At 39.5% G+C, this 144,179-nt stretch overlaps 3 protein-coding genes across 5 annotated transcripts; 2 read left to right on the forward strand and 1 right to left on the reverse strand.

The window, feature by feature from the left end:
- Positions 1-20,661: 20,661 nt before the first annotated feature.
- On the forward strand, positions 20,662-101,331 carry LOC124132269 (G-protein coupled receptor dmsr-1-like). 3 transcript variants are annotated; one of them, XM_048394301.1, is made up of 2 exons: positions 20,662-20,774; positions 97,898-101,331. In XM_048394301.1, exons 1-2 carry the CDS (start codon positions 20,731-20,733, stop codon positions 99,021-99,023), a joined length of 1,170 nt encoding a protein of 389 aa, XP_048250258.1. In that variant the 5' UTR covers positions 20,662-20,730; the 3' UTR covers positions 99,024-101,331. The 3 variants fall into 3 exon arrangements, with proteins under 3 accessions (XP_048250258.1, XP_048250259.1, XP_046352072.1); XM_048394302.1 differs by lacking the exon at positions 20,662-20,774 and adding an exon at positions 45,530-45,587; XM_046496116.2 differs by lacking the exon at positions 20,662-20,774 and adding an exon at positions 61,315-62,000.
- A 7,415-nt stretch (positions 101,332-108,746) lies between these two features.
- On the forward strand, positions 108,747-112,892 carry LOC124132270. The gene is made up of 4 exons (XM_046496117.2): positions 108,747-108,901; positions 110,018-110,166; positions 110,433-110,549; positions 112,702-112,892. The coding sequence occupies exons 1-4, from the start codon at positions 108,850-108,852 to the stop codon at positions 112,783-112,785; spliced, it is 402 nt and encodes a 133-aa protein (XP_046352073.1). The 5' UTR covers positions 108,747-108,849; the 3' UTR covers positions 112,786-112,892.
- Positions 112,893-135,030: 22,138 nt separating this feature from the next.
- LOC125378870 (cytadherence high molecular weight protein 1-like) lies at positions 135,031-138,665 on the reverse strand. The gene is made up of 2 exons (XM_048394854.1): positions 138,193-138,665; positions 135,031-135,856 (listed from the first exon to the last, which is right to left on the reverse strand). Exons 1-2 carry the CDS (start codon positions 138,663-138,665, stop codon positions 135,031-135,033), a joined length of 1,299 nt encoding a protein of 432 aa, XP_048250811.1.
- Positions 138,666-144,179: the final 5,514 nt, after the last annotated feature.

Consider the following 144,179-nt stretch of genomic DNA (forward strand, 5'->3'; position numbering starts at 1 on the left):
AAGATAGTTTGTGGCGACTTGTAAAACACCGTCAAAACCACCCATAGTGCGAGTTTTGACCATCGTTGATCAATAACTATTATGGTTGAATAGTGTTGGTTTATGTTGAATGGTCAGTAGTTGTATAACCACGCTTATTTCCATCATAAGGCGAACAATGTTATAGTTTGAGGCGATGTGAAGATTCATCAAGATGTTTGGAAACTAGTTTAATGGGTGAACGCGGTCGATCTGCAAGCTACTCGACACATTACATTATTTTGTGTTCAAAACTGAACGATATACTATTGACTTATTTGCTAACTACAAACAATTATCCCAATAGCACGATTGAATAGCCGTAGAGCCCATGTATATATGTACACACGTGTTCTTTAATAGTCTGTACCACAACATACATCCCTCTATAGTATGTATATTGTATGTCCCTTCATAGTTTGTACCCCAACAAATATCCCTCTATAGTATGTAACATACATGTTGTACGTTCCTTCATAGTCTGTCCCCCAACAAATATCCCTCTATAGTATGTAACATACATGTTGTACGTCCCTTCATAGTCTGTACCCCAGCATACATCCCTCTATAGTATGTAACATACATGTTGTACGTCACTTCATAGTCTGTACTACAACAAATATCCCTGAGTTGTATGTAACATACATGTTGTACGTCCCTTCATAGCCTGCACCCCAGCATACATCCCTCTATGGTATGCAACATACATGTTTTACGTCACTTCATAGTCTGTACTACAACAAATATCCCTGAGTTGTATCTTACATACATGTTGTACGTCCCTTCATAGTCTGTACCACAACATATATCCCCGAGTTGTATGTTACATACATGCTGTACGTCCCTTCATAGTCTGTAGCCCAGCATACATCCCTCCATAGTATGTAACATACATGTAGTACGTCCCTACATAGACTGTACCCCAACATACATCCCGCTATAGTATGTAACATACATGTTGTACGTCCCTTCATAGCCTGTACCCCAGCATACATCCCTCTATAGTATGTAACATACATGTTGTACGTCCCTTCATAGCCTGTACCACAACAAATATCCCTCTATAGTATGTAACATACATGTTGTACGTCCCTTCATAGTCTGTACCCCAACATATATTCCTCCATAGTATGTATATTTTATGTCCCTTCATAGTCTGTACCCCAAGATATATCCCTCCATAGTATGTAAAATACATGTTGTACGTCCCTTCATAGTCTGTACCCCAGCATACATCCCTCTATAGTATGTAACATACATGTTGTACGTCACTTCATAGTCTGTACTACAACAAATATCCCTGAGTTGTATGTAACATACATGTTATACGTCCCTTCATAGCCTGTACCCCAGCATACATCCCTCTATAGTATGTAACATACATGTTGTACGTCCCTTCATAGTCTGTACCCCAGCATACATTCCCCCATAGTATGTCACATACATGTTGTACGTCCCTTCATAGTTTGTACCCAAGCATACATCCCCCCATAGTATGTAACATACATGTTGTACGTTCCTCCATAGTCTGTTCCCCAGCATACATCCCTCCATAGTATGTAACATACATGTTGTACGTCCCTTCATAGCCTGTACCCCAGCATACATCCCTCCATAGTATGTAACATACATGTTGTACGTCACTTCATAGCCTGAACCACAACAAAAATCCCTGAGTTGTATATAACATACATGTTGTACGTCCCTTCATAGCCTGTACCACAACAAATATACCTCCATAGTATGTAACATACATGTTGAACGTCCCTTCATAGCCTGTACCCCACGATGTATCCCTGAGTTGTGTGTAACATACATGTTGTACGTTCCTTCATAGTCTGTACCCCAGCATACATCCCACTACAGTATGTTACATACGTGTTGTACGTCCCTTCATAGCCTGTACTCCAGCATACATCCCTCCATATTATGCAACATATATGTTGTACGTCACTTCATAGTCTGTACCACAACACATATCCCTGAGTTGTATGTAACATACATGTTGTACGCAACTTCATAGTCTGTACTACAACATATATCCCTGAGTTGTATGTTACATACATGTTGTACGTTCCTTCATAGTCTGTACCACAACACATACCCCTGAGTTGTATGTAACATACATGTTGTACGTCACTTCATAGTCTGTACTACAACATATATCCCTGAGTTGTATGTTACAATCATGTTGTACGTCCCTTCATAGTCTGTACCACAACATATATCCCTGAGTTGTATCTTACATACATGTTGTACGTCCCTTCATAGTCTGTACCACAACATTTATCCCCGAGTTGTATGTTACATACATGTTGTACGTCCCTTCATAGTCTGTACCCCAGCATACATCCCTCCATAGTACGTAACATATATGTTGTACGTCCCTTCATAGTCTGTACCCCAGCATACATCCCCCCATAGTATGTCACATACATGTTGTACGTTCCTTCATAGTTTGTACCCAAGCATACATCCCTCCATAGTATGTAACATACATGTTGTACGTCCCTTCATAGCCTGTACCCCAGCATACATCCCTACATAGTATGTAACATACATGTTGTACGTCACTTCATAGTCTGAACCACAACAAAAATCCCTGAGTTGTATGTAACATACATGTTGTACGTCCCTTCATAGCCTGTACCACAACAAATATCCCTCCATAGTATGTAACATACATGTTGAATGTCCCTTCATAGTCTGTACCCCAAGATGTATCCCTGAGTTGTATGTAACATACATGTTGTACGCCACTTCATAGTCTGTACTACAACATATATCCCTGAGTTGTATGTTACATACATGTTGTACGTTCCTTCATAGCCTGTACCCCAGCATACATCCCTCTATAGTATGTAACATACATGTTGTACGTCCCTTCATAGCCTGTACCCAAGCATACATCCCTCTGTAGTATGTAACATACATGTTGTACGTCCCTTCATAGTCTGTACCCCAGCATACATCCCTCTATAGTATGTACCAAACATGTTGTACGTCCCTTCATAGCCCGTACCACAACAAATATCCCTCTATAGTATGTAACATACATGTTGTACGTCCCTTCATAGTGTGTACCCCAACATATATTCCTCCATAGTATGTATATTGTATGTCCCTCCATAGTCTGTACCCCAAGATATATCCCTCCATAATATGTAACATACATGTTGTACGTCCCTTCATAGTCTGTACCCCAGCATACATCCCTCTATAGTATGTAACATACATGGTGTACGTCACTTCATAGTCTGTACTACAACACATATCCCTGAGTTGTATGTAACATACATGTTGTACGCCACTTCATAGTCTGTACTACAACATATATCCCTGAGTTGTATGTTACATACATGTTGTACGTTCCTTCATAGTCTGTACCACAACACATATCCCTGAGTTGTATGTAAGATACATGTTGTACGTCACTTCATAGTCTGTACCACAACACATATCCCTGAGTTGTATGTTACATACGTGTTGTACGTCCCTTCATAGTCTGTACCCCAGCATACATCCCTCTATAGTATGTAACATACATGTTGTACGTCACTTCATAGTCTGTACTACAACAAATATCCCTGAGTTGTATGTAACATACATGTTGTACGTCCCTTCATAGCCTGTACCCCAGCATACATCCCTCTATAGTATGTAACATACATGTTGTACGTCCCTTCATAGTCTGTACCCCACCATTCATCCGTCCATAGTACGTAACATACATGTTGTACGTCCCTTCATAGTCTCTACCCCAACATACATCCCGCTATAATATGTAACATACATGTTGTACGTCCCTTCATAGTCTGTACCACAACACATATCCCTGAGTTGTATGTAACATACATGTTGTACGCCACTTCATAGCCTCTACCCCAGCATACATCCCTCTATAGTATGTAACATACATGTTGTACGTCACTTCATAGTCTGTACCACAACACATATCCCTGAGTTGTATGTTACATACATGTTGTACGTCCCTTCATAGTCTGTACCACAACACATATCCCTGAGTTGTATGTTAGATACATGATGTACGTCCCTTCATAGTCTGTACCACAACACATATCCCTGAGTTGTATGTAAGATACATGTTGTACGCCACTTCATAGTCTGTACTACAACATATATCCCTGAGTTGTATGTTACATACATGTTGTACGTTCCTTCATAGTCTGTACCACAACGCATATCCCTGAGTTGTATGTTACATACATGTTGTACGTCCCTTCAGAGTCTGTACCACAACACATATCCCTGAGTTGTATGTAACATACATGTTGTACGTCACTTCATAGTCTGTACTACAACATATATCCCTGAGTTGTATGTTACATACAAGTTATACGTCCCTTCATAGTCTGTACCACAACATATATCCCTGAGTTGTATGTTAGATACATGTTGTACGGCCCTTCATAGCCTGTACCCCAGCATACATCCCTCCATAGTATGTAACATACATGTTGTACGTTCCTTCATAGTCTGTACCCCAACATATATCCATGAGTTGTATGTAACATACATGTTGTACGTCCCTTCATAGCCTGTACCACAACAAACATCCCTCTATAGTATGTAACATACATGTTGTACGTCCCTTCATAGTCTGTATCCCAACATACATCCCTCCATAGTATGTAACATACATGTTGTACGTCCCTTCATAGCCTGTACCCCAACATATATCCCTCTACAGTATGTAACATACATGTTGTACGTCCCTTCATAGTCTGTACCCCAACATATATCCCTCCATAGTATGTAACATACATGTTGTACGTTCCTTCATAGCCTGTACCACAACAAATATCCCTCTATAGTAGGTAACATACATTTTATACGTCCCTCCATAGTCTGTACCACAACACATATCCCTGAGTTGTATGTAACATACATGTTGTACGTCACTTCATAGTCTGTACTACAACATATATCCCTGAGTTGTGTGTTACATACATGTTGTACGTCCCTTTATAGTCTGTACCACAAGATATATCCCTGAGTTGTATGTTACATACATGTTGTACGTCACTTCATAACCTGTACCACAACAAATATCCCTCTATAGTATGTAACATACATGTTGTACGTCCCTTCGTAGCCTGTACGGCAACATATATCCCTCTTTTCTATGTAACATACATGTTGTACGTTCATTCATAGTCTGTACCACAACAAACATCCCTCTATAGTATGTAACATACATGTTGTACGTCACTTCATAGCCTGTACCACAACAAATATCCCTCTATAGTATGTAACATACATGTTGTACGTTCCTTCATAGTCTGTACCCCAACATATATCCCACTATAGTATGTAACATACATGTTGTACGTCCCTTCGTAGCCTGTACGGCAACATATATCCCTCTTTTCTATGTAACATACATGTTGTACGTTCATTCATAGTCTGTACCACAACAAACATCCCTCTATAGTATGTAACATACATGTTGTACGTCACTTCATAGCCTGTACCACAACAAATATCCCTCTATAGTATGTAACATACATGTTGTACGTTCCTTCATAGTCTGTACCACAACACATATCCCTGAATTGTATGTTACATACATGTTGTACGTCCCTTCAGAGTCTGTACCACAACACATATCCCTGAGTTGTATGTAAGATACATGTTGTACGTCACTTCATAGTCTGTACTACAACATATATCCCTGAGTTGTGTGTTACATACATGTTGTACGTCCCTTTATAGTCTGTACTACAACATATATCCCTGAGTTGTACGTTACATACATGTTGTACGCCACTTCATAGTCTGTACTACAACATATATCCCTGAGTTGTATGTTACATACGTGTTGTACGTCACTTCATAGTCTGTACTACAACATATATCCCTGAGTTGTATGTTACATACATGTTGTACGTCCCTTCATAGTCTGTACCACAACATATATCCCTGAGTTGTATGTTACATACATGTTGTACGTCCCTTCATAGCCTGTACCCCAGCATACATCCCTCCATAGTATGTAACATACATGTTGTACGTCACTTCATAGTCTGTACCCCAACATATATCCCACTATAGTATGTAACATACATGTTGTACGTCCCTTCATAGCCTGTACCACAACATACATCCCTCTATAGTATGTAACATACATGTTGTACGTCCCTTCATAGTCTGTACCCTAACATACATCCCTCCATAGTATGTAACATACATGTTGTACGTTCCTTCATAGCCTGTACCACAACAAATATCCCTCTATTGTAGGTAACATACATGTTGTACGTCCCTTCGTAGCCTGTACGGCAACATATATCCCTCTATACTATGTAACATACATGTTGTACGTTCCTTCATAGTCTGTACCACAACAAATATCCCTCTATAGTATGTAACATACATGTTGTACGTCACTTCATAGCCTGTACCACAACAAATATCCCTCTATAGTATGTAACATACATGTTGTAAGTCCCTTCATAGTCTGTACCCCAACATATATCCCACTATAGTATGTAACATACATGTTGTACGTCCCTTCATAGTCTGTACCCCAACATATATCCCTCCATAGTATGTAACATACATGTTGTACGTTCCTTCATAGCCTGTACCACAACAAATATCCCTCTATTGTAGGTAACATACATGTTATACGTCCCTCCATAGTCTGTACCACAACACATATCCCTGAGTTGTATGTAACATACATGTTGTACGTCACTTCATAGTCTGTACTACAACATATATCCCTGAGTTGTGTGTTACATACATGTTGTACGTCACTTCATAGCCTGTACCACAAGATATATCCATGAGTTGTATGTAACATACATGTTGTACGTCACTTCATAACCTGTACCACAACAAATATCCCTCTATAGTATGTAACATACATGTTGTACGTCCCATCGTAGCCTCCACGGCAACATATATCCCTCTATACTATGTAACATACATGTTGTACGTTCCTTCATAGTCTGTACCACAACAAATATCCCTCTATAGTATGTAACATACATGTTGTACGTCACTTCATAGCCTGTACCACAACAAATATCCCTCTATAGTATGTAACATACATGTTGTACGTCCCTTCATAGTCTGTACCCCAACATATATCCCACTATAGTATGTAACATACATGTTGTACGTTCCTTCATAGTCTGTACCACAACAAATATCCCTCTATAGTATGTAACATACATGTTGTACGTCCCTTCATAGTCTGTACCCCAACATATATCCCACTATAGTATGTAACATACATGTTGTACGTTCCTTCATAGCCTGTACCCTAACATATATCCCTCTACAGTATGTAACATACATGTTGTACGTCCCTTCATAGTCTGTACCCCAACATATATCCCTCCATAGTATGTAACATACATGTTGTACGTTCCTTCATAGCCTGTACCACAACAAATATCCCTCTATTGTATGTAACATACATGTTATACGTCCCTCCATAGTCTGTACCACAACACATATCCCTGAGTTGTATGTAACATACATGTTGTACGTCACTTCATAGTCTGTACTACAACATATATCCCTGAGTTGTGTGTTACATACATGTTGTACGTCACTTCATAGCCTGTACCACAAGATATATCCCTGAGTTGTATGTAACATACATGTTGTACGTCACTTCATAACCTGTACCACAACAAATATCCCTCTATAGTATGTAACATACATGTTGTACGTCCCTTCGTAGCCTCCACGGCAACATATATCCCTCTATACTATGTAACATACATGTTGTACGTTCCTTCATAGTCTGTACCACAACAAATATCCCTCTATAGTATGTAACATACATGTTGTACGTCACTTCATAGCCTGTACCACAACAAATATCCCTCTATAGTATGTAACATACATGTTGTACGTCCCTTCATAGTCTGTACCCCAACATATATCCCACTATAGTATGTAACATACATGTTGTACGTTCCTTCATAGTCTGTACCACAACAAATATCCCTCTATAGTATGTAACATACATGTTGTACGTCCCTTCATAGTCTGTACCCCAACATATATCCCACTATAGTATGTAACATACATGTTGTACGTTCCTTCATAGCCTGTACCCTAACATATATCCCTCTACAGTATGTAACATACATGTTGTACGTCCCTTCATAGTCTGTACCCCAACATATATCCCTCCATAGTATGTAACATACATGTTGTACGTTCCTTCATAGCCTGTACCACAACAAATATCCCTCTATTGTATGTAACATACATGTTATACGTCCCTCCATAGTCTGTACCACAACACATATCCCTGAGTTGTATGTAACATACATGTTGTACGTCACTTCATAGTCTGTACTACAACATATATCCCTGAGTTGTGTGTTACATACATGTTGTACGTCACTTCAAAGTCTGTACCACAAGATATATCCATGAGTTGTATGTAACATACATGTTGTACGTCACTTCATAACCTGTACCACAACAAATATCCCTCTATTGTATGTAACATACATGTTGTACGTCCCTTCGTAGCCTGTACGGCAACATATATCCCTCTATACTATACATACATGTTGTACGTCCCTTCATAGTCTGTACCCCAACATATATCCCACTATAGTATGTAACATACATGTTGTACGTTCCTTCATAGCCTGTACCCTAACATATATCCCTCTACAGTATGTAACATACATGTTGTACGTCCCTTCATAGTCTGTACCCCAACATATATCCCTCCATAGTATGTAACATACATGTTGTACGTTCCTTCATAGCCTGTACCACAACAAATATCCCTCTATTGTAGGTAACATACATGTTATACGTCCCTCCATAGTCTGTACCACAACACATATCCCTGAGTTGTATGTAACATACATGTTGTACGTCACTTCATAGTCTGTACTACAACATATATCCCTGAGTTGTGTGTTACATACATGTTGTACGTCACTTCAAAGTCTGTACCACAAGATATATCCATGAGTTGTATGTAACATACATGTTCTACGTCACTTCATAACCTGTACCACAACAAATATCCCTCTATAGTATGTAACATACATGTTGTACGTCCCTTCGTAGCCTCCACGGCAACATATATCCCTCTATACTATGTAACATACATGTTGTACGTTCCTTCATAGTCTGTACCACAACAAATATCCCTCTATAGTATGTAACATACATGTTGTACGTCACTTCATAGCCTGTACCACAACAAATATCCCTCTATAGTATGTAACATACATGTTGTACGTCCCTTCATAGTCTGTACCCCAACATATATCCCACTATAGTATGTAACATACATGTTGTACGTTCCTTCATAGTCTGTACCACAACAAATATCCCTCTATAGTATGTAACATACATGTTGTACGTCCCTTCATAGTCTGTACCCCAACATATATCCCACTATAGTATGTAACATACATGTTGTACGTTCCTTCATAGCCTGTACCCTAACATATATCCCTCTACAGTATGTAACATACATGTTGTACGTCCCTTCATAGTCTGTACCCCAACATATATCCCTCCATAGTATGTAACATACATGTTGTACGTTCCTTCATAGCCTGTACCACAACAAATATCCCTCTATTGTATGTAACATACATGTTATACGTCCCTCCATAGTCTGTACCACAACACATATCCCTGAGTTGTATGTAACATACATGTTGTACGTCACTTCATAGTCTGTACTACAACATATATCCCTGAGTTGTGTGTTACATACATGTTGTACGTCACTTCAAAGTCTGTACCACAAGATATATCCCTGAGTTGTATGTAACATACATGTTGTACGTCACTTCATAGTCTGTACCCCAACATATATCCCTGAGTTTTATGTTACATACATGTTGTACGTTCCTTCATAGTCTGTACCACAACACATATCCCTGAATTGTATGTTACATACATGTTGTACGCCACTTCATAGTCTGTACTACAACACATATCCCTGAGTTGTATGTAACATACATGTTGTACGTCCCTTCATAGTCTGTACCCCAACATATATCCCTCCATAGTATGTAACATACATGTTGTACGTTCCTTCATAGCCTGTACCACAACAAATATCCCTCTATTGTATGTAACATACATGTTATACGTCCCTCCATAGTCTGTACCACAACACATATCCCTGAGTTGTATGTAACATACATGTTGTACGTCACTTCATAGTCTGTACTACAACATATATCCCTGAGTTGTGTGTTACATACATGTTGTACGTCACTTCATAGCCTGTACCACAAGATATATCCATGAGTTGTATGTAACATACATGTTGTACGTCACTTCATAACCTGTACCACAACAAATATCCCTCTATAGTATGTAACATACATGTTGTACGTCCCTTCGTAGCCTCCACGGCAACATATATCCCTCTATACTATGTAACATACATGTTGTACGTTCCTTCATAGTCTGTACCACAACAAATATCCCTCTATAGTATGTAACATACATGTTGTACGTCACTTCATAGCCTGTACCACAACAAATATCCCTCTATAGTATGTAACATACATGTTGTACGTCCCTTCATAGTCTGTACCCCAACATATATCCCTCCATAGTATGTAACATACATGTTGTACGTTCCTTCATAGTCTGTACCACAACAAATATCCCTCTATAGTATGTAACATACATGTTGTACGTCCCTTCATAGTCTGTACCCCAACATATATCCCACTATAGTATGTAACATACATGTTGTACGTTCCTTCATAGCCTGTACCCTAACATATATCCCTCTACAGTATGTAACATACATGTTGTACGTCCCTTCATAGTCTGTACCCCAACATATATCCCTCCATAGTATGTAACATACATGTTGTACGTTCCTTCATAGCCTGTACCACAACAAATATCCCTCTATTGTATGTAACATACATGTTATACGTCCCTCCATAGTCTGTACCACAACACATATCCCTGAGTTGTATGTAACATACATGTTGTACGTCACTTCATAGTCTGTACTACAACATATATCCCTGAGTTGTGTGTTACATACATGTTGTACGTCACTTCAAAGTCTGTACCACAAGATATATCCATGAGTTGTATGTAACATACATGTTGTACGTCACTTCATAACCTGTACCACAACAAATATCCCTCTATTGTATGTAACATACATGTTGTACGTCCCTTCGTAGCCTGTACGGCAACATATATCCCTCTATACTATACATACATGTTGTACGTCCCTTCATAGTCTGTACCCCAACATATATCCCACTATAGTATGTAACATACATGTTGTACGTTCCTTCATAGTCTGTACCACAACACATATCCCTGAGTTGTATGTAACATACATGTTGTACGTCACTTCATAGTCTGTACCCCAACATATATCCCTGAGTTGTATGTTACATACATGTTGTACGTTCCTTCATAGTCTGTACCACAACACATATCCCTGAGTTGTATGTTACATACATGTTGTACGCCACTTCATAGTCTGTACTACAACACATATCCCTGAGTTGTATGTTAAATACATGTTGTACGTCCCTTCATAGTCTGTACCACAACACATATCCCTGAGTTGTATGTTATATACGTGTTGTACGTCACTTCATAGTCTGTACTACAACATATATCCCTGAGTTGTATGTTACATACATGTTGTACGTTTCTTCATAGTCTGTACCACAACAAATATCCCTCTATAGTATGTAACATACATGTTGTACGTCACTTCATAGCCTGTACCACAACAAATATCCCTCTATAGTATGTAACATACATGTTGTACGTCACTTCATAGTCTGTACCCCAACATATATCCCACTATAGTATGTAACATACATTTTGTACGTTCCTTCATAGTCTGTACCCCAACATATATCCCTCCATAGTATGTAACATACATGTTGTACGTTCCTTCATATTCTGTACCCCAACATATATCCCTCTACAGTATGTAACATACATGTTGTACGTTCCTTCATAGCCTGTACCACAACAAATATCCTTGAATAGTATGTAACATACATGTTGTACGTCCCTTCATAGCCTGTACCCCAACATATATCCACCCATAGTATGTAACATACATGTTGTACGTTCCTTCATAGCCTGTACCACAACAAATATCCCTCTATTGTATGTAACATACATGTTATACGTCCCTCCATAGTCTGTACCACAACACATATCCCTGAGTTGTATGTAACATACATGTTGTACGTCACTTCATAGTCTGTACTACAACACATATCCCTGAGTTGTATGTAACATACATGTTGTACGTCCCTTCATAGTCTGTACCCCAACATATATCCCTCCATAGTATGTAACATACATGTTGTACGTTCCTTCATAGCCTGTACCACAACAAATATCCCTCTATTGTATGTAACATACATGTTATACGTCCCTCCATAGTCTGTACCACAACACATATCCCTGAGTTGTATGTAACATACATGTTGTACGTCACTTCATAGTCTGTACTACAACATATATCCCTGAGTTGTGTGTTACATACATGTTGTACGTCACTTCATAGCCTGTACCACAAGATATATCCATGAGTTGTATGTAACATACATGTTGTACGTCACTTCATAACCTGTACCACAACAAATATCCCTCTATAGTATGTAACATACATGTTGTACGTCCCTTCGTAGCCTCCACGGCAACATATATCCCTCTATACTATGTAACATACATGTTGTACGTTCCTTCATAGTCTGTACCACAACAAATATCCCTCTATAGTATGTAACATACATGTTGTACGTCACTTCATAGCCTGTACCGTAACAAATATCCCTCTATAGTATGTAACATACATGTTGTACGTCCCTTCATAGTCTGTACCCCAACATATATCCCTCTATAGTATGTAACATACATGTTGTACGTTCCTTCATAGCCTGTACCCTAACATATATCCCTCTACAGTATGTAACATACATGTTGTACGTCCCTTCATAGTCTGTACCCCAACATATATCCCTCCATAGTATGTAACATACATGTTGTACGTTCCTTCATAGCCTGTACCACAACAAATATCCCTCTATTGTATGTAACATACATGTTATACGTCCCTCCATAGTCTGTACCACAACACATATCCCTGAGTTGTATGTAACATACATGTTGTACGTCACTTCATAGTCTGTACTACAACATATATCCCTGAGTTGTGTGTTACATACATGTTGTACGTCACTTCAAAGTCTGTACCACAAGATATATCCATGAGTTGTATGTAACATACATGTTGTACGTCACTTCATAACCTGTACCACAACAAATATCCCTCTATTGTATGTAACATACATGTTGTACGTCCCTTCGTAGCCTGTACGGCAACATATATCCCTCTATACTATACATACATGTTGTACGTCCCTTCATAGTCTGTACCCCAACATATATCCCACTATAGTATGTAACATACATGTTGTACGTTCCTTCATAGTCTGTACCACAACACATATCCCTGAGTTGTATGTAACATACATGTTGTACGTCACTTCATAGTCTGTACCCCAACATATATCCCTGAGTTGTATGTTACATACATGTTGTACGTTCCTTCATAGTCTGTACCACAACACATATCCCTGAGTTGTATGTTACATACATGTTGTACGCCACTTCATAGTCTGTACTACAACACATATCCCTGAGTTGTATGTTAAATACATGTTGTACGTCCCTTCATAGTCTGTACCACAACACATATCCCTGAGTTGTATGTTATATACGTGTTGTACGTCACTTCATAGTCTGTACTACAACATATATCCCTGAGTTGTATGTTACATACATGTTGTACGTTTCTTCATAGTCTGTACCACAACAAATATCCCTCTATAGTATGTAACATACATGTTGTACGTCACTTCATAGCCTGTACCACAACAAATATCCCTCTATAGTATGTAACATACATGTTGTACGTCACTTCATAGTCTGTACCCCAACATATATCCCACTATAGTATGTAACATACATTTTGTACGTTCCTTCATAGTCTGTACCCCAACATATATCCCTCCATAGTATGTAACATACATGTTGTACGTTCCTTCATATTCTGTACCCCAACATATATCCCTCTACAGTATGTAACATACATGTTGTACGTTCCTTCATAGCCTGTACCACAACAAATATCCTTGAATAGTATGTAACATACATGTTGTACGTCCCTTCATAGCCTGTACCCCAACATATATCCACCCATAGTATGTAACATACATGTTGTACGTCCCTTCATAGCTTGTACCACAACATATATGCCATCCCTAAATAGTATGCAACACATCTGTACCACACCTGGTGGTCTGTAACACAAGATATGTCCATTCATAGTCTATAACATTAGACATGACACATTGGTAGCCAGTAACACAACGGTGTTGACGTTTGCAGCATCGGGCCATCGGGCGATCTGTACCTGTTTAGAGCCCGAGCATCAGTTTCAGATGACTTTGCAATTTGTTAACAACGCCTCTCTTATTACCACAGCTGCTTTTTGCTTAAGAACATACCCGTCTGAACTTAGTCTTGATGGGGTTTTATAGGCGACGTAAGAGTCGAATGGTTTTCACATTGTATGATCTATATAAATGTAGTACAACAACAGAATCAGGTATACTATTATGTCAAGTCAGACATCCGGTAGAGAAAACTAAATTCACTCCTGTCGGTGTGCTTGTAAGCTTACTGTCAAAGATTGTAATTTCTGAATCGTGTTTGGCTTATTTCTCAATGTAGTTTTACGTATTGATAATCATGCAAGGATATGACCACAAACTTCTTTCAAGTGTTCACAATCATACGAACATCTACCGCATTTAGTCCAAAATAACATGCAATGTCATCTGGTATTGTTAATACTGGCTCGCTTAATGCTCCTGTGAAGTAGATTGAACCCTGCTTGCACAACAGTTGTTGGGTTTGGGCGGCTTCTAGTGTATTGTCAGTCTGATGATTTGTGGTTTATAACATTTGATCTTCAGGCTCTAGGATTTACTCTCTCGTGAGTTTGGTTTCATCGTTTTGAAGTTATGTATGAAGGAAGCTCCATGCTCTAAATCTGTTTGTTTGTTCTCTTCACACACACGCGTACACATTACACGGAACTGAACAGAAGCCATGCAGTTTCTTGTTCTCTTGGGACGTGGATGCGTTTACATGATACAGAACGGCTAAGTAGTCAAATAGGTTTTTTGTTCTCTTTGGACATACATGCCCCCTATATTATAGGGAACTGGCAAGTAGTCAAACAGTTTCTTGTTCTCTTGGGACATACATGCTCTTATATTATAGGGAACTGTCAAGTAGTCAAACAGTTTCTTGTTCCCTTGGGACATACATGCTCTTATATTATAGGGAACTGGGCAAGTAGTCAAACAGTTTCTTGTTCTCTTGGGACATACATGCTCTTATATTATAGGGAACTGGGCAAGTAGTCAAACAGTTTCTTGTTCTCTTTGGACATACATGCTCCTATATTATAGGGAACTGGCAAGTAGTCAAACAGTTTCTTGTTCTCTTGGGACATACATGCTCTTATATTATAGGGAACTGTCAAGTAGTCAAACAGTTTCTTGTTCCCTTGGGACATACATGCCCTTATATTATAGGGAACTGGCAAGTAGTCAAACAGTTTCTTGTTCTCTTGGGACATGCATGCTCTTATATTATAGGGAACTGGGAAGTCGTCAAACAGTTTCTTGTTCTCTTGGGACATACATGCTCTTATATTATAGGGAACTGGGCAAGTAGTCAAACAGTTTCTTGTTCTCTTTGGACATACATGCTCTTATATTATAGGGAACTGGCAAGTAGTCAAACAGTTTTTTGTTCTCTTTGGACATACATGCTCTTATATTATAGGGAACTGGCAAGTAGTCAAACAGTTTCTTGTTCTCTTGGGACATACATGCTCTTATATTATAGGGAACTGTCAAGTAGTCAAACAGTTTCTTGTTCTCTTGGGACATACATGCCCTTATATTATAGGGAACTGGCAAGTAGTCAAACAGTTTCTTGTTCCCTTGGGACATACATGCTCTTATATTATAGGGAACTGGGCAAGTCGTCAAACAGTTTCTTGTTCTCTTGGGACATACATGCTCTTATATTATAGGGAACTGGGCAAGTAGTCAAACAGTTTCTTGTTCTCTTTGGACATACATGCTCTTATATTATAGGGAACTGGCAAGTAGTCAAACAGTTTTTTGTTCTCTTTGGACATACATGCTCTTATATTATAGGGAACTGGCAAGTAGTCAAACAGTTTCTTGTTCTCTTGGGACATACATGCTCTTATATTATAGGGAACTGGCAAGTAGTCAAACAGTTTCTTGTTCTCTTGGGACATACATGCTCTTATATTATAGGGAACTGTCAAGTAGTCAAACAGTTTCTTGTTCTCTTGGGACATACATGCTCTTATATTATAGGGAACTGTCAAGTAGTCAAACAGTTTCTTGTTCCCTTGGGACATACATGCCCTTATATTATAGGGAACTGGCAAGTAGTCAAACAGTTTCTTGTTCTCTTGGGACATGCATGCTCTTATATTATAGGGAACTGGCAAGTAGTCAAACAGTTTCTTGTTCTCTTGGGACATACATGCTCTTATATTATAGGGAACTGGCAAGTAGTCAAACAGTTTCTTGTTCTCTTGGGACATACATGCTCCTATATCATAGGGAACTGGCAAGTAGTCAAACAGTTTCTTGTTCTCTTGGGACATACATGCTCTTATATTATAGGGAACTGGCAAGTAGTCAAACAGTTTCTTGTTCTCTTTGGACATACATGCTCTTATATTATAGGGAACTGGCAAGTAGTCAAACAGTTTCTTGTTCTCTTGGGACATACATGCTCTTATATTATAGGGAACTGGCAAGTAGTCAAACAGTTTCTTGTTCTCTTGGGACATACATGCTCTTATATTATAGGGAACTGGCAAGTAGTCAAACAGTTTCTTGTTCTCTTTGGACATACATGCTCCTATATTATAGGGAACTGGCAAGTAGTCAAACAGTTTCTTGTTCTCTTGGGACATGCATGCTCTTATATTATAGGGAACTGGCAAGTAGTCAAACAGTTTCTTGTTCTCTTGGGACATACATGCTCCTATATTATAGGGAACTGGCAAGTAGTCAAACAGTTTCTTGTTCTCTTGGGACATGCATGCTCTTATATTATAGGGAACTGTCAAGTAGTCAAACAGTTTCTTGTTCCCTTGGGACATACATGCTCTTATATTATAGGGAACTGGCAAGTAGTCAAACAGTTTCTTGTTCTCTTTGGACATACATGCTCTTATATTATAGGGAACTGGCAAGTAGTCAAACAGTTTCTTGTTCTCTTGGGACATACATGCTCTTATATTATAGGGAACTGGCAAGTAGTCAAACAGTTTCTTGTTCTCTTGGGACATACATGCTCTTATATTATAGGGAACTGGCAAGTAGTCAAACAGTTTCTTGTTCTCTTTGGACATACATGCTCCTATATTATAGGGAACTGGCAAGTAGTCAAACAGTTTCTTGTTCTCTTGGGACATGCATGCTCTTATATTATAGGGAACTGGCAAGTAGTCAAACAGTTTCTTGTTCTCTTGGGACATACATGCTCCTATATTATAGGGAACTGGCAAGTAGTCAAACAGTTTCTTGTTCTCTTGGGACATACATGCTCTTATATTATAGGGAACTGTCAAGTAGTCAAACAGTTTCTTGTTCCCTTGGGACATACATGCCCTTTTATTATAGGGAACTGGCAAGTAGTCAAACAGTTTCTTGTTCTCTTGGGACATACATGCTCTTATATTATAGGGAACTGTCAAGTAGTCAAACAGTTTCTTGTTCTCTTGGGACATACATGCTCTTATATTATAGGGAACTGTCAAGTAGTCAAACAGTTTCTTGTTCTCTTGGGACATACATGCTCTTATATTATAGGGAACTGGCAAGTAGTCAAACAGTTTCTTGTTCTCTTGGGACATACATGCCCTTATATTATAGGGAACTGGCAAGTAGTCAAACAGTTTCTTGTTCTCTTGGGACATACATGCCCTTATATTATAGGGAACTGGCAAGTAGTCAAATAGTTTCTTGTTCCTTTGGGACATGCATGTGTTAACATTATACAGAACTAAAGATTACTCCTCAATTGTTCCATGATCAAATAAACATTTTGTATTAACTAAATACGATGGATAAATTTTAAAAGAGTGTTACGGATATAAATTAAAACTTGATATCACTGCTTCAAACCAAATTCCCATTTTTCCAAGATGTAGATTTCTACCAAAACATGTTTGGCACTGGGTTAGTTATCTGTAATTACAATGACACAGGTGATCTACGTAAAAGACAATAGCTCCCGGTGAATAACCAAAAGACGTCAAATACTGATAGTCTGTGGTCGCAATATTCCTTAATAGAATCTCAGTTCATCATGCGTTCGGCACAACAATATGCAAGCACTTACATTACAGGTAATGGCGTGATGAATCCGGGGCATAGCCATGGGCAGGGTGCGTTGATTTACCAGGAAGGTGAAGGTCATGAGCCTACTCATGGGTCATAGGTTATGGGTCAAAGATGATATTATGACGTGTATACGATGGCAGCGAATAATTGCTCACGTTCCTCTGAGAGTGGGCTGCGTAATGTAGAACCATTGCGGAACACATAGCCACATAAACAGAACTCCCAGGAGTTATGTGAAATTGCTTACAATAGTGTCAGTTCAGTTTGCCAGATATGACGACCAGTTGTCAATCTCCCACAGTAATTTGAGCTACATGGCCTTATGTCGACATCGAGAAGATTGAAGAACCGAATCACGATTTGCAGCTGAATATGGGAGATACCATGAAGTGGTGTGTGTGTACAAACATGGTTGCGTATATGCTCATGTTTTCGTGACAGAAGACCACCAAGTGTTTTAGTGGAACTAATTTCAACGACTGTCCATGTTCATCACCTTTAATCATAGTTCGCTAAACTTTGGCACCAATATCAATAAATTATAACAGCTCTGGACATTTGACGGCGCTAGATTACTTCAACGTGCTCGTTGTCAAGCAGATCGACAAGGCGGAAATTAGCTACACGTTTTACATTTGGACAGAGCTAATTGACTGACTGAGAGGCATCCGGAACCTCAACCAAAGCAAAGTTCAACAGAAGCACTGTATGTCAGTGATTTGTTGGAGAAGCACATCGTCTGGATAGAGCAATGATGGTCAAGCAAGTCTGAACATAAGTGCTTATCACACCAGGCCGAAGACATTTTGGTGACAGAATCACCACTGGTCTCAGAGGAACACCGAACAACACGCTTTCTAATGAGATTTACTTGAGGCTGACAAGTTAACAATTAACGCAGTCTTATACACATTGGCTCTCCCTTGTGGACGAATGGAGATGTAATAGGAACAAGGGTCTCGGAAGTTGGGGTAGACATTACACTCCACAACAAACAAAGGGATTATTCTTGGTCATCTTAAGAACTGGATTTGTGTGAACAAGCAACATAATATTTTGAGATATTCCACAAGACGACCTCCCTCTCTCGTGTTTGGATCGATATTGAATGCCGGCTTAAATGACAAAGTGATTAATGACCGTTCAATGCTCGATGGGATAATGGCTTGTTACATTCTACTTCGCATGAGAGGTTTGTTTGTCGCATGTGCCAATGTCCTGATCGGAATGAAAAAACATCATGAAAATATTAAGTTTCTTCAAATTGTTCACGTTAACGTGTGCAATCATCGTGTGCAATCATCGGCAAAGCTAATGTGAATTGTAAAACATTGGTGAGATGTTCACTTATCAAGATTATGTAGGACCATCCGCCATTTCACCCCAGATATGAGCTGTTCACGATTAATTGTATTCCCCTGTTGGAAGAGGACCAAAAGTTTCAGGGTCCATGTGAATGTAACATTTGCTTAGTGTTTTAGGTCCAATATATTAGTGCATGTTTTTACAACGATACCATTCCAAATACATATCATGATGTCCTGAGACTGATTACACACAGACCGGGCAGTAATTATTGACATTTCTCCAAGACATTATGTAAGATGCAGCAGAACTGCATTATGTTGCAACCTGTGACGTCCCGACAGTGAAAATCATGATGGATGCAGTGACACAGACATCAAAGATATAACTAAGTCTGTCTTGAATTGCTACAACAAACAACTGTATTGCCACTTACAACTTGCGATATGGTATATATTTAAATTTTCAAAGTGTTCAACTCCTCAAATACATTCTACATGTCAGATTCACAGCATGTTATGTTGTGATATATGGACTATTACGTAGAACCAAGCCGTTGATATCAAGGTAGAACTAAAATCTATATCTTTATAACGATTCCCCTTGTGTGAACAACTGGATTAAGTACATAGTGTCCCCGCGTTTAGCGCAAGGGGACATCGAACAATAATACGATGCCGAAGATGGCTCTTCGTCCACAATTCTGAACGATGCGTAGATTAAGAATTAATCATCCGTATGCTTCATTTGACGTGTTGAACAGCACGAAGGCACTTGGAAGTGCGGCCGGGCAGCCAATTCATCTTTCAGTATAAAGTTCCATTATAAAGACTTCGCTACTCCATACAGTCTTTATCAGCCGGTGTTCGGAGACAATCGCGGCAAGATGGTGTTTGGCAAGGGCTACGAACTGTGTCTCAGTGGAATCTGGTAAGTATCTTTACTGACTATGTTTTCGATAGTTTGCTGTTTATGTCTTTTGTCGGTCGAATAATGTTTGCATGGAATTTATGACGATATGAAGATGTATTCTCTTTCGTAATGCCGTGGATTGTATTTAAGTGTCAGAACAGTTCATATTGGGATGGATTACCATTGATCATGATGTGTTAGTATTTTAGAACAGTCCACTGGGCTCCTTTGAATTCCTTGGAAATGATGATTTTATCTGCCAAATATGCCACCAATTCACCACTGTACTTGGAAGAGGCAATGGTCTTTCCCATATTAACTGTTGCTATGACAACATGTCACCGCTATAAGATTGAGACATTTTGAATATTTTTGTATGGAAAAGTTCTTGTTTAGAAACAGTAGAATAGAATTGTCATTACTTTAATTTCAAAGTGAAATACAATTTAGGTTATTTAGTTAATTAAAGCAAAATGTATGGCCCATATATTAATACAACGTTATTAACTGGGCGTCAAGAAACAATACATGTATCTAATAATCGTTTAGACGCAATATAATGGCATGTTTTCGATGTTTTTCACTTGCAACTATCTAAGTGGTTTAAGCTGGAAAGTGTGTTCTCAATCTCGTTCACTGAATCTGGACGGAATGTCGCATGGACCATAAACTATAGACGGCAACTGAAATACAGTTTCCCTCGCCGTTGAATGGTGTGTTGTTATCAGGCTTGAATTGGTCCGGTTATGGAAAGAATCTTTGCCAAAACTACATTATTTTACATGCTAGGACATTCACAAATATTCAGAATATTGTCACTGATAATTGTCTTGAAAGAGTATTGGAAGCTGGCATTAATTCGATGTTTCCAAACCGGTATCAAAATCGCACATGGCAAATAGTACAGAAACAATTCGGATCGAAATGGCCTCCAATCGCGCTTTTGCAAAGGAACAGTAAGAAAATGGCACATTCAGAAACTTCTCGAATGATCAAGCCCACACGGGCAGGTAACTCTAGTTCTAGAACAAAAACATTCTGGGAAGCTCCATGCGTTGGTGTTGACTGCGGTACTAGTCTGGCCTCGACAACACGTTACATATTTTTATTATAACTACAAATATATTCATACTTTAATTACTTACACACTTAACAATATGTAATGTAGCATGTTGCTTTATGTGATTTTGTGCATATCCCCCACAATGGGAAACTAGCCCCAACATAAAAAAAATCAAAAAAATCAGTACCAGTGATTGAATAAACTACTATTATTATAAGTAATAATCAAGAAGGGGTGGGCTTGAACGTGTGTTTGTATTTGTATAGAAATATTCTTTACTTACGTCATGTTTTTGTAGCGTTTTAACTTACAATAGATAATATCCACGTTGCTGAATTGTGCTAATGTAAACGACGCAAATCTGTATAAAAACAACCTTTTAGGCATGTTTAGGCATACATTTAGTAGGGTCTTCAGATCATGCCTGTCACCATAAACTAGGACTCTTCCGATTTGGACATCAGCCATGATATTGTGGCTTCCTCAAGCATCCTCTCTCCCTGTTGAAAGACAGCTCGTTCTTTGAGAGTCTTTGAAGAAGATGTAGAAGTAGCTCCACTCATCACAAATTAGAAATTATATTGAAATTCTTTAAATAAACTCTGATGTTGCGACGAGAACATTGATGGAATCTGCAGATACATTTTCTATTTTTATACATTTCGAACAAAATCATTCAAGAAAGGGGTATGGGCTACAATGTTGAAAATATATGATTGATGCTTAATGAGTTCATATTTCAAGACGTTGACAATATGGATGGATATGACATTTCCGAAGGATCGGTCTGATCGATGAGAGCGCTGCATTAACCACAGCGGTACCTCATCTGGCGCCGCTTTTAGCATTAACTCATTACGTGCTCTTTCTTCAAACACATGCGATCATTTCTGTACAAGAAGATGTTGGTATCAGATTTGCATTTGCATTTGCAAGTTGAAAATGCTAAATCTTAAAGAAGAAATACTTACACAGCTTACAAGGCAGCACATACGAGTGTCGTTCGATTTCAGCTGGACTCTCGGTCCTTAAGGTTCAATTTGGGTTTCAATTTGGGTTTCGACCTTCCTTTAGTTAAATAGATGCTTCGTTCGGAAAGGGGCCATCGGCCCATTATACAGTGTCCTAGAATCTTACACAATACAAGTTACACTGTACTGACACAACGTGGAAGTAGCTAATGTATCCAAGGGGACGTATTTCGGTTATTGAAAGTGAGGATGATGATTTTGGACAGGTACACCCAAAAGTATTTCAGCAAACACATCGTCTGAGATCACAGTAAATGGGAGATATATAACATTCTGACTCTACCTCAAGAACTAAACAGAATAGACAATATCAATACACAACTGCTAAAATCCACCCATGAACGTCTGGACACATCCAGCGTGCTCCCTGTTCCAAATATAACCAAATCCGTTAATTTACTATGTGACTGTGTGTCCAACAATCTATCCCTTAAGTTGCAAGATCGTATTGATAAAAATAGACATGTCGTAAAGCTAAAAGTATCAGTCGTATCCTGTGATTCAAATTCTAACATCCATATTAACTTTCCTTGAAAATCTTCCCAATACCTGGTCTCCTAATATCTTTTGAGGCGTGTATTCACGAGCCAGTGCCAGCAAGATAGATACCCAGATAGTTAAATGTAGTTACTATTCTATTCCAAAAGATATTCATACTTTCTCAGTCCACCAGGTTTAGGAAAAATAATCGCTTTACCCACACCTCTGTGCATCTTCAAGTTCCACGCATTACACTATCATGCCAGTTGATCCTACTTTCCTTTGGTGTCTATATATGTACCCTGTGTGCCAGTTGATCCTACTTTCCTTTGGTGTCTATACATGTACCCTGTGTGCCAGTTGATCCTACTTTCCTTTGGTGTCTATATATGTACCCTGTGTGCCAGTTGATCCTACTTTCCTTTGGTGTCTATACATGTACCCTGTGTGCCAGTTGATCCTACTTTCCTTTGGTGTCTATATATGTACCCTGTGTGCCAGTTGATCCTACTTTCCTTTGGTGTCTATACATGTACCCTGTGTGCCAGTTGATCCTACTTTCCTTTGGTGTCTATATATGTACCCTGTGTGCCAGTTCATCCTACTTTCCTTTGGTGTCTATATATGTACCCTGTGTGCCAGTTCATCCTACTTTCCTTTGGTGTCTATACATGTACCCTGTGTGCCAGTTGATCCTACTTCCCTTTGGTGTCTATATATGTACCCTGTGTGCCAGTTGATCCTACTTTCCTTTGGTGTCTATACATGTACCCTGTGTGCCAGTTGATCCTACTTTCCTTTGGTGTCTATATATGTACCCTGTGTGCCAGTTGATCCTACTTTCCTTTGGTGTCTATACATGTACCCTGTGTGCCAGTTGATCCTACTTTCCTTTAGTGTCTATACATGTACCCTGTGTGCCAGTTGATCCTACTTTCCTTTGGTGTCTATATATGTACCCTGTGTGCCAGTTGATCCTACTTTCCTTTGGTGTCTATATATGTACCCTGTGTGCCAGTTGATCCTACTTTCCTTTGGTGTCTATACATGTACCCTGTGTGCCAGTTGATCCTACTTTCCTTTGGTGTCTATACATGTACCCTGTGTGCCAGTTGATCCTACTTTCCTTTGGTGTCTATACATGTACCCTGTGTGCCAGTTCATCCTACTTCCCTTTGGTGTCTATATATCATTATGTACCCTGTGTGCCAGTTGATCCTACTTTCCTTTGGTGTCTATACATGTACCCTGTGTGCCAGTTGATCCTACTTTCCTTTGGTGTCTATATATGTACCCTGTGTGCCAGTTGATCCTACTTTCCTTTGGTGTCTATATATGTACCCTGTGTGCCAGTTGATCCTACTTTCCTTTGGTGTCTATACATGTTACCTGTGTGCCAGTTGATCCTACTTTCCTTTGGTGTCTATACATGTACCCTGTGTGCCAGTTGATCCTACTTTCCTTTGGTGTCTATACATGTACCCTGTGTGCCAGGTTTCACACTCAACAGCTGCTGGGGTTTTCGAGTTAATTTGCAGTTTTCACTAGTTGTAACGAACATCAAACGTGTTCGTTCGAGTTATGTTCAATCAAAGGTATGACATCACAATGCCTATCAAACTCTTCACAATCGTTTATGCTAATCATTTAGGAATAATATTTGAAAATTGACTCCCACTTTGTGAGTATGAGCCTTAAGGACTGAGAGTCCAGCTGAATGAATGTTTTACAAGATTGAGCCCCCACGGTATGAAGACTCATACTTCAGTGATATCGAACAAAGTGACAGTAAATTATAACCTGTCTCACTTATTATGCTAATTATAATACTAGCAGTTTCCGGTTTCTTTAGATCTCAAAGTGAACACTGACGTTTATATAATCATCGCGAATTTAATGCTCAAATCACTGCTGATTGATCATTTAAAAAACATAGAACACTCTAACATTGAATTGACACAATATAAAAAACGCCACACAAGACCCACACGCAGGGAATTGCGATATTAACTGTAGTTACCAAGCTTGTGTCTAGAATTTCTTCTCAGATTTACTTTTCTTAGTCGTGAGATCACACACAGCTGACTGACCACACTTAGATGTCTACTTTATATGTTACTCGGTTCATTCACCAGTAATTAGATGTTCTTGAGAGACAAAGTGATATATTCCTGAATTCATCCCGTTTCCATAATCGTAAGAAATGTCTGCTGAACGCAGAGTGTACTGTGTTATGTGTTAGTGTTACAACGCGTAGGATAACCAAGAAATCGGTTCCAATTTACCTAAATTGTGAAATCAGTGAATAACCAGAGCAATGAACAATTAACAATTTATATTGAAATACACAGGATTAGGACATCAATCACCAAAGAAAATCCAACGGGTCAAATTAGTGGCGGCAGCGATATATATCTCTTTGTATGAATGTGTATGGAGCTTTGGAATCTAGTACAGCAGAGGAATGGACATGACTTCAGAATTTAGAGTCAAGTCAAGAGCTGATAAAGCTAATTAAAGCAGACCTTTTTTTGTATAAGACCGGTATGGATTCCATGTATGTCGAGAGTATGGCCAGTAGGGGCTTGTCAAGTGACCTTGATTTTACGTGAATTTTAGCATTGTAAGATATTTTTCTTTTGAATTTAACGGGCGCAAGTTCCACACCCACCGTCAAACCCGTGCCGTTCAGGAGTGAACCTGCTGCGGCACGGGTTATATCTTGAAAGAAAGAGGAGTATGTTTGAACCTTAAATCCCACTCATGCGAAAGAAAGTACAGTGTACATATGGCCATTGCTAATTGTGGAAAGGAGAATGTTTAATGGATAAAAAAGGTAAAGAAAAGGTCAGCGTTGCCGAGAAAGTGTGCAGCCGACCATAAACGTGAACGGAGTCTTGCCTGCTAGAGTGTGGAGGCGTGTAATTTTGAAGGTAATGTCCTCCAACTTACCATATATGGAGCCTCTGTACATAAAGGCTCCGCCTCCACTGTATTTTCGTTTCAGCCATTGATACTGATAGAAGATTGATTGATTGTTGAAATTGTTCGTATAGGAAATGGAAACTTTCGTGGTTCCTGAAATTTGAATATTTTAGGACAATTATTTTTATCTGAGAATGTTACTTAAGTTGCAGGCTTTGAAGGATTGTTAGTAAATGAAACAGCAGAAACTCTCCTCTGCCCTCTGTGGCGTTGGGACCGCCTCCGTGGTCAAGCAGTGTCACAGCGCCTGCTTGGAGAGAGGAAGGTCGGGGGTTCGACCCCCTCCCCCAACCCCACCCCCCACCGTCTTGCTAAATAAACGTTAAAAGATGGTTCTTGTTGTAACCCTGCCTGGCGCTCGGCATTAATAGGATAAATCAAGGACTTGTCGGCTCGGAGTCAGCGTATTGTGTTTGAGTGGTGTATTCATGTTAAATTGCGACTTGGTATCTCAGTGGGCTAGCTTTGTAAAATCGGCATTTGTCCCGACTAGTACACGCAGCCAAACAAACACACACATGTGCATGCACACCGCCTAAAAAGTACATTAATCTTGAACGCGACGTTAAACCCCACTTTTCCATAAAAAAACCATATTTGCTTGACGTTTATGACGTTCTTGACATGCACAGTAGAATACAGTACGACAAAGTGAATAAATTTTGGAAATTTGCTTGACGCCTGATCTAATAACGTTTGAAGAAATATGTTATTATTATTATTAATATTAGTTGCATTCACATTGACAGTATTTGCAATGGACTGAAATTGAAAGTGTCTACTGGCAGCTGTCACAAAGGGGTTCAATTATGTATCCTTGCATTTCTTCTGATATTTTCAAGCAATATTAACTATTCAACCATAACATTGCAGAATGCTTGATTGTGATTGGTTTAAACGACGTATCACCTTTCCTACTGATAAAGCTTTTCACACAAAAACCGTGTATATGAAAATATCGATCTATCGACAGCCGATGCATACAAAAATGGCAGCCGGTAACCTATTATTGTATAGTTCGATATCAGAACGTATCAAACACGATGAAGTCCATGTCAGAACACAGACAATTAAGTACAACACACACTAACCACTGAGAAAGGGCCACATTAACCTCGGTCACAAAAATGAGCAGTCTCTCCCATGTCGTCGTCTGCAGCTAAAATTCAGCCGGGTCGAAATCGGCAAGACGAGATACTCTTTCGTGTTGGGGGTTATTTCAAACCTACTGCTACAGAAGAGCGGCTTAAAAGCAACTACAGCTAATCAATACAACTTAACTCCTAACTTATAACTTATTTATACATTTGATATCTCGCGCAAAAGCGCTCGGTTCCAAATTTCCAAATTAAAATAAGAGGTATCTAATCTACAATTGATACCTGCAGACCTCACAATACAAGAGGGGCCGTCGGGTAGCCAAGCGGTTAAAGCGTTCGCTCGTCACGCCGAAGACCCGGGTTCGATTCCGACATGGGTACAATGTGTGAAGCCCAATTCTGGTGTTCCCCGCCGTGACATTGCTGGAATATTTCTAAAAGCGGCGTTAAACCATACTCACTCACTCACTCAAAATACAAGATAGTATCTAAGACATTGAGACAGGAGTTCTGTGTCTGCGAATCTTAACATAAAAGCCCATGGTTCATTTCTCAATAACGGGGGCGGTCGGGTAGCCTAGTGGTTAAAGCGTTAGCCCGTCACGCCAAAGACCCGGGTTCGATTCCCGACATGGGTACAATGTGTGAAGCCCATTTCTGGTGTCCCCCGCCGTGATATTGCTTGCATTTTGCTGAAACCATACTCGGCGTAAAACCATACTCACTCACTCCTCATAACGATGGACCAACATCTACATTTACGAAGACTTCACAGATGCCACTCACTCAGGTCCATACATGTACAATTACCACAGAATCGAAACATTTATACGTACAACAAATACATTATATATGTACATACCGCATCGATCCGAGGCAGTAGCACAAACATTAATGCCCCATTGCCTCAAAAGTTGGTTCTTGCGCACACACATTAGTAGAGATACTATAAACATCAATTATTGGACATCAGCTGTGTATAATATGCCCTTCCATAAACCTAATTATCATCCACTTTAGCTATTGCCAGTATCACGTATCTTCCCAATTAGCAATAGGAATCGCTACTCAACATGGTCAAATATTTACAGAACGGTATCACGATCGATTGCATATATATCAATTATTATTGTTCCCAATCAGTAATTTAAGCGGAAAAATCTCGACGACTCAACGCGTGTTGTACTTCACAAGTCTTATGGTCTAATTTATTGTCCATTAAATCTGCTCCAATATGTTATTTGACATTTAGAAGATGTAGTATCGACGAAGACAGGCTTCACTTCGGAATTTCAACTGCTTAAGTGCAGGTGACCGTACTTTTCCCGAGCAAGTGTGCACAAGGTTCTTACACACGAAGTCCACCTTTGAATATTATATTAAACGCAGGGATGAAAGACGTTATTCAGCTGTATTCAGGTGTGGATCTCTTCAATTATCAATCGAATCGGGCCCTTTCGCCAAGCCACTTCTCCCACTTCAAGGGAGAATCTGTATATACTGCAAAAACACACTTCTTGATTGATTGTAAACTCTACTCAGATATCAGATATGAACTGTTTCCTGCTGCCTTCGCAATGAACTCTCAGTTTATAACCCTCAACGGGGCTCGGAAATGTGTATTTATGACACAATTTGATATGTTACAGCCTCTATCTGCTATAACTATACTGAACCAAATTAAAAACTTCACAATCCTAAAATTTTAACATTTTGACAAGTTATCATTGTGGGCCCTTATTGTGTATTTAAACAGTAATGGCCACGTATTGTCTTCAGATAACACCCGTTTTTGTGCAGGTGAATCGATCAAAATCATGTGCACAGCACTATAGTGGCAAAAGTGGTTTTTCACGTGCAACTGGTCACGTGGCCATAATACCGCACGTGTTTTCAGCCATACTTGTAAGCAGTCATTAACAAAAAAAAAACAACACAAGAAAACAAAAGTCTTTACGGCCATTTGTCATGCCACGCCTTTCAAATCTGCAACGTGAACGTGCCATCGGCATGTTGCAGACGGGAACGTCCGTAGCTGAAGTTGCAAGGACGATGGGTTGTAGTCGACGGACTGTTTATGATTTACAGACGCGTCTACAGCAAACGGGTACCACCGCTGATCGCCCCCGGCCATGTCGACCACGTGTGACGTCACATGCAGAGGATCGTCAGATTGTCTTACGTCACCTCCGTAACCGATTTTTGACGGCTACATCAACCAGAAATGAACTGTTTAGGGGTAGACTGAGTGCGCAAACTGTTCGAAACCGTCTGAGAACTGCTCACCTTCAAGCACGACGGCCACACTGCGGGCCGATTCTGACTCATTTACACAGACGTCAACGTCAATTGTTGGCACAGCGACACTAACGATGGACTCAGAGGAATTGGAATCAAGTCGTCTTCAGTGATGAATCCCGATTTAATCTTCGATTTGCTGATGGTAGGGCGAGGGTGTGGAGGCGAGGGTGTGGAGGCGCCGTTATGAACGTTACGCCCAGTGTTGTGTACAGGAAGTTGACAGATTTCGAGGCGGAAGTGTCCCTGTGTGGGGTGCTTTCTGTGGCAATGCACGTTCCAGGCTTCTTGTCATCCGTGGCAATCTCAACGCTGCTGCTTACCGCGACCAGGTACTGGCACCAGAACTTCTGCTCTTATGGCAGCACATGGACCCGGTTTGATCTTCCAACACGACAACGCCAGACCCCACACAGCAATTTTGACAAGGAATTTCCTTCAGAATGCGGGAGTCAACATCATGGACTGGCCGTCAAGGTCTCCCGACCTCAATCCCATCGAACACGTCTGGGATGCTCTTGGCAGAAGTCTTGGCGTTGTGTGGCAGTTGTCAACGCACATGGTGGCCATACACGCTACTGAACTTGTGTGCCATCAGATTCTCGTGCTAGGGACTTCATGATTTAAACTGTTGATGTTATTACCGAATACCGTAGGTGCTTGGAACAAATTATGGTTACCACCTTTAATTAAAATCCTTCTTTGGACATTAATGATTAAAAATTTCCTTCTCTGATACATTTGTCCGTCGTATATCATATATGGGATTACTTTTAAAAATGTGAAGTTTTTAATTTGACTCAGTATATATGACTACAGTTTAAAAGAACAACCCGCTCATGCTGCCAAGTACCAGCTTTTAACGTCTTTTGGTATGACGCGGCCGGGGATCGAACCCCGGACCTTCCGCTCTCCGGGCGGACGCTCTACCACTAGACCTCGGAGGCGGTTTCAAATCATTGAACGCCAGGGGGAGCTGTTTCAACAGGACAACGCTCCATCGCACAAAGCTCGTGTCACGGTAGACTACCTTCATAATGCAAACATCAACGCCTTGCCCTGGTCGTCGAGATCTCCAGATCTCAACCCAATCTAACACCTCTGGGATGAACTCGATCGACGTCGTGGCCCTGTGGATTTTGATGTTGTTACAGTGGAGATTTTATGATGTTGTTACAGTGGAGATTTTATGATATTGTTACAGTGGGCAGTTTATTATATTGTTACAGTGAACAGTTTATAATGTTGTTACAGTGGAGATTTTATGATGTTACAGTGAAATATTATGATGTTGTTACAATGGACAATTTTTGACGTTGTTACAATGGAGATTTTATGATGTTGTTACAATGGACAGGTTATGATGTCACAGTGGATACTTTATGAAGTTTGAGTGGACAGTTTTTTATATTGTTACAGTGGAGATTTTATGATATTGTTACAATGGAGATTTTATGATGTTGTTACAGTGGAGATTTTATGATGATGTCACAGTGGAGATTTTATGATGTTGTTACAGTGGAGATTTTATGATGTCACAGTGGAGATTTTATGATGTTGTTACAGTGGAGATTTTATGATGTTACAGTGGACATTTTATGATGTTGTTACAGTGGAGAGTTTAAGATGTTGTTTCCTTGGACATTTTATGATGTGGTCACAGTGGACACTTTATGATGTTGTTACAATGAACAGGTTATGATGTTGTCACAGTGGAGAGTTTATGATGTTGTTACAGTGGAGAGTTTATGATGTTGTTGCAGTGGAGATTTTATTATGTTGTTACAGTGGACATTTTATGATATTGTTACAATGGACAGTTTATGATGTCACGGTGGAGAGTTTATGATGTTTCAGTGGACATTTTATGATATTGTTACAGTGGAGATTTTATGATGTTGTCACAGTGGACATTTTATGATGTTGTTACAATGGACAGGGTATGATGTTGTCACAGTGGAGTGTTTATGATATTGTTACAGTGGAGAGTTTATGATGTTGTTGCAGTGGACATTTTATGATGTTGCTACAATGGACAGGTTATGATGTTGTTACAGTGGAGAGTTTATGATGTCACAGTGGAGATTTTATGATGTTGTTACAGTGGAGATTTAATGATGTTACAGTGTACATTTATGATGTTGTCACAATAGACAGGTTATGATGTTGTTACAAAGGACAGGTTATGATGTCACAGTGGATATTTTATGATGTAGTTACAGTGGAGATTTTATGATGTTGTTACAGTGGAGAGTTTATGATGTTTCAGTGGACATTCTATGATGTTGTCACAGTGGAGATTTTAGGATGTTGTTACAATGGGAAATTATATGATGTTGATACAGCGGGAAGTTTTTGTTGTTACAATGGACAGTTTATGGGGTTGTTACAGAGGATAGTGTATGACTTTGCAATGGAATTTTAAGACGTTGTTACAGTGGACGATTTATGATGTTGTTACAATGGACAGGTTATGATGTTGTTACAGTGGAGATTTTATGATGTTACAGTGGACATTTATGATGTTGTCACAATAGACAGGTTATGATGTTGTTACAAAGGACAGGTTATGATGTCACATTGGAGATTTTATGATGTAGTTACAGTGGAGATTTTATGATGTTGTTACGGTGGAGAGTTTATGATGTTGTTACAGTGAAAAGCTTATGATTTTGCTACAGATGACAGTTTTTAATGTTACAATAAAGTCATTGTTACAGTAAAGAGTTCAAAATATTGTTACAGTAGAGTGTTTCGAATTTTGTTACTGGGGACCGTATATGATGTTCCAAAGAGGTTAGAATGTTTTTATATCCAGTTGACATGTCATTGCAGTCCTCTGTCCGTACTCCTGGGCACCTGGCAAAGGGCCTATAGTTGTGCAAGGTTGGGATCGACGCTACAGTAGGTTCAGCGTTTACTTAGATTTCCACAAGAACTAATCGAATCCGTGTATGAATGAAACGCATGATAATTATACAGGCAGTATGTTGCATATGCTAACTATTATTCCTTATAAATTGTGTATATGTGTTAAACTGATATCACTATAGCATATAACTCTATAGCTGCCCTATACATTACTGATGGGGTATTGACTCCACATGCGCCCTTGGAACCTGGCGTCATAGTCAACCCAGGTTGACGTCATGTAGTCACTGAAGGATCTGATCTGTATTAACATCTCTGCTCAACTTAATAACTGGCTTGTTTGAACAACAATTGGTTAGAACTCAAACTGCATTGATCTTAAAAATAGTTAATTGATGTGATTGGTTCTATATTATTTTATTTAATTTATACAGTAATAAGTATATACTCAGTCTAATATTAATTGCATTGGTCTCCAAAAGAAAATACAGTTTATACAATAATGTGTTTTAACATCTCTGCTCAGCTTAAGAACTGGCTTGTTTAAACAGTAATAAGTATTTAATTCCCCTGCTCAGTTTTTTCAGTTACTCATATTTTATACAGGAAGCTGCATCAGTACAAGCCTGACTTGATAATAAGAAAAGTAAGTCAAACATTATTGGTTCAGACCATTTACATAAACAGGGCGAAACTGAGTTCCCATTGTGCCTACGTTATTTCATTTAGGCAAATTGGGATGTAGGCACAATGGGATTGAACCGGATGGTCCTGTCGTCAATGGCGCCGTAATTCGCAGTCTTGGGGCCCTCAGAGATGCCAGAATACAATGATCGGGTGTTTGTTAGGCTAGCGCTACAGATGTAAATTACATTATAATAATCTTATGCTCTTATCATGTGTTGATTTGATATATGTTTTCTCTCATTAGTGTGGAAGCATAGTCACATGTAAAAAGTGTTTTAGTATCTGTGATTGTCACGCAGGATTTAGTGACATTATCTAGTGCTGTCATATTTTTCATGTATTTATAGTCATATTTGCCAACCTACTTATTGTACATATCTGGCTGTAAGGTATACCAAGGTATACATATTGATTGCCAAGCTGGAGTTTTAGCACAGATGTTATTGTGAAATGTAATGATATGACTAAAAGGCAACTTCTCTGTATTGAATGTATACAATGTAGTTAATCTTTATACTACAATATATATGAGGAAAAAATAACATATTCTTTGGTGAATTAATTAATTGTCTATAGTCTGAAATTGTTAACATATCACTGTCAATAGGCAATAGATTGTCCTCAGTGTTACCACAAATCAGCAGTATTAATTTCAAAGATAGGTTGTGAAAAGAAACTGTCTGATGCAATTGCAAATATGCAACATCAGCTACAGCGCATAATTTCCTACTGAAAGATAATTGTGACTTGAAAATAATTAAAAAATGACAAAATTATCTTTCTTTGTGTTGGCATAATTTACCCAACTATTTGTTAAGTGAAGACCTTAACTTGTAATTTTCAAGTTTTATTTTTGTTTATTCAACAGGACCAAAACGGGCAAAGGTTTTGATAATGACCCACATAAAGTACAGGATAACTTTTCTACTTTTCTTGTATCACTCCACTCTAATACTTAGGTAACATAGGGTAGACCAGTCTGTGCCCTCAACCATGACCTATGTTGTTTTAAGGTGTGTGACAAATGGAACGTGTAACTAAAGGGAGGATACCCAAGCCTGGGTTATTCACTTAGAGAGTTCAGAGTTAATTTCTTCCAAAGGGAGTTCATTGGGCTCAGCCGGTTAGTCTGCTGTGTATGTGTCTTGCTAATTGTCTTGTCAGTGTGTTGACATAGTCACGTGCACCTTATGTAATAGCTCGTATACGGCTGCTGAGTTAACGAGCTTGCATATGCGTTTATTGTTTATGTAGAAGTCAGCTTTGCCCGTGACAATAGTCGTCCAGCCACTTTAGATTGTCTCTCGTTAATTATATCATGCTTATAAAAATAAAACTGAAATTTGACCACGTTGTCTATCATTTCTTGATTTACATTTATAAACACCCCAGTCGCAGGAGCTGCTCCGCGACAGCGCCATACCCGTCCGTGCTCGTGAATTTCACCAGCAACACCAAGCGAAGGACATAATGAACACTCCAAAAAGATAACTATTAACTATTAACTATTAACTATTAACTATTAACGTCCTGGTGTTCGGCAGTAGAACCATTCCACTCCTGCAGTCCACTCTTTGCTGTAATAAATGTGTTTCACTTTCTTTCATATCGATTGTGAACTTTGTAAACAGGACACATTACTTTTCCAAAAGTAAGGACTGACAACTTTCAGCGGTCTCATATTTCGTGTCCCTTATCAGATAATCAGTGTATGCCATCAGCACCGGCCCAGCAAAGTGTTCTTGAAAGTACGCTTATTGACAACTACACGTGGACGTTAAGAGACTTTTACGAGTGCTCGATGCGGCGCGTATGCTAACTAATGCGTGTTATTGTGCGGTGTTGTACAGCCAGCTACCAAACACACTTTCGTGTGATGCCGATGCTTGGGGCGTTTGCTTCCATATCTTTTTACATTGTAAATAATGTCTGGTTTTGACCAGGCTTAATTACAACTATTGATATCAATGGAAACTTCTAAATGACCATGTACGGCTACGTTAAAAAGCATTAATATTCGTGAATCGACCCTAATAGTTTTGAAGGAATCCGTTAGCATACAGTATCTGTTGATGCGACACAAAAGTATTGTTCAGCTGTTTGTGATGCTCCACATTATTGCATATAAACATGCACACACTGCTATCGACTGCAGTCCCGTTTAACAATTCGGGTGCAAACTCTTATCAAATGAACAGTTGTACAGTGGCTGATTTTACTGGCGAGATTCAGAATCAAACAAATGATGCTCCCAATATTGCTGCTGATGTGACTGATAATGGCTTCTGTTGAGTTCGCATTATAGTAGATTGAAACGTGACAACGCCATCAGTATTACATTCGGTGTTGACTTTATTGCGTTAGGCATTAGAAGTGGATAATCCATTAGTTGATGTATTTTTTATATGCGGTAGTTATACATACACCTCATGCAGTTGATGCATTGATGATCACGATCAAGAGATTACTGGAGCTGATAATGGGTATCTCAAACGCAGTTTTTCCAAATCACAATATTCGTCATAGATGAACAAAATATGTGACAATACGGCCATATAAATTAGTAACCGAATAACCACGACAGACACATGTTCTCTCAATCTGTAATGGTTGCTGCATCAACAAGGGAGCAAGGGAGATTACTTTTGATTTACTCTGAGAGTCAACAGTTCAGATTGGCCATTGCTGCGAGTGGTTTTCTTAGTAGTAACGTGGTGCTAGTCTATTGATTGGCATTGGTGATTTGAAAACAGAATTTCATCTAAGGCGGCTGAATCGCGATGGGGAAAGATATTACTCCTTTTGATTAACATCTAGGAGATGATACTGGGTTTTTAACGCAGTCTCACGAGTCGTGTTTGAAGGCGGCATACAGTGGCTGGTTGTTTCACCGGATACTACTGATATATACATCTTCACGAGATGCTACATTGTGCTCCAGGTTGATTAGATGAACACGCTCTGTCAGAGTGCTTTATATAAATATTCTTTTTGTCCACAACTTTGGTTTGTTTGTTTGGCTGGTTGTTGTTTAACGAAGCACTCATCAACACTCCAGCTATATGACGGCGGTCTGTAAATAATCAAGTCTGGGCCAGACAATCAAGTGAATGACATCATGAGCATCGATCTGCTCAATTGGGATACCATAACATGCATCTACCAGTTCAAAGAGCTGGACCACCCGATCCTGTTTGTGGCCTCTTTCGAAAAGCATGGGTTGCTGAAGATCAATTCTAACCCGAATCTTGACGGGTATGCACTGCGTACGCTTATTGAAGAATAATATACCAAACAATCGTTTTTACAACCATTGTAAAACCACAAGTGAACTACGGCAATATGATACTTGAATGTTACATATTCCGACACATCACATACATATTTATGAGCAAAGCAACATCTGCATGCATACCGTTTCAATGTTGTATTTCAAAATGTGTAAATGTCTTTAACTTGATAATACCGACATCAAAATAGTATATACTACCTCGAACAACCTGATACACAGAAGGATGTTTCGTTTCATGTTACTGAATGATGCAAGCATGTACCGATTCCATGTCACGTAAAGCACATCCGGTAGTTTCTACAATATCAGAACTGTGCAACAATACTAAATGAAATATACTCTAAAAAAAGTAGGTAATATTCGAAAATAACGTATAATTACAGAAATACAAAGACGTACCGAGTGATGGTAATGGTTGATAAGGAACAGAAAGGATTAGGTGTAACATGACAATCAACAGAACACGTTGGCGGTGTATTGTAAGGGTGCAAAGAAACCAGAAAGACGACAGGGCTGAGCAGTACAAAATTGAACGTGATGAGATGACTTGATCAATAATGGGCCATGTCCCCACGATTGGTCAAATATTCCTTTATAGGGCGTGGAGTGATCCAAATCAATCTCTTAATGACAATGTGAGGAGGTCTTGTCCACTCCTCTTGCAGCACCTGGACAACATTGGCTATTGAAGCGGATGGCCTTGAAAGTCGACGTACACGTCTCCAGATCATGTTCCAGACGTGTTCTATGAATGAAAAGCCAGGACTCATCGCTGGCCATTGCATTCTGGTGATGGTTTGCTGCTGGGGGTAGTCAGGTACGATCTGTGTACGGTGGGCACGAATATCGTCTTGAAAGACAAAGCGGGGACCAGCATGGCGCGCAAACGGCGCAGCTATTGGCGCCAGTATGTTCGTGGTGTCCTGTCACCCTTTCATGCACAACATGCAGTGGCGTTCTGACAGTCAATGGTGATTCCGCACCATATCATTACAGACCCATACTGAAATCTGTCATGTTGCCTTACGTTGATGATTGTCTGACGTTCGTGAGGACGCCTACAGCCGCGCCATCTGCAGAAACCTTTTTCGAAGTCTGCAAATTACAGACTGAGCCATGCTGACCATATTGGCTACGTCTCGCTGAGGTCTACTAGCTTGAACCAGGTCAATAACCTTTGGGCGTACATCACGTTGTAGGCGACACATCTCCAATCGGATCACAAATACTGCTGTCAATCGAGCGTAGATGGCTTACGTGTTACTGTGATGAAAATCAACATTACTAAAGGCTCAGAACGTTTTAAAAATCTTTCAGTGAAGTGTCAAAATCAAGAATGACCACTTACCGACGTGCACGGAAGAACTGCATGGTCCACGTGCGACGTTTCAGGGGTCTGGGCATTAGGTTTGGGTTCCGCGACCGTGCTATCTCTGGCTGTCCCTTCTCAAAGCTGATCCTTCTGCTGACGACAGATCATAGCATTTATATATACCCTAAACTATCACCGCTTCGCTATTTTCTTGTATTCCATTTCTGGAATATGAACGTCCAAACTATTGGTTATTTTCTGAAACAAATCGAATGGAGGTGATATCAGTGCCTCATAAAAAAAACATTCCAGAAGTTATTGTGGACAAATTAATATATGTTTTTTTAAGTTTACTTACGAGTACCGGTTACATTCCTAAGCGAGTCCCGTTCTCGACCAAACACTGAAATATCTTACAAAAACGTACAGCCGACAGGGGGCGTGGATTACCAAATCTTTTGTTTTTTGTATGTTTTCCGATACAGCGATTATATATTCTCTCCTCTATAAGAATGGACGGTCTCCTTTGAATAGTAAGAAATATTCATTATCAAAACTATGGAACTAATTTGTATGGTAAGTTCAATTCTAGTAATCTGTATTTGGTGGGCATCATGATCGTCACTACAACAACTGCATAAGTTGTACGTATAGCAATCGTTGGTCATTTGTAGCAAATACATCCACTCATGTTTTATTCAGCCCAGTGAAATAAAATCAACACCGAATGTACGACTGATTGCGTTGTCCCGTTTAATCTACTGTAATGCGAACTTAACAGAAGCCATAAATGATGACATCAGCAGCAATATCGGTAGCACCATTAAACTCAGCCACTGTGCAACTGTTCATGTGGTAAGAGTTGCCATATGACTGATTTGCGGGAAGGCAGTTGATAACAACTTGTCTGTGTTGAAGCTTGAGGGTGTTGATATTCTTGTCATAAATGTTTACATTGTACCTACAGCGGGATGGCTTCAACGTCCATGGGTTAGGTATATTGAGGTCAGGAAAAGTTATAGCCTATACTCGCCATGACGTCAATATTATGATTGACATCCTGATGTAAGTGAAAACACAGTGTTTGATACTGTAACGCAAAATTGTGTTGCTCACAATGTAGATACCGGATGCATATATAAATATTTTGTGGATAATACATAGAGTCTGCCTTGGCTTAATTTTAGTAACTTATTGATATAAACACATTACCGTATTTGACGTAATAAGCGCCTCGCTCTAATAAGCGCCCACGGCGATATTTGCTAATATATTGACTAGTGAACAATCCCAATTAGCACCCTTTCGGATTGATCAATGTACACAAGACTTATTTATTCGCGTATAATACGCACTCGTGTGTTATATGCACCCTTAACTATAGGCAATTAAATTCTGGAAAAATATATATGTCGTATATAAACATTTCAGGCTGTCAGCATAAACCACGAAATTTATCTTTCAACTCTGTTGTTTTTCACCAAAATAATACTCTAATAAGAGCCCCCTATTTCTAATTTTGAGAGCGCCCTGGGCGCTTATTACGCCGAATACGGTGATTAGATTATCATTGCTAAACTGTGTGGACTGTGGGATAGTTATTATGATTCAACTTCGTATAATGTCAGTGGTTGTGTAATTCGTGTTTTTTAAGAGAAATAGAATTATTTGAAGAACAATAGTTTAAACTGTTTAAGTATAGTGTGATGTGATGATCAATTGAGATAACTCAAGGCGGTGCCACTTGTGCTCTTGGGTTTCACTGAAGTGGTAAACGTCTGAGACCTGCATCACTTCGGGCTTTCCTCGCACATGAAGCTGACACGCCGTGATATAACTGGAATACTGTCAAAAACGGCGTTAAACCAAACTCACTCACTCACTCACAAATGTAAACTAATCTACCGAAAAAATATATATATTTTTTTTTTATGTCTTTTGTTTCATACCAAAACTTTGATACTTAGCGTGCGGTTTTACTGTATATTGTTGACAGGCATTGTATAATAATTAAATCTCATCTCATTGTTTTCATCGCGATTTGGCTGGAATATTGGCCATGGGATGAAAAGATTAAACCTACTCATTCATTTGATTTTCGGGAATACTGTGCCAATCCAGCAAGATGTACGCCCTGATACACTGTGTTAACCACTTTCTGGACGCCTTTAAGAAGGAAACCAACTCGGAACAACCTGCTTTGGTACCTTCCGTGATAAAAGAGAAGGGTTCTAAATGAATTTTTAAACAGAAATACAATTGTCATACATTCATCATAGGCCTTCAACCTGTGAATTTACAAATCTGTATATACATAGACATGAGTGATCAATGCAGGGTAAATACTTGTCTTGATGTGTTATGTAGCTAGAGCGTTTTCCTGACGTCATATATTATGTCATGTGATGTCATGAATGATTTTCTTAGTTAACCTTTGTTACCCATAATGCTTGTTTACACGTAATAGCAGAACGATAACTTAAGCATTGTCCCATACTCATGTTTACTGATCGTAGCATCGATTGTTCAGATTGGATGACATGTTATTGACATGCGATTAACACGAAACAGGTGCTAGGCAATTCCATCCATTGTCGTTTTCGACATGACGTAAAACAGCGCGTGCATGCACTGGTCGGGTATGTTTTAAAGGGCTTCAGTGGACAGATTCATTTCAGGAGGCTATAACCATGCCATGAAACGGTTTTTTGGGCCTTGGTGGTTTTTATTAATGTATGTCATGTTGCATCTTGGATTTGCGGTTTTGGGTTTAAATGATAATATTAAGGTTTCATATTGTACCTCACTGAATTTGGATTAACACAGATTGTTGGTGAATATTTGCAGATTATCTCTCCGTAATATAATGGTATGTACTACCTTTTGGAAAAGGAGGTGTGGTATTTGTGATTTAGCATTTCGCGTTTAGCAATAAATATTTTTGTTGAAACTAAATCACCAAATGAGTTAGTTATTCTGTTGATATACGGTTACACGAAGTATACCTGATCAGCTATAACATTCTCGAATGAATAAATGTTAAGTATAATTCCTAAAGCGTGTGTGTGGGTAGTGAAAGAGGCGTGGGTAGGATGTGAGTGCGCAATCCTCCACCCCTATCCACAATGTACAAGCGTATGTACTTGTATGTGCTTCGTGCAATGCAGTATCCAGATTCTCCACAATTTTCAACTGTCATGGACGTTACTTCTCCAACGTCGTACAGCGGAAGGTACATAATCAGTGTTCTGTGACGACTTGTGCTCGTGTTTATCCAAACATAAAACTATTTTCCTTCATGACCATCAATGCTTCACAACATCACATTGTCCTGGAACACAGGAGGAATATTGTTGTCTCGGAATGAGTATACTTTGTCTTTGTGTTGACGTGTCATACAATAATAGATAGCACTAGCCTTTCATCTAATGTGGATCATTAGTAAACAATGTCTGATGGAGTCAATCTCGTAAATAACTGACCACAAAGGAGTCTGATCCCACTTTCATTATAACCCACAATTGTATTACCAGACTCTATTAATTATCATGTCAGTGAATGTCAATGTGACATTTCAATCATTTGTCCATCAAGACATTTTCCCGGAATACCAATGGTTGTCTGAAGGAATCAGACAAAGTATTGTCCTTTGATATGCTTACTAAATGTATTATCGACGTATCTAAACTGTTTGCATTCTGTCAGTTACAAAATATCATTCTTCACTGGTCCAACTTTGTTCTCAGAATATCTTAGATACAGTTATGAATATGATCAAATTTAGAAAGGGGTCCATTGATCAGCAAAAGACAAGATCAGTAACAAACATTTTTCAGAACAGCTTTAAAGAAGATATAAGCCCGCGTCAAACTAGGAACTAGAAAACTTGATTTAAATTACTCAAATTGACTCGAACAGTCACACTTGTTCAAATTGACGGAGACTGAACAGATCGAGTGTTCAGGCTTGGTGACGTACTTCGACAGCGTGGACCGTTCCTCATAATATCAATCACTGGTTTGTTGGATCCAGACTCGACATTTTACAGGCCGCCGTTAAAAAGCTGGGTTATTAGTACGTGTATGTCTATTAAATGTATGTCATGTTGTAACGTGTAACGATTTTGCGATTTGTATTAATATGTGGAATTTGATGTCGTGAGTGACACGTGGACTAGAGCCCATTGATTTCTCTGCGGAAGTTTTAACCAATCACATTCTTTCTGTTTAAGTTTCATTTCGGGTCTATGCCTCAAGTACACCGACGTTTTATCTCACATAATCATGATCATCAAATTGTTTACTTAATTGTTTTGACGAACTTTATTCACGTACTTTCATTTTATGGCAGTATATTTTCAGATTTGAGGTCTTACTTGTCGTTGTAAAGAATCTTTCTTTGGGCAGTTTTAGCCTTCAAGGCAACTATTAGGACTTGATATAAGCCACACAAACACATTATTCCTTGCCCTTCCCGTACTATGAGTGTAATAACTCTGGTCAAACCAGAAACCAATTGTATATAAACCAACGTGTTGTATTAGGAATGACCTTATGTGTATAAACTGGGCACATTTATGTCAAAGTGGACATAACCACTGAAGTTCGTGACGCCAGATTGATTTCAATGATGGTCAGACGGTATAAACATCTACTAAAAGAATTCCTTGGAACAGATATCAATATTGAGAGCCTTTACGCGATCATGAATCGATCATTCTAATATCACTTGTTAACGATGTCCTGTTTATGGTGGTCACGTCTCAATTGCTTATTAACGACATATCGGAACTCCTTTGCCTCGATCAACAAATAGGGCAAAGGACTCTCTTGTTTTCAGCTTTACAGTGGTTCAGAGTTAGTGTTATCGAACCTTTACTTTATGTGATGGGGTTGAGGTGTGTCAAGCTGTAAGTGGATCAAATATGGTGCCATGTCTTATCTTCGGACGAAAAGTAGTTAAGTGGATACATGTGCACAATACACTGTTTCGACACTTGTTACCTGTAGTTCTGGAATCGTGTTGTACAATATTATGCCACGAGATTATGTAGGGAAAACCTTTCATTTTGTACCTTTTACTTCACATTTCGTATTTAATTGAAACACAATGTCTATGTGATTTATTCACGAAAATGTGAGTTTGTCACATTCAGTCATAGCTGACATTATGTTTGTCTAAATCAGTAGAGGTCTGGTTCGCAAGGTAAAGTGTCCAGCAAATGCCACAGCAGGTGAAGTTACCATGCTGTGGTATTAGACATATTGACTCCAAATAAGATCACTTTTCAATTCAAATTGTTTTGGAGAAAATACATCACTTAAATAACTTTTCTTCTAGGTACCATGCCACATATGGCCACATATTTACAAAATCATGTTTCTTGTCTGATCTGTCCAAATCTGATTCACCATGTGCCTCAGTTATCAACAAATGTGCAGTTACTTTCAATAGTGCTGATTTTGCAAGAACGTATTGTCATATATAAGTATATAGAATGCTTACACGGCGTTCAGCTCATGTCACTTCTCCCTTAAGCTGGGAGTTGATTAAAACCATGATACTATACCATTACTTCGTCATGTGCATCGATCTGTTCTCTAATAGTCCGCTGTGGTTCGCACAGGTAACGAGCCTGTCGATTATTCCTGGCAATGAAAGATGTTAAAGGGCTTTAGTAAATTTGTTGTGGTTTCAGTAATTATAGGAAAGGGTAATGTACAAAAATTCTACTAAGCCTTCCTAGAGCCTGTGGCATTGCAGCCTGACATTAACAGTTATATTTACACCCCTAATGGGCCACAGCCACGGAACGTAATATCAATAAATGCGGCGAGTATTCACCGGACCACCGAACCTTAAAACGTTTAAACCCAACATGGATCGATATCTCACCAATGGCGTGAATGTATTTACTTATGGATATCAGCTGCTTGTGCAGAGTATCTCGATCCTATAATCTTGGACGACCTGGTAGATAGTGGATGGTTCTCAAAAACACATCAGCTATAGGTTGAAGGGATTTACCCCGTACCACTAACCATCAGTTTAGAAGGCAGACCAATACAGCGTAGCACACACAAATGCTGTTTCATCTGTAACATTTGAATAATATTTGTGGGCAAAATACAATTATTGGATATTTTGAATTGATATATAAGTTTGTTATTCAAACTTGTTAGGTATTGTATAGGTAGGTATCTTGCTTGTAATCGAGATTTTGTTGATTCTGTACTATTGGCGAGGCTGATACATCCTTCCGAATTCATCCATTGACCTCGTGGTTTCAATGGAACGTCACACATGTTATTTCCCTGCTACTAAACTACTTATCCAGATCTGCAGGTGTCTTATTACACCAGACATAAGAGCCATATATCCGCGAAAACGTTAGGCGATTGGAATGGACGGTCAGTATGAAGATTCTAAAAGTTCCAGCTGAAGACCAGATATCTTCAGGCAGCAGGGGGCGGTCGGGTAGCATAGTGGTTAAAGCGTTCGCCCGTCACGCCGAAGACCCGGGTTCAATTCCTGACATAGGTACAATGTGTGAAGCCCATGTCTGGTGTCCCCCGCCGTGATATTGATGGAAGATTGCTAAAAGCGGCGTAAAACCATACTCATTCACTCACTCAGGCAGCAGAGTCAAGAGGCCTCTCCGAGTGGACAAGCCAATGATCACGACATATGGTCGACTGAGAAACTGTTTAGTGCTTTACGAAACAAGATAAACAAAGGTACCGAAGCATTATTAATGCTGATTAAGACTCACCGTCAACTCACCATTATGACGGTATCTCCTGACGATGTCACTTCTTTTGTGAATAATATTGTATGCATGCTGATACTATGAAACAGTTGAATAGATTTGATAAATCACAGATCTTCTTTATATTTGCTGTCAAGATCTCACATATTAAAAAGGAAAGTGACTGAAATGAAAAGTGAAGTGAAAAGAGTCCTCGATATCTGGTCTTTCATCTGTACCTGATAATAGCATTGTTCATATTTGTTACGGTTTGAGATATGTACACCTGTCAAGCTTCTGCCACTTGGTACAGGGTTGACATAGAAATTGCGCAACTCGTTTCAATAAAAAGGCTCGATATGCAGCTGGTAAATTCCCGACTGTCACTGCCGAATGCTTTCATCAATATGCTGGAGTGAACATGCTCCGCTCACACACTGATTAAGGAGAAATCAGAAAAGCAATATTTCTGCTTCGAGTGCATTTCTCGCCATCTGTTGTCCTCTACCAAAACGTGATAACACCACAACCCTCTTATTCGATTTTGGAAGGTGTAAACCCGATTAAGTGGATGGTGTCCGACGCGAGCGTAATGGCGCTTAATGAGTAGCGTTTTAAAAAGGGAGTACCTTCCTCGGTTGGATCCCTGGTCCCCACGCTTCTGTAGACTTAAGGCGAGAGTTGAGTAAATTAACACCATGATGAATGCGCATGTAACCCTCAGTGGGTATGGCATGCGTTGAGAGATTGAGATAAGGACCGAATGGCAGCTCTTAATTAGCCGGCGCAAATAAGTCAAGGCGATTTAAGAAAGGTGCTTGTGACGACTCCAGGAACAGCCTGAGATGATTATTGAATAAGTCATTGATCAGAATTACATGGAGATAGCAAGCCTTGTAGGAAACATGTCAAGTGGTCTAAGATTTCCTCTACACAGTGATGAAGCCTGTTCAACGTACCGCTGGTAAGTAACATTCGGGTATTCACCAACAGGTATTCACAAGTTCACCTGCACGTCCGTGGAACAGGTGTTATGTTGTCAAATGTGAAATGTGTGTAGTGTAATCAATATGTCACTATACCCATACTCTCTGCGTCGCAGAAATGTTATTATATATCATAACTGATCTGAAGCAAAGGTTCATGTGTAATTCTAACGGGACATAATTACTGCGAGTGTGTGCTGTAAACGATATTACAGGCATAAAAATACAGATGAATTATTTAACTGTTATGTTAATTTCGAGGTCTTATATGTACATATATGAAACATATGTATCATATATGTGCTATCGAAGATTTATTATTTATAAATGATTAAAAAATGTAATTGCCTATCTGTTTCCGTAAAGGTACGCCCTATTATTACATTTTAGGGATGCTGACATATCATTTTACAGTATGTTCCTTAAATCATAAGTAATTAAAGAATAACGAAAGGAAATGGTTGTGAGATGGTTTCATCTCTTACACCGCAATCAGATTTATCTATATGCAGTGCACCAATTGAAATATTTGTATTTATTCTATTTGTATTCAAAATGCCAGCTGAATTCATGTTAGGAATATTAAATTGCTCTGAAATATTCGTCTGTGATCAATCGACTTGTGGGATTGCCAAAGGTAGTAAATATTTCTGATGCATAACACAATTATGTCATTTGAAGTAGCAATTCGTAAAGTTTTAAGTTCATTTAGATTTGTTTGCCTAACGTTTATGCGCTGTTGTTCATGCAATTATTGATTGCCTATAGTCACATCAAACGGGGTAATGCGCTGTGCATGTATTACCGAAATTCACTGAGCACAATATGTTTGTAATGCGCCATGAAACTGATACCGATTTCATCATATTAAATTGAATACACATGTCTATGAATAATAATGATATGTGATAATTAAATAAGTACGAGACGAACCATGTAATGGTTGGACTATTTAATGGCTGGCGATGCTCTATCAATTAAACTCAAACGATTTAAGCATTTGATTTAATTATAACATCTGCAAAGTTTCAGAATTCCAGTTGGTACGTGCCTGCCATAAAGAATGCTTTGCTCTTTTTGGTGCGTCTGAAATGTGAATGAGGACGGTTTGTATGTAGTAAACAACGTCGTGTTTCTTGATAAAATGAGATGACATGCATTTGAGGTTTGACCACCAAACACAGTACATCATCGGTCCTTTGGTCCCCGGGAACATGCTGTTTCCCTGGTCTAAGGGTAAATGCTGTTTCTCTGGTCACCGGGAGCATGCTGTTTCCCTGGTCTATGGGTAAATGCTGTTTCTCTGGTCACCGGGAGCATGCTGTTTCCCTGGTCGCCGGGCACGTGATGTTTCTCTATTGACTCTATTCAACCGTTCATTGTTAATGTCTCGGTCGTCTCAACGGAATGAGAGCGGTTATTACGTGCAGAATCGTATTATTTAACAGAAAGACGAAACTTTCACCCTTTTCAAATTTTCATTCAAATTGTTTTGTTTTTTACAATACAACGTTTCTCATTTCAGTTAGTCAGGCAAGCTATTGTTTGACTGTTTTCTTTGTAAACACACATCATGGCGGCATCTCATTTTAAGCCATCAGTTTAGTTACACAGACAGGTAGGAAAACAAAATACCTCCTTCAGCAGCTCACCGTTGCTTACACGAAGAAGTCGATGTGCAATATTTGTGTGAACCTTGAGTGCCACTATAAATGGAACATGATAGGTAATTAAATGTATTTACACGCACTCGCTTGTGCGTGGAGACAAATCAATCCCGTACACCTGGATCTAGATCCTGCATATAATACTAACTAGACAATGTCTCTCACTCACGGGGGATCAGCCCCCTTGTCATCTCCTTTGGGGTGAGAATGTCGTTAATAAATATTGATAATTGCACGTCTCTTTGATACGCATTGACACAGACGGGAATAGTGGTAATTTACCGTGTCTCAGACAAGCAGTGTATATTGATGAGTATTTGGTAAACATATGGGAACATGAACCTCACTCCCACTCACTGCCCAGAGTGAACCTGATATTACGGAATGCTGTGCTGGATGAAGGTCACGTTTCCTTCACTGTGCGGAATACGTCTCAGACGAGCACTTGGAAAATGGATGTTAAACATTAAAATCGAATAATCAGATACTCAAAGTATCCAATTATCCTATTTCCTATAACTACATGTCTGTGTGAAGCTGAGAGATACAGGTACTAACAGCAACTCACTGACATTTGTCAGAGAAAGGACGCGAACAGATAGACCCATATGAACATAATGAGGTAATTCTTTGCAAAATCTTTGAATTTACTAATGTCTTAAAAGCATGTATTGAACTGTTCCCCGGGCTGGTAAAAGTACATGAAATACACATGCCCCAAAGTTCATCAACAATATAACATTATACATTTCAGGACAAAATGTTTACAATTTCTGCGCGTTATATTACATCTGTCTTCATGCAGTGTTGCTGTTTACAGAAGTATTAATGTGTCACGCAATATAGCGTATGATTATAACAGATGCTGTTAGTTAAGGGTCTAAACAAAACAGTAATTATTAGCCTCTTCATGTGAAACCTGCCGATTTCGTTTTTATGGTACAAATGCGCATCAGATTCTGTGACCTGGTTAAACATCCCACTGTAAATTGTTTAGTTCACATGGTGGTGTATGTTTATTCGGAGTAAAGCATCAATCATTCCTCAGTTATCGTTACTCAGTTTTAATCAGTGATGGACGAAGAGGTGTATAGTCTGGCATACAGACCCTGAAACAAAAATGTCCAATACAGCTATTGCAACTCTATAAATGTTTGTAAGTCTAGATTACTGTAGTTTCTAAAATGAAGAGATTCGCTGGGCCCTTTGTTATTACCTTGTATTAAGATAATTTAACAATGCTTTTTTCTGTAAAATAATTTCATTACAGAGTCTACATTACACGTTACGCGTTTCCAATATGTTTGGTTATTATGAACATAAAAACATACAATAATTCTAAATTATTTTACATCTAGGTATATCTAGGCAATTCAATTCAATTCAAGGTATTCACAAGGAAAGGTTAGTTCTCTATTTATTATTACAGTTATTCTATGAGGAGAAGGGAGTTTCGCATTATTTTGCTTTACGTAAATTCGGATGTCACAATATTTGCAAAAAATTACACTGGAAGCAAATGGAAGTATACACCCATGGTTGATGGTGACAAAAATGAAACAAAGAAGAAATGGTTATTCCATGGTGATGTATTTGATACGGTTGTTGCAGTGTTTTGGCGGCTGTTTCAGCCGAGTGATATTTTGATGCTGTTTGTCATTTATTGGTCAAATCCAATTTTCAAGTTTATACTTTCTCTTGCCCGGCAGTTGAGTTGACATTGCAATAGCTAAGCTACATAAACCCGATTACTGCCATTCTTTTCGGGGATATTGCATCACGTATTGTTTTCACTTACCTGCTGTACTTGACCTCTAATGCCTTGGAATCATGTTTTTGAAATCGTCGGAATGAGCACTTTTATATTCGAATGTTATCGGCGATATATCTTCGTGTACATGAATCGCTATGAAAGCACAAAATATCTGATCTAATATCCGACTGATTGAAGATGTAATGAAAACCATATTTTGTGTACATCGTCATATAAACCAATAAAAACTTTGAGAATTATGGAACTGAACTGCAAATACCACATCACTGTGTTTTATTTACCAATCGGATTGCGGCACCAGCATTCATTTGATTTAAAGTCAGCAAAATGTGTCCCTTGCATCCCTTGCATACACGACGAAACCAGTTAAAACAATATGCCCCCTCGCCATCGTATGATGGACAATTTCACTGTACAGAAATAAAAAACAAACCTCCTGAACGTTGCCATGTTTGAAGCTGTCGGACAAAATGTCAGATTTGTCTGTTCAGTCATGTTGATTGATTGACATGTAATGGTGGATAATGCACACCCCGGTCCTGTTAAAGTGGAATTGTGAGTTGATGTACAGTGTGTCGGTTGTGTCTGCAGGCTGTGTTCGTGTGCTGTATGTCGGTTGTGTCGGTTAGCTGTGTGTTGGTTGCTGTCTGCAGGTTGTGTTGGTGTGCTGTGTGTTGGTTGCTGTCTGCAGGTTGTGTTGGTGTGCTGTATGTCGGTTGTGTCTGCAGGTTGTGTTGGTGTGCTGTGTGTTGGTTGCTGTCTGCAGGTTGTGTTGGTGTGCTGTATGTCGGTTGTGTCTGTAGGTTGTGTTGGTTAGCTGTGGGTTGGTTGCTGTCTGCAGGTTGTGTTGGTGTGCTGTATGTCGGTTGTGTCTGCAGGTTGTGTTGGTTAGCTGTGTGTTGGTTGCTGTCTGCAGGTTGTGTTGGTGTGCTGTGTGTTGGTTGCTGTCTGCAGGTTGTGTTGGTGTGCTGTATGTCGGTTGTGTCTGCAGGTTGTGTCGGTGTGTTTTGTGTTGGTTGCTGTCTGCTCGTTGTGTTGGTGTGAAGTGTGTTGACTGTGTCTGAAGGTTGTGTCGGTGTGTTGCGTGTTGGTTGCTGTCTGCAGGTTGTGTTGGTGTGTAGTGTCTCGGCTGTGTCTGCATCAAACATCGCCTTAGCTAGTCTATTTACTGTCGGGGTGCGCTTGTTGTCAGTTCGAATCCAAGATGTACTTGTATGATCTCTTGTTTCTCATCTTTGTTTGAATAAAGCAAACAAGCTACTACCTTAAAATGACATGAATTCCATTTTATGTCTTCGTAGTTAGTCGCCTAAAACATCATCATCAAATAACTCGCTTGTAATAAAACCATCATTTGTTTAATGATTATGAAGTGCAAATGTTGAATGTGTGCATGCAGTTTTAATGTAAATGGCAAATTTTATAAAATCTACTTCATGGATTGAATGTCTTGATGACTGATTCGTTGTCTGAACAACTCATTAAACAGGGATGAAATGGCTTAATCGCCATCAGTGTTTACACATCAAATCCTCCTCTGTCTGATGGAGATGACTTAATAATGACAAAGCGCTTTGATTAACGAGACTAACTACTTGCTATGTTAGGAATAAATAACAAAAAGGAAACGGTCCTATTTCGAAGTCTAGAACTAATTTTGGTCTTCAGGACGAGGGTTCTCAGTCTCACAGAAGGAATTTCCAAATAGTGAATTTGTTTGTTGTGGACAATAGATGATGTCATAGATGCATATCCATAAGAAAACTTGAAACAATGGAGCAATAGGTTATATCACTGCAAGACAGGTCATCCTGACCGCGGTCGGTCACGTGACGTATCATGCTGTTGGTACCAATATCAAAGTCTGGAGATGGCGTTCTGGGACAAATTGAATAACCTGGCTGCAGGTGATTGCGATTCCCTTGCTTCCAATAGTCCCACGACGTGGACCTCGTTCCCCCAAGCTATCTTAGCAGAACCGCTATCGTAAGTCCAGGATACAATAAAGGGATTACTGCTACGATTACTTTTCAGAACAGGGCCCCGTTCCACAAAACTATCGTAGTGCTAAAGTGATCGTAACTCCCATAGTTTAACATAGACTTACGACTGCTTTCTGAAACAGAGCGCATGGCCTTGATCAGAGGAACGAATGATACACATCCAGTGTAGGCAAATTAAGCTCATTTGAATGGACTTTTACCGATAATAGCTATGTAACATGATATGCTAATGACATAACATTTTATGATATGTTTTAATTATCGTTTGCCGTCTATTAGCTGTACTACGTGCTCATAAAAGTATGGTCAACTTTGTGCCCACCAAGCGTTGTAACATTCGACACCATTATAAGGCAACATGTAGGTCAATTTTGACATTTCCCGTCGACCCTGCAACACCAGCATTATCAGTGAAATGAAGTTCATGTTGAAATAATTGCCATCAGTTTGTTTTATCCAAAGAGGTAATTCGAAAGACAGTTGTAAAACAGACAATACTTGCTTACATGTACACCACCCAGAGGGTAGATAATCTGAATAATATGAAAGACAAATAAATTAATGCTTATTGAAGATCCAGTAAGATTTGTTAATGCCAGAAACGTGACGATTGTATTCCTGTCTCAGTAGAAACAGTTATCGATTTCCGACACCCTACCGAAGGATCGTATTCAAACATTTACAACCTACATCCAAACCCTACACCGTGGACGAGGAGGCTCTCGCCCATGCCACGTGGTGAGATAGGGGCATCAGGACACTTTGTGGCGACAATGTCACGTTTGAGATAAAACATTTGGAAATTGGCTTTTTCGGTCTGCCAGAAATCTGATGGAGGTTCAATACTTAGCAGCGAGGCGTTGACAAAGAATATCACCATCAAACGATTGCAATAGCTACTAGAACTGTGATGGTTGGTTAAAGTTCACTCACAAGGATAACTCCTGTTAAAGGAAGCTGTCAGTCTAATGTTTATGCATTCGAACGCTTGAGATGCAGCCTATAAGGTTTAGAATGGGCCACATTGAAATAAAGCATTTCAGTCGTTTCATCTTTTGATGACATAAATATTCTTTCCTTCCTTGGAACTAACAAAGCGCTCGCCTCACCAGACACCGGCTTGTTTGAGCAGACCAGGATGGTTCCTTAAGAGCAACGTGAACAATGGGAATTATTGAATACTATACCCAACATATCTGTTTAGTGTTTGCTATGTACTTGCCTCCAATAAGCGAGGAAACTGTAGTTGGAAATGGATAGCAACATTGTCGCTGTTGAATACCATATAGATTGCAGAAGTATAATGAATCTATTGGCTGCATTTTATAGCAGGAATTTTGTTGTTTATATGCTACATTTTTGCAGTGCGACAAATCGATAACATAAACTGCACGGCTTTTGATATAGTCAAAACACTATTTACCACTTGCTTATGTATACATACCCCGCAAAATAAAGTATTCATAGTTCCATAAATATAGCCAACGTTTAAAATCGTTTCTGGTAACAAACACAAGGTACACAAAATAATACAGTCATATTGAATTGAAAGTCGAAACCACTGCTTTAGTGTCATTGTCTGTAACTGCTCCATGGCAATATGTTTTACCACCCTTTCAATTGCTTCATCTGCTCCGTGCATCACATGATGTGAACCAGTAAGTTCGACCATCTGAAGGGGGACACACTGTTCTAGTCCTGGTACATTTCACCATGAAGGTAGAATCCTACACACCTAAATGAAATCAATTTCATGTTTAGATATTTCCGAAGTACCGAGTAACAGTTACCGATGAACTCAAGCTTTAGGTATTTTACTGTAACTTTTTTTGAAACATTCTCCTCACTAATGGTCAAGTGAGGATATAATCAAGAAAATCCAAAATCTCACTTTTTAGTTTCACTATTTGTTAAAACAAACGATCGAAGATGTCAATTCTTAATTCTAAATTGAAGAAAGAAGAAATAACAAATAACTGATATGATGACCAACATATTTGTATGGTGAAAAAAATGTCAATATTCATCAGTATTAATTCGATATGAAATCGGGAACATATAAGATGACGAATTTCACCAACATTCCACTCGCCTATCTTAACAACTGCACATGTGCGTTGTCGAAACTGCATCGTATAAGTACCTGCTTGGTACACACCTTTTTGTCGAAGTTGCGTATAAACTTCGAGTTATCCGAGGCTCTGCACAACCGAAAAGGATGAATAAAAAAGGAAAACACAGGGAACAAGCTTTTACTTCGAGAAAAAACGTAACTTCGACACAACGGTGTTTGACTGTGGAACAAAAGTACTACAGTGTGAAAGCTAACTAGTAAACTATTGGAACATCCGCTAAATATACGACACCATTCCCTTTGGTAAATTTTGCATGGGTGTATTTCGTTTGCAACCTAGTGCACGTGTCTGTTTGCTGGATGCGTGATTAAGTAAATATATATATGCAGATTCTGGATTGCTCTAAGCGAGAGAAACATCTGAATTAAAAAAAAACAGCCTTTGTTGAAGGAGTCTATTAATCACATACATCCAAACGATTCCATTTATTTGCCAGATCCCGACACTTCAGGCGGCAAATTTTTATATCAACACGGGAGTTCTTTAACTGAGAAAGGTTTCTGTGAACTAGCTGTTCAAAAGCAGCTGCAGCAATCATAGAAAAAAAAGAAAACTAATTCCGTTTCTTTCTGTAATCGATCAAGAATCACTGTTCGTTTCCTCGAAGTTTGTTTTGATACAAGGGCCTATCCTGTTGTTGGTAAGATGTATCTATGCAGGTCATGTATTTTGATAATCATCGATGCATAAATATATGTTCTAAAAACACACATTCTGTTCAAGGGCCGCTTTTACAACACATTTATAACACTCACGTTACACATATGTACAGCAATGTTACGGTATATGATCACTGCGATCAATACAAACTGGTATATAATGCGATTACACGGAAGCAACCAGGGGGTAAATTTTCAATGCCACAGGATAATCATGTCAACGCTCATGCTAGGTTTAAGGTACTTGCTTTACCGCCGATGGTTTTGTAATATCACAGAACTTGTAGGTTATTAGAAATGTTGAAACTAAAGATCTTTTTGACATGATAATAAAGTATTGCAAAATACTTAAACGTATATTGTTTACACAAGAACATATTGGCAATGATAAGGCGGTAACAGATATGTTTTCAATTCAACATCTTTACATAATCGGCACAACCGTAATGCGCACATATTCGATTAAATCAGGATGGTTGGTGTACATGAATAACGTCGTATGCAGCATTTGACTATCCATACCATGTGTTTGTGACGGGTCCCGACGGTGTGGCAGGATACGGTAACCTTTTCGCGAACACCTGACATCATCACTGCTGGTATTTAACAGTGATTCCTACACATATGGCTATGAGAAAGTTTGAATCAAGCAATGGACTCTGCTTTTAAAAAAGCAAGTAGTGATTTTTTATGAGTATGAAAATGTGTTTCTTCGCTTTTATTTATGTATAAAATGAGTACTTGATCAGGTTCACAACATTCAAAATCGCAGCGCCTCATCGTTTTAGCGTTTTTGTCTACATGTGACAGAGGAATACTTAGAAGTGGTCACTATATTGAACTAACATTAGTCAAATTGATACACTGTATGTAATATGTTGTAGCAGGATCACGAGGGGTACATGGGATTGTACGCGTCCTACGTTAGGCTTTATATCATGAACCGGAGGCGAGGGGGATAAAACCTATCGAGGGAAGCATAAAAACCCATGTACCCTGAGTGATACTGCTACAACGAATTTGTCTTAATGACATGTTTTAATCTGCTATTGTAAAGGAGATTAAAAACATTCAAAATTGATAGAAAATAGCTCTTCGGTTGAGCTGAGGTTAACGTGTGCTTTGTCAAGTGACTTTTATTGGCTCCGAAAACGCGTGCTTTTTTTTATTCGAAACGGGGTATAAAGGAGTTATTCTCCCGCTGAGAAATCCACGTGCAGCTTGTTTTCTTCGTGGCGTGGTTTAAGGGATTTATTCTCCTTCTCAGAAATTTGGGATACTTAGTATTTTGACAAGATATCGTGATTCACACTCGTGTACAAGAATGAGGGACCACATCCTGCAAAATATAAACCCTTCTCATGAATCGTTTTCATCCTAAGCCCATTGTGTATTCACAAACCCACCATGAGCTTGAGACGTTTATTCTATAGATAATTCATTGATAACATATAAGTGAAAACGAATATTGAGCCAATAAGGATGCTATCCTCAGTATCCGTATCAGTATCCGTTCCTCGAGATAAATGCCTAATGACACCATTGTACTTTTCTTGACAGAAGTATATTTTTGACCTTTTTCATTTGAACTTCACAAGGATTCGAGTGTTTCGGCATGTTCTTACTAAATAGATGATCTAAAATACCCTACATCTTACGCGCGTCTATCTATGTTAGATGGATGTTCGATATTTTGTTCTTTGGAATTTACGTTCACTACGAAGTAGGAAGTATTTATAGGGTCAGCCTTGTGACTTTCTTTCCATATTGAATTTTCAATCACATTGCATTCTTTGTAAATACCCACTGTTTATCAACTGCTCTGTTTTTCCTGACAAAAGTATTGGCAAGCATGTGTGTTATACTGTTCTAAGTTAAGTCGGATCATAAGATTCTGATTTTGTGAAACCGACATCCATGTACATTACAGGGTTATGGGAATACATGATAAGGTTTCGTAATAAGTCACATAGAATTTTTTCGATACTTGCTAATCGTTGGTCACAATGTTCGTGGAGCACTTACATGGATACCACAATGCATGATACAGCTTGAGATATATATGTCTACACTTAAGACGACCATCTGCCGACACTTTATGTAATTGCCAAAGTGGATTCTCACAATCTGGATTTATTACTCGGCATCAGTTTAACGAATTGATTCAATTCCATAACAACTAAAGGTTTTGGTTTTAGCTGAGATCGCTGTGTTGTTTTTTTCGAAGATGCAATTATATTTCCAGACCAGGAAAGTCCTTCTTTCACTCATCATAATATATATGGGTATTAAGAAGAATCGGAATTATTGGGAACAGCAAAACCTTCTTGTGGTTTTGTGGTTTTAGATTAATTGTTTTGAAACTTCCCAAACCTTTCTTTAGATTAAACATGTAACATAATGTCGTTATGTCTTTAAGCTATGTTCGTGAAGTCATGAACGATGGATGACGACATTGTGGATTATTTCTCTCTATCCGGTGATGTTACATCATGCTTTCTAACTTAACAATCCTTGAAAAATCAGTAATATGCACGTGTATTCGCTGGATGTGTCTATCCTCATAATGTTAATATTGTCTTATTGGAACCATTTATACCCATGTTCATAAGGTTCACTGATAGGCAACGTTAGATGCTAATACCACCCTAGCAGGCGATGCTACGTGATACCCATTTACGCATATATGTACGCACATGTATTTCCAATGTATTTTCTATAAATAATTGGTGAAGTTGATACACAGTGCCGTGCCGTGCACAGTAAACAGGCTCATGTTCATTATCAAAAGTCGTGAAGCGGAATATTAACTATGAAACTCAATAGTATACACTGTGGATGAAATATGCTGATGCGACATAATGCCCTTAAATGCCCATCCCCATCATTTTCATTACTATGCAATTGATACAGAAAAACAAGCAAATGATCCTTTAGTTATGAGTTAATTGTTGAATGTGTTGACCAACATTTCTATAAATGTCACGGGTGATACATGGCAGATCCTGATCGTCGAAGCTGCTCCTTTCTCTGCTTATCTGAAACGAAGCCGCTGACATAACCAGAAATGAATTATTTGCAACATGAGGATAGTCACGGCTTTGTTATATCCAGTGGGGACGCGCCTGGTAGTGCCTTTGGAAACAATAATAAACAGTGTTTAGAAACTACATTGTTTTCAATAGAGAAGGTTAATTGTCATCCGCCATTGGCCTTAGGAATGAAACCATATCAGTAACAGCTAGCATGACAGCACAATAGGTGGACACTACTAAGGAGGCCTACAGTGTAGTTAAGGAGGGAGAGAACGCAGTGTAATCAAGAAAAGCCAATAAGTTGTCATCGTCATTCGAAGGAGCGGTTGAGGTGAAAAAATGAGAAAACTCATTGACATGCGTTGTGTCCTTCTTTGCCAAATTAACATGTTCGATTCAACATTGAGTATTTTGGTAGTGTAGGTGAGGAAAACCGCTATCATGGAAACAGATCTTTTTTGTTCTCGTCTCGCCTAAGAATTGTTAAGTATAATGCTAATTTGTTACAGGACAAGTTGTATTACTTTCTGATATAAACGACTTATGTATCGACACCCATCCACGTAGTTCTTGTATATGCATGTCTATGTAGACGCGTGAAGTATTTGTTTGTTTGCTCGTTTGTTATTTAACGCCGCACTCAGCAATAATCCAGGTATATGACGGAGGTCTAAATAATCGAGTGTTGCCAGACAATCAGGTGATTGACATCATGAGCATCGATGCACGCAATTGGGATACGATGACATGCATCAGCCAAGTCAGCGAGCTTGACCACAAGATCCCGTTAGTCTCTTCTTACAACAAAATCGCCACTTATGACACGCAAAGGTTGCTGTAAACTTATTCTAACCCGGATGTTCCCGAGTGATGCGTGAATTAAGAGTTATTTAGCAGGCAGTTACAGCTGTCTCTACCTTTGGGTCTTTCCGTACTTGATTCTGTGATATGATATCTGGTTTTGTCCATATGTCTACGTAAATCGCCCGTTTTGCGACATTGCACATGGCCTTGTGATATGACATGGCTATATGGATTGAAGTAAAAGTGAGATGTAACAGCTTTACAAGCAAGCGCGAGGTGCTGAGATCGTATCCTGGTAGTGACCAGGTTGTTCTTCACGCTCCTGACCAACAACGTTTACAGGTCTTTTCAGTGTTGTCATTACCCCTAGTGTACAGCACATTCACCCTGTGCACTCAAAGGAACTAATTCATCCAATGGTGCATACATCCGAAACACAAGTGGCAAAAGGTGTGGTGTCACCCTGGGCACGTGACTTAGTTCAAGTATGCCTCTGTTCTGTTAAGCAGGGAATGGGTACGTTGTGCAGCTGTGAGCACGTTATAGAAACACTATTGAGGAGATGATTAAATGTGACCCACCATGAGAAAAGTGACCTTATGGGTGCTAGGATACAGTTGACGTCAACTTACGTCCGTATAAATGACCACGTGTGCGGACTGTACACAAGTATCCTATTTCTCGCTCAACTGTTTATGATGTAACAAAACCCCTTTCAAAACATTTCAGCATACATGTCTACCTTCAATTGACATTATATTTAAAACTACAACCATTACATTATACACACACGTATAGGTCTGAAAAGTGGACTTTGCAGAGAATGAGTCCAAATGTTTGATGCCATACAACTCAGTCATATAAATGAATTGAACCATATGCATTGTAATTTTATGATCTTAAGATACCGTAGATTTAACATATACTGAACAACAAAAGTTCCTGTAACATTGAATAAGATTTAATGCAAAGTTATGTTTTTACCAAAACTGAAACAATTTCGGTTTGCAACAGATAAAAGACTCCTGTAAGTGTTCAAATGGTTTAATTTGCCATACTGACTTCGGAAAATGCGTGATTTCATAACAAAAAAAACATGAACATGCCAAAATGTCAATTTACAAATCAATAGCGTGTGTATCCATCTCTGGTTGCGATGCAAGCAACACATCTTCGTCTCATGGAATGGACCAGGCGTCGCACAAAGTCCTGTGGGATATCTGTCCATATCTGCTGGAGCATGTTCCGAAGTTCCTATAGTGTCTGTAGAACACGTGGTTGACGTCGAAGGCGCCGATCCATCTCATCCCACATGTGCTCGTTTGGTGAGAGATCAGGGGAGCGAACCGGCAAGGGGATGACATTCACCTTATTTTGTTGAAGAGACTCCTGAACAAGTCGAGCAATATGAGGCCGGGCGTTGTCATGTTGAAAGGGTCCTCTGTCTTGCTGTAAACCCACCCAATACCATAACGCTGCCGCCCCCGAACAGACCTTCTTCCATGACACAATGATTGACGTGACGTTCACTTCGACGTCGGTACAATTGAATCCGTCCATCGCTGTGGCTGATGTGAAAACGAGACTCGTCAGTGAATAGAACTTGTCCCCACTGCATGGCCGTCCAGCGTAGACGCTGTCTACACCACTGTAGACGTGCTGGGTCTTCTGGCGACAATCCCTGCACATCTGAGGCGACGACGTACGGTTTGTGAAGATGTTCGTCGAAGGCCAGAGATGCTTCTTGCAGTCACTGTTGCTTGCTGGAATCGATTTCGTAGGTTTGTTGTTCGAATCCAGTTGTCTTGTCGATTATTGGTTACGCGTGGCCTGCCACTTCGAGGATAGTCTCTGACTGCATTCGCCTGTTGCCAACGTTGCCATAAACACCAAATGGTGTTTCTGTGGACGTTAAATTGTCTTGCAACATCACGTTGACTCGATCCTGCTTCAAGCATACCAATGGCTCATTTTCGGACAGACGTGGCATTGCGTAATATTGATTTATTGCGTAATTTTGTTGTTTTTCTGAGTGGTTGTTGTCAGCACGATGCTAAACAATGCATATGGAATCCCGTTAACTCACGTGTTTTTATACCCATTCTTGGGTAGTGAAATGCATCGGGCTTGCATAAAAGTCAACTTTTGCATGAAATGCATGCTTTTCTGTAGCAGTTGCGGTTTTGTGACTTGATTCCATACATGTACTACAATATTGAAAACCAAACTTTACAAAAATACACTAAAATATTGGTGTCACAGGAACTTTTGTTGTTCAGGATATATTAAGAAGTCAAAATGTGATTTTTCACGCAGAAGGTCCCTTTTCTAATGGTTGGTCGCAGAGTCAACAATAACTACATAAACATACATCGACGTTATGCATATGACGTATATGTACGAAATGAATAGGTCCCTTGGAGAAATGCCGGCAACATATACATAAGGTGGCTAGGTGAATTGTGCAGTCAGGCTCGATGACTGGTCAATCTGCGTGCCAACGTACCCCGGCTGTATGGGATGGTGAACATTATATCAATCACTGGTTTGCGATCCAGGTCGTCACCATATTTAGCGCCAATTATAAAAAACTTAATATATAAATTATACATGCACACATTAAAGTGCAATGGGCAAAACGGGCTTTTCAATATGGTTGCAATGTGTAAAATAATGTTTTGGTCGGAATTATGGCTACGACGGACGGCGGACGACGGACGACGGACAACGGACGACGGACGACGGAACATATTTAAGGTACCGATTAGATTCTATTCGGGTCACTTCAGTTACAAAGTTAATAGTCATCATTTGTTTATCATGAGGGACCTACGGCCTATAATATACTGGTAGTTGTTAAATGAATTGATTAATCTCCACAGGGAGCACTGTATGAAAGCACCATGAGGCCACAAATAATCGGCTGATGTTTCGTGATGAGCGCGTCTTGCTACGGCTCATGGTCTCATGAATTTACCAATGCATTTCATTTTTTTGTTTTCATTAATTTTTAATTGCCCAAATCGTTGTCTTTGCACGGTCTGCATTCAAAGACTTTCTAAAACGTCTATGTTTTGAAATACAAATAAGTACGACCATTTTCATCACAAGGTAACATTGTGTTCTTTTAATATCATAGTATGGCATATGCATGACAAGCACTTGCGTGTATCACCCCCCAAAATACTCATTAGGTACTAATACCGGCGACTACTTGCAAATTATTTATATTTGCAACAAAAAAGCAAAACTTCGTTTACACAACTCTGATTACTATGATGTTCCGCTACAGTTTAGATATGTTTGATGACCGCCGTGTATTAAAAGGTGTAAAACGTATTGCATCTTCTGTCAATTTTATAGAAACGTGCATTAAATGGTATCATCCAACGTATTGTAAGGAATCTTCAGTATGTTAATGAAGAGCAAATACATCTTAACACCAAACGATAGCCCATCATGACATTAATAGTTTAACAACGTGTGGACAAATTGCTCCTTAAAAGACACGCATGTGGCTGCCGTCAATTTATCGGACTACTTTACTCTCATTGGTGGCATGAAATGAATCCAAATGCAAACACATTGCTTGTGCTATTGACTAAACATCGAGTGATAGCGGGACGAGAGGTCCGCTCTCACTAAGGCTGTGGCGTCAATACAAGTCCGGTATTGATGCCTTGTATGGATGGAGATGAAACAGTACCATAACTGGGTACCTTTCCCCAACGACTTCACGGGACTATATATAGAGTAACTAACATCGATGCCACCAGTGTTGTTCCCCGAGGGTAAAGGGATGAAAAAGTGGATCCTACGATGTTTCCGGCTGTTTTCTGTAACGTTGGTTTATTAATGAGGAGGTGTGTAGACTTGGATAAGTTCTTAGTTCGCCAAATGGTTAAAGGAAAGAGTTGCTATATGACATCAAATCATGCACAGGTTGTGGTGTGATTAGAAATATCAAAATTGCTGTCATAATTTGAGAGTGACATTACCTCCCGTCATCTATCAATCTTTCACGGGATATAGTTATACGCTGTACTGAGAATTACATCCTTGTGTAGCATATACACACCGTGGGAAAAAATACATAACTTCACCACACTGTAGTAGGTGACTGTCAATGGCTCTTTGTGTCTGAAATACCAGCGCAGCCATCTGTACCTTAAGAAAATCTAGCCTGCCACGCGAGCAGACAGGTTGTGGCCTACTTGAGATCCCACTACCAATCAACTCCGAACACACCCCACCTGTGCCGGTATCTCCGCCAGCACGTCCACATATATGCGCTGTCTCCGAGAGACAATGAAGGTGAGTTTCTTATCATCAACATTCAGAACGATCTGTGTCTTTGTCAAGTAGAGGAACCTGAAATTGTATGTTCATCATGTAGCGTTGTGCAACACACTGTACTTTGACCGTGTGGTTTACGTTCCTGTAGAAAGGTAAAGGGAATGAACAAAGGTAGGTGTAGTCTTTGCTGACTTGTATAAACTATTCGGTCTTTTGTTATGCTTGAAACTTCCACTAAACATTCGAACAAAGTATATATAATACCGAGTACATATTGCTGTATGATCAGCTACGTTCATATCACTTGTGTATGTATGATCTAGATGACTAGTCAGTAGTCCGTGGATGTGAGGCGTTGTTTGTACCACTCAACTTCCTCTTTGTATTGTGGCGGATGGGTCAAACTACATACAACAGGAAAGTATAAATTGCAGCAGTTTAGGGTTAAGCATAGCTTGGACTGATCCACAACAAAGAAGATGATTGAAAGGCTGTGAAATATCATTCAGGCATGACATTGAATGTGGTATGTAGCATTTGTTCTAGAACATACGTGCCATCAAAATACAAGTGACCTGCAACATGCCTCGCGCTTGTAATCAATACTAACAAACAGACTCTATCGACCAACATGAGTCTTACCTCGTAACCGATTGATTGTAGGCATTGTAGAGCAGATTGCATATGTAGTGTCAACACAGATGTACAATGAGAGAGTAGCCAACGGAGAACACGTAGAAGCCTATTTATTGGATATGTTATTAAGTAAAAGCGTAAATAGATTCAGGTAATATCAAAGATCTAATCAAATCGATGTGGGTGAACAGATACAGAACAGGTTTCAAACTTCTTGGTGTGTGTATACAAGGCATAGATGTTTGTTTGCACTTGATGTAAGCAGTTTAGGTATTGATTTAGTTAAACAAAGCGTACGTAAGACTGAAGGTGGATGAAATACAAAGTTTTGAAACAGATAATCAATTATGAATTACAGACAGATATTGAATATTTACCATGTGCATCAACATGCACAGTCGTAATACATTTCAAGTAAATATGAAACACTACTCAAACTTCCATTATAAAAACACAAGCCTGAAGTTATTCTCTAACATTACCAGACTGTATTGCTTTCATGTAAACAGAAATGTTCTACTCACATGGGTTTTAGTTTGCGAGCGGTAGGGTCGTTGGAATACCGTTTTATTATTAAGGTAGGTCTGCCTAGTAATGAGAAATATATTACGATATTGAAGAATTTTAAGATATTTTCCGTTCTCCATCACCAAAACAAGAATTCCAGTGTGTTCGTGAAGGTGCACGTTCATTGTCATTAGCACCTGCTATTAAACGTATCGAGGTGAGAATGTAATTTAAGCAAAATCCTTACTTTAACCTAGGCTAGACTTGAACAAATAAATAATCTAATTACACTCTGATGAATTTTGAAACCAGACCACCAGCTTCCTAATTAAGTTGATGCAGTCCATATGTGTTTGTGTGCTAGACGGCTGAAGGAGATGGGGTTGGGTGAGGTGTGCGGGTGGTGGTGGGAGTCAACCTTATTTGTTGCTTATTGTCTGTTGAAGTACGGCTTATTCAAAACCTGTGGAGGTAAATCATTATTTGTCGAGAACACATTTCCCTGTTACTTACTTCCACATTTACTGACATACATGGTAGTTGGTGAATGTTCGTGTGAAGTAAACCTACGCATCAATAACCGAACATTTAGTGTCCCTTAATACGCCCTATGTATACACTCCCCAAACATATGTTGCTGGCATCACAAACAACCAGTTGTGTTTCGAATCCAGGTGTTTCTCCGTTAGTTTTTTCCGGCATAAATAATCTCTCTGACAGATGTTCATGGCTGATTTCTCGCACTGTTCCAAGAATGTAAACACGTCTAAATGATCCTTGAGAACACCAGGGATACTTTTGACGAAATGTCAGCCTCCTTTGATGTAATTTTGGTCCCGTCTCCATACAGTCTTCCAAGATCAGAGCGTGTCAAGATAACCTAAATACCGTATACCCAAGTTACATGAAGCTTCATAGTTGCATGCAATTGAACTACAAAGCTACATTCGAGACGTAAAGTTCACCGCTCCGTGTTGGTGTGAGCACACGTAGATTGACGGTTGAATCAATGCGCCAATACGCACTTGTATAATCTGGATGTGCGTGTGGCAGGTATACCATATCTGAGAACTGCTGGAAGGTTATTAAGGTTCACAGAACCTGTCACTGAGTCACGAAACCATGCCATCTCTTGACAGTAGCAGTATTAAACATAACAGATCAAAGGTATAGGCCATATATTTACGACATAAAGAGTAATTCAGTATTGTCTGCACCAGAAGTAAGTAAACTACTTGTACATCAGGTTTCCGTCGTTAAGCGAACATACTGTCTTCAGTCATGCAAAGCGAATGTCATTGTGTAGTAAATACAACTCATACAGTTCTTTTGTATGGCGCATAAATATATATGTTTAACTTGCATTTCGACAGACTAACATGTAGTCTATGAGATTTTATATTGCACAATACTCTTTTCTCCTCTAAAATTAAAACAAATGATTTTCCTGATATTGTGAAATAGAGCTAGCATGAGCTAGACTTGCTTTTGTATATATATCTAGATTGGTCTTATTCATAAAAAAAATATATTCCAAAGTCATGATGCAGGAAGGACAAGCATTTCCATTGCAGACAGAAAAAAATAATATTTGATCTATGTGGAACGTAATGTTCGTGGATCTCATTCTCTCGGGTGTATGTGAATTTGTTGAAACCGTTAATGCTTGAAATCAACAGCTAAATCAGAGATTCGTTAATTATGAACGAGTAACGGCAGTCACCACAAGAACATTAGCTGTGGACTTCCTCTTTATAATGGAATAATTATGGCTTAATGTGATCAGCCAAAAACCTTTACAAATTCATATTTGATGGGTTTACAAAATGAGATACCGTTTTGCCTGGTGATAAATATGAAGGCATCTGTTTTATGAATCTCGTTTTGGGACATACTACACGGGACCAAAAACCGGATTTTACACCTATGAAACAAACGCAAATGCAGGCGGAAATGCATGCACTTACAACATTTGCGTATGATATGAACTAACTTTGGGCGGTTATTTCATATAAAGTTTCGCCTTTGAAACACATTATCAGTTATGAGACATATTTACTACCGTATACACAAGGACCATTGTCGAGAAAGCTATGACCGGATTTGCAGAACGTTTGTCATAGGTTCGATAATTTCTAACTTTTTCCAAAACAAATCTTGGGAGAGGAAAAATGTGTAAATGTGTAAATTCACAAGAACGCAATGAGAAAAACTCCATACGTATTCAATAATCAGATACTCCCCGACTGATGATGATCCCACATTGACGTAAGATTATGAAAATCCTTTCATCCCATATTTATAACATAACTATTTATGATGTAAATATTTTCTAATACATTTTGCATATGCGACTTTATTTACTGTGTTCCATCATTTTGGTAATAAAAGGCAGTTTTGCTTCTGTTTAGTCGAATTCTGATAATGGATTTGTACCAGATGTTCATCGTTATTGACACTTAGCTCCCATCTATACGACTTTCTCAAGTAAATCTCAAGTAAATGTAATCCTGAATTGATTATTGGACTCAGCATAATGATTGTAGACCCTCTCCTTTCTGTCTTTATAAGGGTGCGTTTTCCGTACTTTTCATTCGCAGAAGAATGCGTCATGTATCATCGTAGGGAAAGCTATCTGACATATATGTACCTCTTTCTTGACAGCTTATAAAACTTAATCATTCACTCTGTAAAAAATGGGTTTTGTTATGAACATCCATTTGAATATATAGCCTCATGACGCTTGTGATAAAACCCAACGATGTCAAATAATGCAATATTGATATTGTTCAAATCGGGTCGAAGTGTATTATAAACAAAAACAATGTCTCATATATCTAGAGGAAACAGGATTAAAGTGACGAACACATATATTTAACTCGTGGCTTAAAGAATATTATGACTGTCTAGCCATGTTGCGCTCTCGACAAATTTCATCATGAATAAAGACGTTAAAAGATTGTACTTGTTGTTACCCTGTCTGGCGCTCGGCATTAAGGGGCTAAAACAAGGACTGGTCGGCTCGGAGTCAGTATACTGTGTCTGAGTGGGGTATTCATGTTAAACTTCGGCATGGTATCTCAGTGAGCTAGCACTATAAATCGGCACCAGTCCGGACTAGTACAAGCAGCCACACAAACACACGCACGTACATGCACGTCGCTATATAAGTGCAATAATCTTGGACGCGACGTTAAACCCAATTTCACCCCACCACCTCATCATGAATAAAAGTCTCATTTTGTGTAAATACATAGTGAGCGAGACGACTGGTTACAGAGATACAAGTATGAATGTGCCTAATGCATTGACGAAGGTTCATTTCGTGTTAAGGGCATATCTAGTATTGCTAAAAGTACTTAACAGCAATGTCAGACATTGATATTCATTTCATTACAGGTCAATTAAATCAAGCATAAGTCACGAGTGAAATGTTGATCGTTGTGTGATACCATGTAATTCTTTGAGTGACCAGACACATATTCCTATTTTGATAATATCGTCCAATCCAAACACTTTTAGATATTACGTTCTTAATTCTCTGAAAATTGTATCATATTGCTTTGAAACATGGACGCCCTTGGTGTTGATGTTGTAACATTGCAGAGCAAGGTACACAAGGCAAATTCTTGGCATGTTTTTATCATGAAATATTTAACAATATTTAACATTCGTACTCTAAATAATTCTAAACAAGTGAAGGATACAAACATATTTAGGGATCGAAACGCGTTCAAATTCATAAACGTGTAACCCCTCGTCATGTGTTACGAATTACCTAATTAGATCCTTGACGATGCCGCAAGACAATAACGAGTTCACGCTGGTATATTACTGAACCATTCAAATATATGCCAATGTTTATCCATATCGTAATCTTTCAATTATCCATGACCGCACATTTTGCAGTGTATGAATCATAAAATAAATCTAAACCCGGTCATTCCCGATTGCAAGGTACTGAAATCTGTGCACAGCATATACGATTATTGCACATACAAAACATTTTATGAGACCGATGACCATATTTACACGCCTCTGTGATGAAATAGTGCTTTAATAGTCTTTTGAATGCTCTTATGTTTAAAGACTCGTCAGTAGATTTGGCTGCCAGATGGTACGTTTATTTCAAACGTGATATAGATTACACTTTCCTAGCATGCATACATTTGGGAAATACTGTTCCTTCGTGTGGTGGCTAATGACGTGAGCTGGGCAGTTCAAAGGTAAATGTAGTTTTGTCACTATATGGATAGTAACAAAATATATACAAACATGGACGCGCACATTGACGCCAGTATAGACCTACCACTGGACAAAAGGCTAAAGATATGTTCACACATTCGCTGAGATACCAACTGTATTTTGCCAGACCGGACAAATTATAATGTGCCATTTCTTTGCTTACGAAGTAATGAAAAGCTAGCACGCTGACATATACTACTATACCATGCACAGTGTACACAATACGACAGAGACCAGAGCTGTATGTTCAGTTATGATGCCGTGTGTGCCCTTTAGTCCAGATTTGATTGAACGGATGTCTGGACTTAATGATAACTTGTCTGTTATTAACTAGTATTGATTTATACCAAAGACTCGTGCAGGTCGGCGTATAAGGTAATTGATTTTGTTTCCTTTGTACTGCTCAAGCATATCTTGACTGCAAGCATGTGAATTTTCATTGGTCATGAGTCCCGACCTCCAGTATGACCTGAAGCGATGGGGATTGATATAATGATCATATAACTGAATGGGCCAGATTTACACATGAACTTTTGACCACATTCTGTCCCACACTGAGTGAGTTTCTGAAATTGCTTTTATGCGGCTGTAAACACTATTTCATTTATATCATGGCGTGTAAAGTTGATGTCAAAGAAACGTTAGACATAAGTTTGAAAAATCAAACAGCTGCATCGCAACATATGGACATGATGTTTGTTGATATAGTACAATGGGTTTCCTACAGATATGGGTAACATGTATTTAAATAACTACTTCAATAAGCATCTAACATGCTCCCTTCATGGACACAACATGGACATTAAAAAAGCAGTGTTGATTAAACGCACTATCAAACTATTGACAGGTAATAGTTGTCATAAATTAAAAGTGATTTGAAAAATATGCATAATAAAATATTTCAAAACAATTGCAGGAACACTTAGATACCATTTGATCACTCGTGTTTGAGTATTAGTGTACGTCGTGGGTCTATAGTAGTGCTGTAATGTCGCGGAAAGGTCTTAAATGTGATTCAGGAAACACCATTGAAGCAACATCAGATAGGGTGGAAAACTAAGTGGAATCATAATGCGTACGGATTGCAGTATTTGATTTTCTCTGACATGCATGCCTGAATGTCACAGGGAATATTGTTTTACATCACAATTAACAATGACAGAACTATAATCTGTGTGTAAAAGAAATAGTAAATAGTTATGATGGCTTTGTGATCATATAATCTGTCAAGTCAAAGATACAATCACCCGATTCTCGAATACCCAAACACATGAAAAAAATTGCTATGTGAGAAACATTCTTTCCTTGAATCTTTACAGTGATGTACTTAGAAATATGTGTACATAAAAATCTTCACATATATATTACACGCATGAAAGTCCTTGATATTGCTACTATATTACAAAATAAATGCAGATGAAAAAAATCTTCCATGATTAATTAATGACGTTTGGCGTCCGCCACGTTTATCATTAACAGTATTATATAGCATTAATGATAACACCTTCCTGCCACGCTTCCACCGAAACATGTCAATCATGCATTGGGCCAGCTCTTCTATGTGGAACTCCCACTGGGGGAGAACGCCTCACGGTGTGGAAGCATGGCGATGTCGTCGCATACCGTGTTAGTGACGCTGTTAACTCGGCGTCTGGAAATTAGATCCCTTGAAGCCGTCAGATTGACATTAATCATGTTATATTGTGGCATGCTTCTTTGCATACTTTACGCTCAGTGGGATGTCATATCTTTAGCTTTGCTCCGTGACGAGCTTGTTTGATGGAAGATGGAATACAGGGCATTTACTCGCGACCCGTGTATCATGTGTGGAAGACAAGAGACAGTGGGTGAACCATTCAATGCAGCTGATAACGCAGGTCCAGAATGTATAACGATAATATTCCAATCAATCTAGACTGGGTAACCACACGTATTAGATATATGGAAAATATCTATCATATCAGCATTGTAAATAATTTCATACACAGTAGTGTAAATCCATGGTATTTAAACTTCGTCAATTGTGTTAATATGCATTAGCAGTTATACTTATACAGCCATTATACTTTATCATAAGCAATCCACACAATTCCGCATGATGCATATATGCTTCTTTCTTGTATCAATCATATTCCCGAATCAAGGGCGTAAACAGATAGTTTCCAAATGTTTTCTTGTTTTCATGTTTAATCAAGGTGAACACATGATTTGATTACTTCGCGAGGTAAGACCAATTTTATAATTATAAAGATCTCGACTTTGTTTAAAGCAAATGCAAAGGTTATGAGGGGTCGAATCCGATTGGTCAAAAGGAGGGACAAGAAGGGGTATAACTCGATATCGACACTGGTTGCGCTACGATCGAGCCACACAATTCCAGCCTTTAACAGTCAGTTAAATCCCTTGCCTCGGGAAGATGTTGATCAAATGGTGAATTCTATTAGTGCTTTATTCTTCAGCTTTTTGAGATTTATGCACTTAAAACTGATGAATGTTATACGTATCCGAATTGAGCCGTATTCGCATCTACATATTTGGAGCGATGAACGGTTGACCCAGCGACCGAGGGTACCGCACTAGGAGTTGCTGCTTCGAACGACGTAGTTGGTGCAGACTCTAACATTTAATCATTCCTTTATCACGTGTACAGTTCATTAACCAATCTCAGTCTTTAGGACTTATCGAGTCGTTTAATTGAATGTTCACCAAACGATCGTATATTATTAACGCTAGGCCATCTAACGGAAATATTTCCATATTAATGATTTAGGCAAGTGTGCAAGAAACGAGTGAGTTCTCCAAGTACAGGTGGTAGTCGATCTACTCACTGACAGCGGACATGCAAGCTCCACGAGGATCATTATTGGGAAGACTCTATAGAATTTAACCAGCCCTCTCCAAACAAATGACTATTAACCCCCCAGTAAACACCAATTTCCGATCCTGTTTGAATTCCAGTTGAAATACTGTGAATCAACATTAAACTGCTAATCTCCTTATAGATTTGGAATCGGAGTATCTTTTTTGGCGGAATATCTGTGTATATATTTGGTCCAATATCCTTTGAAACTTAAATCTGGCAGATAACACCACGCGTAAAAGTCAGACACTTTTTCATAAAGACCTATAACATCACGCTATATAGACATCGTTATTAACCTCATATTAGAAAGCAGAATTAAAGTAAAATACACTTTCATTAACGTCATAATATCCATCTAATATCACTATAGATATTACAATAAACATCATATTCGACGTCAGAAATGACATCGCGACTGAAGTCATAACACTCATTGTAATAAAATGTAACGAAATCAAAATGCAGCAGTGTAGCAATCTTCACACATACACTGACAGGCAAAAGAAACGTCACTTCTAAAAATACTGATAACTTAACAGACTCTGGCAGTTACATGTTCTGTGGTCAATAAACTCATTTATCGTTCTACTGCTTCTTTTTGTTGCCTTAAAGTCCATTGAACAATTTAGTTTAAAATGGAGTGCTTTGACCAAACGCAGCCTACAAAAGTGCAGTGGGTCTCAGTTGCGGAAAAGTCTTGTCAAAAACATGATGCACGTGCATATCGTGGATTGTATGGGTATAAAATACACCCAAAACTGTTAAGCTGGCTTTCGTTATTTCGAGTCATCAGCCATGCGAAGATTATCAGGAAATGAGAGACAACAAGCGATCGGAAGACTGCAAGCATGCCAGAGTGCACATGCATTCAATGTCAACGTCAGAACGATATATCGTTTGCAACATCGCCACAACACCACCAACACCACCGTCCTAGAGTCACTACTCCCAGACAAGATCGGTTCATGATACGCCAACATCTGCAGAACCGATTCCGAATGGCCAATGAAACAGCTCGGCAAACTATTGGCAACCACCAGCGTGCCATCAGTGATCGTACAGTCCGATGTCGCCTAACTGCCAACAACATCTCGTGCCACCGTCCTGCTCGTCTACCCAACCTGAGAGATCGTCACCGACAGGCCCGACTGCAATGGGCCAGGCAGCAACAAATTGGCGTCAACAGCAATGGAGAAGAATCATCTTCACTGATGAAAGTCGCTACTGTCTTTCAACGGTTGATGGCAGGATCTGGCAGAGGAGGGGCGAACGTTATGCTGATGCTTGTGTTATGGAACGAGAACTGTGGGGCGGCCCAAGCATCATGGTTTGGGGTGGAATCGGATTGAACCAGAGAGTGGGACCTGTGGTCTTTCAGAATATTGGTCCAGGCAGGGGTAATGGCATCACAGCTCTCCGCTACATTGACAAAGTCCTCAGACCCCATATCGTGCCTTTTTTTGCCCGTCATCAAAACCACACCTTTCAGCAAGAAAACGCCCGTCCCCACATTGCCAGAGTCACCAGGGACTTCTTCCAGCAGAACAACATCCAAATCATGCCTTGGTCTGCCCTCAGTCCGGATTTGAATCCCATTGAACACTTGTGGGGTGAGATCCAACGCCGACTCAACGACGTACGCCCAAGGCCGACAACTGCAGCAGAACTGCGTGTAGCGTTCCTGAGGATATGGGCCCATATCCCAATGGCCTTCATCAACAGGCTAGTCCACTCCATGTACAGGAGATGTGTGGCTGTAGTCAACGCCCGTGGTCGCCACACCAGGTACTGATTTTGAAACCCCCAGCTGGTGCCTCTTCTGGTGCCTCCCCAAATTCACAATTCGAAAAAACATTCCCCAGTCTGTTAATTTCATCTGGGTCAAACACTGACTTTCTCCGATGTCTTTACTTACATATATAAACATTTGAAAATAAAGATATTTATATGATACATCCACATGACGTTTCTTTTGCCTTTCAGTGTACGTACAATAAGCGTCAAAATAGACGTTGTGTGAAAACAGACTCATCTTTAATTGTATTATCTGTTTTTCTCCTAGATCTCAACACGTTTTCTTACATTTCTTTGGATTTGTGATTTCTGTCCAAGGACCTGTCCAAGGGCATCACTGTTTATCGTTATCTTCCTTTAACAGCGTCATGGCTTAAATACAGATCAAACAGCCTGAGGATTAATGGTGACGGATTTACATTTTATTACAATGTTTTATCTCTAAATCCATAGCGCTTGTTTCGATTTTCTGTTTTATAGCTGTATTTATCCCAACGCAGGCGAAATAATGTAGAATGATCATGCAGCGTTCGTTTTAAAGTACGTTTATGTAGCTTATTTTGTACCGGAAGCAATTGGAAAATAATGATTAATTCCCTTTGTAGATTGTTTCAAGAAATCAATATGTTTACAATTTCCCATCACTAACAGAGCCATATCAACAATTTGCATGAATATTTCAAATTGTTTTCATCGTATTTAACAACGTTACATGGTCTTTCAGAAGTTACAGTTAACGCTGCAGTGTATTGGAATTACTCACTGACCCTTTAGAGGCCAGGACATGGATCCGTTACCGGAACGTCATGTTCAAACAGCATCTTTATAGTTTGCGCAGTTGTATTCCGTTGTATGGCTTTGTTTGTTGTTTAACGCCACACTCAGCCATATGATGGTGGTCTGTAAATAATCTTGTCTGGACCTGACAATCCAATGATTGACATCACGAGCATCGATCTACGCAATTGGGGTACGATGGTATGCTTTCAACTTAGTGAGCGGGCCTGACCACCCGATTCAGTTAGTCGCCTCTTACGACAGGCATAGTCGCCTTTTACGGTAAGCATTGCAATTGGTTGCTGAAGACCTATTCTAACCATGACCTTCACGGCTAAGTTCTATTGCTACTAACATGTAGCTACTGTCTAGGATAAGGCACCCCTACATGAACTGTTACCTGTATACCAAACGTTTGAATTGAAAGCAGTTGAGTATCAGTTTTCAGGAACATTTTGTAAGCTTACTGTTGATATGTCTTCGCCCTCGAAAAGAAATTTCTGAGACAAAGACAGAAACATCACAGTTTACATCCTAAGCTAAAGAGTACCGAGACGCGGAGTTTGATTGATCACCAACTTTGCTGTGGCTAAAGCGATGGTTGTGAACAGATTTCATCGACACTCTGAACCTAGTTAACGGGCAAAGAATGTCAAATTATCTGGGAGCACGAGACTTAGTCCGAGAATCCTCTCCAACAATCTATCACCAATGATTAGGCTACCGTTTTAAAGTCTGTATGAAATGCCTTTGGTCACCTTAAGGTCTGAGTAAATACCAATCAACCATCACCTTAAGACATTTATTCAAAGTTTTTCGATTTGCGGAAATGGAAAGATCATCCCCGGAAGTGAAATGTGCTCGATTTGTGTGTAAAAGTGGTATTACAGCGTGTCGCTGCAGCCAAGGTTTACACACTCTGTGTGTCTTTATCACGGACCGGTCGGGACGTGCACGTCGCCGAGCTGCGTAATATCTGCTCAGCGTTTGCACCAGCGTCTGTTGCTGTAGGCTGATCCTTCTATTTAAATTGCACAGGGATGTAATATCCTGTCCAGAGATAGTCACAAGACTGCCCTCAAGAAGCCCACAACTTGCTTTCTGTGCGGTATTTTATTTAGCTATTTTTTAAAATGATTTTAGTTTGTGAAACAAAGGAAAAACCTATTTGTCAATAACTAATAATTCTTTGAATATACTATTATAATGAGTGAGTGAGTGAGTTGGGTTTAACGCCGCTTTTAACAGTATTCCAGTCATATCACGGCGTGTAAGCTTAATGTGAGAGGAGAGCCCGAAGTGATGCAGGTCTCAGACGTTTACCACTTCGGTGAAACCCGCGAGCACGAGTATGGTGCTGACAAACCTAGAAACATAATCGGGGCGAACCGGGATTCGAACCCACACTCATAGGTTCCCGAACGCAACTCTGCACAGCGAATCGCGTCGCCTCAGACGACTAGGCCACCCGTGCCCCATATACTAGTATATATTTAATAGTTTGAATATGTGTACGCACAGTTTTCGATGTGTTTGATACAAATTATGTATAAGTAATCACTCGTTGAAAACACCTGATGTTTGTATGTATTCTCAGGTACTCATCAGTGAGAGTAATGTCACGTAGTTATCACATGCAGATATGGAGAATCTGAATGTGTGTGTTCCTAACTTTGTATCAGTGAGAGTAATGTCACGTATTCATCACATGCAGATATGAAGAATCTGAATGTGTGTGTTCCTAACTTTGAATCAATGAGAGTAAGTCACGTAGTTATCACATGTCGGTATGGAGAATCTGAATGTGTGCGTAGGTTCCTAGCTTCGTATCAGCGAGAGTAATGTCGTATATTTGTCACTAGCAGGTATGATGTATTTGCATGTGTGTAGAGTATGTTCGATATTAGCTACGTATCAGCGAGAGTAATATCACGTATTTGTAACGTGCTGGTATGGAGTATCTGAATGTGTGAGTGTCTTCAGGATGATGATATGACGCTGACTAAAAGGTTTCAGAAGAGTTTGACATCATGAACCATCGTGGTTTGCTGTACATATAGCAATGCAGAGCGCTCCACCAGAAACATGCAGATTGCTATCATGATACATATTTGAAAGTTAGATAACCTATATCCATAGTGTAACCCTCCCTGTATAAGCCATGTTAACTTTGATAGAGAAAAGGTAAGAGGGAATTGAAATGAGCATTTCCGATCAACACTTACATGACACAAGGAATTGCTCATTTTAGAGACTAATATCAGCAGTACCCAGTCCATTTAACTGTAATACAGACGCGAGGCGTCTCAAAACTGTTTAACGGGGTACTGTTGGTTCATGTGACGGTATCATGTGCGTACTGTCTTAAACAAACCATTAGTTTTAATTATTGAGTACGCTGAGACGTATTGCTACTGTAGTTCTTGTAACGTTACAAGCAATTGTTTCAGTACAGGAATAGCTTCGTCTTATTATGTTCCATCTTCTTGAAAAGTAATTTTGACTAATGATTTTTACCACGACAACGTACTCTCCTCAACACCTATATGGCTATGTTGACTAAGAATAGTGTTTGCCCTTGGGATGCCCGCCGGCGAACGTCGCTATGAAATAATCAAATATAGCCTGAACATGTAGTGACTACAGGGAAACGGGATATTTGCTTTCTTCAAACTACTTAAAATCAGCCTTATTTTCCAGCAGCCTTAAAGTCCTATACTGCAACAAATATACAAAACAATTATTTCAGTTATTATTACGCTATTACTATCATTTGGATAATTTGGAAAGTGTTTATTTATAATTAAAATTATGTTACCCTTCAAAGACGATTTCTGGATACAATACGAGATATATGCATTTACTTTTCTCTGTATTTCTTCATGCATCGTCAGCGTTAAATCAATGATGCTGTGAACAATGTAGCACATGACGGCATTATGTGCATTCCTGAGAGATTCCCCATAAGTGATGAGCTGTCTCGTGAAACTTAACAACCTAATGCATGCCCTACACTACAGCTAGATGAGCACTCTGTCGTTGATTGCCATACACGTGGCAATTATCAACACTTTAAAGTCGTTATCAGATATTCAAAGCATGAGAACTCGACAAACGTATGAAACCAAATGTTGCTTTCAGATAACTCACTACACGAGAGACATCTCTATGCTGTGTTTCCGTCTGCACATTTCACACGCCATCGTGAGTTCTGATGGAGGGACATTGATCTAACATTTTAAGTTTGTTGTCTCAGACGAAGAAGAGCAATCCCTTCGTCAGCATTCCAAATGTACTTAGGTTTTGTTAGGCGTGGTATATTCACGCTGTTACTTTCATCATAGCAGGACCATGCTGCGAAGATACATATCACCTAGTATCACCCAAACAGCTCCCGTATAATACTCCCTGTAGCGTCTGATACTGGTGTTGAAGAAGTAAAATGCTTATCGCGTGACAGGGAAGGCGGGTTGTGTTGTTTGCCGCTTCACCGACATATTTACATAGCGATTATATTTAGATCTAAACATATAAAATCAGTTCGTATCATTCTCATAAAATAAGAAACCGCAGTATATTGATCAATTTGCCAAATAATTTTTTGTTATCATATACATGCACTCCAACAGTATTCAGTATGTCATATACATGTACTTCGTTTCTATCCCAGTCTAGGAAATACACTGTAGTGAGAGCATTGCCTTGAAGAGGCAAACATGTAATGTGTGATTGTTACCTTGGCGTTGGACAGATAACTATCAGCTAGTAATTATTTACGTATCAGCAGTACAGTTATCGTCCTAATATAGTAAGAGTCCATTTGTTACCGCTGGATGGTATATTGAAAGATATCACTTGATTAACAAAACGATATTTCGGTCTCTTTAAAAATGACGTCATGATATCATGACGTCATATGGAATATGCCGAATGTTAGTTTTAACGCCGACAACAAGCCAAGCCATTGTATTCTGCCTTGTACAAACGGCTGACATAACATACTGGATGTTGCTTTAACACTCTATCTATATAGGGGACAGAAGGATATATGTAAGAGATTTCTAATAATTGGAGTGAGTGAGTATGGTTTAACGCCGCTTATAACAGTCTTCCAGTTACATCGCGGCGTGTCAGCTTAATGTGGAAGGAAAGCCCGAAGTGATGTAGGTCTCAGACGTTTACCACTTCGGTGAAACCCACGAGCACGGGAATGGTGCTGACATACCTAGAAACATAATCGGGGCGAACCGTGTTTCGAACCCACAATCATAGGTTTCTGGCGTGCCCAAGGGACGCAACTCTGCACAGCGAATCGCGGCGCCTTAGACGACTGGGCCACCCGTGCCCCCTAATAATTGGAACTTTTATCGAGGTGAGTTGTCAATTTCAAGTTGTAACAACGTTACTCGTGTCGGACACAATATCATGATCACTTCAGTGTTCCCTGATGATATTCAGCCGCATCAAACTGGAAATGGAATTAGGAGATTTATGGAATTGATTTCTGCATCGAATGGACAGACATTTAGACAATAGTAATTCCCAGATATTGTTTTTCTTTTTGCTTTGATTAACTGGATATGAGAATTTCCTTTATTTTATTTATATTATCACAAACATGGAATTGACGGACCAGATTGCATACGTTATATAAGACGTTCCTTGATTGGTTATTGCAGTGTTATTATCACATGCATTCATGGTCATTTTATGGTTGAAAAACGTCATTCTTGCTAACTACATTGTAAGTGTAAATTGCGTTCTCGTGTGACACAAATCAATGGAATGCACAAGTGGTAATGATGTAGATGTGTCTGGTAACTTTCAGAAGTGAGTACTTACCCGTGTAGAGCTTGTCGCACGGGAATACCACGTCCCCCATACATCAACACTGTTCGATTAAACTGTACAATTTTGCACCAGGCCACTCTAACCAAACTCACGATTACCGAATTACACTTGTGAACTCGCTTGACTTAAGAATATCAACTTTTAATCACGTACGGCAAAGAAATACTACAGGGCCTGAAGATGTCACTGCCCTATCTTTAATGTATGAAACTATTTTAGACTCTCATCTCCAGAGGCTTCTGTATCCGATGAAGCACATGATACGACAGACAACACACCCTGCAACTTCTTCCACGTGCACTTTGTTCTGATGCTGAGGGCCCAGCAAGACCTTCAACAAATATTGCATTTGATAGCACACGGTCTTCACACTATGCCGACACAATAACATGGAACTAAATTGATCATGTATGTTTAAATTGAAACGCATCTTAGCGCTTCAAATCGTGCATGATTCATTTGATAAGGAATCAATATCAGAAAGCCGTTCGTATACGTGTGATATCTCAGTGTTATATCATACTTGTACACTAGTATTAAGGGCAATTATTTCATGAGGTTTGAGAAACGTTACTGATTTGTGGTTACTGATTATGCGTATGTTAATCTGTACACAATAATGCGATGACTCGTCACTCCTTGGTGGCTTCCTCCTTCGCGCTTGTCAAATGAAATAACAACGAACTACGGACTGTACAGCGCGATGGTCAATGAGCCACCTACCAGGACTGACGATAAGCCATCATACAAATAGAAAAATGCCTTTCTGCTCCTTGAACTTGCAAGTTTTTAATTGGAGAGAATCGACAGGTTGCCGGGAAAGCGAAGTCAGATCATGCCCAGCACCAATTAACCAGATAACCAGTGGCGTAGGGTCGATATCAAAGCCCAACAAATAGGAGAAGCAGGGATTTGAGGGATTAAGCGTAAACGAAAATCATTTATTCGGTTTATAAGTTGAGTACACATTAATGATTTTAGTGGCAGATATACAATTCTGGCACTGAAGAAGTGGTGTCATAGTACAGATAGCTGTATATTAGGGAATGCCATGGTAAGCTCTCTTTGATTCCATGCAAAGAAATAACGTTGGCGGAGAACTGATTGGATGCGAGGAAGCTGGTATTACGGACACTGGCAATTCAAGGGGGAACTTCTGTGGTAAATCTGATGGAAATCACATTCAAAATGTCTTGTGGGGAAGTAAATAGCCACCTAAACATATCTCATCGTAAAAAAAAATGTGCATAACAAAATTTCGAACAATATTAATATTCAGATTTCGGGAAAGTGAGGAATAAGGTACTAAATCAACCTTACCTAAATGTGGAAAATGGTAGTATCCACTAAATCACCAACATTAATGGGTACTATTTCATGTATTGGAATTGTGCCGTCCAACGATGTAGAGTCAGTGCTTATTGGAGATTACAATTATATTACTTATGGTGATTCACAATGAACATTGTTTGCGCTTTGTGAAGACACCATTGTGGTATGAAGATGACATGTATTTACACACACACAATGTTACACTTTAAAAGTATAATGATCCATAGGTAAACGTGAGCCCTGGCTATCACCTAGCTCTTACTTTAATGTAGTCTGCACAGTGTAGGTTTATTTACATTTCGTATGGAAACGACAAGAATATACCGCCGTTGGCAAGCAATGTTGTAATGATTTAACCTTTTGTTATTCTCGCTGTCAAGGGATTTCCATTGTCATTGATCATGTCATGTCGCATTGGTGTACTTCGGGAAGCACCAAAGGCAACATGGACATAGAGAGTTTTAGTTCTACGGCTTTGTATTGGAATATATATCAATACTCATCTCAAGAACAGCCATACACATCGGAAATGCGACTTATGTTAAAAAATTCAGAAGCTTGATGGTAGAAGTGAGAAGAGGAGAATTGATTGAAGTGCACTGTAATGATGAAACTTGGCTTCAGAGGCCTCAGACCAACTGTTATCCTCTTGATGTTGGGCAATCAGAAACCAATTCGTAAATAATAGCGACGAAACCCTTTCCATATTCACAAGAAATCTCGATTGTACGATTCCGACTATATTATGAACACGTGTTTATGCATCACTATCAAATAGTGATGAGACCAGGTATTCGCGAAAGGTGAGCGTGTGCTCCCCATGCGGTGGCACCCGCCACAAGCCCATGCAAAGGCAAGTTATGACATTGTCGTGTATCCGATGACATTGAGTGGTACAACACAAGAAGACCAGTATGTCAAATTGTACTGTGACAAGATATGTTATATTGTAACTGCATCTTGAGATTGAATTTGACCTACATTTCATTTATGAAACTCGATTATATGTTGTTGTCTAGGGATAAGTAATTTTATGTCAACAAATTCATCGATGTGAAATTAACACGAAACATAATCTCTTTTCTTTCTCCTACATTTCCCAGTCAGCCGGCTGGCAAATACGTTATCCTCAAATTGTCAATATTCAATGCACATTCATATCATGTGTGCATAAATTTGTTAGGAGATTTAAGGTCCATATTTATTTTGTCAACTACATGTACTTTATATATAAAAAAATAATTTCCAAACAATATGCAATCGTCCTCAAACGAAACTGATGAATATTGTTATCATTATACATGTCAACTTTCATCTACACATTTGTTTCATACTTGAATGAACTATGTGTCAGTTGAAATTTAGCCAGTCTCTTTAATATAGTCAGATGAGTATACACGTATTCAAAGGGAATTCAGTGACATAAATTATGTCTGATGCAGTTCCCTATTTTGACCAAATGTTCTAGTGTTTTACAGGTGACCAACTGATTCCTTCTTGCATTTGTGACGGGTACAAACGGTGGGGCAGGATATCCCCTCTAATCTAATAGTAATTCATAAACACATGCTCATGATATAGTTGGATTCGTTCATTCCACTCTGTTTTTAGCAGATATATTTTTTATGAATATGGAAAAGGTTTTGTTGCTTTTTAGATATAGAACATAACAACAACATATATGCTATATATGCCCTGAAGTCGTTGGATCTAATGTAAAGTAGCTCGGCCGTTTCTTGCTGATGCTCATTCTTGTGACATGCCATGTTTAAAGAGGACCCTTCAGTGGTTGTAATGTACGTCGTCAGGGAAGCAGTGGCACTGGCGTTATTAACGCTGTCATAACTGACGCCACGTTTGTATGGTTGTAGTTCACTGCTCCATTAATTTTGGAGGAAGCAGTACTAGTGTTACGAAACGTAAACGTCAAAAGAGAGTGGAATATCAAAGTTTAAAAATGCAAAAGCAAAAGCATGTTCTTGGTGTGTCTGCATAAAAGTTACACAAAATTTATTAAAATAAACTATTCATATATGTTTATTGGCACAAACATATGGTGTCCTTTGAACTGAATCTAATTGAACGACCTTTGGATTCAGTCTATATTTTGGCTGTCTGTGCAGATGATACTTGCAGAATTGATTATCTTTTTTTTTGTCTGCATGGACACTGACGTTTTCAATCACAATATGTATTAATATGAAAGCATCTTAAGACATTGTAATGTCATAAGCGACCCTGTTCAAGAACCAGCAGGTCAACAAAATGGTGCTGTGAACCTGTACGTGTGGCATAAAACAACGAAGTGTGGAAATGATCAGATGAACGACATGATGTAAATTGGTTTGCACTGATTATCACAGGCATTGGTTTAAATAAGACATGTCTCTGCAATCAGTAAAATATACGAATACAAGTACCTCGGTGATACTTTTGTGGAAAAAACGGTATGGGCAAAGATTTACAGTTGTGTTGTGACTCTCGATGCCCTTCAGTCCGACATTACTCATCTGATTGAGATTGCTAGACTGCTGTGAATGTCAATCCTGCTAAATGCCAAAGGAGAATGCGACGATATACCAGACGGCCCCAGGTAACCCTCCTACATTCAGGCAAAACCGTGGATTCGTAGATTGCTCACTGATAACTGTCTGGTCAATTACGGATAGATGTTATCACCATTAACATGCCGCTCACCGCTGCCAATTGCTGGGCAGAGGACATGGGAAGTCTATTCATCTTTTCAAGGATGTGAGGTCAACATTATTGTCTTTTGTATATTTGTATCTGATTCAGCAATGAGTCGCACATGCGTATCTTACCTACCCTTACATCCATCAAAAAAACATATAGCAATGTATTACGAGTATAGTAGATGACTGTAGAAAGCAATGTGAAAACCCCACCAAAGTTCCTGTTCAGCACCAAAAAGTGACAACTAGTGTCAAACATTGATTTAAACTTTCAACAAGCAGTTTCCGTTTTTGTTTACTGTGCAAGAATTGAGAATCTGTATTCCTGTAGCTCACGTTACTCTCTGCTTGAGAACCTACTCGTCTTTTAAATGTCACACAGACGTGAACCAATTGTGATCAGGGAACGTAGGAATCTGGAATCTCTTTCATTGTTTACTCAATGTGCCTGGTAGTTGTTTCAAGGAAAGATGATTATATGGTTGTGTATACGACTGGAAGGGTTTACGCCTGGATAGCACGTGGACGCGAGAGTTTGCTTCACACAGAACCTGCCATACGTTTATCGCAAAGTCAATACTTACTGTTTGTGAAGTTTATAAACCTCGTTTGAATTTTTTGGCGTGTTTATGGTTAGGTTTCATGTTTATGTAATGTATGACGTATTAATCTTTGTGTGGTATTGTATTAATACGGCTATGAAGCTTCACATCAATAGTGAAGTATTGTAAATGGCTTAATGATTACTCATAACGATGTAATCTTGTGATCCGTACAACTGTATACCAATGGGCAGAATACGAATACACACAGACATGTGGAGCAGCGGCAGATGGGTATCGATTATGTGTAAAACAAATAAAAATAAATCATTTTACTTCATTTGTTTAACGGGCGGAGGGGTAACCTAGTGGTTAAAGTGTTCAATCGTCACGAAGACGACCCGGGTTCGATTCCACCCATTGGTAAAATTGGTGGAGCCCATTCTGGAATCCCCCGCAGAGATAATACTGGGATATCGCCAATTGCACTCCTATGATGAACCATATCTATAAGTATGACGTATTTATTCGGTGTGTGGTCAAGGGATAATACATATTTTCCAACTTTGTTGAGGACAAATATTACACTGTATTATGTATGATTATTTTGGCATCATCTGGAGCATGATTAAGGCGGCATACTTTATCGTTTATCATTTGAGTCGCTTAGCTTTCGTTTCACTGGTACACAGACTGGACCATTCATAGAGCTTTGTCTAAATGTGTGTGATGAAATTTGATCTCTTGCAGCAAGATGGTAATATAGTATTTTGTGAATTTCGTTCTGAATGATCATTTTCCATAAAGTCTTTATTATTGACAATGTAAACTGTATTGTAATCTGCCCCCACCACTTGATACGTCCCTCGCCACCACACCCATGCCATTCAACGGCATGGTAGCCAGAGGGTATTAAAGTTGTTTTGTCTCTGAGACAAGCTTGTGGTGCTAAGTACCACCGGCTGATAAGGTCAACACAATTTGCACAAAGATAACTTCAAGGTTAGTCAATTTCGTAATCGTTGATTGAAATGTCCTTGAAATGATTCAAACTGTAAAAGACTTCATTACAGCTTTGTAAGGAACATTGTATTAAGAGGGTCTCTAGGAATTAAACCTTTTCGACATGTTGTACTCATGTGTCCGAACATATTGCAAAGTCTTCCACTTATCATGCGGGACTAAACGAATTGTGCAATCACTGCTCTTAGTCGTAAATTGATTTCTTGCCTGGGAGGTTTTTACGGCTCAATTTCTCAAATCGTTGCGTTTTACGCCTGCTGGTTCTAGGGCCTCGCACACTACGTAATCTTGGCCCCAGTTGACCTCGAATTTCTTTGTTTGTATTTTGATTTGTGGTTGATGTTTCGTGTTTTATGCAACGCCGCACGGATACGATATATATGGATGTTGTTGTATTTTTGTAAAGGCACTTCTCACAGTCACTACAACTTTCATGGGGAAAAGTTTTCTGGATTCAGGATGCAAAAAATATATTGACCTTAACTATGCACGGTGCCTCTTGTCTTGTTACAGCCTTAGACGACCGTACACCAGATTCATTTGAGGTACTGATTGAGTCCAGAACAACAGCATACATATACACGTGTGTGTACCATGCTATTATACGAGGCATTGCAATATTGGAAGACAGTATCATACCGTAAGGATTAATGTAAGCTTAAACAAAAGTATGTTTAAACCAATGACACATGAATTTACAAACATGGATGGAAGTACATGTTATAATCTGGTTTAGTTAATGTTTGGTTAAACCTTCTCGACTGTGTTATAACCGTGAAAGCAATATTAATGTGATAAGTTAAACAAGTCATTTGGGTACCTGCCACTGAATCCTGTAACCTCAGAGGTTTGTATAATGTTCATGACAGCTGTCTTCTACAGGGGCACAGTAACTTCATATGATATACGTAACAAGATGAGGTACTCTACTCCCGTCGTCAAGAATAAAACGTAATACCGTTATACATCTGAGTAATAGAAACGAAAGGCGACTGGAATAAGTACTATAGTTTCATTATATTAAATATATTAGGTCATTGCTGTTCCAATTCTCACATTCAATGATTTGAAACCTCATCTCGGACACTTGGATCATCAGCCAATCTGTATTCATTAGAATCATTTTGGTTTGTTTACATTCTTCAAAATATTACAACAGCTATTAATGACAATTATCTAGCATATATTTCAAGCATGCCACATACATATCTAGTTTGCCGACAAGTATGTTCAATGTTGCTGAAAGATACACTTCTAATGCATCGATGATCATGATCTTTCCAAGAACTCAGTTACAGGGAGGAATCCACATAATGTGTAATTACCTTGAAGTCATCAAATGAAAAGTTCAGTTGCTGTTCACATACCTTTCATTGGGAATCTTTGATATCGTAAAGCTTGACATACTCGATGAAAATGATATTTGAAACATAGACATACCCTTTAATTTATATATATGATTAATTTATAAAATTATATATATATATATATGTATGTATGTATCTCCCTACTGTATAGGCACGCTCAAAATGTGCCTCATGCCGATAAAATACGCCCTCAAACAGAAGTCGCCTTCTTGCAACGTGTCAATAGCACTTTCTTCTTAGATCAATACAGGTTAGGTAAGAAAGGTGTTCAGAAGCCTTTTTTCCTGGATCTGATCTATATAAAAAACGACACTGACATTATGCATGAGTGTCCCAATGTCCAATTCACGCAAACAGTCTCTCGTGTAGAAAATAAACCATAACTCTTTGAGAGCTACTGATCTGACAGAAACCTCATAGGCAATTTCTCAATACACAGCTTTCGCCGCTTTGCTGTCGATCATAGGTGTGAGAGTACTCGAAGCGTTTGACAGAAAAGTTTCATGTTATCAACAGCACCTTAAATACCTGACAATTCTCCACTTCTACCGTAAGTTCCTTTCCGTGTTCTGGGTTGGACATATCTGACAGTTAACTTTGAAGCCAAGGTAAGGTATCGACCTTTCATGTTCCTTGACCCGACATTCGTCGATGCGCATGCGTATTATTGGCGCGAGGGTATCATCTAGCCTAACGTCATGAACTTTATGTTTCGATATGAGAGAGCACTTTGAAGCTTGCTATAGTACGGGGTCAGCAGAAGGGGATTTACATGTTCATTACACACATCGCAGCTGGAACGTAAAGACATACGCAGATAGCGAGTCAATCCCTGAAAACGTAAGTAAGAACCTGTCGACGTGTGTAGAGATTAATAACATATATTGAGGTTTCGTTGTACAAAGTGGAATGTGTTTTGAAGAGTCTGATGACAACTGTCGATACAGTCAGTCCAGAAAACTGTCTCTTTCATGACTGGAAGCTTTCGCGTTGATTAAAGAATTCAAATGCTGCAGAACTGATGACTATGAGTGTCTTTTCCTTGAGGTCAACATATTATCATTTAACAAAAATAAAATAATTCTTATATTTAAAAACAAATGTTTCCCAAGATTGATATATTGCGTTAAATATACAATGGATGACACATGTACATGATTTTAACAACTTGAAATGGACAATCGACATTAGATTTTAAACGCATAATTAATTTTTTTTTTCATTTTAGTGGATGACATTTATATATTGAATTTGTTAGAATATCGGAATGCTCAGATGTCGATCTCTGCATAGTTATGTTATGCGAATACTGGGGTTCCATATCCAATCGTATAAACATATGACATTGCAATATTGATGAAATGAAACAACATTGCATTATTAGGAAGAAATAATTTGTTTTCCTTTTCGCAAGGACGCTCGTAACATGCCTTAACTTAATCTCCAAAGGATGATCAGTTCGTTACATAACGAGATTATCTATGAATGTGTATACAGATTTGTTTGAATTGTTGATTCAGTTATACATACTCTCCAAAATTAGCAAGTCTGGAAACAATATTATTATAATATTACTCTTCCCACTAAACTGACATCTAAACAAATCCTTGCATAGGCTGTTGCAAATCTTACTTTTCTTTACTCTCGGCACAATTCACTGTACGCACGAACCACGAGTAGGAGGGACCACAAATGGTGTTGTTCAGTGGCACGGAAGCTACACACAATATTCAACTGTTGACAAGTTCACGTGTCATAACGACTTATAAGTAACATGGCCTTTACTCATTATAGCCCGTATTTCAGTAAAGTTGTAGGTGCAAATAAAGGTCGTATTATTTTACAAATGTTGTGGTTACATATTGAATATAGGTTTATTTGTTTTTTCGGTCATATTTTATTGATTCAACATAAACGTGCTAAACGTTTCCTTGTGTTCACTTCATAAACAAGTATTTCAAACATGATAACACAAGTATGTCATATTGAATTGGTATGATAGTATTGCTGTAAAGGGCAAACCTTAAGAGTACGACTACCTGTTATATTACCCAGACAACACCCATCGTACACTGAAACAGAATACTGAAAGAAACCTGCCACAAAGAAAACAACTCTCTTCTTATTTGAAGTTAAGTTAAGAATTACAAATTTATCCTAGCTTTATAAAAAAGAAACTCCACGATGCGACTGACATCGCTGAGATTATTTCTTTCCGAAACTGTGATTCTAGCATTTGAACGCTGAAGTGTGTTTTTTCTTTGATAGCAAGGAAACACTTTAAACTTTTTCCTCAATGACAGCTGAAAACAGGGAATTGTGTTAGGGAGAGTGAAGCAAGTGGGACATTAACGATTTCTTTGTGACAGTCTTGTCGGTGTGTTTCCTTGTGTCAGGAACCGACACATGTAAGTAGATCAAGCTGTCAATGTGAGACTTCAGACTCCACCAAATTGAATGGACACAGGATACTCCATGAATAATTATGATTAGGCGCCCCGTAGCCACTGAGTTTATTTGGTAATGTCAATGCCAGTCGTAGCTCCTCGCCTGCATGACGGCCTTCTTCGCTGGCCATCAGTCGCCCCATATTATGAACTCAAGCGTAGGACAGTTTTCCATTAGAATGCAACAGAAACCGATTTCTAATAGACATGTGACAAGCTCAATGTCGCAATGAATCTAGCAACGGGGGATAGATGGGCGAAAACGTATACTTGTCAATTAAGGATATCATGGTAACGGCTTTGGAATAGGTCTTCATTGAGTGGTAGGATCAGCGCTCCATCTTCCTTGAGACAGCCGTAGGAGCCTGCCAAACACATGCCCAAATTGACAAGCATTTGGACATGTAGATCGGAGATCTTTCCAAGCGATGGTTAAACGTCACTACAACTTATTATGCTATGACATATAATAATGTATCTGATCGGCTTTTCAAAGAAATCATTAATATGTCTAGTAACATCCTAAACAAGTTTAAGAGTAACTTCATTCTTATGCGACTTTCAGTATTGTAAGGGCAACCGGTCTCCCATTACCTCGCATCACTGCATTTGGCTTGCTTGTGTTTTATATAGTGCTGCACTCAGACAGACAGACAGGCAGACAGACAGACAGAAGTCCAGAGATGAGCTGTATAATTTGATCAACCAGTTTCACGAATGTGATTGTCAAGAGTCTATATACACATACATGTATGGACGACGCAGATTTGTGACTGATATACTGAGCAGTAGTCCACGCCGTCAGGTACGATGACATACAATAAGGCAAGCCACGAGCCTGTACACCCAATCCATTAAGTCGCCTGTTACGACATAGGTTGATTTGGATTAATTCTATGCCGGACTTCCAACGGGGCCGTTTGGATACATAAAGTGAAAGACGGTTATGCAAAGCTCACCGTTTTTAACATGTAACCCTGTTTTGTTTCTAATATATCTTTTGGCAACAGCGATCACCGCGAATATGTATTCTTAAATGAGGTGCAGGAACTTCCAGGGGCTTCATGCTATCCTCATTAAAATTCCAGACCCAGCTGGAGAAATATGGAAGACTCCTCGAAGAACTGTTGCTCAGCGAGGCTAAATATATATAACACCCGAGCCATCAATCACGGGTCAAGCAGCACATATTAAATCAATGTGTCTGACCGATACAACTCGGCATACGTGTACAGGGTATTTCGCAGTTCAAGTTATTAATCATACACTATATGATGTTAAGGAAACTAGTTGACATCAAGCTATTGGGTAACTTTGTTGATCAATGATAAGTTAGCACGGGCCCCGTGAAGATTCCAGGTTAGAATTAGTCTTCAGCAATACATGCTTGTCATAGGAGGCGACTAACGGAATCGGGTGGTCAGGCTCGCTGACATGGTTGATGCATGTCATAGTATCCCAGTTGCGTAGATCGATGCTCACAATGTCAATCACTGGATTCTCTGGTCCAGAGACCGTCATATAGCTGGAATATTGTTGAGTGCGGCGTAAAACAACAAACAAAATTGAACACAGCTAACGTAAATCATACTGACAAAGAAAGAAATGTGTTCAACATGCTAATGAAACAGTTGTAGATTCATGCTGCGATGCATGTCGGTGTAATGGTGCTGAAATGTGTTTCCGTATCATAAACTGCCGGCCAAAGAAAATATATACCTTTGTTTGATGGAGGCTCAAAATGAAAGGAACGAAAAATCGTTTTTTGATGGTTATATATTTGATACGCGTGTTATGGTTGTGTTTTGGACATAAAGTTTGCAGTGTTTTGGTAACGTTTTGATATCATGTAGCTATATACGCCCAAATTCACAGTCACTCACCCCCTTTCTTTTTCAATTGGGAAGTTATATACGTGTTAAATCATATACATGTTTAAAACATCCTAGCGGTTTTTATACACTATCATAACAAAAGGCAGATAATCTATTACCCCAAACCCATGATAAAACTTCTATTTTAACTTTGTGAGAAAAGAAATAACGGTTTTTGCTATTAGTAACGTCTACATTTATGTATACAAAAGCACCAGTTTTCAGTTAAGCCGATGAATGAATTTTCAACGATGCGTCTGTACGCACCAGGGCATTCCGTTCAACTTTTCATTTCTAAACACATAGCATTGTTTGAGGATGGTATAGAACCCAATGTAATATGAATCTTCCTGTTTGAAATCAAGGGGTTACTGAACTAGTCGTCAATGTCAGCGAGAAGCCAATATTGGTTCGGCATGTATATGATCACATGGAATTCATATCATGTTGTGATGGCATGCCTTTCATGCATCTCTGTGAAGCTGTTGTGCCAATGTGCCGATTCCCAATCAACTCTTGCGTACTTTCAACACTGGACTTCTAAATCTGACTCGGATTGATTTTTAAGTTCATGTATTATCCATGGAGGGGAGTTCCCCGGGGAAAGACTAATCTACAGTCTCTGACCACAAAGAAGATATACCAGCAGAGGGCTATGGAGCTGAGTAGAAAGCCATGGCGCATTTCAAAGGAACATGAACTCATTTCTAAAGCAATATATCATCGTGTGTGTGGTGATCTGGAGGCAAAAGGCAGCTTTCCGAAGAATAGAGGCTAACAGAGCGTGCCACTGTAATCACAGATCTGCTATGAAGGTATAAACTGCACTGTAGAACTACGTCTTGGGGAAGGACGTTATTGGGCTAATGATACGTATGACAAGGTGGAGAGCGAGTGGAGTGGAGTCACCACTTAATCCTTTCTTAAAAAGCCCTTCGCTCAGCGGGAACATTGATCACGTATGGAAAAGCTAAATCACATCGGTAGGTAATTTAAAATTCTCGCTTTGACTTTATAATTGAAGAACTAATAACTCCATTTAAAATTAGTGAGGTAGGGCCTGAGATTTGTATAGACTGATTATTGACATATCATGAAGGAGTTAGATTTAATATGAAGTTAGAACGTTACCGCGAGGCGAGGATAATTGTGTCTGAAGAAGTTTTGTTTTTAAAATTAAATACAAGGCATGAACTTGTTGTCAAATATAATATAATTTATTTAACATAACACACATACTTCGACAATTTAAGTTCCACTCGACAAAACGCATGGAACTATTTTTTTGATAACAATTTGAAGTTTAGGAATAACAAGGCTTGTGATGGTTCTGCATGTCCCACGGAGATGAAGGCGGGAGCACCCATGATTTTAACTAGCAGGTGCATCAAAGAGTGACCATGTTGTTATTGACTGAAGCTGACTATCAGGTGGTGTCACCCTGGAACCGACGCATACATGTATTAAAATTTAATCTATCAGATCAGTTTTTTAAACTACAGCAATTTAAGGAATTAATACGTAGATTTAAGTTCTGTGTTTACACGTGCTTAGTTCCACTGGTAATAACGTTTAAAAAATACAATCTATTTGTGTTGCTTTTGCCAAAGGTGCGCGTTACTTTGCTCTGCCGGCTGATGGGCTTTTGTATCCCTGACACATTTCAGGTTACCTTAATTTTACTTCGCCATTTTTGCAAATAAATAACAAGTCATCGACTACGTACTCCCGACCGTGAAAGATGCTAAACTTGTTTCGTTCCTTGGGAGACACCTGAGTCCAAATTAGTGTGTATGACATTGACACCCAGACACACGCTGGGGCTCATTAACGACAAAATCAAATAATGCACGCGAGTTACGATTTGTGAAGATAAGATGAAACTGATACTGTGTTATTAGTATTATGACTTGCATGGTAATCAACACTATGAGCCAAAGCCATTAGCCATCGTCACACATTGATATAAACCCTCCATGTAGCGTAACGGATACAGTTGGATCGGGCAAATGAAGGCGTCTGTTGACATGTTTCCCACATCCAATGTTGCCGACAGTTTCCACCTCATTAGGTGCGTTAAAAGGGGCAATTAGTTCCTTGTCGAACTGTAATCACCTTCCCCTTACCACATGTAGATGTTTATCTGTTTCATGTTGTCATAATATAAGTTGAAAGGTCTAACATGTAAGTTTGTTTTATCTCCCGATACAGTGATAAGTACACACTCGTTTGGGATCTAGCAGATTACCGCATCTGTGATGGGCAGCTGGGTCAAGAAACTAATTAAATCCGAATTGCAATGATTCGTTATTTGGAGCGTAGGATTGTATATATTTGTCGGTTCCATATTCTGTGGAACATGTCGTATAATGTAGTACGTGGAGCGAGGATGGAAACTCCTATTTTGTTTATATTTAAATTCTCGTATATCAGCACATATCGTTTTCTTATTTCGTCAACATCACCAACTCTCACTAACTTGAAAACTACACACCCACTTCTGATCACTTCTTGCCACTTTCTAAGAGTATGTTGGGATATGTGGCTACGTTTATTTGGTTTAAGAATGCTATTTAGTCTCTTGCTATGTCTCTCTCTCCCCCTCTCTCTCTCTGTCTCTGTGTGTGTATCTCTCTCTCTCCATCTCTTTCTGTATATCATTCACTCAGCAGATACCTTTTGACACAAATACAGATATAGATACATATATAACTATAGACAAATATTAAACGAAACCAACACTCCCAAATGGTGTAGGAAATTTCAATGCCTGACTAGGATGCAATGTACGCATATAAGATAGATTGTTTCTGTATCCGGCTTGTTTTGGGATGCAGTGTCATTCGCATGTGAGAATACTATTACATTACAAATGCATACAAATCATCTGAAAGGAATATATAAACTTATGCACTAAGCCAATTAGCCGCTTTTTTAGAATTCCGATTCCAGTTACAGAAGTGGACAGCAAGTGATATTACCAAGAAGTCATTTATAATAAGATAAAGACCCAATACAAACATTACGAACCCAAGGTAATTAATACTCATGCATCCAGTACGTTCAGCTTCAATCTGAGACTGACCAGTGATTTACTGCAGATACTATAGCCTGTAGGGCCGTACATTTAACTTAATTAGATACTCCCCGCTGAGTAGTGAATTGCATGAGAAGTGCTGAGGTATATTTACCTCATTGTGAGGTTCAGTCATTTCCAGTTGGCAGATGGTAAGTTGTCACTTGGCTGCAGTAAATCTCACACGGTAGCAAATGCCTTTATTTACATTCCAGTAGCTTGAGAGGCAGGACTGCTGTGTTGATGTGATTTCGAAGCAAGAGACGTGATTCATAACACTTCTGGGATCTAGATAGATTGAATTGAATTGGCTAAACAACACCTTTGTCCATGCTTAACTAATTGGCTTACAGAGGCCAGGGAGAATAAATTAAGGTTATATCGATACTTATCCGCCGTATTTAGAAGGGGTTGTTGCAGATCAGGTTGGTAGCCTTTTTATTTTTTTGCTTAATACCCAAAGAAATTGCATCCCATAGATCGAGGATTTGTCGTGTGGATGGTTGGGACTTGTCAAGGATCAATTGCTGGACACCGTGCACTCTCACATGAAACAAGTTGATGCACTTACCGATTTATAGTCAACCATGCTTGGGCACATGATATCTTCACAGTAATATCATGATTGTCACGTGTTTGCCAGAGAAACACGCCTTCAAATATCACCAGTCATTTTGACCAAGTGAGATAAGACTTAATATTGCCACGCATTTCTGCGAACTTAAATGGTATCGTGGAAGATAGAATAAAAGTACTACATGTATATTTATGATCTAAATGAATGTACTGAACGCGAATATGCTAAATGCTGGGATAAATCTGTAAGTGTAATCAGGCAATCAAACCATTCAATTATATCATTGACTTTAGCGCCGAGTTGAACAATATTTTAGTGTCAGCTTTATGTGGCATAAAAGTCCAAAGTGATTCAGATCGCAGACGTTTATCACTTCGTTATAACCGTAGTTTGTTACTGTTTATTCGTGAGATTTTGAATGAGCAAATAGGGTATTACACCTGTATTCAACTTATATCCATGGCCAGTGACATCAAATACTCTTATGGTACACATGAGAAGAGAATCGGATCTTGTGACGAATGACTAGGCTGTCAAACCGCCCTGATGACTCATGAACATTATACATGTACCACTAAGGCCGCATTCGGTTTAAATGATTACATAGAAAATCCCATATAAATCCATAAAAAGAATATTGCATTATTTTCCCGTCGATCGACCGTCAACACTCATGGCACACCTTTCCAAATAGGTGGATATGCAAAAAAATTTATTAAAAAATACAAATCTCCTAAATATTTCAGCAATTTTACAAATTGACTAGAATATCTGTCCATACATTTTATTATGATAACCATTTCAAAACATTTTGATGTTTAATTTCATCACCCAGTGACTGAAAATGATAGGATTAAAGGAAAACGAAAGTCAATGTCTATTTTGATGTTTTGAAGCCCTCAAGAACTTCGTAATACTTTTTAGTCAGTCTGTCAAATAAATAAACAGCTGTTTAAGTCAATTTTCTATTTTGTTATAGATTGCTGTTGTGAATGACATTTTACACATTAACTGTGACATAATAATAAGTAGATATAGAATAAAGCATAGTGAGTTAACTGAAGATCCGTTTTGTAAAATGTTTTACAGAATATGCCCATTGTATTTTGTTCTTTGGCGTCTTTAAATACGGTAATTATGATAAGTAAAAACAAATGGGTTAAACTACAAAGCAAGGCATGCATATAGTATCTAGTGATGGATGCAGATATGTATCATTGGAGATTGAGAAAAGACTACTGCATCAAAGAATAGGACGTGCAGCATATTATGGGAAAGGGTTGGGCTTTACTGGTTTAAAACACAACAACCGAGTCCATCCTCACACAAATGCTGAATCATTCGTTATATACTCAACACAAGAAGTTATGGATCAAATATATTTTGGGGACATATTTTTTAGTGAAGACAGATCACGCAATAGTCATGATCCCTAACTTGCTGTTCAGTTTTTGTTGTTGTTGTTTGTTTGTTGTTTAACGCCGCACTCGCCAATATTCCAGCAATAATACGGTGGTCGGTAAATAATCGAGTCTGGACCAGAAAATCCAATGATGGACATCATGAGCATCGATCCACGCAATTGTGATACGATGACATGCATCAAACCAAGTCAGCGAGCCTGACCACCCGATCCCGTTAGTCGCCTCTTTTGACAAGCACAGTCGCCTTTTACGGCAAGCATGGGTTGCTGAAGACCTGTTCTAACCCGGATCTTCGTGGGTCTGTTGTTCAGTGTGAAAACGCATCCGTGTCCTACTGTGATTGATCACACACATGTGTTCAAGTCAAACACATGAATGGCCATACCTGGCCCCAAAGATACATGCAATGAAGCCATCAATCGATCAACGTCCTTTATAAAGATGGTACAATGACGCTACCCGCCTTTTTGGGATCTCCCTGAAATATATATGATATGTAGTGTACGGTGAGGAATGGCCGCTGTCGTTTCATCATTAACTTACCACTGACTCCACATAATCAATAACAATCTATTTGAAGAAAACGTGATTGTTACTGTTTGACCCCAAGGCCTTGGTAAACACCACGTTGTTTCATTCTCAGTCTGGTATGTCTACAAGTAGACTTGGTGTTTAAAGAATGAAGCGCATCGAGACGAATGTCCCTGAATGAAATCAGCGCCTTGGTATAGAATGTGAACACTTTGCAATTGGGAATAAAGCCACCAACCCGTAGTCTCCTTGATATGTTTGTAAAGACTACCCACCATGGCCGTGAAGCCGCAAAGCAAGCAAACCTCGTATATATGTCGTGATGAAGAGTGAGAGAGTGAGTTCTGTTTAACGCCACTTTGAACAGTATTCCTGTTATGGCACGGCATGTCAGCATAATGTGAGAGGGATGCCTGGAGTGGTAGCCATGGCGAAGTGACAATTATTTGGCGATCATGGGCGTAGAACAGACTGCGGTCAGAATTAGGTAACCTAACCTATTTTCTCGTGCTTTATCAAGAATTCAAGTAAGATAGTCTTTATTGGATGTGTTTTAATGTTACACGTGTGATATGTCTGGACATGCTAACAAAACTGATTGTGTTTGACTATAAAGTGGGACTTCAGGTTGGGATCGTAATGACCATCCACCCTCAGTTGTTTCTCGTGGAAGAATTTGAAAATGAATAATTTCAACAAACAACTTTGCAGTAATTGCCATGTATGACAAAAGTGTAAAATAGGTGACGAAACTTCTTTTAAATAATTCCTACGTTATATTTAATCCAAATATATACCAGTGATGGTTTCTGCAGAATGTAGTCAGTCAATATATAGGCACCAGTGAACTCTCGGTCCAAGGATTAAGGTGAGTGGGATAACCACCGCCTGTACTGTATTGCAATCAAATGGATTTTGTTTTGTTTCAGAATCTAGGCTTTTTGGCTATACATAACATGAAACACCCAAACATATGTCTTATTTTAACGAATTTGTTTGTCTGAATGTGTAGCATTCCAAACAATTATGCTGTGGTTTCTCGCAGATGTCTTGATATAATCTGTAACGGCAAAGTAATAAAATAATACCAAGGCCACCTGTCTCCATCAGTGCTGCTTTTATGTCAGTGAAGCGCACTAAATTGGACGATAAAGAATCAGAGAGCAAGTAAGTCGAAATGTGTAATCACATTACATTGGGTGTGACACGCTGGTGTCACCTCTTACACCAGGAACAGTATGAATGTAATTACTGATAGCAATATGTTCCGTTAGAATGTCTGTATCATTTACACTTCATCATGTCATATAAGCCTTTTGATAACAATATAATTACTACTGACAGCTGCCCAATCAGTTGGCATCCACTACTACTTTCGTTTAAATGAGTAGAAGTACGCTCTCTGTAACACAAATATTTGTAGTGATAACTGTAAATAAAATATAACGGTATTTTCCTTTAACTAAACACGTTATAGCTTACAATGTGTGAGAATATATAGGCTATATTAAAGTACGACTTTCTAATTATAGATAAACAGTTTCGATAACACCTAGTAAAATATATATTCAAGTTATTGGTATTTCTTTTGCCAAACATATCCGTACCCACTTGTATAATGTCTTAATTTAATTTCATCAATATCAAATAGTCTTAAGTCCGCAAGGTACATGTATTTCCCCGACATCTCGGCATGATCCATAACATCGGGTTTGTTGCTGAACGAGGAGACGTCACGTTGGCAAACCCGTGTTTGATTCTCCAGATGACTGCTATTTGGGGAAGGAACTATGTTTGGTATCTGCCGTCGTGATGCTACTGTAATTATACAAGACAAAAAGAACGTGGAGAAACAAACATTAACTCTCAAGGAGGCAACTTGGAATGCCATCTCATAATAATTTTTATGATTGTGCTAATGTCAGGTTTAGAACTCCTATGATATTTACCAGACACATATTATTCAATATCCTCGTGTCTGAAAAACGCTCAGATGTGTATGTACGAAGTCAAATGGAGTTTGGATGAGCGTATTTTTCACTGATTTAGTTGCTACATGACATGGTTACTAAATAGTGTCCACACAGGCAATAAAGTGGAACATGTCTTCAACAACTTGCAATTAATCCTCCACGGCTGCTACGTTTCCAGGATGATTATTACGACTACCAATACAAAGTTGACATTTCCTTGGGTATTCATGGCAATGAGCCCGATTAATCTACAAATAGAAAGTAACCTGCTATAATTTTCGGTTCGCTTGCTTATCACGCCATCCTATCATTCAAAGGAAATATCAGTCTGTGGGTACTCGTAAAAACTCGGACAGTGTTGCGGATAAGAATGTAAATGCATTTTTGCTTGATGATTCGTTGGCAACTCAGTGGTGACCTACCCTTACCCATTAAGGACTTCTCGTAAAGCATGTGCTAAAAGTCACGTTAAATACCTGAAAGATAACTCATGAAGATCCATAGGTTGTAATGGTTAGTATAGCTGGTTTACTACGATTACTTGTCAAGGAAATGAGTCCTGTTTATGCGGGATTCCTCTTTTATAGCATATGGCTTTGTTTGTATTGCCTTTGCAAATGTAACGGGCCTTGTTTCCTTGTTGACAACTGTATGTTTTCAACAGGAACTGCCTCAGATCAAAGATTAGAGCTTTGCGGACGGATGTAACAAGATTCGTGAGTAAGAGAGTTGTGTTTTACGCCGCGTTTAGCAATATTCCAGCAATATCAAGGCGGAAAACCAGACATGGGCTTCACACATTGTACCCATATGTAAATCAAACCCGGGCCTTCGGCGTGACGAGCGAACGCTTTAACCACGAAACTACCCCAACGCCCGATAACCACATTAGGTCAACCTGGTACATGGCTTCAATGTTTTATGTTTTCAGTAATAAAAAAAAACCAGAATAAAAAATGAAAGGTACAAATCAATTCCTTCTCTTGCACTATGTCGCCTTTGATCCAAATGAGACAATGTTTTTGAAAGTTTTTAATGATCGTGAAGAACATGGCCATGGGAACATTAAGCCGTGGCTGACTCTAACTAATTTAGTACACATTGCACACACTATGGTCAATGTAGATGAAGGCAACATTTGCCTACTGTGGGGCTCGTTCATGTTATCTGACTGGTGGGACGTTAGAAATCTGGACATAATGAACACATGATGGTGGCATCATATTGACTTATCAAAATATGTTACAACTTTATAATTGACTAGTTAAGTAGCTCTATGTCCAGATGAAGTACCATCTTTGTCAATAGAACAGACATGTCGTTTCTATCGAAAGGTGTATTTGTCTTTGATGTATACTCTAGGTTGGTTTTGCTGTCTTACAGGTACCTTGAGAACAACGTAAGATGCCAAGACAGCGACAGGGTCAAGATGACGGGCCAACCTGACATCAACGAAGATCTAGAGAGACTTTCTACAGCTTACGGCCGTTACCATGGGTATGCCAGCTTATGTGTCTGCTTCTCGGGCATCATCACAAACATCTTCAACATCACCGTACTTACACGTAAGCACATGCGGACACCGGTCAACACCATCTTGACCGGTCTAGCAATAGCTGATGTCATCACAATGTCCTCCTACGTGCCTTTTGCTATACATTTCTACTGTGTAAACCCGACAAGTTCCAGCACACCGGAGAAAAACAGCATTCACTGGATGACGTTTCTATTGTTTCATATCAACCTGACCAATGTGACGCATACTATTTCAATATGGCTTTGTGTCAGCCTCTCCATCGTCAGATATATACACATCCGATCACCAAGTGGCGCAAGTGCTGCGCGCCTCCGCAGGATCAATCAATCCAAATATTTAGTACTTGCAGTGTACATGACCTCTACTATCGTCATGATTCCAAACTACTTGACTAATGAGATGAAGGAAAGTAAAAATCCAAACAACGAAACGAATAATACAATCTTTGTTCTGAAAAGCCTTCGCCTAGGCAGCAACGATACGGAGCCGCTTGTGTTGGTCAACGTTTGGATGTATGCTGTGTTAGCTAAGCTTGTACCATGCCTACTAATTTCCATTTTCGGAGGCCTTCTTTTATACCAAATGCATTCAAAAATTAGATTACGGAAAAGCTTCCTGAAATTCTCGGGTTCGAGTCATATCAAGCTTCAAGAACATTCCCGAACCACGAAAATGTTAATATCGGTCATTGTCCTCTTCCTCCTCACAGAGTTGCCACAGGGTGTCCTCATCATCTTGAGTGCGACCAAGATGTCCTTTTTCGAGACAGTCTATCTGCCTCTGGGTGATGTTATGGATATTGTAGCCCTTATAAACAATGCCATTAACTTTGTTCTCTATTGTTCAATGAGTACTAAATTTCGTGAAACATTCCTGCGGTTATATTGTGGCTGCAGCGTACGGAAACAAGATAGAAACGGACACGCCTTGCGGGAAAAAGCGGACACATATACTAATAATAACCAATTATGACCAAGTCGTTTCATTCTACCTTGCAATATGTGTGTGTGCCTTTGTGGGATGTTTTGTAATATTATCATGGATATATGTGCTGTATAACATGGTATGGTTGTAATTAGTAACTGTTTATTTATGGATAGCATATCTGTAATTTCGCCTCGAGTATGGTGCACAAAACACGGTGCGTCACACAATCACACCCTGTTTCTATCTGAAAAACCCAGTATGTCTTTTGGGATTGAATGAATTGTACCTTCTGACATTATTATCTGGACTTGGTTTTGTGAAACATTTCTCCAGAATGTGCGTGTTTAGTTAGTTTACAATATCTTTCAAGACATATTATGTGACATTATCTACACATGACTCTACCGATAGCATTCTGAGAAAGAAATTATTTACAAGAGATAGTATTTAACCTTTTTTTTTACCGTAAGGCCACAGTAAATTGATTATTCGTTAGTTGTTTTTTCATTATGCGCATTGATGTTATTGGTCGCGATTTCTTCTTTAATGAACACTTTCCTTTTATTGACCTACGAGGCTTGCAGAATAAATGTATAGTGTCAAAAAAGAATTGTGTGTAGGATTTCAATACAGTACATGATCAACTGCTGATAAAAAACTAGTATCGCTCAAGAGAAAATATCAAAATCACTCGTTCTGCGGCACATTATTAGCAAAATACATTTACATCAACCTGTGCTGAAGTAAGCAGGCCGAAAACAATCACATTAGCGCGGCATATTATTATCAAGTTAATATATGTATGTTTATATGGACCATATACATAAAGTAAAAGTTTGTATTTGGCTGTTGTCAAATTGTTATACTGTTTGATCTAGCTTTTACAACTTTAAACTAATTCTGTTTATAAAATCAAGATTTTCAACAATTACAGTGTATTGAAATATTCTGAATGACAGACTATTTTCATCACTTTATCGATCGTCCGTAACGGTTACTTCCATCATTTCGGAAAATGATTGAAGGCTAAAATTACAATTTGTCATAAAACCTACTTGTGAAAATACTTTAAAAATAGTTTTAATGTTTTGTGTGCAGCCTTCAATCTGTTTGACATTTCATATTATTATGTTTGTATCAAAGGTCCGCTGCTAAGTGAACTTCTATTGGTCCTTGTGCTGGTACAAGCAAAGAATCTCAGTTGGCCTCTTGATACCCTATGTTCATGGTTTGTAAATGGCTGTTGTTACGCTATCGACGAGTGAAAATATATTTTATATAAACTTATATTCTTAAAATCTTTCTCAAAATCTTGATCATTTATTCATAACAAACGAATGTTCTACGTTTGATGCACGAATTCATATTTGAGATAACTTCGAAAATTGACACCGACCAAGTCTTCCTTTATCCTCTTATACTATGACGTTGCTCATAATATCATCACTAGTTTGTTTGGTCCAGATTATGGCCGCGTTAGATATTTAATTACGGCCACCAGACGTAAGTAGACGCAGTTCGCAGTGGCATCCCTTATTCGTGCTGGTGTAAGTTAATCATGGGTCGACTTCGTCTTGATTATGATATGATCTTTGGTCAGTTGCTTTCGTGAAAGAGGCTTACGTCTGTGACCTGGGTTACTTTAACTGAATGGTTAAAATACAGCTAACGTAAAACTCGGGTTACGCTCACGTTAGGGGCGGTCGGGTAGCCTAGTGGTTTAAGCGTTCGCTCGTCACGCCGAAGACCCGGGGTCGATTCCCGACATGGGTACAATGTGTGAAGCCCATTTCTGGTGTCCCCCGCCGTGATATTGCTGGAATATTGCTAAAAGCGGCGTAAAACCAGAATCACTCACTCACACACGTTAGAAGCAATATTCGTAAGCGTGGTTGACTCAGCATCTATTTATGTAATGCAGATGTTAAACTATGAAACGAATATTTATTTCATCTCTAACATTAAAACAGAGGAGGTCTACTGTAGGAAAGATCCACACTGCTTACAAATCCTCCTGGAAGAAATACGTGTAATGCCAGTGTGCAGTCGTGTATTGTACCCTGAGAACGGAGCACGGACATGGATGTTCACCTTTTGTTAGTTAGTACAATATGGCTACATTCAAATTGCTGTCAAAGCTAAATACTGACTTGTCAGCGCATTTGAGTGAATGATGAGGTGAGCGATTCATACTATATTTTGTATATTATATGTACTGTCGTCACTTCTGCTACATTGTTGAGTTGCTATCACAGTTGTGTCTTGCTAAAATGCTTGAATATGAACAACTTATTCACACCATCTCCACCACCACCAGATATTGTTGTACAGTGAATTAAAAGTCTACAATCCTTGTTCTAGTTTAGTCTGTTTTATTCGTATCCCGATTGTTTTATAGAACGTTGTAAACAGACATGCGCAAAACAGCCCTGGCTCTGAACACCTCAATTGACTGCCCAAACAGACATGAAATGGCCAAAGCTTGTGAAAAGTGCAATAAATATCGACCAATTACTCTATATTGTCAAGCACATTCTAGGCGATTCTGCATTACACAACTACTGATATAACGAAGCTGGTCAAAGCGAATAGCCGACTATGTCGAATCCAATCTTTATCTCACAGGAGGGGTAATATATGCTTTTGTTACATATAACTGGACGGTCACTTGTGAGTTACACTGGAAGTTGTTTTTTGTCACAACTTCCAATATTGGAACAGCATGTCCCAAGCCTACCTAGCACTTGGACTTAATCTCCAAGGCTGATACTTACTAGCAACCAGGAACAACGTTTTCATTCTTTAACGTCGGCGACAGAATGTGAAATTACTGCGTGTGTTTCTTCTAAAGTAAGAATTACTCCCAGGTTTGGAAAATAAATTTTCTGAAAGGTATAACCTCCCGGAATAGCAGTTTTTATTGCCAATATAATGCCTCATAAATGACCTAATATGTCACTGTGGTTCCAATTTCGCCTTCCTGTAGGATCCGCAACTTCACTGAATAACTGCCTCTGGGAACCGAACTATTTTCTTTGAGGACAAGTTACGATTTCCCTGCTTCATTACGTGAGCACATTTCCTGCATGATAGGCTGTAAAAGCATGTCAAATAACCACAGGGAAGGTAAACATGCGTGTAAGTGCAGTGCTTGAAAAGCTTTATAAATGTAAAGTGCTTGCATTTAAACTTTATGAAACTGGACTTGAAGCGATTTGGTATAGTAAAGTTCAATTTACACAAACTCAAATATGCATCACGGCCATGGCCATTTGTGAAATGACCGCGAAGAAGCAGGCAGTCACTATGTTAGACCAAGCAGCTGGTACAACTGCCCTGATGTCCACAATGCAGAAATGTAAACGTTTGCTGAGTCGTTTTTCAATCAGACTTTTTATCAGTTTTATCTCCTTTTAAAATCCATTTTGTGACAAGAAGATTTGATGCCAAGCACGACAAGCGGATGTATATTGATGTATGCATTAAGTGCTTCGTGATGTTTCCATAACGCTAGTTGTGCAGAGTGATTATTATCCACATGTCATGGTTGCAATCTTTGTCGTTACCTGCGCCTTCAACGGCACTCAGAAGATGTATCTGAGCATTTCCCGTGTTGACGTTAACACAGACAGAATATCGAACTGGAAACAAACATCTGATAATCTGAAATATTGGCTCCAAGCGCGTTTTCCTTTTATTCTTTGAAAGTAACAGACAGACGTTTCAGTTGTCGAAGCCTTAATGTACTGTATTTGTTGAGTTTACGTTGTATTATCTGACAACGACAGAAAAGATATGAGTGATTATCAACTATTAACATGACTCATACGCTTATTGTGGAATGAGCTGTGTTACCCACGCAGTTATGAACATGTGGTGTGTGTACGATAGAGGTAAAACTATATGGAAATAATGCTGGCAACATGATCATTACACGATCTGATTGGTTTCTCTCAGCTGAAACAGTGGTACACCAAGTCAATGATTGAAGTGCGGTCGACAATCCAGTTACAAGTCCCACTTGGTCAATGACACGCGATTATCAATCCCTGCTATCTGGTCATGGTGTTCTCGAATGATGTGTTTGATTGAATCGTGCATTCCTCATACGGTGTCCCCATCAATGGATGATTGACATCCAACAGCGACATGACGAGATTTACAAAACACTATCGCAACCAAAAAAAAACCAATACGTGTGTCATGTTTTTTATTAAAAATTTCAGTCAGTTTTTATTGAGAAGTGTAATATAGTTTACAAGAGCTCTCCTCTAAATTTACGATATCTATTGGAATGTAAATAGTTTGAATTATTAGTGTTCCGAGCTGTCATAAAACTCTATTTACCTAAATAATAAGATTTACCTAAATAATAACTATATGAAGATAAATTACCAACTCAAGAAACTATCTGTATATGCACGTTGTGAACACCACCAGCCTGAAGAAAAACAACAACGGCAATAACAACAACGTTTTACTGGCGTCAGATTAAAGACTAAATCAGGTCACACTTCAGTTTTACAAAGGAATGGCGTTATGTCCAAGTGTTTGGTCATAAATCCGAAACCCTATTATCTTCAGTGAAACATTAATTTCATAAAACAGCATTAGTTTCACTCAAATGTTTCAATCTTTTGTTTCAAGTGTATGTGCTAGAGACAGCCTGATATCTATTTCTCGAAGTAATAGATGACATCAATTGTATTTCGGGTACATAACCGTTCAAATATAAGACATCTGCCTTATATCCCCGACACAACAAAATTAGGCTTCTTATCAACAGCCTGTAATCAGGCGACATGCCTTCTCATGTTTGGCTACCAACGCATTTGAGTGAGTGAGCAAGTGAGTTTAGTTTAAGGCAGCTTTTAACAATATTCAAGTTATATCACGGCGTGTCAGCTTGATGTGGGAGGAAAGCCCGAAGTGATGCAGGTCTTAGACGTTTGCCACTTCGTAGAAACCCACGAGCACGGGTATGTAGCTGACAAACCTAGAAACATAGTCGGGGCAAACCGGGATTCGAACCCACAACCATAGGTTTCTGGCGTGCCCAAGGGACACAACTTTGCACAGTGAATGCGGCGCCTAAGTCGCCTGGCTGGTCCACCCGTGCATCTGCCCCTCCATGATAGATATTCTTGGATGGTTACACAATGAGACTACTGTCTTTACTCATGAATAGGTGACCGCCTCCGTGGTCAAGCGGTAGAGTGTCAACCCGGAGAGGGGAAGGTCCGGAGTTCGATCCCCGGCCGCGTCATACGAAAGACGTTAAAAGATGGTACCCTACCTGGCACTGAGGGGCTATAACAAGGACTGGTCGGCTCGGAGTCCGTATATTGTGTCTGAGTGGGGTATTCATATTTAACTGCCGCATGGTATCTCAGTCGGCTAGCACTATCAAATCGGCGTTAGTCCTGACTAGTACAAGCATCTACACACATACACACACGTGCAGCGTCGCTATACAATTGTACTGCTCTTGGACACAACGTTAAACCCCATTTCATCACATGAATAGGTAGAATTTATGAATCTAAAAAAATAAGTCTAAATTGAGAAATTATTATTTTCTGTCAACATTGAATGGACAAAAAAGGAAACATGATACTCATACCCTAAACAGCAAATCTTGCAAATACCTTTCAAATTATTTTTTCCAACACCGTATGCTGTGATATCCAGTTCAGATTTTCATAATGTGGCATGCTCATGGTATCTTGAAAGGGCAGTTATTATTGTGTAACTATAACAGAGTACGAGCTGGTCTCGAACAGTTGTGTGCCAAAAATACAAAGAGCTATTAACTATTTTTCAACATGGTCCCCTTGCATTTCAACGTGTTCCACTTCTACTCCAGGTCAGTTATCCCTGTTTTGTAGAAGGTCACACCCTGGTCTGTCAACCAACCTTCCACAGCAACAATCAATGCTAGACGCTCATATCCAGATTCCCGTACAGCAGCAATTGCAACATGACTTGTGTGAATGTAACGTTATCCTCATGGAGAAGAATACCATCTCGAAATTTGCCGCGAGTCTCATTCTTATAAGACTCGCGCATTACTTTCAATCAGTTGGCATAATATTCACCATTCATAGCCGTAAATAATCGATATGGATTATACTCTCCCAAAAGAAGGTTGTCATTAACTTTCATAGTTGTTCTGGCTGCTTTAAACTACGTGGTTTGGGGAGAAAGTCTCTCCGCTCCATGAAGCTTTGCTTGCTCCCCAGTAATGACTCCAGATCGCATCTTCTGTCACGAGTCTACACTGAAAACATTCTGGGTTGCTATTATATCTGTTTAACAGGGCATTAGATACGCTGACCCGCACAGCCTTCATGTCATCCAACTGCATTCTGGAAAGCCATCCGTCACACACCTTTGATATATGGAGAGATGTTAATGCAGGATTGTTTCTATTGACCCATACCAGAAACCCGCTGTCGCCTCTTACTCTTTGCCTATTGTTCAGTACCAGGTTTGCGTGCGGCATCAATATTATCTTTTTATGATGCCGGTGTCGGGTCGACCAGATCTTCTTATCCCTCGAATGGCCCTCCATGGTGACAGAATGACAGCTCTATGCTCAGTTTGGTCTATGCCAATGCTAAGGAGTAGGGTACCACAGAACCGAAGTCAATAATTAAGTCATGGAACTGAAGCTCGCCAAATATAAGATAATTGAACAAAGCCAAGTGAGCACTAATATATGTCATACAGCAACCCAGATACGCCCGGCACCAAACTTGGGATAGAGATCTCCCCTCGCACATTATATCTACGACATTCACTACACTAGCTGTGCTAGGTGCAACGCCAAGAAATCCTTTACTTTGTGATCATTACATACTTATACCTTTTTTCAATCAGATCAGCCCAATATTACAGCTCAACACTGCACCATTTGGCTAACCTTAATATGAATACTCTTCATTTCATCTTCATATTCTGCATGACTGGAGACCCCAGTGAAGATCCGGGTTAGAATAGGTCTTCAGCAACCCATGCTTGTCGTAAGAGGTGACTAACGGGATCGGGCATTTAGGCATGCAGGCCCCCCTGCTGAATGGGTATAAAAAATCCACATCAACGGCTGTTCATACAGTTCTTATAACGGCAGTGGAGGCAGTGACAGAATGCCAAGATTGAATGCAGCTCAACGGAACAACGCCATTGGGAGATAGCTGGAGCAACTCAGCAAGAAGTGGCCAGGCACTTTGGCGTATCCAGACAGACAATCTCCGCACTGTGGACCCGATACAACAACACCAACAGAGTTGACGACAGACCAAGCTCAGGAAGACCAAGGGTGACAACCCAAGCACAAGATCGATACTTCCGGCTGCGTCACCTTCGAGACCGCACTACCACAGCCACGTCTACAACCGCACAGATCCCTGGGGTACGCAGAATATCAGATCAAACGGAACGCAACAGACTGAGGGAGGCTGGACTTTTTGCACGAAGACCTGTTCGACGTCGTGTATTGACCCCACGTCATCTGGCGGACCGTCTGCTTTGGTGCCAACAGAGGGTTAGATGGGCACGTGCAAGTAGGAGTGTTGTACTGTTTACAGACAAGTCCCGTTTCCTACTCACACCTGCTGAGGGGCGCGCACGTGTCTACATACGTCGGGTGAACTTTATGCCCCCAACTGTGTGAAGCAGGTTGTCCCATTTGGAGGCGGAAGTGTCATGGTATTGGCCGGAATTCATCACGGTGGTAGGACGCCTCTCGTGCATGTGGCAGGTGCATTGACAGGTGTGCGTTACAGAGACTTGATCCTACAGCCTTACGTTCTTCCTCACGTCAACGTTCATGGCGGACAGTTCCAGCAGGACAACGCTCGACCGCATATTGCACGTGTTTGTCAGGACTTCTTACAGCACAACAACATCCAGACATTACCTTGGCCAGCCCGGTCACCAGATTTGTCCCCGATTGAGCATCTGTGGGACGAGTTGGATCGACGCGTTCGCAGAAGGAATCCACCGCCCCAAACACTTCCGGCGCTTCTTGATGCACTTCAGCATGAATGGCAGCACATCCAACAGCGTGTTACTGACAACTTGATTGCATCTATGGGTCGTCGGTGTCAAGCGGTGATTGATGCACGTGGTGGGCACAACCGATACTGTCATTTTTCTGTACCCCTGTGACATTAACTGTATCGTGTACGTGTGTCTGTCTAGGTGGCACGATTAATGTTTTGAACATTGTGTACATTGATCTTCAAACAGTGTTTCAATTATGGTTTCTGTGTCCTATTTTGAAACAATCGCATTATATTACATTTTGAACGTCAGTGTCAAGTTTCTATTTTTGAAGAGTATATATATATATATATATATATACAATCATTTAGCTTTTAACAATGGTCAATGTCATAAAATGCTGTACGGACTGATGTTTCAATAAACCTTGCACAGTGTTAGAAGATAAATGATTGCAAAAATGTACAGCATTGTCATGAAGCATACCCTGATATAACTGTCAGTGAGTTGTGGCAACCGTTCAAAGTTGTGTTTGAACAGAACGCGGACAGTCAAATGTCCTGAAGCGTACGTAAACTGATCGAGACGGGATTTAAGATGAGACACGGCATATTGCAGTATTAACCAATTATATATTCCACGATTATATATAGTTCCCTGATTTAAAGACCACACTCATGAGTCTGCACCACCACTTACTTCGTGAGGCAGAGATTTGTTATGAATATGGAAAGGGTTTTGTCGCTAGTATTTATATCCATATACAAAACATTAATCAGATTAACCCCGAGTACATGTACATTTAATATAAATGGCGCCGTATGAGTATTGTAGTCACAAAAGAAAACAAATCACTTGTTTTGTTGCAGCTAGACCAGTGAAGTATAAGTAGGTGCGATATTTGGACTAAATGCATATTCCACCTCGATACAAAATTCCACAATGACAATATACACTATGAGCTGTCATCTGTTCCTGTGGTGGGGTAGACATGTTTTTATAGATCGGTTTTGTTTTGTTTGGTTGTTGGCAAGTCATCGCTTAACTGTACCCAAAAGCTTGATATTATCGCCTGATGTATTGGTGAAGTAGATTTAGGACTAAGAAGATCAGCCCTGTCAGAGTATGATCAGTCTAGGAAATGTATCTTTTCCTCGGGAAGGATGTACAAGTACTCTTTTTAAAGAATCTCAAATTTCAACTACAATTAAAGTAAAATAATGACAACACTTATTTCCTAATTATTTATGTGCAAAGTATCTTTGTAATAGTTTTAAGAAGATGCATTGTCACTAAAATGCGTCCTATCAAAGACAATATTTAGTTTGAAAAGGTCGTGTAGGCCCCAGCGCCGTTAAGATATATGTACATATTCTTGAAGAACTATAGTAGAAAGTCCCAACAAAAATAGAATCGAAAACGCATAGATATTCCTTCAATATCAATAATGTCCATTTCAAAATGTGTTTACAATTAAATCGTTACTGAAGATATAGTTACTGAAGGAAAATATATTTTTTATTTTGCATCTAACGAGGAAACACTTGACAGATCAGATTTGTTGTCTTATAAGATCATCATACGTTGCTACATAGATAGTTGTGACAGATAAACTGCACATCATAATTTTATTTATTTAAAAAAATACTGTTAGCATTAAAAACAAACAGAACGGTGTATCTTATTTAACCATGGCGGACTTACATGTATAGTACTGTCAGTATATACTACGTAGTGGTTGAAGATAAGACAATAAGCACCAAGGTATTAAGAGAACTTATCTCGCCTTATCACCAACACGGCCTTTACTTCAGGTGTCCGTTGACGTCTCATCAAGTCTTCAGACACACCGAGATCAGTCAAGATGATCATGAAGGCTGCTGTAATATTGTTCGTCACCTGTCTCTGGTCCTTAGGTAGGCGATAGACGTACATTCTTTGGCAACGCTAAAATATAGCACAATATATATAAGAAATATGTGGTTGTTTGTTTGAGACAGCCTAGGCTGACAGATGTTCCCGTTACATAACGTTCCCGTGTACGTGGTAACTCAGTAATTCAACTACGTGGCCTACTTATGTGACTGGCACTATTCGGCACGCAGATGTCGATGAAATATTTGATTGCTCATAATTAAGTACCTCGCGGAATATGACCTGTTCTGAGACCTTTGATCAAAATATAATGATGCACGTAACAGATCATTTCACATCATTTCACATATGGCAAGTTCACTGTAAATGTATGAAAAAGACGACGCTTTTAAGAATGGACACTAGAAAGAAGGGGAAGTAATGAATAGCTCCTAAAATCAGGATTATGATACTGACATCCTTTGCGAACTATTGCATAGAAGAGGTGTATGAACTGTGATTACTGAGGGAGTGAGTGGGTATGGTTTTACGCCGCTTTTAGCAATATTCCAGGAACACCACGGCGGGAGAGACCAGAAATGGGCTTCACACATTGTACCCATGTGAGGAATCGAACCCAGGTCATCGGCGTGACAAGCAAACGCCTTAACCGCACGCCCTGAAATATGATTTTGGTTTGTTGGTTGGTTTGTTGTTTAACGCCGCACTCAGCAATATTCCTGCTATATGACGGCGGTCTGTAAAAAATCGAGTCTGGACCAGACAATCCAGTGATTAATATCATGAGCATCTATCCACGCAATTGGGATCGATGACATGCATCAACCAAGTCAGCGAGCCTGACCACCCGATCCCGTTAGACGCCTTTTACGACAAGCATTGTCACCGTTTACGGCAAGCATGGGTTGCTGAAGACCTATTCTACCCCGGAATCTTCACGGGTCCCTGAAATAGGAAATGCGGGCTCTGTGTGGAGTGACAACATAATGAAGAGTGACAAAATTCAAATCAATGCTTTTGTTTATTTTGCAAGACACCCTCAAAACATTTTTTCCGTGTAATTATACTATTATATTCATAACCTGAATACGTGTTTAGCAAGGGCATTGCTTTTCTATTCATTTTTAATGATTTTAAGCACATAGATTTCTCTGCAGGACGATGCCAAGTTCCCATGGGTGAATTGCCGACCAAGGTCACTGCGTTTGTTCGACATGCTGCCACCTTCGCTGCGAACGAATTAAACACTCGGTCCAACGGAATATACTGGAATACGCTTACCCACATACAGAATGCAACTATAGAGGTGACCCTATGGGTGGATAGGGTTTACTGGAAACAATTATTTTACGGAAAGGGTTTACAACAACTTCTACAAGTATTTGCTGGACATTTTGGATGTCCTGAAAAAAATGAGAGAGAGAGAGAGAGAGAGAGAGAGAGAGAGAGAGAGAGAGAGAGAGAGAGAGAGAGAGTGTGTGTGTATTAAATACCACCTGTAAACATCCATATAGATTACTATCCTTTGTACGCTGTGATTATCAACAGGTGTGTATGTATTTCCTCCTCCAGGCCGTCATGGGGATAATGTACCGTATGGAGATCACCCTGCAAGAATCGACATGCAAGAACATCCCAGCTAACAACGACGCCAATCCCACAGCTTGCCCACCCAAGGCCGGAGCTATGGTAACGCTTGTTCATGTTATAGTTAAAGGGTCTTTTTTAATGGTAGGATCTTTTCTTAAAAAATTGCTACTATTCAGAAAACTCGTTTTGTTATTGAAGTTGTGAAGAAGCTGCTCAATATTGCGGAGTTTAAGTGGCTGGTTATGGAAACGGAATTGAGTGGGAGATATTTTGGTCACATAAAATGATTACACCGTATGCCCACCTATAGTGCACTTGCACTAAACTAGTTTATTACAGTTGATGTAGTATGGATTAAACATACTAAAAGGGGAGTTCTACCATGAATTTTGAAATTACTCGATTCTGATTGGTCAATCAGAGGCTATTAAATCACAATAAACCCCCTCTGATTGAAACAGCTGGTTTGACGGCCGCATCACCGCGGAAGCTTATATTCATAGAATATTACTATTTTCAGTCATTGTCGGTAGGCATAATTAAATAATTATATCTACAATTACAGGTTACAAAATGCACAGATGCGGTTACGACAATATTCAAAGGATGTGTGGCAATACATTTCGTGCAGAAAACACGATAGAAATCTACAAAGGGAATGTATTTACGTTTTGGAGACAACAGAGAGCTTGGAATTTTTCTATATACGACTGTGACGTCATATCGTTTGCGTCACAATGAGCGAAATGACGTCATAATGGTGACGCGCGATGTGGAGCGATAGCCTTGCAAAACTTGCTTTGTTTTCGTTAGGGATGCTTACAAAGTTGCCGTGCTTATATGCTTTCAATGCCTGGCATATATTCGAGCGAAGTATTACGATGTAAACAAACTGCTTGAGTATATTCAGCGCCATATTTTGTTCGGTGATTCCGTAATTCAGATCGATAACCCACTCAAAACACTGGACTCAACCCATGCCGCTTCACTCAGTATATTTGCTAACACCAAAGAGTTCGCGTTTTATTTAGTCATTGTAGAATGGAGATAGACTCCATAAATATGAATCAAATCTGATACAAGAAAATACAAGTTCTGTCTCTCCTAAAATTTTGTGCATTTGTCAAAATGACTTCCATGATAACCAACCGTAATCGATAACATATAGTCAAAATTGCCGCCCCTTTCTTTTCCACATTTTCTATTGTGGTTTTGTTACAGGATACTAATTAAGATATTTACCTGGCAGGGAGAATATCATGCTATACTGCCTATGGAAGAAAGTTAGACTATATTAATCTTACACCAGTGTTCGCTTGTGACGATTAAGAAATGTCCTTCAACTACTTACTTCGCACTTCACAATCTGACAAAGAGCGATCATTACAAAAGTGTAGTTTTCTTATGAACACGTGCTATTGATTCTCATTGTGGCCTTCTTGTGCCCCCACGTCTTACATAACGTGCTAACGCTACGGGATCAGTCATTTGTAAATCGGCTACGTGGGGAAAGAACTGACCATCCCCAGTCTTTACTTATCAACTCTGGATTGCAGTACATGTAACATTCACGTGCACAGGATTAATACATCCTTCTGATGTTGTTAATTTTATTGCAATTCGTTGTGTAGGATCGCATCCCTTAGGATCCCAGATTTGCCCTGATTATGATCCGTGGTTTTTCAGCACCCTTTCCGTGCTCGCGTGTTTCACAGTAATGGTAAACGTCTAAGAAATACATCACTTTTTTCTTCCCTCACACATTAAGCTGACATGCCGTGAAATAACTGACCTGCTGATCAAACCGGCGTGAAACTTACATCACTAATGTGTAGTTTTAAGATCGAAGTTTATTGTATTAAGGTTGAGTGATTTCTGTTTGACGCCACCATTCAGCATAATATTTTAGTTATATGAGGGATTGCGAGTTTAATGGAGGAGGATATCCATAAAATGACAATGTCGTTTCACTTTGCGAAAAAATATAGTCGTATGCCGGTGTGCTCCGCAAAGAAAACATGCATAAACCTACGTACAAATAGTGTGCCTGGTGGTCACAGTGGTATTGTACGCATAGCTAACCTCGGCCAACTCTAGAACAACTGCTGATAAGAGATTGCTATAAACCCTAAAGCTTGCATGGAGAAACATTTACGTTTCGCGTTTACGGCTCCGAGTAATCTCTTGAGTAATAATAGCTTCTAGACAAAACAAATCGGCTTCTCAATATCTTTAACTTTATGATCTTCAGACGATGTCTTGCCATGTTGAAGTGTTGGATGATCCAGGATCTACACCACGCTACACACTGAAGAACAACCACTGTGTGGCATAGTGCCATGTAACGCCGCTATCCACCCATACAGGCAGAAGCTGTTAGCCATCATTGACGTAACCTTGTCTCAATTGCACTAAGCCTTGGAATAAACATGTCGACAGGCACTAGAGTTCTAGGATCTCTGAATGAGGCCTTAATCTTGAACATTGAACATGCCCTCGAGGACATGGTGGATGTTCTTTGAAGTTTCTGCATGTGTAATAGTGGGAGAGCCAATTGACCGAATAGTTCGAATATAGATGTTAAACAGATCCTGTCTGTAATGCCACATGTATGTTCAGGATAGTGTAATAGACACCGTAGGTGGCAAGAGAGGTGGGAACACAGGGCCTTGTGTCCTTCCTTGATCACTGGAAATGCTTCTGTACCGATTCTGTTCGCTACCCAAAGTACATAGATATATTTTATTGCCGCTTCCCAAAATCTCGTCTTGCGAGCCGGAGCGTGAGATGTTTATCACACACACCATCGAGTGCAGGCAGTGAGGCGTATGTACACAGCATTAGAACCGATTAGCTCGAATTAACACTGAATTGTATTCCCTTCAGCAGACGAGCCACACATGTTCCTAGATGCTTTTAGAGATTGAATGAATTGATCATTTACCTTGAAACTAGGTTTCATTGACGATGTATAGGTTATGTTGTAAGAAATATTCATCCACTACTGGTGAATGGATGACGGCTTATCGCCTTTGACATGTCCTTTGGATATGAAACATACCTCTATGTGCGTTCTTACTTTAGTTACTGTTACTGCACGCAGGCGTTTTTAACAACAACCCGGAGTGTGGCTTGTGTCGGCTTGTTTTGGCGCGTGAATGATCAGGAACCAGTTTTTAATGTATCTAATGACACAGCCAAACGCTTCCAGTCATATCACCTGGGTCTGTACATGATCAAGTCTAGGCAAAGTAAACACGTGACATGTCACTGGATTGTATGGCCCATAACTGGTTTTCATGTCCATTAATGGATTGGCTGATCCATTTCGGGATTGTCTGGTCAAGACTCGATTGTTTACACGCCGTCTCGTGGGAGTGCTGCTGTGTGGCATAAGGGAACAACTACTTGCTTTATTCAGCACAGTGTGTGGGTGGCGATTGCTACCGGTAGACAGTAGAACAGAACATGCCTACCCTTGTCATGCACCTGGCGTCATCACTGATCGTCGTATCATGCTCACCACTACTTTGCCTTCTACGCCCACTAATTGTCCTCTGGCGTTAATGCTTATACATTTGCAAGACAATTGAAACCTAGAATGACACACACTTAGTCAATGTGCTCTAAATGGTGGATGGCTTAAAACAATACTTTGTCAGAAACAATATATTTCATATGTATCAGCTACTGATAACGTATATAGCTTGTCTGGTGTCCTTGGAAGTGCAGCCAATATCTACTACGCACGCGAGTCCTGCTTTTGAAAAACAAGAACCTCGTTACTATTCATAATAAGTTATAGTCATGGAAAACAGACGACTGGCATTATCGGAATAGACCATATACAGATGGACGTTATATTTAGAAAACCATTACATACAACCGATATTTAACTCACGTCGTAATTACATGAATAACATCACACCATGTAAGTATTTTCGGAATCAATAGAGAAATCTGCACGTCGTTCTGGTTATTATGTTTACATTTGTTGGCGCTAGTGAGTTTAACGACAGCGAGATAATAGCCTTGTAATGCGTCGTTTTGCGTCAGTAAATGTGTATCGCGGAAATGAAATTTCGGAAACAGGTGATAGTTTTCCAATTTGAAATGAATTAGTGCATCCAACTTCCTACGGCTTACTAACTTCCACGAAGTGATTATTGTCTATATTTGCTCTCTTTGAGACTGCATGGTATATGAAACGCTAAATGTTCCTCTTAAGTAAGGCTACCTATCAATAGCGAATGCACAATACATCTGTCAAAACACTGCACAGTGTTACCAGGCGTATACACCTGCTGCCTTAAAACCCCACACTGACTAGAAATAGACCACAAGGTGGCGGTGTTTCAGTTTCGAACAGTGACTGACAATGTAAACACAACCGAGTGTCGGGAGAAGCTTTTTGAAAACTGTACGTGATCACCATTGACCGTCAAACTTCGTATCAACTTGAATGACAAACTTTGGATACCACAAATGGCTCCATATCTAGATATAAATCAATCAATTTTCTATAGTTTTATCATAAAAAAATCGAATCGATCGTGTTTGGCGTCTCCATCAATCACAGTGGGAGGAGCTTATTTACGTTTGCGCTATAAATAGCACATGGTCATGTGTACATGTGACACATTCAATGCATTTGTGGTCAAAGTGTATTGTGTTGTATATGTTTACGGCAGAACAGCAGCAGAACAGCAGCAGAACAACCGTTTCTGTTAATGTCACAGCAACGATACATAAATACTAAATTGACAACAAGATTTTTTCTGTTCAATCCGAAAAATAAAGATATTTGTTTAGTATTGGTCATTTGCATTCAACAGTAATCAGATTATCTTTATAAAACTTAAATTATTCCACAGATTTTTCAACTTGTGTTTAGAAAGAGGCCTAATTTGAAGCACCAGAAGTTGTGCCAATATTCCTTAGCCTTACAAAAATATATGAATATGTCACGTGTATCAAAATAACAATGCACATAAGCAATTGATAATTAAGTCACGAAATATACTAGATAGTTTGACCTACATGAAGCGTATCTAGATAATATTGTACTTACGATAAACAAAACCTCCAATACACATATTCGAAGACAACTTTGATTATGGTTTGCTGAGTTCAAGCCCGTGTAGCGCCGTAATTTCCGGCCACCTTTTTCTTGTTTACCTCAGCGGCGCAGCATAGAGCTGACATTTGATGGTTGTTTTAAAATAAATACGAGGTGTGTTGACCACAGATGAACACAATTGTGTAGCCAGTGGTTTGTTTAGCAAGTTCCAATAGGTTGAAATAAGTGACATTCATATTTCATGCGATATCGATCTGTGATTCGAACCGAGTGCGAAATCTTGAATAAGAACCAAGATGGCGGGTGTCACTCCTTGTCTCTATGTATATAGAGGGGTGTGATTTTTTTCTATACGAATATATTATGTTATACACGCTATCATCGAGTTCCTGTGGATTTGGATACACTTCGTGCACAAGTTTTACTTTGCAAAACACCATTCCTTTATCTGCTGCAACGTTTAATATCCGTTTCTTCAAGTCCGAATAGCTACGATCTCTACAAACACTTCGTCTATTTAGCTTAGTCCAGAAGTATTGGAAGCAATGTTTACGAATCGACGAATTTTTGCAACAAGGTGGCCGCACCATTCCCAAACTGCGATTGCCTGTGCTGTGTCACTCATGGTTGAACATACATATTCGGCTTCATCTGGGTCCAAAATGAAATTTCGCTGTGATACTGATTCGCTCATCCGAAGAATCGGCACTGAATTTGTCAAAGTTTCTGATGCATTTGCAAAGGCGGAGGGAGAGGCGCCATCTTGTCGATTCGAGTTGACGGTCGGAATGTCATCATCATGAATGTTTTTTTCTCTATGATAAAGTCGCCAATGTCATAATCGAAATAACCCAAATCCCCTGATTACCTCGAGCAACTCTCCGTCAAATTAAGCGTCACACGAAAATGTTTTGTTGCTCATATTTAAGACAAGCGAACTTGCAAAGTTCTTGACAAATGTCAGCAACTCGGACGTGGTCATGGGGCGTGGTTGCTAGGAGATCGCGTGGTCAGAAAGGGGGAAAACAAAAAGTTTTAGAAAGTAACAAAGAATAAAAGAAATCCGCAGTGCAATCCAAAAATACCATGTACAGGATGTTTTTAATAAGCGTATTCACGAAAACATTTCTTTTCTAAAAATGCAAATTAATTCATTAATTCATCCCAAGGTCGTAACCCTGATCACGTGGGTGGGTATTGCGAAGGAATCTTGTGACGAAGACGCAAATGTGGCTGTGTGTATTACATGGTGGAACTTAATTGACCAGGAAGAATGTCGAGGCCTCAACATCATGACAGATCCTCGTCATGGATCGAGTAAAAAATGCATCTTAGAGAAACATTGTTACTTTGAGTTTCGAGACCAATGATCCGAGTAGCCAGCGACCTGAATAATTTTGAAGAAAATAATGTTGAAATCCATGTTCACGTACATGACACACTTGGAGTTAACAAATTTATTCATCGGAACATCGTTTCGAAGTGTGTGAAGTATATGTATGTAAATTTGTACAAATCTAATAAAAGAAATTCTAGTAGATCAAGATCTACCATTGCACCGTCATGAAAGAACAGGTCAACTTTATCCTTCTTCAGTTATTTCCGAAGCAAAGCCACTCGATTTACATCATAAATTAATTTATAGACTAAATTCTAGTACAAAGTGTTTTAAACTATTTTAACATGTCATAAAATAACACAATTATTGAAAAGCATTTGGTTTAATAAATTACATGTTTTATTTCGTCCGCCCGCTCTCTAGTTAGTTGAGGTTTGAGGTTAGAAACACATATAAAAAGTATGGATGGCCTTATGCAAATGACACATGACATGCCAATCAACAGGAAATCTGGGACCCACGAAGTTTCAAGGATCGAGTGACTTCGACATCAGGAGCTTTCGGACAAGTGTGACTTTGCCAAAACACATTGCTACATGTACTTGGCAAAGAAAACATGTGGCAGAAACGACAAAAATACTACTTTCAATACGTGAACATATTTTTGACCATGACCAGGGTTTTCACAATCGTTGTTATCCAGATTCCAGATGAAGGCAAGACGAATTAACACAACACTGTTGAAATCACCGATTGCCATGTATATTGTGAGAAATTCATAACTACAAATACACCGTGCATCACAGGATCACGGTTGGTGCCGTTGAACATAGTATGGTGTTTGTGTTCATAAACACTGCTTTTATTCATCACGACAAACGTGTTTCGTTCTCGTCCAGAGAATAGGGCAGAACTAATGTGTGTGTTCTGGAATGAAAACATAAATCGTGGACATTCCACAGTGTTATTTTATGAAGATGTGAAGACATCATGGCGGGTAGGTTTTGAAACCAAAGAAAAGTCTTGGAATCGTTTGATGGATATGTATTGCCATTAACACTTACGTCCTTGTTGTGAAACGCCCACGCTGGTGGGTGTTTACATGACGTAACCCGTTTGTGTGTAAGCATGACGTTATATTGACCTGTCAGATCACTCGTATAAGCTCCGCCTATTCAGAGTGCGGTAGTTCCTACCGCAGATCACATCTATATGGAGCCTGCTGCGTTAAGTTGTCACATCTATCTGGAGCCTGCTAGCTTCAGTTATCACATCTGTATGGAGCCTGCTGTCTTCCGTTTTCCATCTATGTGGAGCTTACTGCCTAAAGTTGTCACATATATCTAGAGCCTGCTGCCTTCAGTTGTCACATCTATATGGAGCCTGCTGCCTTCAGTTGTCTCATCTATCTGGAGCCTGCTAACTTCAGTTGTCACATCTATCTAGAGCCTGCTGCCTTCAGTTGTCTCATCTATGTGGAGCCTGCTGCCTTCAGTTGTCTCATCTATCTGGAGCCTGCTGCCTTCAGTTGTCTCATCTATCTGGAGCCTGCTGCCTTCAGTTGTCACATCTATCTGGAGCCTGCTGCCGTCAGTTGTCACATATATCTGGAACCTGCTAGCTTCAGTTGTCACATCTATATGGAGCCTACTGTCTTCCGTTTTCCATCTATCTGGAGCCTGCTGCCTTCAGTTGTCACATCTATCTGGATGCTGCTAGCTTCAGTTGTCACATCTACCTACAGCCTGCTAGCTTCAGTTGTCACATCTATCTGGAGCCTGCTGCCTTCAGTTGTCACATCTATCTAGATGCTGCTGCCGTCAGTTGTCACATCTACCTATAGCCTGCTAGCTTCAGTTGTCACATCTATCTGGAGCCTGCTGCCTTCAGTTGTCACATCTATCTGGAGCCTGCTAGTTTCAGTTGTCACATCTATCTGGAGCCTGCTAGCTTCAGTTGTCACATCTATATGGAGCCTGCTGCCGTCAGTTGTCACATCTATCTGGAGCCTGCTAGTTTCAGTTGTCACATCTATCTAGAGCCTGCTGCATTCAGTTGTCACATCTATCTAGAGCCTGCGGACCTTCAGTTGTCACATCTATATGGAGCCTTCTGCCTTCAGTTGTCACATCTAACTGGAGGCTGCTGCGTTCAGTTTTCACATCTATCGGAAGCCTGCTGTGTTCAGTAGTCACATCTATCTGGAGCCTGCTGCCTTCAGTTGTCACATCTATCGGAAGCCTGCTGCGTTCTGTTGTGACATCTATTTGGAGCCTGCTGTGTTCAGTTTTCATATTTATAGGAAGTCTGCTGCGTTCAGTTGTCATATCCACCGGGAGCCTGCTGCCTTCAGTTGTCACTTACCGTTTTTGTGGTGAATGACATACCAGTGTGTTTCATTATATAATATAATTCTAATCTACAGTTTGGATTAGTTGTCATCGCGGTAAACATGCACGTGAAGTCATTTATATTTTGACAGAAGCTCGTACGAATGGAACATTACAACATTGCAAACGTGGCTAAACTTATGGAGGACTAGTTTGAATGAATGTTCATATAACATACGTCAGGAATAACGTATATATATATACATATATATATATTTCTCATCAGATCACTTACCTCTGTACAACAAACACCGTGTGAAATATCTCTCATCAGGTCACTTACCTCTGTACAACATACACCATGTGAAATATCTCTCATCAGATCACTTACCTCTGTACAACATGCTCTATGAAATATCTCTCTCATCAGATCACTTACCTCTGTACAACATGCACCATGTAATATATCTTTCATCAGATCACTTACCTCTGTACAACATGCACCATGTAATATATCTCTCATCAGATCACTTACCTCTGTACAACATGCACCATGTAATATATCTTTCATCAGATCACTTACCTCTGTACAACATACACCATGTAATATATCTTTCATCAGATCATTTACTTCTGTACAACATGCACCATGTAATATATCTTTCATCAGATCTCTTACTTCTGTACAACATGCACCATGTAATATATCTTTCATCAGATCTCTTACTTCTGTACAACATGCACCATGTAATATATCTCTCATCAGATCACTTACCTCTGTACAACATGCACCATGTGATATATCTCTCATCATGACACTTACATCTGTACAACATGCACCTAGTAATATATCTTTCATCAGATCTCTTACTTCTGTACAACATGCACCATGAAATATCTCTCTCATCAGATCACTTACCTCTGTACAACATGCACCATGTAATATATCTCTCATCAGATCTCTTACCCCTGTACAACATGCACCATGTAATATATATCTCATCAGATCTCTTACCTCTGTACAACATGTTCCATGAAATATCTCTTTCATCAGATCTCTTACCCCTGTACAACATGCTCCATGAAATATCTCTCTCATCAGGTCACTTACCTCTGTACAACATGCACCATGTAATATATCTTTCATCAGGTCACTAACCTCTGTACAACATGCACCATGTAATATATCTTTCATCAGATCACTTACCTCTGTACAACATGCACCATGTAATATATCTTTCATCAGATCCCTTACTTCTGTACAACATGCACCATGTAATATATCTTTCATCAGGTCACTTACCTCTGTACAACATGCACCATATAATATATCTTTCATCAGATCACTTACCTTTGTACAACATGCACCATGTGATATATCTCTCATCAGGTCACTTACCTCTGTACAACATGCACCATGTAATATATCTTTCATCAGATCTCTTACTTCTGTACAACATGCACCATGAAATATCTCTCTCATCAGATCACTTACCTCTGTACAACATGCACCATGTAATATATCTTTCATCAGGTCACTTACCTCTGTACAACATGCTCTATGAAATATCTCTCTCATCAGATCTCTTACCCCTGTACAACATGCACCATGTAATATATCTCTCACCAGATCTCTTATCCCTGTACAACATGCTCCATGAAATATCTCTCATCAGATCACTTACCTCTGTACAACATGCACCATATAATATATCTTTCATCAGGTCACTTACCTCTGTACAACATAAACCATGTTATATATCTTTCATCAGATCTCTTACTTCTGTACAACATGCACCATGTAATAAATCTTTCGTCAGATCACTTACCTCTGTACAACATACACCATGTAATATATCTTTCATCAGATCTCTTACCTCTATACAACATGCACCATGTAATATATCTCTCATCAGGTCACTTACCTCTGTACAACATGCTCTATGAAATATCTCTCTCATCAGATCTCTTACCTCTGTACAACATGCTCTATGAAATATCTCTCTCATCAGATCTCTTACCCCTGTACACCATGCACCATGTAATATATATCTCATCAGATCTCTTACCTCTGTACAACATGTTCCATGAAATATCTCTCTCATCAGATCTCTTACCCCTGTACAACATGCTCCATGAAATATCTCTCTCATCAGGTCACTTACCTCTGTACAACATGCACCATGTAATATATCTTTCATCAGGTCACTAACCTCTGTACAACATGCACCATGTAATATATCTTTCATCAGATCACTTACCTCTGTACAACATGCACCATGTAATATATCTTTCATCAGATCCCTTACTTCTGTACAACATGCACCATGTAATATATCTTTCATCAGATCTCTTACTTCTGTACAACATGCACCATGAAATATCTCTCTCATCAGATCACTTACCTCTGTACAACATGCACCATGTAATATATCTTTCATCAGGTCACTTACCTCTGTACAACATGCTCTATGAAATATCTCTCTCATCAGATCTCTTACCCCTGTACAACATGCACCATGTAATATATCTCTCACCAGATCTCTTATCCCTGTACAACATGCTCCATGAAATATCTCTCTCATCAGATCACTTACCTCTGTACAACATGCAGCATATAATATATCTTTCATCAGGTCACTTACCTCTGTACAACATAAACCATGTTATATATCTTTCATCAGATCTCTTACTTCTGTACAACATGCACCATGTAATATATCCTTCGTCAGATCACTTACCTCTATACAACATGCACCATGTAATATATCTCTCATCAGGTCACTTACCTCTGTACAACATGCTCTATGAAATATCTCTCTCATCAGATCTCTTACCTCTGTACAACATGCTCTATGAAATATCTCTCTCATCAGATCTCTTACCCCTGTACAACATGCACCATGTAATATATCTCTCATCAGATCTCTTACCCCTGTACAACATGCACCATGTAATATATCTCTCATCAGATCTCTTACCTCTGTACAACATGCTCCATGAAATATCTCTCTCATCAGATCTCTTACCCCTGTACAACATGCTCCATGAAATATCTCTCTCATCAGGTCACTTACCTCTGTACAACATGCACCATGTAATATATCTTTCATCAGGTCACTAACCTCTGTACAACATGCACCATGTAAAATATCTTTCATCAGATCACTTACCTCTGTACAACATGCACCATGTAATATTTCTTTCATCAGATCTCTTACTTCTGTACAACATGCACCATGTAATATATCTTTCATCAGGTCACTTACCTCTGTACAACATGCTCTATGAAATATCTCTCTGATCAGATCTCTTACCTCTGTACAACATGCTCTATGAAATATCTCTCTCATCAGATCTCTTACCCCTGTACAACATGCACCATGTAATATATCTCTCATCAGATCTCTTACCCCTGTACAACATGCACCATGTAATATATCTCTCATCAGATCTCTTACCTCTGTACAACATGCTCCATGAAATATCTCTCTCATCAGATCTCTTACCCCTGTACAACATGCTCCATGAAATATCTCTCTCATCAGGTCACTTACCTCTGTACAACATGCACCATGTAATATATCTTTCATCAGGTCACTAACCTCTGTACAACATGCACCATGTAAAATATCTTTCATCAGATCACTTACCTCTGTACAACATGCACCATGTAATATATCTTTCATCAGGTCACTTACCTCTGTACAACATGCACCATGTGATATATCTTTAATCAGATCACTTACCTCTGTACAACATGCACCATGTAATATATCTCTCATCAGGTGCCGATCCCGTTAGTCGCCTGTTACGACATGCATGGCCTGCAGAAAACCAATTCTCACCTAGATTTTCACGCCTTTTTGGACATAATTTGAGATATGTCACGGCGTGTGAGCTTAATTTCAGAGGAAAGCCACGGTGATACAAATCGTAGACGTTTATCACGTTGGTTAAAACCATAAGCACTCGCCTGGTATTGACGCTGGTATCGAATCCTGACACGGCAAAGGGAAGTAACTCTATCAGTATATCGCCTTAGCTCGCTCAGGAAAACACAAGGGGAAACACTGACCCCAGGATCACAACGAATCCGTCGGTTGTCATTAATAAAAATTATTTCTTTTTGGTTCAGTCATTATACCTTTAACAAAACTTGAAGTGACTCAAGGTTAACACATATGTTAGCAAAATTGCCAAATACAACGCATCCACAGCTTCATCAATCTATACGCTACGTTTGTTCCATTGTTTTAATTACTTCAACTGCTGTTCTTCTGCTACCTGTCAGATCAAAATCGTCCTGAACAATGAGGATGTGCGGAAAGTTATCCCTGTCGATGTAACGGTAATAAAGTACTTAACCCATAACAAGTTCGGAATCAATATCTGATCTGACAAACAGGTACAGCGTCTGTGTGATTGAAAAACTCATTCGGTTATGTCTTTCTTGGTCTTCCTCCCTGGGAACTCTACACTTAGACTGTCACTCGTGTTGAAGAGCTGTCAATCACAATAACAGGTCCGCACTCATGGCTCTGTCAATTTCAAGCACAGCGTGTCCACACAGGAAGGCCTTGTAGGAAACGTTCCCTCATTAAGATGAACGCCAGAAATCTGTTCCACGATAACGGTAATAAATACATGATAGATGATTTTGATTTTGACAGGATGAAATAAATTTGAAAAGCTAGAAAGCTTTGAAAAGAAAAAAACGGACACGGACGGTGAAGATGCGGACGAGACCACCCCAGTCCAACTAGCTTAGTTATAGTGCTTCTTTGTGTCAATTGAGTGACCGAACATTCTATCGTATTTCATTGAGGTTTCAATGAATGGCAGAATTTGGATAGTACATCTGCTAAAAGAGAATGTTGTTAGTTTTATCCTGACAGTTTGTGTCCCATTAACGTCCACATGTAGTGATGTACTATATAAAGAAAATGCTCGAAGAGAACATTGTAAACCAACTGTTGCTGTGTATGTTTTCAAAGGTGGATTTGAACCTCATCATCTCGCTCCTGAAGGGGCCAGTTCATAGATATCGAATTACGAAACAGAGGTAAACTTTAGCATGGCAGGCGTAGGATGTCCGTTAGCTAATATCTCAAGTTACATTGTTACGAGGTGATTTCCAAACTGAAACGCACAGGATAACCCAGAAATTGGTTCGTTCTGTACGAAATTGTGAAATTAGTAAATGACCACATGAGATCAATGAATAATTTATTTTCAGACACATGGTTTTGGACTAACATGAAAAAAGCAATTAAATAGATCAAATACGTGGCAGCAGTAAGAAATAACAGGGCTTACAAAATTGTAGTGCACTAATGTTATATGTCTTGAAACAGGCCTCTCGCCATCTTCCCGAGGCAAGGGAGTTAACTGACTACAAAAGTCTAGTTTCCATCTTTGCAGAACTGACTGCCTCGGGAAGATGGCCTCTCGTCGTGCTTGAAACTGGATTAGTACAGAACAGAACAAAGTATCTAGCGACTGTTTCATGTTTCGCCGCCAACAAGAGCAGACCAACAGCTCCTTCTCTCTGTTCTCAGGATAAACGTGGCATGTGACTGTTGATTTTTGGACACCCGTCCTGTGACATTGTGAGTGTTTTTTATATACTGGGTTTCTACTGCACCTGTATTTGTAGCTGATAACGTTATTTTACAGTCAGTCCCAGAGACCGATCTATGAGCATATAATCCGGGTAGTTACATGACACAGCATCCAAGGTGGCAACACGACTCACATCAGCCAGGGTAGTTGCATGACTCACAGCTGAGAGGGTAGTTACATGACTCACATTATCCAGGGCAGTTATATGACTCACATTATCCAGGGAAGTAAAATAATATGTCTCAAATTATAAAGGGTAGTTACATGACTCACATTATCCACGGTAGTTACGTGACTTACAGCTGAGAGGGTAATTACGTGACTCACATTATCCAGGGTAGTTACATGACCCACATTATCCACGGTAGTCACATGACTCACATTATCCAGGGTAGTAATATGTCTCAAATTATAAAGGGTAGTTACATGACTCACATTTTCCAGGGTAGTTACATGACTCACATTTTCGAGGGTAGTTTCATGACTCACAGCTGTCAGGGTAGTTACATGACCCACATTATCCAGGGTAGTTACATGACCCACATTATCCAGGGTAGTTACATGTCTCACATTATCCAGGGTAGGTACGCAGCTCACATTATCCACGGTAGTAACATCACTCACATTATTCAATGTAGCTATATGTCTCACATTATCCAGGGTAGTTACATGACTCACATTATCCAGGGTAGTTACATGACTCACATTATCCACGATGGTAACATCACTCACATTATTCAGTGTAGTTATGTGTCGCACATTATCCAGGGTAGTTACATGACTCCCATTATCCAGGGTAGTTGCCTGACTCACATCCTAGAATATGGAGTTGAAGCCATTGTCGGCATAAAAATCCCACCCCGTGATGATGCCGGGTTAGCATGGGCGCCGAACAGCATATGCTTACAGCAAGTGGCGACCAAATGGATCAGGTGGTTAAGATCGGTGACTTGGTTGAATGTGTATCACTGGATCTACACTCGATTATACAGAAGCCGCCATCAACTAGCTGAAAGGGCGTAAAACAACAAACACACACGTCAAATATCATACAAATGTCCACCTCAAAATCGTACTGCAACTTTACCCTTGAAATAATTGGATGATTACAAAGAATGTACGTTATTGTATTTAAACTCCTTTCATGATGAAACTAGTCTTCAAATATCTTAACATATACCGGTAGAGACGCTGCTCAATAAAGGAAGAATCAGTATTGATTGAAGATATCTTCGACATTGAGTTTGCAGTATTACTGTGAAAAGGAGACATAATACCTGACGCAAACAGAACATGCATTAGCTGATTCTAACTTCTGTCGGAAAACACTGAGAGAAATTGTTGGACAAACAGTTCCGGTGAACACAACTATATTATCATACTACCATGATCTATCTTGACAAGCCACCAGTCTTTTGAATCTGGTTAGAGTTGCAAAGAGTCATGGACATATAATAAACCTTATGACCTATGAATACCTTAAAAGGTTTATGTTTGGTCAAGCCTGATTATAATTCCGAGAATTAGTTGACGGGGAATTAGCTTTACACCGCACACCTTAAAACAACCAAGAGAAGCATCTATTAGTGGTCAGTCTTTTTTCCGTGTATCTCATCAGTGAGGTACCCGGAATAAAGGCCGTTATTTATACCACCGATGCTCTTAGGTCATGATATGGTCGCATTTTCAATTACCACTTACTTAAACAATACCTACACAATGTTGCTAATCTAACGTGCTGACTATCTGAATTTAGAGATTACCTCGCAGTTTTGAAGGACATGAGTATGCAGAAATGACTAAAATGACATAAGTTTTCTCGGAGAGCGCGTTATCATAGAGTAATGTTTACTTCTCTCGCTGGATATGTAGTCTTAACGAATAGCTCATAACGCTTATAGACTAAATCTTGGGAATGAAGGCAGGCGTATATCAACACCGAGTGATAATAGACTTCGGACGGTACACGCATGTAGTCTTAACACTTAATACATAAATTAAAATGCTTATCAACCAAAACTTGTGAATGAAGGCCGGCGTATATCATCGCCGACTGAGATAGACTTTAAGTACACAAATTATTGAGTAATATACACAAACTATGTTGTTTAGTCTTATTTTATAAAGTAATTTTTTAATGAAAAATAGAAGAAAATATGACGTATTTTGGAACTTTGACATACAGAAGACTATTTTCGCTGTCTGAATGCTACGTCCTGATGATTCATGGAACATTGATACTGACTATGGAGATATGAAGTAACAATTTGCACCATTTAACATCTACAGTACAGAGTAGGATAGTATAGTGTTCGAGAAGAGAAATTCAAATGTTTCTCTTAACACATACGGTTATATTTTGGACCTATCCCCATTATAAGGTGATTATCGAAAAACTTTGGTACAATTTATACCCACTCTAGAATCTAACCCTTGTCAGAGCGATGTGTGTACCTTCACGCAATGTACAATGACAGTCGGTGACAATTGTTGAATCAGTAATAGCACTCTACCACGTTATATAGTCAGCTCAAAACGAACTGCTTGTTCTCGATAATGCTTTTGCGTTGTCGTGCGCGACAGTTGTTTTCATAATTAAAGGCAAGGGTTCTCGTGGGATACTCTGCGAGCCCTCTGCGTCCTCGTGTGGAGATATGGTAGATTCCTGTCTCTATCAGCCGCATGAAGAGGGTTCTCTGATACGACTAACATTACAACTCACCACATAAACGATATGATGTCCCCGTTGGCATGAGAAATGACTTTCAGATAATCTAACGTGCAAGGACACGTTTGCCATTGACCAGAACCCGATCTGGCTTTTTGAAATGACATGGTGAGTCAATACAACATGTAATGGAATCACAATGAAAGACCATGCAATTAAGCACAATTACTCCATTTTGCTTTATAGTTTATGCTCATGGTTATATCGGGGCGCAGGGATAGCCTTATGTTGAAAGCCTTCGGTCGACACGCCTAAGGCCTGGGCTCGATACACCCACAAGGGTACAAAGCCCCGCCTTGATATTGCTGGAATATTGTTAAAAGCAGCATAAAACCATTCTCACTTACACTTGTATATATCCATTTCATAAAGGTGTTAAAAGACAATTTGGAGATCACACATGTGGTGACCCTTTATTGTTTCTGCATCTGGGTTGCCGTAAATGTGTTCATAAACAAATCAAATGAAGACAGCCTTGTATTCAAAGGATCCAGAGGTGCAATGTTCTTTCCCGGAAAATGGTTTATTATCATTTAACACAATATCCTTAAAGGGTTTTCACCTCTACTAATAACAGCAGTTAAAATGTCTTAATAATAAAATTATTTCAACTTGGAACACTATGTATTACGAGGAGTTTATCTCCAGATGGCTAAATCTTGACACCTATGTAAATACACGACACAATATGAAAATATTAACGTTGTAGGCTGTGCTTCAAATATAAAACACATATTTTGAGAACTGATATTTCTATATACACTACCGAAAAATTAGCTGTGCTTCATTATAATGTGATGTAAATGCTATTTTATTGAAAATAACAAAATAATATTTGATCATTCGTCTGATCAATATTTTATCATAACAAATTCATTGAAAAACCTATTCCTAGGAGACTGACGATGTTGAGTAAAGCAAGCATCGCGAAAACGTTCTCCTAGACGCGTGTAGGCCCTTGCACGACCATCAAAGCTGTACAGATGAAACCTGGACTCATCTGTGAACAGTATACTGTCCCAGCCTGATTTCCTGAACCTCAGATACTGTCTTCCCATGGCGAGCCGGACGAAATTTGGCGTGTCGCTTGACGCTGGGGCTGGATGTTGTGCTCCCTCAAATGCTTGCCTACAGGTATGGCACGAATTGGTCTCAATCTTGGAATTATATGAGCTGTTAATGTGGCACTTTGGTACAGTTTCCGCAAATGCACCAACCGAATATGGTTGTCTTGTAGTTTGTAGTAGTGGCATCACACGTCGAAGACCGGCCGGTGGCAAGTCATGAATGTTGCCCTGCTGTAGACAACGTCTCCAAAGATATAATATTGTGTTTCGATGAACTTTAAAATGTTTGCAGCATACCCGTAGACGTTGATTTTCAGCAAGCCGTGGCATTGCGAAAGTGATTAAAAGATATTATCTTTATGACAACAAACTATCATAGTGTGCTGTTCACATTAAAAATCTTGGAGGTGAGTATCATGATCCCAACAAACACGCAAACATCCAAATTGTGCGCCGCGCATCAACATGCACGAGCAAATTATGAATCAGTCGAGGAGATATCTGCATGAAGGTGCATTATTTATATTCCGAATAAAGATATACTCACTCAAAAAAGAAACGGATTGGGGATAATTTTAGAACAGAAAACCTTTCTTATGAATGAAGATAACAAAGCGAAAATGAATCGCACAGATGTCAAATATCAAATGTTTAGAGACAATGGCCAGCTGCACCAATTGTAACACTGCATTAGACGGCGGCTTTGACGTCAATATCTGTTGTTACCACCGTTAGCTTGTAGCACTGCTTGGCCTCTCCTGGGTATTGACAGTATAAGTCTCGGGATCCGAGCTTAGGGTATTCTAGCCCATTCCTCCCGCAATGATCGTCGAAGTTGTTGCAGCGTCTGGGGCCGTAGTTGACGTCGCCAGACCCGTCCATCGAGATTGTCCTATGAGTGCCCAATTGGGGTTTAAATAGACGGCCATGGAACCACTGCGATGTTCTGATTTGTGAGAAAGTCTGTTGTTCTGTCGATCAATAATTGAAAGAAGGTGACGTTGTAGGATTTCATCTCTGTAACGAAAGACGGTAAGAATCCTTTGCACGTGCACTATGGACGCCACATCATCACGCTTCTCTCTCAAAATCTGTCCACCTCAACAACAAATTTACGGGCGAAGCGCTCATTTCGAAATCTATAGACTCGGATTCTACCGTCACGAAGTAGCAACAGGAAACGTTATTTCATCGCGGAAACAAATTCTTTGCCAGTTTCTCCAATTCCATCTTTGGACGTTTCTGCTCAAACGAACACGTGATAGGCGATGATGACGTTGCAGCACAGGTCCATCATAAGGTGTTCTTGCACGGAGTCCACCTGAGATTTCCTGCGGTTTCAGTCGGTTTGTAACTCAATGGGTTATGGAAGAGGGACGGAGTACGCAATGTGTCTTTACAGTTAGAATGTATTTATGTCTGTGTTTTAATGACTGAATTCGATATTGAAGTAGTTGTAATTTTCACAAATGTATGCCACTGAGAGGAAAAGAAGGATCCGATATTAAAATACAACCAATTACATACCAGATACAATATCAGTTGTTCTTATCCTAGAGAACTGACAAGAAGGTGACTATTTCAGTCAGAAATAATGCACATAACACCAAACTGTTTTTTAAAATTACATGTGGTATAATTACGCTCCTAGAATAATGTGGCTACACGAGTTCTATCTTTCTCCCATCCTTTTATTCCTGTTTACTGTGACGTTAATTGTGATGAATTAGATAATTTCACATCCAAGCCATACAGATTCCATTAAAAGTGTGGTATTGCGTTTGATCTATCAATATTACCATTGACCACGCCTGCTCTCTCCTCGGTGTGTCTGTACTTACATTTCACCCAAGGCTCTTTACAGTAAGTCGACATTCTCATTGCAGAATAACAATAAGATTGTGTGATAACGGTGATATTTGCACCGGTGCTTCTCATGCTGATTGGTTAGTTGTAGCGATATGACGTCACTTTGCTTCATTGATAAGAACAATATAACATACTAGTAGTATATTGTTCATGAGATCACAAATCGCATACATCATCTGAACAATAGTCTGACTTCGGTTGACATTTGAGTAACATGACGTTGAGTAATACAGAAAATATCTTACTCTGAACTAGGAATTACTGTTGGTCTGTACCTCGTGAATGGTGTATGTCCCTTGCCATAGAAACGAGTCTGAGAATTCATTCGATCGTGGCTGAAAGTCCATACTTCCTCGTCGCTTGTAATTTATTCTCTTACTATCTGATGTTGTTTTCTATATCCATTGCATCTCAGTGCATACAAATATGATTGAAACAACACGTTAATTAAAAAAAAAATTTACGGCAAAAGACGCTCTTGAGAACAACAATTACACCGCTTACCATCGACTTTCTCCAAAACTCCTGCCTACGTAGTGCACGGCAGCATGTGCAGCATAGGTCTGAGTACCCCATGTCTGTCGTAAGAGTTGACTAACTTGACAATCGGTTGGTCACATCAGCTGCGTGATTAGGGTACGTGCAACCAACCACTGGTTCATCAAAAACAGGACAAAGTGAAATGTCTCGAATTTTGCCGACCATGACGAAAAACAACATTTAATCATTCTGTCACCTACACATGAGTGATTATTGACAAGAATATTTTTAATATGACCCTAAAACAAGAAAACTAACAACGCCGACCCATTCAGAGTTGCCTACCATAGCTATGAAGTGAGCTGTGATTGGGTCTGGGTATATATGATTTGGTAACCTCTTAAACAGATAAATAAGTCTGTGTTTAGAAGAGTACAGGGAACGGACGGCGATAGCCATATTTCTTTAGAAGTCTTTCTTTCTTTTCGTTTGCCATCCAACCGATCCAATAAGTTTTCTTGCTTTTAGAAAGTGCGTCACGGGGAACCAAATATACGGGGACAAGTCATATTCAGGGGATTACAGAGGGTGGTCTGTAGCGCAAGTTTAACGTGCTCACAAAGCCGATTATCTTATTTTGATAAGCTCATTCGGGTGAAACTTACACCAACAAATCGGTGTGCATTGTACCAGACCCCAACATCTGTAAGCTCCACACCATGAACATCGCATCTCTCATGTTCATGTGATTCATTCTCTGCCAACACTTCGATACCCCGCGTTCTCTACATGAGGGGCCAACACTGTATAGAACGATTCCAACACGGGGAAGCCTCACCCATCAACGGTGCAGAGTGTAACATGCTGACCACCGCCACTTGATGCACATTATGATTAATCTATTGCCGGAAAGAGAAGCCGAAAATGATATTTTCTTATAAAATTCACTAAGTCATGCATCGCTGCTGATCATCATCGAGAAACAGATTTGGCAGCTGTCCGTACCTGGGCTTGTGGACTAAAGCCGATTATGGACCTGTCACTGTCAATGGGTTGTTTACAGAAAAGTGTAATTTCGCAGCGTTCAGGATAAGTACAGCAATTTGGCCCGTGTCTAAGCACATTCTGTTCTTGGAGCCACAGATGGAGTCACCCGGCAACGATGTCCTCTTGAAGAAATTACTCTTTCACAACTGACTGTTAAATAATGAAAGTGACCAATTCGTCGCCGGTTGAAGGCGCTAAGTACGGCTTCATTTCCGATGACAAATAAAGTTTGGCGACTCGTGCTTTTGATAAAATAATTCTCATTCATATGGTCTAGAAAGTGATTGGCCTTGTAATTTGAAATGTAATTTGTTCCACATTTGCGGGAAGGGAGATTTAAAAGACAGGATAATATTTTGAAATAAAATAACATTCATACAGTATCGTGAGGAAGACCCATTACAAATGTGTTTAGCTAGTGTTTCGGAAATGAAGGGAAATTGAGGCATCGTCAATTTTTTGGTACAACTGTACTGCATTAATTGTTCTACAGTCGCACTGTAACTGAAATCAATGAAAAATCAATGAAAAGTGCCCTCATAAGATAATATGTGTAATGATAAGATACCCATCAGCTGTTGTGTATTATTTGGACTCTTTGTGTATTATTAAGAACCTGGATATTATATCATATGGTGAAACACTGATCCATATGTTCACTGTGTGAGGGACTGTGGTGAAGGGTTATATTCCAAGCATTTTCGTTTCAGACCAAAACAATTAACCGACAAAAAATATCAATGTGACATTGATTTTTGCATTAACAATTCACAAACACGAATCGATGCTTTCATCGTTAATATGCCGAAGTTCCTTAAACGTTAACAAGCGTACTTTATATTTTTGTTTATGCTAGGCTGGAACATATTTTCGTAGAAGTTGAAGATTATCAAGTCATCGATCTGCTAAGAAGTATGGTATCCATTGTAAGAGCTGATAAAAAAAGATAAGGCTCTCGACTTGTTTTTGTGAGTGTAGCACTTAACACTATTTGAAGGTAAAATAGTATCAATATCCGATGTCTAATTCAGCTAAACTCATATCCATATCTCCCTGTGGGGAATCCGGGATTGGAAAGCTTGTCGTAGGAGGCAACTTAATGGTGTTGTAATTAGATAACGCGTGTCATCATACCCCCACGAAGTGGATCGACTGTCGTTATTGCTGAGTGTAGTCATTGTTTGACAAAAAACAAACAAATCTTTAACATTTAAGCATGTCTAGAGCCTCAGATATCGTAGAATATTTATCTCTGAAGCATTGGGTAAGATACCTATGGGTCACTATTTAAAAGACATCGTCTAAGGTATCGGACCAGGTGATAGCCAAACCGATTATAGCAGTTCTGTACTTACAGATAATACTTTTTGTGGGAAGTCGCTGATGCAAATCCATAAACGCGCGTGTTTTACCTTTCTTTTGCGCTTCTTGAGTTGTTGCTTTTTTCTGTTTAAAGTTTTCATTTGAGTTAAAGTCAGACATTATAAATTATTATATTGTTCAGACACTCTGCCTCATACTCATCTGAATAACTCATTTCCTGGTATAAGTACTTGATGTCTTTTGAAAGTGATTTTTAATTCAAGTACCATATAAGTACAAGCACCCAACAGTTCTGTTCGATTTCGGTTTGCACTTTGATGCAAATCAGAATCAAGAAAATCGAAACAACGCCAAACCCTAAGCTATACGTGATCAGTAGCCGACCCACATGTAATATGTACAAATCTGAGCAACAAACAATCATTTTATTCCTTCACTTTCTTACACCTGTATGCGGTCCGTGTCCAGAAGAAAAGTGTCTAAATTATCGTGTTGATGTGTTGATTCATTGGCGAGTGCCGACTGACTGCAAGCTGAACCAACCCGACCCATGTGCTGAAATGTATATAAAGTGTTTTAGATACTGTCACACTGTTATGGAGATGCTTAAGTAACAAATGAAATAACCTAATATTAGCGTCACTTCGCAAATCAAACAAATGTAATATGAATTTTATTCCTGGCTGTTCTTTTTTAATGTCAAACAGGATAATTGAGTAAGGATTCACAAAGAAATCCACTGTGCACCAAAGATCACTGTTAAGCTGCAGACAACGTGAGTGAGTGAGTTTGATTTTACGCCGCTTTAGCAATTTTTCAGCAATATCACGGCGGGGGACACCAGAAATGGGCTTCACGCATTGTACCCATGTCGGGATTCGAACCCGGATCTTCGGCGTGACGAGCGAACGCTTTAACCACTAGGCTAACCGACCGCCCCCTGCAGACAAAGAATACCATCAACGATATTTCATATGCAACATACGACGATTGTGTGTGGATAACCACTTCACGGCGTCGACGTTAGAACATACTGACGTGTGTATGATAGGAAATAGCAAGACTGGAATTCAATCTTTTTCAAGGAAGGTGACCTGCAATACGTCTGAAATGCAGATGCAGCAAGTGTCTGTCTGAGATAAGTAACTAACGCACCCGTCCTTAAACGCTATGTCTGGTGATAACTAATCAATTTAAGTGTCGTAGAGATTTGAATGTGTGATCGAGTTTGGTAACCTTGGCTCCTGGGTGTTCCCCACCCCCTTCGACCACTGGTGAAGGCTCTTTCACACTATCTATCACTGGTGAAGACTCTATCAAGCTATCGACCATTGGTGAAGGCTCTATCAATCTATCGACCACTGGTGAAGGCTCCATCATACTGGGGCGGTCGGGTAGCCTAGTGGTTAAAGCGTTCGCTCGTCACGCCGAAGACCCGGGTTCGATTCCCGACATGGGTACAATGTGTGAAGCCCATTTCTGGTGACCCCAGCCGTGATATTGCTGGAATATTGCTAAAAGCGGCCTAAAACCAAACTCACTCACTCACTCCATCATACTGTCGACCACTGGTGAAGGCTCTATCACACTATCGACCATTGGTGAAGGCTCTATTACACTTTTGAGCATTGGGGAAGGTTCTATCACACTGTCGACCATTGGAGAAGGCTCTATCACACTATCGACCATTGGTCAAGGTTCTATCACACTATCTATCAATGGTGAAGGCTCTATAACACTATCTCTCAATGGTGAAGGCTCTATCACACTAACTATCACCGGTGAAGACTTTATCAAGCTATTGACCATTGGTGAAGGTTCTATCAAGCTATCGACCACTGGTGCAGGCTCTATCAAGCTATCGACCACTGGTGAAGGCTCTATCACACTGTCGACCACAGGTGAAGGATCTCTCACACTTTTGACCACTGGTGAAGGATCTATCACACTATCGACCATTGGTGAAGGATCTATCATACTGTCGACCACTGGTGAAGGCTCTATCACACTGTCGACCATTGTAGAAGGCTCTATCATACTGTCGACCACTGGTGAAGGCTCTATCACACCACTGACCACTGGTGAAGACTCTATCACACTGTCGACCACTGGTGAAGTCTCTATTACACTGTCGACCACTGGTGAAGGCTCTATCACACTGTCGACCACTTGTGAAGTCTCTTTTACACTGTCGACCACTGGTGAAAGCTCTATGACATTAGCGACCACTGGTGAAGGCTCTTTCACACTATTGACCACTGGTGAAGTCTCTATCACACTGTCGACCACTGGTGAAGGCTCTATCACACTGTCGACCGCTGGTGAAGGCTCTATCACACTGTCGACCACTGGTGAAGGCTCTATCACACTGTCGACCACTGGGGAAGTCTCTTTAACACTATCGACCACTGGTGAAGGCTTTATCACACTATCGACCACTGGTGAAGATTCTATCACACTATCTATCACTGGTGAAGACTCTATCACGCTACCGATCACTTGTGAAGGCTCTACCACGCTACCGGTCAAGACTCTGTGACACTATCATGTGCAGGTCGACGGGACCTAGCTGTCATATTGCTCATCACTGAGCTCATATATTCTCTAAAATAACTGCCCTAATCTTCCAGTATGTGCACAGAAGATTGTACAGCGTAGTTACCTCTCTTTACGTATAGTTCATGTGATGCATTGTTGATTTAAGCCTTATCAAGAAAACATGATAACCGTCCCTATATATGCCTGTCCGCGTGTTATTGTTGTGTAGATGCGAAAATACAACTGCATGTTTACGTGTTGGGGCTGTGTTATGATGAAGCCTCTGAACAAACAGCCTTAGATTATGCTGCACCACGAACAATCATCGTATCAATGATATAGTATATAAGTCATTGCTTGATTGAAAAAGATGTATGTTGAAATCGCTGGCACCACTTTTCACTGGAATCTACATGTATGAATATGTGATGTGAGGTGAAATTGGGTTGAAGGTCGCGTCCGAGATTATTGCACTTATATAGCGACGTGCATGCACGTGTGTGTGTGGCTGCTTGTACTAGACCGGACTGATGCTGATTTATAGTGCTAGCCCACTGAGATATGATGCCGCAGTTTAACATGAATACCCCACTCAGACGCAGTATACTGACTCCGAGCCGACCAGTCCTTGCTTTAACCCCTTAATACCGAGCAACAACAACAACAAGTACCATCTTTTAACGTCTTTTGGTATGACGCGGCCGGGGATCGAATCCCAGACCTTCCGCTCTCCGGTCGGACGCTCTACCACTAGACCAAGGAGGCGGTCGTATGAATATGTGAGAGGGGATGACACATTGTGTTTCCCAGGTGTTTCATCAGATTCGTTATACATTCTGTCGTATTTCATTATCTTGGCGTTTTTGTGTGCTGAATGTTCTGAATATTTGCTGTTTCTCTAGAATCACAAGGCGATTTCAAGGCTATTAATAATTAAACTGCCCTCCCAAAGGCTGCAGACTGGACTGCTGCAATATATGGTTCAGATTGCAGTCCTCGGTTGGTGATTCGGGATGTCATGAATTCCAGATATGTTCAACATGAAGGCAACTTCTATTTTTAAAAAACAAAGCTCATTTACAAATATTTCAAAACCATATTCAGTAAAATTGGAGGACATTTTTCTTTCAAACACATCCCCATGCATTATTTCTTCACGTGGTATCCATTTTATGGCCACTATCCATTGGTCGATATCCATTGTGTGGCCACCGGCCATTGTATGATAAAGTCTTGTATTCAAAACGTGACATGTGATATTCTGCGAGTACTACACCAACGGTGTGCAATATGTCCATGTTTCAGGAGTCATAACAAACGACCATGTTGTTTTAAGTACGAAATGGCAATGGTTATTTTTTACAATCTAAAATACATATATCCGAATCATTTCCATCATATGTGAAAATCACAAGTATACAGAGGCTGACAAAATAGAACTGAAGCATGTTGATCTACTTGACTGCACACGTGTGAACAAGGCACATGGATTACAATGTTATGAACAAGATTTAAGCTGTCAATAAGAGAGAATTGGGGACGCAAAATGAAAGAGAGTTTATCGGTGAACATGGGATGAAAGTAAAATACCAATACTGGTATTAGGTGTCCATAGGTTGGTTTGTTGGTTTGTTGTTTAACGCCGCACTCAGCAATATTCCAGCTATATGACGGCGGTCTGTAAATAATCTGGACCAGACAATCCAGTGTTTAATATCATGAGCATCGATCCAGGCAATTGGAATCGATGACCAATCGATGCATCAACCAAGTCAACGAGCCTGATCTCCCGATCCCGTTAGTCGCCTTTTATGGCAGTCATTAGTTGCTGAAGACCTATTCTACCCCGTATCTTCACGGGTCCATTGTACTTGGATACATGAACATCAGAGCCGGTGTGACGCTTGACTATGTGGACAACGATGTTATTCACCATTCTACCCCGGATCTTCACGGGTCGTGTCCAGACACAACGAGACAGGCACGGTATCTATAGGAGAAAATCGGGGTTGCACGTGCATCCCGAACATTTAACTTCATTACATTAATACATATGATCATGGTATTGATTTTAATTTTCTTTCGTCCGACTCTCGTCTATCGGTTCTTGAAGGACAGTTTGCGGAAGATACATCTCCAAAAAATCCGTCTCGGAACTTTTGGCTCACAATGCAACACACCAAATAGAGTATAAACCATAGAACCACCGAAAACTATCATTAATACACATTGAACAAAACAATGGTTTTCGTCTGGTTGGTGGCAAAGTTTAAAATTTTGATCCCATATACAATAGTGTTGTTATCCAGTGCTTGCCATTGGATCTCATCCGTAATGTGGTAAGGTATGAGCACAACTGATGAGAGTACATTCACAGCCAGTGTTATGCCTTTGGCCTTGCGGATCTTCTGTTCTTTCTCTACAGGGCTCACATTATCCAGGGTAGCTACATGACTCACCTTTTCAAGGTTAGGTACGGGACTCACATAATCCAGGGTAGCTACATGACTCACCTTATCAAGGTTAGGTACAGGACTCACATTATCCAGTGTAGCTACATGACTCACCTTATCAAGGTTAGGTACAGGACTCACATTATCCAGGGTAGCTACATGACTCACCTTATCAAGGTTAGGTACGGGACTCACATTATCCAGGGTAGCTACACGACTCACCTTATCAAGGTTAGCTACAGGGCTCACATTATCCAGGGTAGCTACATGACTCACTTTATCAAGGTTAGGTACAGGACTCACATTATCCAGGACAGTCACATGACTCTGATGCATAGTCTATGCTGACAAATATCGATATAAATAGGCTGCCGTCATTTAGAATATTGCTTAGTGACGCGTTAAAATGTGCAACTCACAATTGTATTTAAACTTCCCTTTTGATTTGAAATAATTGGATCATTCTATAACAATGTACGTTATGCTTAAATATGTATAGTAACTCTTTCATGATGAAACTGCACAAATTAATATTTACCCGCAGAGACGCTGCTCAATAAAGGAAGGATCACTACTGATTGAAGATATCTACGACATTGAGTTTGCAGGAAGTAAAATTGTAATTAAGGATACAACAGGACGCGAACAGAGCATGCGTTAACTGGTTCTCACTTACGAAGGCACATATGAAACGGTTTGAGAAACAATCCCGTTGATCCTAAGACCATATGTCTTGACAAGAGACCAGTCTTTCGAAACATAAAATATTCATGGACAGGAGAATATTCTCGTTGTCTGAATGCTAAATCTTGATGATTTATGTAGCATCCATACCGACTAGGGAGAAATGAAAAAACCCGATTTGCACTATTTGTCTCCACAATACAGAACAGGCCAGTATAATGTTCGAGAAGAGAAATTCAAATGTTTCTTTAAACACATATGGTTATCCATTGGGACATATCGTGATTAAAAGCAGATTATTGAAACAACTTTGTTGTTGCACAAAGGGGAGTACATGATCTGAAACGATGTCGTCCCGGTGGTGTACGCTATTCAAATTGTTAATTATTAACGATGATGAGATGTGTTCTCCCAAGAATTGTGATGCCATCCGTACCATAACACTTCCACCCTAAAACGGATGACGTTGAGTAACGCAAGCATCGCGAAAACATTCTCCTGGACGCGTGTAGACCCTGGCACGACCACCCACCAGAGCTGTACAGATGAAACCTGGACTAATCTGTAAACAGTACACTGTCCCAGTCTGATCTTCTGAACCTCAGATGCTGTCTGCACCAAGCTAGGCGAGCCACACGGTCGTCGGGGTCGGACGTTGTGATGGCACTAATTGGTCTCAAACCCGGAAATGTAAGAGCTGTTGATGTGGCACTTTGGTGTAGATTCCACAAATGCACCAACCGAATTTGGTTGTCTTGTACTTAGAAGACCGGCCCATGGCAAGTCATGAGTTTTGCCCCGCTGCAGATAACGCCTCCAAAGTTATGATATTGTGATTTGATGAACAATAAAATGTTTGCAGCATACATGTACCTGCGGCGCATAGACGTTGATTTTCAGCAAGCCGTGGCATTGCGTAAATGATATTTATGACCACCTGATTGCTTAACAATCATAGTGTGTTGTTCACATTAAAAACCCTCGTTTGTGAGTACCATGCTCCCAATAAACAGGCAAACATCCAAATTGTGCGCCGTAAATCAACACGCTTTGTTACAAAGCCTCATTTCAGACTTAAATATGGTCCTGATGGTGATGGCATCAGTCACAGATACAGATATTTACTGGACGAGCTAGATCACTAAAATCAGGTCAAATCTGAGAAAAGGGACAAATTAAAGAATATGTAAGGAAAGTGGCAGGTGCTTTTCTCATGGACACTTCTATATTCCGCAAAAGTCATCCCGATTCAGTGTAGAATATATACGAATCTTCAGAAGTTGGAAGGCACAAATTGTGCGTTGATCTAGATTTTGCTTGACTTTCTGTAGTGAAGGCGATTTTACCTTGTTTCCATGACATTCTTCTTACCAGGCATAATATCCACAATTGTGAAGGTAAAATATCTTTGCAAAGTAATGAGGGAGGCATACGACTTAACAACAGACCAGTTTAAACAAACGATGTTTTTTATTTGAAATACATCTAAGGGCACCATATCCGTGTATGGTTTCACAGCATTCAAATGACATATTAAATGTAATCTTGAAATTATACGAATTCTCCCGTGCAATGTCTGACTGAGCGAATGGTGGTTATTATTCATTCAAGAGAGGTTCTTAAAAATGCCGTTTATATCTCTGATTCGTGTTGTTGTTTCATCCATAGTGATCCTTCCTAATGAGTGCGCAATGACATCCAAACGCTCCCACAGCCCACCGAGTGTATGCAGGATGCAGGTTTTTCCCTGGAGTATACCCACGCAGACGCATTGTCATCCATGCCAATTTACCCGTCCGACATCCGAGGCTATGTACGTTGTTAGCCAAGGTACCTCGTTGGCGTGTCATTTGGAGACGGTCTGTATATCTTATTATCAGTGGGCTGTAGAAGAACACTGTGTTTGTTCCCTTGATTAAACCTGCTTATCTCCTCGGTGTGCCTGTACTAACATTTCACCTAGGCACTTTACAGTCAGTCTACATTCTTATTATAGAAACACCAACACTCAATTATACTACACATATGCAAGTAATCCAATTTATACTGATGATGAACTATAGTTCATGATACTTTCATGTCATTTTTTTCATGATATAACCAGTCACACATTCAGGATTTTTACTGCCGTCCTTGATAGGATCATTCCCGATTAAAACAATTCAAAAGTCTGATCAAGATCCTGTGATTCGTGGTGGGAAATTCACAAACAATCAGATACTGTTCAGGAAGCGTCCCGATTCAGCCGTTTCCAGCCGAATTCGTCCCGATTCTCCCGTTCTCAAACCGAATCTGATCCGGTTCAGACCAAACCAACCAACCAAGCATTCGGCAAGATCTGGACGCAATCTGGACTCGATCGACAAGAACGGCAGTGAACATGTTATGCTCGTTCATCACGACAGCGTCCCGATCCATGGGACACCGTCCAGACAACACAGGACATTGTTACGATTTTGATCCGATACAGCAGAATCTGTCACGACATAGTCACGATTGTAATCCGACAAGACAAAATTAGCTGTTTCCCGAATGTTACGGGACGCACCATACTGTCTGGAGTGCGTGGCCGACCTCTCTGGACCTTTCCCGATCCGTAGGACTCTGTTACGAACGTAAACGGCTGCGTTCAGACAATGATAGGACATTCCAGATCATTGAGGATAGTAATCCGACTTTTTCACTTTTCGTGTCGTAGCGCTGTCTGATCTCCAACGGGAGCCATAATCGGCACTGTGTGAACCTGACCTTATCCTTAAGGGTAAAAACGTCGAGTGTGATAACTGCGATATTTGCACCTGTGTTTCTCATGCTGATTAGTTACTTGTAGCTATATGACGTCACTTTGCTTCATTGATAAGAACATTATTACATATATTGTTCATGAGGTCATACATCACCTGAACAATAGTCTGACCTCGGTTGACATTTGAGCAACATGACGTGGAGTATAACAGAAAATATCTTACTCTGAACTAGGAATTACAATTGGCCTGTACCTCGTGAATGTTGTATGTCCCTTGCCATAGAACCGTGTCTGAGACCATTCATTCGATCGTGGCTGAAAGTCCATACTTTCTCGTCGCATGTAATTTATTCTCTAATTATCTGCTGTTTCCTATATCTATGGCATTCATATGATTGAAACAACACATTAATTGAAACAACAAATTCCCCACAAAAAAACGTAAATCGCTCTGGAGTAGAACAATATAAGTAACGACTTTCTCAACAACTCCTGCCTACGTAGTGCACGGTAGTATGTGAAGCAAAGCTCTGAGTACCCCATGTCAGTCGTAAGAGTTGACTAAATTGACGATCGGGTGGTCATATGGACTGCTTCATTGTGGTAAAATACTACTAACCACTGGTTCGTCTGGCACAGGACATTGTGAACGCTAACCCATTCAGAGTTGCCTACCACAGCCATGAAGTGAGCTGTAATTGGGTCTGGGTCTGATTTAGTATGCTCTTAACAGGTAAATAAGTTTTGTGTTTAGAAATGTACAGCAACGGAAGGCGAGAGACATATTTCTTCTCAAGCGTACTTTATATTTCTGTTCATGCTGGGCTGGATCATATTTTCGAAGAAGATGAAGATTATCAAGTCATCGATCTGCTAAGAAGTATGGTATGCGTTGTAAGAGCTGATAAAAAAAAATAAAGCTCTCGACTTTGTGAGTGTAGCACTTAACACTATTTGAAGGTAAAATAGTATCAATATCCGATGTCTAATTCAGCTTAAACTCATATCCATATCTCCCTGTGGGGAATCCGGGATTGCAAAGCTTGTCGTAGGAGGCAACATAATGGAGTTGCAATTGGATAATGCGTGTCATCATACCCCCTCTAAGTGGATCGATAGACTGTCCTCATTGCTGAGTGTAGTCATTGTTTGACAAAAAACACACAAAACAAATCTGTAATATTTTAAGCATATCTAGAGCCTCAGATATCGTAAATTATTTCTCTCATAGTAATCACCAGTGCAGGACAAGACGGCTCTTATTGTTGCACTGGGTAAAAGACCTATGGGTCACTATTAAAAAGACATTGTCTAAGGTATCGGACCAGGTGATAGCCAAACCGATTTTAGCAGTTCTGTACTTACAGATAATACTTTTTGTGGGAAGTCGCTGATGCAAATCCATAAACGCGCGTGTTTTACCTTTCTTTTGCGCTTCATGGAGTGTTTTTTTCTGTTTAAAGTTTTGATGAGTTAAAGTCAGACATTATAAATTATTATATTGTTCAGACACTCTGCCTCATACTCATCTTCATAACTCATTTCCTGGTATAAGTACTTGATGTACATGTCTTTTGAAAGTGATTTTTAATTCAAACACCATATAAGTACAAGCACCCAACAGTTCCTTTCTAATCCGGGTTGCACTTTGATGCAAATCAGAATGATGAAGATTGAAACAGCGCCAAACCCTAAACTATACGTAGCCTACCAAGATGTTATACGTACAAAGCTAAGCTACAAACAATAATTTTATTACTTCACTATCCTACACCTGTATGCGGTCCGTGTCCAGAAGAAAAGTGTCTATATTATCGTGTTGATGTGTTATTCATTGGCGAGTGCCGACTGACTGCCAGCTGAACCAACCCGACCCATGTGCTGAAATGTATATAAAGTGTTTTAGATACTGTCACGCGGTCCATAAACTTATCTTATATTAAACGTTGTTTTTTATATATGAAAGCACCCGGTGAGTCATAGCGTCATAGCGCTATGGAGATGCTTAAGTAACAAATGAAATAATCTAATCTTAGCGTCAATCCGCAAATGAAACAAATGTAATATTAAAAAGTTCTTTTGCTATTCCTGGCTGTCCTTATTTAATGTCAAACAGGCTAATTGATTAAGGATTTACAAAGAATTCCACTGTGCACCGGGGATCCTGTTAAGCTGCAGACAATGACAGCTATCAACGATATTTCATATGCACCACACGACGTTTGTGTGTCGATGACCACTTCACGACGTCGACGTTAGAACAATGAAGATGTATGGAGGGATATGCGTCAGCTGCAGACAGTATACGTGTGTATGATAGGGAATACCAAGATTGTAATTCCCTCCTTTTAAAGGAAGGTGAACTGCAATACATATGAAATGCAGCAACTGTCTGAGAAACGTAATCAACGCCTACGTCC

This window comes from Haliotis rufescens, unplaced genomic scaffold (assembly GCF_023055435.1).
Source record: "Haliotis rufescens isolate VD_foot unplaced genomic scaffold, xgHalRufe1.0.p SCAF_13, whole genome shotgun sequence".
Lineage (NCBI taxonomy): Eukaryota > Metazoa > Mollusca > Gastropoda > Lepetellida > Haliotidae > Haliotis > Haliotis rufescens.

Excerpts from the sequence above, each read along its gene's own strand:
- LOC124132270 (XM_046496117.2), top strand. The coding sequence starts at position 108,850 with ATGATCATGAAGGCTGCTGTAATATTGTTCGTCACCTGTCTCTGGTCC. Across the intron at positions 110,167-110,432 it reads TACAGAATGCAACTATAGAG|GCCGTCATGGGGATAATGTA; the intron begins GTGACCCTATGG and ends TTCCTCCTCCAG. Across the intron at positions 110,550-112,701 it reads CACCCAAGGCCGGAGCTATG|ACGATGTCTTGCCATGTTGA; the intron begins GTAACGCTTGTT and ends TATGATCTTCAG.
- LOC124132269 (XM_048394301.1), top strand. The coding sequence starts at position 20,731 with ATGGTGTTTGGCAAGGGCTACGAACTGTGTCTCAGTGGAATCTG. Across the intron at positions 20,775-97,897 it reads CTGTGTCTCAGTGGAATCTG|GTACCTTGAGAACAACGTAA; the intron begins GTAAGTATCTTT and ends GCTGTCTTACAG.
- LOC125378870 (XM_048394854.1), bottom strand. The coding sequence starts at position 138,665 with ATGCATCAGAGTCATGTGACTGTCCTGGATAATGTGAGTCCTGTACCT. Across the intron at positions 135,857-138,192 it reads ATTACGGATGAGATCCAATG|CGTGGTAGAGCCTTCACAAG; the intron begins GCAAGCACTGGA and ends CTTGACCGGTAG.